At 38.7% G+C, this 144,179-nt stretch overlaps 1 protein-coding gene across 5 annotated transcripts; it reads left to right on the top strand.

The window, feature by feature from the left end:
* The first annotated feature begins 27,890 nt into the window (after window positions 1-27,890).
* Window positions 27,891-127,837, top strand: SATB1 (SATB homeobox 1). Of its 5 annotated transcripts, XM_059064650.2 has the most exons (12): window positions 48,002-48,539; window positions 49,180-49,279; window positions 51,962-52,196; window positions 56,088-56,264; window positions 57,012-57,138; window positions 57,903-58,026; window positions 76,536-76,647; window positions 79,235-79,689; window positions 87,318-87,530; window positions 95,334-95,489; window positions 123,528-123,731; window positions 126,114-127,837. In XM_059064650.2, the coding sequence occupies exons 3-12, from the start codon at window positions 51,986-51,988 to the stop codon at window positions 126,609-126,611; spliced, it is 2,277 nt and encodes a 758-aa protein (XP_058920633.1). In that variant the 5' UTR covers window positions 48,002-48,539; window positions 49,180-49,279; window positions 51,962-51,985; the 3' UTR covers window positions 126,612-127,837. The 5 variants fall into 5 exon arrangements, with proteins under 5 accessions (XP_066889953.1, XP_066889954.1, XP_058920633.1 ...); XM_067033852.1 differs by lacking the exons at window positions 48,002-48,539; window positions 49,180-49,279 and adding an exon at window positions 27,891-28,269; XM_067033853.1 differs by lacking the exons at window positions 48,002-48,539; window positions 49,180-49,279 and adding an exon at window positions 34,217-34,366.
* The last annotated feature ends 16,342 nt before the right edge of the window (window positions 127,838-144,179 follow it).

Raw genomic sequence — 144,179 nt, 5'->3', positions numbered from 1 at the left:
TGAAATGGTTCTGGTTTTGGCCATTGAGAACATTTTCAGGTTGGTGCCTGTGTCCTTTCAACATGCCACCGTCCTTAGAAGTTCCTTAGCCTTGGGTACTACAAGATTCTCCAGGCTCATCTTTTATCATCCCTGCCCCAGCCCTAGAATCAATCACTTCTCCAAGGACCTGGATAGAAGTTTTAAATCATAGGAGTGGATAGTTTAGAACCCTTCATTTTCATCCAGGGGAAGAGAAGAGAGTCAGAAAAGAAGCTGGAAGGAACTTGGGGAAGCCCAGCATTCAGGGCTTGAATAGAGAAGGTTTTATCAGAGAAGTGAGAGTACACTCAGAGTCAGATGTCAGAGAAGCCATGAAAAGACACCCTCATAGAGCATCCTACCAAATCCTGTCACCTTATCTCACTATTTCCTCTTCCAGACAGATAACTTTATTGCCCTGGGTGAACCAAATCCCCAACTCTGAGGAATCAGCAGTAAATATAACCACAAGTAACAAATTCAGCCAATGGACTTTAGTCCTTCATCCCTCTAACTGAAATGTTTTTCCCTCCTCTCTCAACCCAAATCCCACTCGTCTTTCCAAAGCAGGGCAAGTTTCACCTTTTCAGCCAACATTTACCATTTGCTTTATACAGATACCATGGCTCTTATCTCTCCAGTCAATTGGTGTTTGGATTACATTCTTTAAAAAAATTTTTTTCTATTTGTTTCATATTACTTGTTCCCCCAAAATACTGTAGCTCCTTTAGGTCAGAAGCCAGACCTCACACTCTCTGGTATGTTCAGTAGTTAACAATCTCTAAATACCTAATAAGCATTTAATAAATATATGCCATTTTAACACTCATATTAATAAATAAACCACTACGTTGAGTCATCAAAGAAATAGTTGAGCATTGGGAAGTTTCCAGGAGCCATCTCATCTATGCAGGACCGTTAAAAATACTCCTTGAGATGCAAAGTTAGAATAGCTATGTGCATTGCTTATGGCTTTGATGATATTCCAGGAAAATGTAACCCTGAGCTGGGGCAATTCTTATTTTTCACCAGGAAATAATTCATCAGTATTTGTATGGCTTACCTATCAATAAAGCAAGTATTTTTTATGACCCTTTCTTGTTCTGTTTTATAAAAACTGTGATCTATTTCTATTTTTAAAATCAAGTATCTGTTACAGAATTACTAATATACAAAGCTATCAAATTTTCAAAGGACAAATGGGAGCATATTAATAAAATTCATTGATTTTTTAAAAGATAAATATCATTGTTTTTCATATTAAAAATAGTACTTATTGTTGAAAAAAATTAAGAAAATATAGATAAGCAAAATTAAATAATCTCATAATCCCAATACCTAGAAACAAACACCATTAACATTTTTTCTAGCTTTATTGATATAATTGACCCATTAACATTTTATAACATGCCATATATGTATATATATATGGTGTGTGATCATTTTACAAAAATTACTTTGTAACTTACTTTTTTCACTTAATGTTTCCTATTTCTCACATCATTAAATATTTTCTATACCATTTCCCTTGTGATAGTGAATGGAATTTTATAGATTGGATGTATTATAATTTATTAAACTAGTCTCTATGCTTCGACATAAGGCGCTTCCAATTTTCCCCCAATATATGCCGCAACGATCATTCTTATACTTAACTGTGAAAACATCCATAGTTCCTTAGCACACATTTCTAAAAGTGAGTTTCTCTGTGTGAATGGCTATACACAGTTTAAGGTTTGGGGTTTTTTTTGTTGTTGTTTTGAAGACCATTACCCACCTGTTTTGCCAATTTACTATCTCAATCAGCAGTAGTTAAGGCAACTATCAAATAATATATCATCTCATATTTTTAAAGGAAACTTGCTCCCTTATTGAGTCTCCAAAAAGATGATGAAATAAAGCTACATTTTCTTTTTTCTAGTATGGGAGTGACCTTTTTCCGCAACTTTGATTAATTTTTTAATAGTTTGCTTCCTGCTATTAAAAAAAATGCATAACAACACTCATTATTGAGTGTGAGTTACAAAGAAAATACAAGATCATCTGAAGTAAAGAAGTTTCAGGGAGCACGGCAACAGCAGGAAGAACAAAAATGAAATTTATTAATTAGGCTCCTATTTGTTAATCTCTTGTCAAGGACAATTACATTTTTAAGTAAGTTTTCTTGTTTTCTTTGGTATTACTAGTATATTTACATGAAAGATAAGATGTTGCATTTTTATTTCAGATTCACCAGGTTTTCTTAGAAAAAGAATCTGGATCAGCCAGCAGCTGTATGTACACAAACAATTGAGAAATAGTTGTCACATTTAAAATAAATTTCCCAGTAGAAATGTGATCATTAGTTCTTTATTTGTAGTTATTTATACACTGCACAAAGACCAACAGGGCCAAGAAAAAGGGAAATACAAATTTGTTAACGTCACAGTTCTGCTTGAACTTCAAATTTGGTTTTATGAATTATTCTTTCCTGTTTGGGACATAAGTCTTTGTTGCTAATACACATATCAGATTTATTTCATGTGCAACATTAAGATGACAATTCAATAATTTCCAATTATTAATGTTTATGCTAAGAGAAAAATTCATGTTAAGTCCTTAAACAAAAAAGTAGCTGATATATACACTTCCCCATTTCTCTAGCTAAAAACAGAAGAGCAAAGTAGCTTAAGTTACTTTCACAAATTTGAACAGTTTTCAAAAACTTTATTTCCCCATCAAAGGTCTGAAAGGCAGAGGATGAAATCAACCTACATTTTTTTTTCTACTCACCTAACATCAGTCAATCGTGGGTGACTAAATCTCTACAAGTTTGCTTTAAAGTGAAAAGTACTTTAAGCTAATACTGTATTCTTGAAGTATTCTTAAACTAATACTGAATTCTTAAAGTATAAAGGAGACAAAGTTGGCATCTAGGAAAACAGAAACATTCTACTGATCCCCCAAGAGACATGAAGAAAGCCAAAGATCACATAAGCAGTCTGTTTGGCAGTGGCAATAGTGCAAGAAAGAGCTATTAGTTCTAAATAGAACTGTGCCCACCAGAACACAGGAGTCTGCACCCAGGATCTCCTGTTGCTGTTTGCAATATTAATTTATATTTTCTGCAAATTGGATAATATATATTGGTAAGACAAGCAACACTGCTTCTTAAACAAAGGCATAGTGGGTAAAAGAACTGATAAGTGATTAGCAAAGTCGGCTCTACTTCTGGCAGATACATCACAATATTTGTAAATCACGTATGAGATTGCCAATGTGCCTACTGGACAACTGAGCGAATCTTCTAGAAAAACACCTCACAGTTTAAATGCTAGGGGAGTGACTCTATAAATGCATGTCACACCTTGGAAGCTTTTAATAATGTGGGGGTATGCACATGCACATATGCATGCAAAACGCTTTACTCTCCTTGTAATGTTCCAAATTCTAAAAATGTACATCTTGTGACTGGCATGAATTATCTCTATGATACTGGAAAATTACCTGTCTTTCTAACTTAAAGTTTTGGAAGGGCTTTTTTGTAGATTGAGTGTGAATTGAAAACATGATACCTTATTTTCCAGAAACCATAATCATTAGAAACTTTTGGAGGAGGGAAGAGATTTGTGCAAATTGGCACTTTACAACTCAGTATTTTTGAGTTTTAGTTCCTCCATAATAGAAAATGTTGAATTTTTTCTTACTAGTGAAAGGCTGTAACTAGGTACGATGACTCTTATTTGGGGCTTCAAATTAAACTTCAAAAACAGCTTCACTAATATCCAGTGAATACCTGGATGGTCTATCTTTCACTCCAACTCAGTGTGTGTAATAATGTCATATTTTGATTCATGTGTCTCTTCTTTGTTTAACTTGTATGTTTTATTTCTGGTCTTGCAGAGGTACCGTGAATTTCCTATGTGTCTTTAAGCCTCTGGCCAGTAAGCATTTTCCTGATGCTTTCTGTGCCAAAGGAAGAAGAGATACCCCAGAAAGGGCCCTGACTCTTGCTACTCAGAGACCAGCAGCAAAGCATCATCTGGGCATTTACATCAATCTACTTCTTACGTTTTTCATCTGACGAAATCCACTTTCAGGTGATGGGGATTATTTTTGTTACAGCAAGATTGTAAAGAAAAAGGGAAAGAGTTAATGTTCAGCCCACAACATCCAAAATAAAATGTTTTATTGTGCAAAAGATAAAAAATTTGAAAGCCAAGCTTTGTTAAGAGAAGATTTTCTACTAGTCCTGTCTTTCCCCCTTTTGTCATATCACAAAGAAGGTGAATGCAGATCATAAGTTTTTTCCACAGCATAGAAACGATCTCTATTCCACCTATGACCTAGACTGTGAAGTTTTCCCTTCATTGGTTTTATTTGGAAATAAATGTATATTTACAGAAGAGCTGCAAACATGGTACAGAGAGTTCTCATGTACCCCTCCACCAGCTTCCTATAGGGATCAAAATTAAGAAACTGACATTGGCACCATACTCAGACTTTATTTGGATTTCCCTGGGTTTTCTACTAATTTTCTTTCTTTTCCATGGTCCAATCCATGACATCACATTGAATCTAGTGCATGAGTCTCCTCCAAGCTCTGATAATTTCATGGTCTTTCCTTGTCTTCCATGATCTCTACAGTTTTGAAGAGACTGTCCCTCAATCTGAGTTTATCTAACATTTTCTCATGATAAGACTAAATGTTTATGTTTTGAGGAGGAATACCAGAAAGGTGATATTAGGCCACGAATGGTATCCTTAATGTATGAGGATAAGGCAAGGAGAAAATAAAAAGCCAGAAGTTTGCTCCTTCTGGTCCCAAGAGATGGTAGAGAGAGAAAAGAGACAGAAGCAGAGCAAGTAGATAAGATGATAATAGAGGTCTAGTTTTCAGGATGTCTTCCACACACAACTCTTCGGGCAAATCTTCAGGGCAAGGGAAGCTTTGTAACATCTAGATAGGTACAGTGTGACCAGAGGCCATTGGGTTGATGGCTCACTTTCCCAGATTTAGGCTTTAGGCAGTGATGTGCTGGTAAATGTTTAATAACTGGCCTTGGGGGTGGGGGGCCGGATAGAGGTGTGGGAGGGTGGAGCCCTGATTGATAAAGTTTGCTCATTTCCGTGGTGTAAATACTCCTGCCTTGACCAATTTGAAACTATCAACATAACATTACTGAACAGAATTCGGAAGAACTATGTTGTAGTTCACTGTCATATAGTATTTCTATCATGCATCTATAACAAACATAGATAATAGTAAAATGCAGTAAAATAAATAGGAAGTGATGATTCTGAGTATCAATTACCTTGGCTGTTAATATAAGTTTAAAGGTATGTTTATATTATTTGATTTATAATAATGGCTCTGTTTAACAGCTAGAGTGCAAAATTCCTAAAACATTTTTCCAGGCTCCCTCCAGCATGTCACTGCTTCTAGGGGATTCTGGACATTTGGTCCAGTAGCACAACCCACATGGATCAGAAGCAATGATGCAGAGGCGGCCGCAGAAGGGGTATAGGACTTAGAAAGCAGTCTTGTCTCCTCATGGCCTTTGTGTGGGAAGCAAAGTTCTCCGGAGTTTCTCACTTCCCCAGTGAGCCTGCTGGTAGACTAGCAGAGGTCTAGGGGCAGGAAAAGAGGCCATGGGTTGGGGTGGAAGGAGGTGTGGAACTCTGATACTAGGGGAAATGTTCAAGGTTATGGCAGCAGAAATGGCCAGCACACATCATCCCAAAAGATCAATGGAATCTAGTCACATTTCAGTGATACCAATTCCAGGGAGAAGATGAATCCAGTCCTCTTATAGAGGAGATCTAGAGCCTCCAGAAAACAACACATGATCCAAGAGCACCACAAGGATACAAGAAGACCCACCTCGTATACCCAGATGCTATCTTGGGAAAGGGAAGGATGAGGAAGGAAGAGAATTTGAGATAGACTGAGTCATCTAAAATAATGTTACTCAGGCTTTCCGGGTGGCACGGTGGTTAAGAATCCACCTGGCAATGCAGGGGACATGGGTTCGAGGCCTGTCCTGGGAAGGTCCCACATGCCGTGGAGCAACTAAGCCCGTGTGCCACAACTACTGAGTCTGCACTCTAGAGCCCGCAGGCCACAACTGCTGAACCCGCGTGTCATAACTACTGAAGCCCACATGCCTAGAGCCCGTGCTCCGCAACAAACAGTAGCCCCCGCTCGCCACAACTAGAGAAAAGACCGCGTGCAACAACAAAGACCCGATGAAGCCAAAAATAAAATAAATTTATAAAAAAATAAAATAATGCTACTCAAAATCCAGTCCACGGGCAGTGCCAGTCCACTAACTATTACTGATCTGAGGTGAGATAAATACAGGTGAGTTCATGTTCAGAAATTTTTATCATAAATTGACATTGCCTTGACATCCTAGCATGTGATCAGTGGACGGGGCTTGTTGGACAAGATATAGACCAGTTCAGGTGCATTGAACTGGAATGGCAAGGTGCTTGTGGCACAAGCTGCATCCTCGTCTTACATAGGAAGACCATGTATTGGATCCATGATCCATTGGAAAGATCAATCAATTTGAGAAGCACTCATCTCAAAGGGGATGGTTTTGAAATCATCATCTTTAGAAGGGAATAAAATGCTGAGTAGTCTGAATGAAAGGTTGTCAACGTGTGTTCCTTGGACCAGCAACCTGGTCCACCCTGGAGCCCCTTAGAAATGCAAGTTCTAAGTCCCCAGCCAATGTACTGAATCAGAAACCTTGGGGGTGGGCCCAGCAATCTGTGTTTTAACAAGCCCTCTAGGCGTTTCTGCTTCACATCTGCATTTAAGAACAACTGGTTAGAATGTTTTAAGTGAAAGAATTATGTTCAAGCTGGAGGAAAATGAAACACAATTAATTAAGTGCAAATTATCCCTGCTAGTATGCAGAGCTGGAGCCCATGAAAAAGATCAGACCAGGTAGAGGAAAACAGAAGAAAACTCAACTTTCTTTGCATATCGGAATGATACGCAAATGCTAAAGCCAACTACTCTTAGTGGGTGATGATTTTTAATTTTTCTCTACAAGCTTACCCACAGGGCTGTGTTTCCACATTTCCAAGCATCAGTCATTTCCCAGCCCACTGCAGCCTGTTTTTATCAAAAAGGGTCACAGCGATAGGAACAAAAGAGTATTTTCTTCAGCTTTGCTCTCACCACACAACTGCTGGATTTCTGGCTTTCCTCGCATTCCCTACAATTACCACTATTAATACCTCAGGAGGCCCCTCTTGGCTGCTTTGGGTTCTCCATCCTTTTCCCTCTCTGCTGTCTATTCCAGGTACCCCTAGCATCTCATCTTCTCCAATGTTTCTGTCCCTTCCCAGATATGGTTTTGGCTTAGAATCTGGCTGACCTGGACATAAGCCATATCACAGCCAAGAAATTCCCTGCTTTCCATCAGTGCTACATTTTCTTTCTGGGGGACACCACATGGGGCTCACAGGATCTTCTAAGGCCATCTTTCTCACACTGATGTGCATGCAAATCACCTGGGGCTCTTGTTCTGGATCAGGTCTGATCCTGCAGGTCTAGGGGGGGCCCGAGGAGCTGCATCTCTAACAAGCTCCCAGGTGATGCTGCCGTTACCAGTCTGCAAACAATTATTTTGAGAAACAGGTTTAGAGCAGTGGTTTTTCTGCTTTCGCCATGTCTTCTCCCCAGGTCTTGAATACAGGTGAGGAAGTGTTGTCACAGGGTGACCAGCTGTCCTGGTCTGACAGGGACTGTCTTGAACACCGTGTGCCCTGGGATACCCCACAGTCCTGGGAAAATCTGATAACTGGTCATCACAGCAGCCCCAAACCACTCTGAAGAGCCCTCTTTCTGCTTCTCCCTGACTCCCTCCCCATCTGACCCTTGGATGTTTGCTTCTGGACTCTTAAGATAAATGTTTTCCCTTGAGGCTCTTCATTTCTCCTCCATGAAATGCCCTGTCCTTGGCAAACCTGTCTCCACTGGCCCTGAAAACAGAACTGCATTTGCACCCCATGTAGTTAGTTAGTCCAGTCTTCGGAAGAGCTGCCCATTAAACTTGGTTTGGAAGGTTCCATGTACGGTTTCCCCACAGATGGTCGGAACTAAGAGGCCTCTCTGAGACTGGCTGTGCCCCTACTTGACAGTTCACTCCTGTGCTTTCACATAAACATTCTCATCCCTCCTGGTCTCTGCAGACCAAGCAGGTTTGCCCAGTGCCTGGGAGCAATGCATATTCTGCTTTGCTTCTTAGGTGATGATGTGGATGTTAACTGGAATTAGCAAAAACCAAAATCTTCAACTCTGAGGCTTAGCAAATACATGTTTTCCAGTATTTCCAATTGTCCTTTCTACGTTGAAGCCACAAATTCTTTTATGCACAACTTCATGCTTCATCATCGTAGAAATACAGCTCTGATTATGTCCATCCACAGCTAAATACCTTCATTAACACTGAATTTCCAGCAGAATCATTTCCAGACTCCCCATGTTAGAACAAAGCAGTCGTTCTCAAAACTTTAGGATGCATCAGAATGACCTAGAGGGATTGCTAAAACACTGATTGCTGGCCTCACTCCTGAGTTTCAGATTCAGTTGGCCTGGGTGGGGACCCAGAAACTTGCATTTTTAACAAGTTTCCAGGAGATTCGGATGCTGCTGGTTCACAGACCACACTCTGAGAACCACCAGGCTAGTGGACCCCTTCCATCCGGCCACAGATTGCTTTCCCAACACCCAGCTACAGTACATGTTTTCAAAGATAGCCCTTTGCATACTGTATGCTTTCCTACTCTGTGCCTTTGCTTTGTTTCATTCATGTATTCACTCATTCATTGTCCTAGTCTCCTCAGGATGCTATAACAGAATACCAGAGACTGGGTGCCTTAAACAACAGACATTTATTTCTCACGGTGCTGGAGGCTGGAAGTCCAAGATCAAGGTGCCTGTAGGTTTGTTTCTTGGTGAAGGCACTCTTCTTGGCTTGCCGACAGCCACTTTTTCACTGTATCCTGTGTCTCCTCCTCTTCTTCTAAGACGCCCCACCTTCATGACCTCATCTATACCTAATTACCTCCCAAAGGCCCCACTTCCTAATAACACTGCACTGGGGGTTGGAATTTCAACAAAGGAACTTGGGGAGGGACACACATTCAGTCCAGAACACTCATGGATTCATTCATTCAATTAGTGGTTCATTATTTCATCAAACTTTTTTTCCAGTTTTATTGAGCTATAATTGAACAAAGTTGTAAATATTTAAGGTTTACAATATGATTTTTTGATAAACTTCTTCAAACATCTTTTTTAGCATTTGCAAATTTATTTCTTTATTTTAAAAACTTCTTCATCAAACATTTTTTAAAGACCAACACGACTGACCCTGTCCAGTGCCCTCATGAAGTTTATGGTATAACAGAAGAGAAATTTTACCCTTTTACTGAGTGCTTCATGGTTTCCAAAGAGTTTCCACACTCAATCTCCCATTAGGTCTTCTCCAGAGCCCTGAAAGACCAATGGACACAGATCGTTTTACACATTTCACAGATGAAGAAATTGAAGGGGAAGAGGCTCATCCAAGGTAATGTTAACGCAGGTCTTCCCAGTCCCAGGCCAGCGTTTTTTCCACTCAGTTCCACAACTTCAGTCTTGGCTCACTGTATCCTCTCACTCCCTGCTGTCCAAACTGTACCCCTTCTTTAAAGCCCAATCTGACACTACCTCCTCCACGAAGCCTTCCCTGATAACCCTAGTTAAAATAATTTCTCCTTCTAGAAAATTCTAATTCAAAAACATACACTCACCCCTGTGTTCATAGCAGCACTATTTACAATAGCCAAGAGATGGAAGCAACCTAAATTTCCATAGACAGATGAATGGATAAAGAAGATGTCATGTGTATACACAATGGAATATTACTCAGCCATAAAAGGAATGAAATAATGCCATTTGCAGCAACATGGATGGACCTAAAGATGATCATACTAAGTGAAGTAAGTCAGACAGAGAAAGACAAATATATGATATCACTTATATGAGGAATCTAAAAAAAATGATACAAGTGAACTTATTTACATAACAAAAACAGACTCACAGACATAGAAAACAAACTTATGGTTACCAAAGGGGATAGGGGAGGGGAGGAATAAATTAGGAGGTTGGGATTAACAGAAACACACTACTATAAAATAGATAAGCAACAAGGACCTACTGTACAGCACAGGGAACTATATTCAATACCCTGTAATAACCTACAATAGAAAAGAACATGAAAAAGAATATATACATATATGTATAACTGAATCACTTTGCTGTACACCAGAAACTAACACAACATTGTGAATGAAGTATACTTCGATTAAAAATAATAATAATTTCTCCTTCTCATAAAGTAAGATAGTACTTTATTTTTTGTCTCTACTGGCATTAAAAATATATATATAACCTCCCTTTCTCTACAGACCCCAATCTCCTCGAGAATAGGATTAATACTTGACTCTCCTTTTGGTCTCCCAAAGCAGTCAGTTCTTTTTTTTTTTTTTTTTTTTTCGGTACGCTGACCTCTCCCTGTTGTGGCCTCTCCCGTTGCGGAGCACAGGCTTCGGACGCACAGGCTCAGTGGCCATGGCTCACGGGCCCAGCCGCTCCGCGGCATGTGGGATCTTCCCAGATCAGGGCACGAACCCGTGTCCCCTGCATCGGCAGGCGGATTCTCAACCACTGCGCCACCAGGGAAGCCCCATGCAGTCAGTTCTTATCTTACAGTAGATGCTCATTAAAGCACTGAGAAATGAATAAAGGAATGAAGTTTGGGGAGATGAAAATTTCACCTATTTTCTGAGTCAGTAGTTACATTCATAAGATAATCAATGAAGAATATATTTGAATATTACTCAGCCATAAAAAGAAACAAAATTTAGTTATTTGTAGTGAGGTGGATGGACCTAGAGTCTGTCATACAGAGTGAAGTAAGTCAGAAAGAGAAAAACAAAAACTGTATGCTAACACATATATATGGAATCTAAGAAAAAAAAAAAGGTCATGAAGAACCTAGGGGTAAGATGGGAATAAAGACACAGACCTACTAGAGCATGGACTTGAGGATATGGGGAGGGGGAAGGGTGGGCTGTGACAAAGTGAGAGAGTGGCATGGACATATATACACTACCAAATGTAAATTAGATAGCTAGTGGGAAGCTGCTGCATAGCACATGGAGGTCACCTCTGTGCTTTGTGACCACCTAGAGGGGTGGGTTAGGGAGGGTGGCAGGGAGGGTGACGCAAGAGGGAAGAGATATGGGAACATATGTATATGTATAACTGATTCACTTTGTTATAAAGCAGAAACTAACACACGATTGTTAAGCAATTATACTCCAATAAAGATGTTAAGAAAAAAAAGAAGAAGAATATATTTGAAGATGAAAGCAGAGTTGTCTATTATCTCCATAAACAGGGATGGGGAGGACTAGCATTAATTAAGTGACTGCTGGATGCCAGGTGATTTATGTTATGACATTTTGCTCTCATAACCTAATGGATAAAAACCATTGTTCCTATTTTCAAGTGGACATACTGAAGCCTAGAATTGCTTAGACATTTTCCCCAAGTTCAGACATTGATGGCTTGTTACAGAGGTGACCAAACTCAATTCCTTTTCACCTCATGTGGTAACACGAACACATGAAATCACCTCCAATTTTACTATAACAATAAGAAATTGTCCAGCATTTATCTACATAAGGAATTAGTTCAAATTATAGAAATAATCTTGAGATCACCTTTTAGTAACATAGTCTCTCACAGTATTATTGACTCATCTTTGATTCACCATTTGTTGGGTGATTCCTTTGATCCGTTTTTCCAAAAGAGGAAAGGAATTTCACTACTACCATTGCTATTACTATTTTCTTATTCTTCATGTTGTCAGTCATCACTAATTGTGAAAATGCTGCCTTCTGACTTAGTAAATCCGCCTAAACATGTGGTATTGTATTGTAATGGAACATGACTACTAGACAAGAGTGTACAAATTTGGGGTAAATCCTGGAACGAAGTTGGGGTGGGGGTGGATAAACCTAGGGATGCTTTCATGAATCACCCCCAAATGAATAATAACTTTAGCAAAAATGAAAAACTCAGACATTAAAACAATTTGTTAGACGTTTACCATTTTATAGAGATGAGAATTATTAGGGAGTTTAACCAAAGGACATTATTAATGAATGTCATAGTGCCTGGAGAGAGGCAGGTAAGAGACAGATGGCATTAAGGAAACAGCTAACTCACCTAGGAAGGTTCACAAGTGGGTTCTGCAGCTGAAGTCTTAGAAGAGCAGAGGCCAACAACATCCTGAAAACCAAATAGGCACATCAAAGGTGACTGTTCTTCCAAATGTATAAATACCAATTTGCATCCTTTCCTCTTACAGGTACTGCAATATTTTACCTGGTAAACACCTGTCAGTATAATTGGCAGGGGTTATTAGAAGGTCTTGTCATTTCATTAGCCATTAAGACAGCTAACAATAAATCCCAGCATCTTAACAGTTGTTTGGGTTTTTTGCTTTGTTTTTTGTTCTGTTTTTGTTTTTGTTTCTATTCACTGAAACTGTTTCAGGTCATGAAAAAATTCTATCAAAATCTTCCAAATCTTCAGATCTTTTGGATCTGACAGGTGGAATAAAGTTTCAAAGCACATCTTCAGGCCTCCTGGGATGTTCAGTTTAGAAAAATTAAGTCACAACAAATGTCTTCTTCCTTATACAGCTTTCTATCGTCAGATCAGGGAGCTAGAAAAGGTCATGCATCGAGAGGAAGGTGAAAATTGGGGAAGTAGATAAATATTTTCTCTAATTCAGGGCTGGTGAAATTAATGTAATATTGGCTTCAATGGGCAGTTTCAATCGCTCGTGTACCTGTCCTCAGAGATATGACACAAGTGGAAACTGAGCTTCTTGAAAATAAAGAACATAGACGTTTGATTTTTGTCAGTGCTTCTTGGAAAGAATTCAGAAGTGCCTCTTTAACCAATAGTAGGTAGGTTTCTAGAAATCTCTGCATTGGGGAATTCATAGTAAGGACAAAGTACAATCTATATATAGAAATGAAACTTGTTGCTAATGAGTGTGCTATCTAAGGACCAGTTACAGGGAAATGTCATTTTGTTCGGTCACTAAGGAGCTGTAAAACAATGAGATTTGTTTGTAAAATAACAGTAACAATACTAGATGATACTTACATATTTAAGTTCCACATAGTGTTCTAAATACATTTAATTTAATCTAAATACATTTAATTCAATCCTCCTAATCACCCAGTGAGGTAAGTACTATAATTATCATCATTTTACAGGATAAACTTAGAAACAAAAGTTCAACAACTTGCCCACGGTCACACATCTAATAAGTGGTGACACAGTCAGCCTGGTTCCAGAGCTCAGGCTCTTACACAATAAACTATATCAGATTTTTATATATAAACAATGGTATACATTTTTGAATATAAGGAACACATATTATTAATAATGGAACATAAGGAACACATATTATTAAAAATTTGAGAACGTGAGAAATGGAAGAAAAAAATGGAAGTATAGTGCTACTAACCTCACATAATTGGACTTTATACTTTCTTTTTTTCAATAATTCCTCGTTGTTTCCTTTCCATCTTGTCTTTTGCATGGACTATGTTTTGTTTACTTTTATCTTCCACGATTATTTATAAAACAGATATTCTGTTTCCCATTCAACTCGTACCTATATTAAATTGTTCAGAATTAACCTTAAGTGCATTCTTACCTAATGATTTAAAAAGAAAAGCAAAACTTCTAAAGCTTTTTTTGTTTTCTCCATGTTCTCTTTTCACATTGTGATCGTAAGTTACAGACTCTTTATTAAAAATTTTAAAACTTCCTTTTCAGGATTATTTTATTGAAAACATTGCTTCTTTAGTAAAAAAAAAATCTAGCCATCAGCATCAATTCTTAATTCACTTCAATGTTCACTATACTTTATTCATTTATTACTTTGTCTTTACCTTCTATGCTAAATCAGCACTAATCATTTTCCCTGAAATTTCCTATTCTTGAATTTTTGTACTGTCTCACCTCTTAATGATCTGGAAGCTATCTCTTTTCAATGTTCACAGAAAATACTCTTAGTTGTATTTTTTGACACCTTGCAGATTTAAAAATGTTCTTCTGTTGTTTATACATATAAGCCAATAATTGGGTAGGCATAAAACTTGCAGAATCAAACTTGTTTCTCGTAAAATTGTGTAGAAATTGAACTATGGTCTTAAAAAAGTTCTTGTTCTATATTAGAAATACGAAGGGAATCTACAAGAGCACATATATGTTTTCCTAGATACTTGCAGGAATTTTGTTTGTCCTAGAAATTTAAAAATTTACCAGCCTATGACCAGACATTTATCTCTATTCCTTAGTTTTGCCCAAAAGAAACCTTACAATGTCACTGTGGTCTTCTGTTACAAGTTTGATTTTTACTTCTACTCCACCTGCTCTATTTTCAGGTGAATCATTTGACTCATACATTTTATTTTATTCATAAATAAATGAATTATTTTCATTATTTTATTCATAAATTCAAGAAATAATTATCTAACACTAATAGTATATACTGTGTGTTAAGCACTCTGTTGGGGTCAGATTACAATAAGATCTTTATTGTTCTCAAGGAGCTTACAATCTAAGCTAGAGCTCCATAACTTGCCCATTTTCTTCTTGCCCTTTTAACTTGTATTCATCTTCTTTGGATAGTTAGACTAGTTATGAGGTTTATCTTCTGTATCCCTCATTTCTACTTCGGTAAAACATAAATTTCACTTATTGAATTTTTTATTTAGTCACAATCTATTCTTATTTTTACCTGTTCTTGTTAAATTAAAAACAAAACAGTCTGTCCTGCTATATTGTTATAATTGCATTCCTAAGACACCTCGTATTATCAAAAGGTTATTATAAAAAAACAATTATTTCAAGGAGAAAAGGAGCTAGGGGCTAAACAGTTTGAAATGCACAATAATAAAATAATTTTTACTCCAGTAATTTTAATAAGTGTGCTTTTAAATCTATTTTTAACTCAAATTACAACTAATAAATTTTTCTTTCAAAATCAATAAATATAGTTCTCAACATTACTGACCAAGTAATATTAGACTTACAATGTAAAGTAAGACCACAGTTTAGACAAGGAGTTCTTAGGACCATGAAATAAATTATATTACAGTTTGCAACTATCCAAGGTAAGGAAAGGACTACAACACCAACTGAGCAGCCAGCCATTCAAACAAATCTATTCCAATTATTTTTATGGAATAATTTTGCTTCCACATGTATAACTCTAGTTCTAGATAGGCCATCATGTTAAAACTAACAATAGCCAGCAAAATGCAAATGATATATTTTAATTTATCAGTGGTGTTATCTCCAATTCCATCTACAGAGGAAAAGCTCCCATGCCTTCAATGTATTTCCATGAAATTCCCCTTTTCTTATAAGCTTATGGAGCCAGCTTCTAGTACTTACCAAGAAAGCAAAGGAGAGAACAAAAAAGGAACAAAGGAGAACATTTTGTGATGCTTATATATTTCAAGTCATTGGTGCACAAGGCCCAAGAAGCCATCAAAGGGGAGTCTTATGTTTGACCATTAAAATGCAGAAATGCAATTCTGCCCAGGAGTAACTTTTACTCTGCTATAGCATAGGAAACTCCCAAGGTATGTCAGGGCCAGCAACACTGAAGGCCACAGAAACATGTTACAGTATGAATGTGATAAAGTAGACTCTTCATTCCTTCCAATATCTGGAATATGCTTATTTCTCATATTTTTACTGTTGATGCATACAATTCTTCTACAGATGGTTTTAAAGCTTTTAAAAAAGTAATTCAGTGGAAGAGTGTATTCATGTATTGCAGCTCATTCAGTGTCTTTGCAGAAGTCCCCCAAATTGGAATCTTAAAATATGCATATTGGGATGAAAGAAAAAACCCAGCTTAAAAACAGTTTTGTTAAATGTCTGTTTTTCTAATTCAATGAATGATTTAAAAAATTAACTTCATTGTTTTTTAATTTACCATCTGTTAACTCAATAAATATGAGTTCTTAAAGTTAACCTAATTGTCTTAAAATTTGCTGTTTTTGAAGCTGATTAAAGTTATTTAAATTAATTTTATTGTATATTCAGACTAGATCAAGGCATGTCTGCATTTGGATAGATCTTGGCTAATAATTCACAAATAAATTTGCCCATTTCAGAATGGGAGAAAATATTTGCACATTTGCAACTGACAAAGGATTAATATCCAAAATTTATAAGCAACTCATGCAGCTCAATAACAAAAAAACAAACAACCCAATCCAAAAATGGGCAGAAGAACTAAATAGTCATTTCTCCAAAGAAGATAGACAGATTGCCAACAAACACATGAAAGAATACTCAACATCATTAATCATTAGCGAAATGCAAATCAAAACTACAATGAGATATCATCTCACACCGGTCAGATTGGCCATCATCAAAAACTCTAGAAACAATAAATGCTGGAGAGGGTGTGGAGAAAAGGGAACACTCTTGCACTGCTGGTGGGAATGTAAATTGATACAGCCACTATGGAGAACAGTATGGAGGTTCCTTAAAAAACTACAAATAGAACTACCATACGACCCAGCAATCCCACTACTGGACATAAACCCTGAGAAAACCATAATTCAAAAAGAGTCATGTACCAAAATGTTTATTGCAGCTCTGTTTACGATAGCCAGGACATGGAAGCAACCTAAGTGTCCATCAACAGATGAATGGATAAAGAAGATGTGGCACATATATACAATGGAATATTACTCAGCCATAAAAAGAAATGAAACTGAGTTATTTGTAATGAGGTGGATAGACCTGGAGTCTGTTATACAGAGTGAAGTAAGTCAGAAGGAGAAAAACAAATACCATATGCTAACACATATATATGGAATCTAAGAAAAAAAAAATGTCATGAAGAGATTAGTGGTAGGACAGGAATAAAACACAGACCTACTAGAGCATGGACTTGAGGATATGGGGAGGGGGAAGGGTGGGCTGTGACGAAGTGAGAGAGTGGCAGGGACATATACACACTACCAAATGTAAATTAGATAACTAGTGGGAAGCTGCCGCATAGCACACGGAGATCACCTCTGTGCTTTGTGACCACCTAGAGGGGTGGGATAGAGAGGGTGGGAGGGAGGGTGACGCAAGAGGGAAGAGATATGGAAACATATGTATATGTATAACTGATTCACTTTGTTGTAAAGGAGAAACTAACACACTATTGTAAAACAGTTATACTCAAATAAAGATGTTAAAAAAAATGGACTAATTTTGTTTATGGTCCTTAATATATATCAGTCAACTTGCAGAAATGCAGAGATGCTGAAGGTTAGATAACCAAAGAGATAGTACATCAATACATCAAAACTTGTAGCCATTAAAAACTGACCAAGTACAAAATTTTCATCAACTCTGTCTCTTGTCTAATAATGAGGAAACGTGGAGTGAATGTCAACTAGAATGCAATTTCTTTTCACCCTACATTCTCATAGATGAAAGGAACTACTATGTTCTTTAAACATTGTCCTTCCTCTGGTCAGTTTATTGGATTAAGGGTGGTCATGGACCCAAGTGGACCGATCAGACTCTTCCTTGAGAATTGTGAAAGACAGAAAGATGGTCCTGTCTCTGGATGGCTCCATTGGAACATCTATGGCTCAAGAACAACCTGCAACCATGTTCTGCTACATAACTGAGGAGAGGAGCAGCTGGACAGTCATAAGGAAGAAAGCCAAAGAAGAGATATGGAGAAAGAAGATTGACTGGGTTCCCTCTAGCACTTCAGGACTTCTGTTCTGGGAGGCCGCATTGCACCCCTGACTTTGCATTCCATGAAAAGCCCCAGTCTGCTTTTCCTCTTTTGCTTAAGCTCAGAGTCAGCTTCTATCCCTTACATGTCAAAACGACTTGAACTAATGCACAAGAGAGGAAATCCTCCTGATGGCAATGATTGTTTGATCATGGATTCCCAGGCTTTATTCCTCCCCCTCTTACCTTTAGATGAGGAAAATTTTTTTATTTTAACATGTAATTTATCTATTTTTTTCTTTTATGATTATTGATTTTTTTGGCTTCTCTAAGAAACCTTTGTCTATCTCCAACTTATGTTTTAAAACATAAAGCTCTACAAGCTTTAGGGCTTTAGCTTCTACATTTATAGCTATAATATGTTGCCAATGAGTTGTTGTGTATAATGTGAGGGAGGGATCAAGGGCTTTTTGTTTGTTTGTTTGTTTTCTCTATGGACGTCTAGTCATTCTAGCACCACGTGTTGAAAATACTTTCTTTGGCACATTGGGTTGCTTTGGAGGAGATGAAAATGGGGAGGGAGGGCATGGAGAGGCCATCTGAAACTAAACTAATGACTTAATAGTAAAATGAAGAGGTAGACATTTTATTTTGCTAATCTTATTAATGAGTTTAAGAAAACATAGTAGCCTCTTCACTTAACAAAAGAATGGGCTGACAGTCCATTTATTAGAATTCACTTTTTCCATGAACTTGCACATAATGCACCTAAAACATAACTGATGACCAACAGTTAACTCAGTTTTCTGTTTTATGCTGTTGCCAGCTTAACCCTTTACACTGTCTGTATAATGTGCATCCATTCGTATTCCAGACATTGATCTAGACTAGGACTGTATCCATTAGATGGAACAGACTACCTTTGCCTAAGAATATTAAATGAAACCAAACTGAAAACCAATTCAAAGTAGGATATAACTGTTGGCCCTGCTTGTTTGTTTGTCTGTCCTACTTTTTTGCACCGTAATTGGAGCTTTCATTGTCCTTTCATTTGTGTAAGCTAACTTCCAAGTTATCTCATGGAGATCTTAGAATAATAATATTATTGTGTTTGAGATGACTCCAAAGTGTGAATGATTCTCAAAATCCATTGATTCTCAACATGCAAGTCACAGGTGAGCTGCATATAAATCATCTTCATGGTGCACATAGAAAGTGCTTAATATTGGCCAAAAACGCTGGGGTAAATGCTTGAGGCAACTGGCTCAGGGCCTCTGACCATCCTAAGCCCTTCCCAGGCCCTGTTGGGTCACCTGAAAGGTTGAAGGCCTCAATATCTTGGTACATTGGTCACCGTTTGTAACAGAGCAGTTGGCTCATTCGCATCTAAGTACTTCTAGGAAATGTACAGTAGTGGATGGAAATCTACAGTTTGGGCCAATAAGCATCCATTTTCCCTATTTCTGGGAAATTATCCCCACTGTGTCTTGGAGAACTCCCAGACTACATGATTTGGGTAGTGTGGCTACACTCTCAAATCCAAGGTAGGCATGTGACCCAAGGCTGGTGAGTTAAAGAACTGCAGCCCCTGACCAGGACAATCAGTGCAGGTCTGGGTACAGGATGCAATATGATCCAGTCACAACCAGGTGTAATTTCTGGAAACTTTGAGAAAGAGGAATGCTCTTTGTGCTGGGGTTTCTATGTCAGAAGAATGGAAGCCTGGAGGGAGTAGCTTACTGTAGTAAAGGGACAACCAGACTGAGGATAAAGTGAAAACAGAAGAAAAGAGGACCAAGAGATAGTTGGTGACGTTATTTGAGCAGCTAGATCTAATTATGCCTAAAGCAGTCCTTACACTGTATTTTCCAATTTATGTGAGTGTGTGTGAGAATATGTATGTAGCAGGGAGAATAAACAATGAAACAAACTTTCCTTTTTGAGTTGGATTTCTGCCCCTTAAAAGCCCAAGTTTCTCAAATCAATGTGGATTGCTGGATCCCAGCTTATTTTTTCTACCGAATCTGAATTTATAGACGTGGAGCCAAGGAATCTGCATTTTTAATAAGCATTCTATTTAATTCCAAAACACACTAGAGTTTGAGATCTACTGTTCCAATTTGATGGGTTAGGAAACTGAGACTAATAAAGACTAAGTGTCTTTCCCAAGATCATTCAACAGCATATATCTATTCTAGGTAGGTGGGAACGATGGGTGGGAAAACAAAACAAACTAGGATTAGTTATAGAATCAAAACTAGAATTCAGTTATGCTCTTGTCTTCCTGGTGACTTTGCTCTTCCCAAGCTTCTGTTCTAATACCTTTCTTCCCTATTCCAACATATTTTTCATCTAAAATAGGAACATTGGGTAGCATTCACAGTATATCAAAATAGGAGGTACTTTAACAATCTTAGATCAGTGTTACTAGTGTGGATGGTCTGGAATTTGGAAACATTTCCATCAAAGCGAAGGAACAACAGAACTAAGCAAATGTTGTCTCCAGGTGGTCCTCCCCGCTCCCCTTCCAAGTCTCAGAGCACGGGTTCGAGCCCTGGTCCGGGAAGATCCCACATGCCGTGGAGCAACTAAGCCCGTGTGCTGCAACTACTGAGCCTGCTCTCTAGAGACCGAGAGCCACAACTACTGAGCCCACACGCCTAGAGCCCATGCTCTGCAACAAGAGAAGCCACCACAATGAGAAGCCCGCGCACCACAAGGAAGAGTAGACCCCACTCGCCACAACTAGAGAAAGCCCATGCGCAGCAACAAAGACCCAATGAAGCCAAAAATAAATAAATGTATTTTTTAAAAAAACAAACGTTTGCAAAACATTGCATTCAATTCTAGTGTATGTATCACTGTTTTAGTAGGAAAAGAATTTCTTCCAAAATCTTTAAGTAAAAAAATAAGTACTCCAGAAATAGAGGCCATCATTATGCTCCAGCTTTGTGTGCCCCTGGCACAGCAGCAAATCACCCAGGAGGGACTTGCTTCTACCCCACTTACATTCCAGTCAATTCATTTTCTATTCTTGTTTAGATCCCAGGATTTCTTTTTTACTAGAATCATAATGACAACAACAACATTAACAAAAGAAGCAATTGTTAGCCTTTATTGAGTACCAGCTGTTTTGAAACCCTGGGCATTTACTCTCTAGAAGAGGTGGGTACAATTATTATCCCCATCATAAGGATGAGGAAGTTGAGGCAGAAAATTAGGAAATTTGTTCAAGGTCATACAGGCAGCTGAACCAGGATTAGAATCCAGGAAGTCAGACAGCCAAGGCTGCTTTGCCTCTATTAATTTACTCTGAAATTCACGTAAAATATTATGATTTGCTCACGTTGCTCCTTTGTCTTCAAAACTCATGGAACATATAAAACGGGTGAACTTTATTGTATAGAAATTATACCTCAAGAAAGCTGAGTAAAAAAAATGACAATTTGTAGAGCGAGCTGTTGAGAATTTAAAGATTTTGTTGCCCAGTGAATTGAGTGGTTTTAAGAATCTGGATGTGCCCGTGGGAACAGAACCTACAAGAAACCAATCACATACCTTATGAGAGAACACCTAGTGTTTCTAAAGTTTTACAGGCGTTTATGGGAGAGTGGGGGGAGTTCTTGCAGACTGCTGACCATGATGGCAGGCAAGTATGGTTTCAAAGCAGGAAAGGAGCAGGGAAAAAGGAGGGTTTAGTGCACTCAATTTTTTTAATTGAAAAATTAACATCATTGAGACAGTCTTAGGCACAGGGATATAGGACAGACTGAGTTATAATATACTCTGAAGGACAGTAATAAAGAATCTGGCTTTCACTAGACACATACATAAGCCATACAAATGGGTCTCTGTAGTTCCACAGAGCCTGAGAATACAGTTTTAGGGCCCACTACAAGATCCATCTGTTTAGCTGGCATTCCTCAATAAGGTGGAAAGATCAGGAAGTTTAGTCCCAGACAATACATATTCTGATGCCTGCTGATCTTTGTGTCCCGCACTGAATGATTTACGCATTTTAAAAATCCAATAATATGTATCAGAGAATGATACAGAGAAATTACATCTGATCAAGAAAAGATCATTGTGCATCCGTGTTGCTGCAAATGGCATTATTTCGTTCTTTTTTATGGCTGAGTAATATTCTATTGTATATATGTGCCACATCTTCTTTATCCATTCATCTGCCAATGGAAATTAAGTGAAGTCAGACAGAGAAAGACATATCTTATGATGTCACTCATATGTGGAATCTAATTTTAAAAAATTATATAAATGAACTTATTTACAAAACAGAAACAGACTCACAGATTTTGAAAACAAATTTATGGTTACCAAAGGGAAAATGTGGCAGACAGGGATAAATTAGGAGCTTGGGATTAATGTATACACACTACTACATATAAAATAGATGAACAACAAGGGCCTACTGCATAACACAGGGAACTCTACTCAATATTCTGTAATAACCTATATGGGAAACGAATCTGAAAAAGAATGAGTATATGTATATGTATAACTGAATCACTATGCTGTACACCTGAAATTAACACAACATTGTAAATCAACTATACTCCAATAAACTTTCTAAAAAGTCATTCAAAAAAGACTTTTGCTCTTGAAAAATAGTCTAGCAAAGGAAGTGTATAACATAAAGAGTACTCAAAATATGTGCCCCCCTTCTAAAACTTCAGTTTTCTTCTCTTTCATTCATTAGCTCTGCAAATATTTATTGGGTACCCCCTATATACATGGGAAGTTGTATCCTATAAAATGGGCAATGTTATAAAGGGGGTACTCATTGCTCAGACGGTTATGTGGTATCAACTAGACCCTCCCGGCTCCAGCCTTTTCCTATCCACTCTGCCACCAGAGTGACCTTTCTAAAGAGATCTAAGGACCCATCCTTAGGTCCTTAAGCTGATTTTGGCCTGTAGATGTTTTCCCCCCACATGTGTTCTTTAAAATGTGGATAAGTCCTCAACATTTAAGATTTCAATTTTTCATAGCAATCTGAATCAGTAGCTTCTCTTTAAAAGCTGGAAGATCTGACACTTGGTACCATTGGCCTTCACCATTCCATTTAGGCAGAGAATCTCTCTCCTGCTTGCCATCGTCCCTACCAATGCTTATGGTCTCAACTCCGTCTGCTTTGCTCATTTACATTCGTGCTTGGACCAAGGTAAATGTAAGAGTTTGCAATCCCTTGATGCCTAAACTCTATAGAGTATGTATTCAAGGTCCTTCACAATTTGAAGCTCTTTGGTTTCATCCTTTGCAAAGACCCCATGTTCCAGCCACACTGAATTCCCTGTAGTCCCCTAAATGACAAGCTTTGTCATCCTCAGTGCCCTGACCCCTGCTGGCCTCTGCTTGAAATATCTTCCCTCCATCTTCCTTTTCTGCCTAAAGGAATCTCATATATCCTCAAGACTTAGTTCAATTCCTCTATGGAACTTTTCTCATTCCTGCCGGAGAGTTATTTGCTTCTATCCAAGTGTTCCCATAGCACTTTGTGCCTCTATGAGCATTGCAATTCTAATAGAATTCAAAATTCAAAATTCTTTCTGCATCTGTCCAATTAGAAAATGTATTTCTTGAAAAGGAGGACTCTACCCACCTCTATATCCCCAACCTTTAATAGGGTGCCTGGCATCTAGTAGGTCATGATGAATGTTTACTGAATGAACAAAAATATGGATGAATGAATGAATGAATGCATGAATGAATACTTCCAAGAGAATTTGTGTGTGTGTGTCACAAGATTTTGACATTTAAAATAAGGGAAGTAATGACTCGAGACCAAATTTCAAAGTTTGATAATGATCATGACATCTTCTGATAACAGTTCATAAAAGTTCCTGTTCATTGTACCCTTTCCAGGAAAACAAGTCTTGAGAAAATACAGTGTATATAATATTAATAAATGTATAAAGAGTGACTTAAAACTGATAGGGTGCCACATTTTGGTGGGGGAGGGGTGGGTTATAGGGCTGCATTCAGAGAGTGGATGGTGAAAGAAATCACAGCATGTCTCCCTTTAAGCTGGTGGTCTCTCTGGCAGTGTTTACCCTGAGGAGTGGAACATTTGGGCCACAAAGTGGCAGGAAGAAATCAGTTAGCTGGAGGGGATCATGTGGACACAAGGCACTATGAATATATCAGTTTTTAGAGCTGCGTACCGTTGTTCTCCACTGTGGGGCACAAGGTAGGCTGCTCTAGTTGGCCTTGTTGTGATGATTCCATGGAGCCGTGTCATCAATCCTGGACAATGAGTAGTGAGTCCAAATGATGTGTGTCACTTCTGGCTGCAGCATTTAAATACCAGTATGAGACTCTCCAGAGTGATCTTTATTTTTACCATAGCAACACGAAACATTCAACGAAACATTCACAGGCAACTGTTCCATCTGCCTGTGACCCTAAATGAGGAGACATGGAACAGACCAGTAGACCTGCAGTGGACTCATCGTGTAACCAAGAAAACAACCTTTGCCATTATAGGTCACTAAAAATTGGAATTGTTTGTTACTCTGGCATAACATAGCCTATCCCGACGAATACAATAGATGTGCTCTGTTTTGCAGCAGGTGGCAGAACTAAGACTAATGGCTGGAAGTATTAGGGAGACTGATTCTGTGCAATGTAAGACAAAGATGTCATAAAGTGTACAAAGATGGAATTAACTACTTAAGATGTTATTCATTCACACAGTGTACACTGAACTCGACTCTGTGATAAGTACTCTGTAGATAAAATGCTTGCCTCTATGGAGGTAAATGGTGAGTTTCCCTTCACTCAAGATGTTTGTATTGATGGCCCCTAAAATTTTCACTCAACAAATCAACTTTAAAAATGCCTTCCAACCTGGAACTCCAGGATATCTATTTCCTCCGGTCTAAAAAGGAAAAAAATAATCTATTTAAAAAAAAATATTCCTTTGACTCAAACCATTTACTGATCTGCTGAGTTGTCTTTTCACATTATAATGTCATTTTCCCAGCAAGTAAGTTCCTTCCAGGCCAATACTGTTTTATTCTTCCTTTGCATCTTTCTCATACTATTTAGTAAGTAATATTTTACTGTCTGTTCCCCTAGGAAGATAATGAGCTTTTGACACTAGCTATTATTATTGACCAATTGATGTGTTTCATATTTAGTTGTCTTTCAACCATTTAAATTAGGTTTGGACTTGTTAAAAAAAAATAGGAGCACTAATGTATTACCCTAATAACTTTCAGGTAAGATGATATTTCCTTCTGAAAAAAAGCCTTAGCCCTGTACTATTGAATTTGTGGCCAGTTACAATATTTCATTAACTTCTTAATCCGATAAGTATTTAATGTATTCCTACTATGTGCCAGGGGGCAGGGTTTACATAGAGTTTGCCAAGATACGTTATTTCATGCACTGTACCCATCATTACATAATTCTATATTATAACAGTGCCTATGAGTTCTCTGTATAAGACTATTTCCCCAGGGGAAAGCAAATTCAAAAGGTTGGGGCAAAATGTTCCCTTGGTTTAATGCAGAGGACCAGATCACACCTTAAATTCTGGGGGCTTGGTTGACAATTTGGAGGAGTAGATGAGTACGTAAGAGTGTGTAAGGGAGGAGAAACCATCCTTTTTTAATATTTCGATTTCTGCTAAGCTTCATTTCAGGCTTTCAGAATTGGAGAATCAGCTGCCTGCTTCAAGAAATTGCTAATAAACAGTAATTAAATACTGAGAATTTATTCTTCCCATTCCAAACCTGATGTCATTCCCAGATGGAGATATTGGTACTAGTTAGGCAATTCAGCATTTTGGTAAACGAAGGCAGGAGGATTTGGTGTCTTTTGGACCCTGTGGAGACAGAAAGTGGTCCAGGAAGGAAAACTTGTGTCTTATTTTGTTTTGCCCATTGCAATCATTTATACCTTTTTGCTTTAGAACCAGAAGCTGAGGTTGGCGCCTGTGTCTTAAAAAAAAAACAACAACGAGGGTCTAGTTCTCTTAAAGAATGCTAATTCATAAACTTTCTACATTCTTATGTCTTTAGAATTGTCGACTCTGCATAAAATGACAATCAACTGAAAAAAACGGATAAATTCCAGTGAATTCAATACCCATTGATAGAAAAGAACAGGCATATCAGAAACCAGAGTGAATACAGGCAGTATTATCCTTTATTTAGAAAAACCACACAAAAATACAGCACAGTTGATATGCTGTCAACAGGACTTGAAAGTAGAATCAACCACTGTGTAAAAGGTAAAATAAGAGGGCACAGATATCAGGATTTTCCCAGCGTGCTTTATTCATAGACATCTGACAGAAGAGGACCTAACAGAGATTTGAGGAAAAACTGAATTCTCAGCCCACTGCCACTTTGTGGGAACTTCACTGCAAAACAGTGCTCTGCGCTGGCGGGATGGAGATCTTAGCAATCTCCCTCCTGCTCCCATAGTTTCCTGCTCTCTAAATACAATTATTTATGGGGTCTTAATAAGACAGCGAGCCTTGTGTGAAAGGAACTCAAAGTGCAGCTTCTAAAAATACACCGAGGCGCCTCTACCGTCCTTATTGTTACAAACTGACGTTTTGCAGTTCGAGCTTAACGACTACACACACACACACACACACACACACACACACACACACACACACACACACACACACACACGAAGAGAGAAAAGTAAAGACTGTGTTTTTTCTTTCTGCGATTCTCTTAACTTTGAGTAAGCAGTAGTAATTTACTATTGTCATACTCAGTGCGCATTTCCCAAAGACAACAGCACAAAAGACCTGTTAGCTCCCTTAGAGCTGGGGGTAAGAACGGCTGGAAAAGAAAGCAAAGTTGACCGAGTTCCAGTTTCTCCTTAGCCTGGGGTCCTGAATCTCCAGTCACCCAGATCTTGCAGAGGTGTTTGGAGTTTCACTCCCCTTTTGGAAAGATTTCCTCGCCCCTTCTCCTCTCCGAGTCCGCTGTCATTTAATCCTCCTCACCTGCCCTTTTTGCTTCCCGCTTTTTGGAGAAATTGGACCTCAGTTTAGGCGTCTTTTGCCAATGGGTTGAAAAGAAGGACAGCTGCCGACGGGAGGATATTAAATAAATGATCAGGGGCGCGGCGTGGGGGGGTCTGCAAGAGGGTCCCCTTCTCCTCCTTCTGCCACGTGCTCCGCAGTTGGGGTCAGCGCTCCTGGATGGGGTGCTGAGCGGGGCGAGGGTGGGGTGAAGAGAGGTGCACCGAGCAGGCTGGAAGAGAAGGAGGCCCTCTAGGAAAGATCGTCTCGACCGAACACTGACGAGAGAAAAAAGCTGGCCCACATGCCCCTAGTGGGGAGCGATCCACGCCACGGAGGCTGGCTTGGGGCTGGGGGGGGGGGTTCGTCGGGGACTCTCACCTGACTTCCTCCTCCGCTGGCACACAGCTACAGTCATCCCCTTCCCGCTCCCCGCCCCCCCCCCCCAGCCAAAAAAAAGCCCAGCCAAACAACGAACAACAAGAGGAAGCCGCAGGCGGCTGGAGGAGGGGTGCGCGCGCTGGGGGTCCGGGAGAGGTGGGGGGGTGGTTGGCGGGCGTCAAGAACCGCTCCGCGCACCGCCACGCGCTCCCCCAGGCGCCCACACTTACCCTCGCGGCCGAGGGTCCGGTCTCCGGCGCCGATCGCAGCGCGCGCCCCTCGTCCGCCCGCGCCCCTCCGGCCCGCTGCCCCCCACACCGGGCCGGCGCGCTGGGAGGAAGCCTGGGAGCGGCGGCGGCGGCGGCGACTCGGGCTCGGCTCGGCTCGGGCTCCAGCGCGCCCAGTGTCGCCGGCGGTCACCGAGGCTCCACCGCCAGGGGGAGAAGCCGGGGTGGGTGCTGGGGAGGCTGGCCGGGCCCTCGCCGCCCCGCCGGCCAGCTCGCGCCGCACACGCTCCTCGGCGGATCCGCCGAGCCCCCGGGCGCTGCGTGCCCCGCCCGGGAGCTGTGGCTGGATGCGCGCCCGGGTTGCTGCGGGGTCCCGCGGGGGGCGCCCCGGCCGCCCCGGTGCGCCTCCAGACTGCGGGCGCCGAGACCGCCGAGCAGAGAGCGACTCCCGCCGGCCCCTTCCCCCTCCCGCCCCCGCCGCCGCCCCCTCCCTCCCCGCGTTAACATCTCCTCCCTCCCCCCCCTTCCTTCCCTCGGCCCCGCGCGCTCGCTAGCTCTCTCCTCGCCTCTCTCTCCCCTTTAAACGCCCACTTCGGATGGGAAAAGAAGACAACTTAAAGTCAAGTTGCAATTAACTTCCGCGGCAGCCGCAGCTCCGGCGGCGGCGGCACCAGAGGCAGAAGCCGCCGCCTCGGAAGTCCGACGTCGCCGCGCCCGCCCGGGAAGCCGCGCCTGGTCTCGGGCCGTGCTCGACAGCCACCGCCGCCCCCAACGCCCATGCCTGAGTGAGTTCTGCTCCTTTGCCTCTCTCTCTCTTTTCTTTTTGGCCCCTACTCTTGCCCTTTTATCTCTGTCTTTCTTTTTTCGGAATCGATCTAAACTTCACCGTAGCGCCCACCCACCCGCGGTGCCCGTCGTTGGGGCGACTCGGCTCCCCTCTCGTGGGCGCCCGGGGACAGGGGTCTTCCGAGCCCCTTCTCTCGCGCGCGGCCGGATCCGGAGGGGTGGTCGGGAGAGTGAGGGAGAGCACCCGGGACGGGGGACTTGAAGATGCCATTCGTTCTTTCTCTGGGTATGGACACCCTCACACACACCTGCCCGATAGACCCTGGCTGAACAAACTCCTTCAGGTCATCGGTAGAACCCCTTTGGGAAGAGAAAAGGGGGATCGAAAAGACCGAAGGAAGCACACGGGGAAACGGAGACCCTCTCTGTGCGCCCCGGTGCCGGGCTGGCAGAAAGGTGCCAGCCTTTCTGGCGGAGTAGGCTGAGGAGTGGAAACGTTCCCCCGCCGGATCGCAAGTTAAGCTCAGCATCCTTCCCCGGTCCATCTGCGCCTTCCTCCGCCCCCCGCCGGCGCGGCTGGTTGGGAGCAGTGGCGGAGAGGGGCCTGGGAAGTTTGTGGCAACTCCTCCATCCCGGGAGCCACTCGGGCCCCGGGGTGCTCAAGTTGGAGCCGGGAGTTTGAAAGGGGCGGCAGTCCGCGTTTCGAGCTCTCGCCGGTTGTAGTCCTGAAGGCGCTGCTGGAGGGACTGTGGGTTTGGAGTTGGGCTGGAGGCCGGAAGAGGTGCTGCCCTCTTTGCAGGGACAGAGACATCACAGGTGCGGCCTCGGGGTCCGCGCCGTGTCTCCCTCCTGCGGCCCCGACCCGAGCGTGGCGGCCTTCTATGAGCGCTCCACTACCGAGGCTCCCGAGGCGGCGGAGCGTGGGTTTGGACCACCACGATGAGAGGGACAAAGCAGGCGGGGGGCAGGTCCGGGGAGTGACAGGCGCGTACCGGGGAAATCCGCCGAGCTGGACTCTTGGGGGCGACCCCAGAAGATGGAGAGGGGCTTAGGGCTCTTGCTGGAGATTTTGGCCCTGACCTTAATTAGAGCGTAGCAAATTTCACTTACAAGCGTCAACCACCGGATCGCCTCTCAAAAGTGCCCTGGTTGGCAGCTTGGACCTCTGCGCCTTTCCTGGGCGAAACTTTCTCAGCAGCATTCCGGATTTCCAGGCAAATGCTGTTAAGACTTGGACTCCACATGGTTGTAAAGAGAGAGAAAAGCGAAAGACGTCCTGTTCTCAGGGGAGAACCTTTCTGCCCCGACTGGCTGGGGTTCCATCCCGGGAGGCCAGGGGACCTGAGTTTCCCAAGAGGACAGAAGAGGGGGTAAGAATGAGCAAAATGCGACTTGCTGGGTGTCAGGATTTGTCCTAAGCAGTCCCTGAAATCTACAGTGTTTGTGCTGCTGACAGAGTAACTCATCCCGCTGAAACTTTCTTGAAATTTACACCCAATCTAAAGTGGATTTTTCTGAGATGTCAGGAATTAAGATTTATTCTGTCGTCAAAAGTAGCTGGGGGAAAAATTAAAAAGTAAGACTGGAGAAAGTCAAGGTTGAGGTGTTTGCTCTAAAAACCTTTAATCTGCTGTGTGGTACTCGTGCTATGATTTAGCAGCGGTCCTTTATTTCTATTGCATATTATTTTAGTAGAACAGTAGTACATTCGTATACTGGCTGCTCCAGTCTGCTGGCAAATATTAGCATTCAGGCTTACATTTTTGACAAATGTGCAGACAGGAATAGCATGAATAGGCATCTTAAATATTAACAACCTAAGCATCTGTTGTGAAACAATTTTAATATATTTACTCTGTTTTCCTCACATTGTTAGAAAAGGTTATAATAAGCGCATAATTTCAACTTTAGTTAGCTGGAGTAACTGGCTGTATCTTTCACTACTTCGCCAAGTGTTTAACACAATCACCAGACATAAATACTTTAACTAACTCGGTTAGGCACATTATTAAATACACTTTAGACAATGTGTATTCTATATAAAATGTAACAGTAGCAAAATATGTATTCTATTTGTGCACATTTTAAATGACTATGCATTTTATAAATATACCAGGCATGTTTATTCTTCATCTCCATTTGACACTTATTACTTCATATTTTTCCTAATGGAAACAATATTTTAAATGTAGAGCCGTTCAGTCATATGTAATACATAATATGTAAACAGTAGCTATAAAATACAAAGCATTCTTAAATTTGAGTAAGGCTACATGTAACAAGATTATACAAGAGAAGTAAGAATCACTGCACAATTTTGTATTCTTTTCTAAATAATGAATAAAAAGGATGGATGAAAAAAAAGAACAAATAGGGATTTCCTTCCTAAAGTACTAGTGCCCTAAAATGTGTGAAGGGTGGGTATGGGGGGACAAAGGGGGGATGAAGGGAAGAAGCAGGAAAAAAAAAAAAAAAGATCAGCAGAGAAAGAAGACTTAAAGAACTTCCAAAAGTCTGAATAGTTATTTCCAGAATCAATGCATTCTTCATTTTCCCACAAGCTGAAATATGTAATAAATAATAGTTCTTTGTATGTAAAAGTATTCCAAAGGAATGCCTTTTGTTCAGTTGTTGTAATAAATTAATATATTCTTTGGTTGATAATCTACAAAAGGAGTTCTTTTGTCTCTCAGCATCTTAAACAAGAACAACAACAAAATGAATAATGGTTTATTTCTGCAAAGAAGTCTGTTGCCAAGCTATATGAACCTGCCATTGAATAAGATGATGTGCTGAGTGATGGTTAGGCAAGTCTGCATTAAATTAGCAAAGACTGAAATATCTGGGAGAGATTTTCAACGATTTTTTTCATGTGACAGGTTGCGGATTGTAAATTAGGCCTAAAAGGTCAGGTGACAGGCACCTGTTCCTCATTATTGTTAAAACCTTTTGGTTACAAACACTGTTAAGCTAAATACAACATGGATATACAGCAGGGACTCTATAAAGCACTCTGGTGGTTTTTCATCTGTTCTGTAAATTTCCAAAAGGGCCATACACAGATATGCCCTTTACACAAACACATCTTTTCTTCTAAGACGTGTTGTCTCGGATGACTCTTGCGCCATATTCGTACTTGGGACTGATGAAGTATATAAAATAAATGCATATGAATGAATCGATCTTCAGACTCTGTCTGGACCTGTTGTAGTCAGATGCAAAAATACTGGGTTTTTTTGCATTTGACTTTTACAGTCCACTGATTAATGATCAGAATTTGTTCAGGTTTTAAATAGAAACCTCCCCAAATTACCTTTTATACTTTTTAGATAAGGTAAGTTCTCATCTTAAATGATGCCAGGAGATATTTTGCTTTGTGCTTATGTATAAGGAGAATGAGTTGCTCTATACTGTCAGAGCTTTGTGGTATATAGGAAATGGGAAGAAAACCACATTTTACATGAATGCTGTTAGGAAGGGTATCATCATTTGCTCTTCATACTTGCCACTTCTCTCAGGGGAGTTCAGTAATATTTTGATTAGAATTAAAGAATGTGATAGGATTTTTATGAATGGTTTACCTTTATATATTTCAGAATAAACATACATATTGAACAGGCCTAAGTAGCACAAGGTTGCAAAATATGAAAGGTGCCAGTTGCTTTTAATTAGAAAAGGAGGAGGATTTTGAGTAAATTCGGTAACTGAGATGATTAAATTCTCTATTTAAATATGTTCTTTGTCTTTTTTGGTTTTGTATAGTTTCTGCTTATTATATTAAGTAGTCATTTTTAGCATTTGTGATCAGATTACAGAACAATCATCCTTCTTGCGTTTCCAGTTGGTTTTCAAACTCCAAAACTCTGGGATGCTTTTAACAAATTGGTTTACATTTTGACAGAACAGAGTTAATTAATAGATCAGGCACGAAAATCCTCCACGGTAGGGTGTATTTTCTGGTAAAATGAAAGTTATGTTTCAGCACGATGAGCATCAGGCTTCAGTAATCTGCTCCTCGTGTGGAATGAACACTTCCTACTTCAAGCTAGCAGGCACCTACTGTTTATTTACGCTGCATTAAACTGACAGCTCAGCAATCAGAGGAAAAATATTACTTACCTTCCTGAAGTAAATACCAGTTTATAGGTTAGTGCACGTATTTATATTCCTGTCACCACTAAATAACGGCTCTGTCTCCCATTTTAATATCTACCTGTACTATAATCCAGGGCTTTAGACTCTTCCTGGTTGGGGGTAGGGGTCGAGAGGAGTTTTCTTATCATTTCCCAGGGGCTTAAGTTTTAAAAAGAGTCATTTTATCTTCTCATTTTTGTCCTGCGAGAATCAGTTGAAAGAAATATTATACATTTTTCCTTTGCATACTTCAACTATAATATCCAAATCCCCAAAGAATCCACACACGCCACTTAAAATAGTCATCTTAGAGCAACCTCAAGACAAATATGTTCAGACACATTCAAGTGTACGTTTGCTAAATTAAACTCTCTACAAAATTCCAAAGAGATAACTTCAACTATTTGATTTCTTAGATAATAACTTCGATAAAGTTTCTATTCCAAGCCAGAGATGGAATGCTTCAGTTCTTAATGGAGGTCTGCAAATATGAGTATAAAGTGGGACACATTGATTGATTGATTGATTGATTGATAATACTGTTAACTTTCCTCTGAAAATATTCTTGCTTCCTTTGTCTTTTTGTTTAATCTGCCAACCTTGCATTTCAAATTTTTTACAATACTAAATGCATTTGTTGTTTTTCTTTTTAAGTTGAAAGCCCATTCTCTTTGGAGACCCCTAGAAACTTCAAAATACTGTGAAAGTTGAATTCCAAAACTTATTATTAACTTGAGAAAGTGCTCATTTTCGAGTATGCTCTGTAAGTAGCTCTTACACTCATCCTGTACACACGGTTGTTAATCTCTAATCACATGTTCCATTGACATCAGAGCAGAATGTGGTCTTAATACAGCATGTAAATCAAATCTGTTACACAAGGTTCTTCTCTTTCTCTCCCAAAGAAAAAGTGTCTACTATGGTAATTTATATATCATTCCTAAGTGTTATTCTCAATGGTAAGTCTATTTCAACTTGATGTCTTCATAGAGTGTGATCAACACATTAACACACATTATTTAGTACTTTTGAAGTTATGCCAACGGTACCTTTTGCTGTTTATTTTTTTTAAGTCTTTTTTAAGATCAGATATTTCATTTCAGAGTAAATAGATACAGATTGTGTGTATATATATTCAGGGTGAGATTTAGTAGCGTAGCATTTCTCCAGCATATTGGCCTATTTTTATTCTTTCAAGTTATTCTGTATCACTTCCACAGTTGTTGCTGTCTGAAGGTTCGTAAATAGAAATTCTCATCACCTCTTTCAATGGACTCTCAAGGATGTAATTTAGCTTATGCGGTGATCCAGTTTAGTTATGAGAGATGAAAATTAGTTAGCCGGTACCCCAGCATTTATGTCCCTAGATTCAGCTGAAATTTATTCAGTCCAGTTATTTGATATTTGGTAGTGAAGTGTCTTGTAATCAAACATTAAGAGTTGGTTCAGTTTCCAGTGGAGAAAAGATCTTGCTGGATAAAACATTTAACTGTGCAATATTTTATTACACTCATCACTCATTTGAGAGCCTGCTTATTGTGGCACGCGCTTTTGCTGAACCTTAGGGGTGCGGGTCCCCCAAATGAAGCTGAGACACTTGCAGAAGAAGCAGACGTCAGGCTGCACTTGGTCCTGCCTTTGCTAGGATGTCTGTGGACCTGCATTTCCCTCCACCCTTTCCTCGGCACCCCTTCCTCCCAGGTGTGCAGGAAATGGAGGGCGTTGTACCCGGTGAAGTGGGTGGACTCTACCCAGAGCTATGACCTGATTTGTGACGTACCCTCAGAACTGCAGTAATGGTCCAGCTGCTTCACAGGCAACTGGTAACCACCTCATTTGGGGATGCTTCTGCCTTGCTAGCAGTGCCAGAGAGAACTTCGTCATTGTCACCTCGTCAAAGACTACTTCTTGAGAGCTCTCTTGTAGGGCTAGATTCGGAGAGCAGCCTCTGATATTTGGAGGGTAAGTGGCAGAAAAGTTCCATATGGGGAATCAGGGCTATAGCCACAGGGAGAGACCAGCATTTAGTGTCCAAGGGAGGTTTTTGTGTTGGGATGTTGCTTTTTCTCAGCGAGAGATGATTTGGGACCAGATACCAACAGAAATTCTGCAGTGTGAATTCTACTCTGGGTGGTGAAATGTGGTAGAAAGCTCCCAGGAGAAATTACTAGATCTTCTTTCCCTGAGATATTTAAAGAAAAGGTAGTCAGTAATCTGTGAGAGGGGGAACTTTTTAGATGCAGTTTTCCAGGAAGCTGGGCATATAGTAGAGTTGATTGCTAGAGGTTCTTTTCTTGCCTTACTCAATGGTTTCTGATATGCCGTTAAGAGCATGCAAAAGACAATTTGGCCTTTTAATGTTTATAATGTTAAGGACTTTAAGGTAAAAGAGGTTTTCTGTTGTAAATATTTTATTGTAATAAATACTATAAATCAAATAGAACCTAGTATATGCAGCTATCTTTTAAACTTGAGATAGTCTTGACTATAGTGTGTCCATAATTAGCCGTTTGATGTTGAATGCAATTGAGTTTTCCTGTTCCAGTGAACCAGACAATGGAAATCACTGGGGATTAACATCAGGGCTATGTGATCATTCTTGATATAGCAGACCTTTTTTTCCTGTTCACTGATAAAAATATTTTATCAGTAAAGAAAGCACTCAGCTCAAATGCATACAGTTTTAAATTTTAGAAGAATATCTGGAATTAATAAAATAATCCAAATGTTTCTCACTGTATTTTCACCAACTGAAATAAATGATACCTAGATGCTCTAATAGTAGACAGATTTCTCCAGGCTGTGAGAGGAAGGGACAATATTTTAATAACTATGCTTTAAAATTTTTTTCTTAGAGGTGGGCTCTCTTTGGGGTGGTTTAAGAGGACTCAAAAACAATTTAGAACATTATCTTAAAAGCTTAAAAATGACAGTCTTACTTTGTAAGGAGTCATTGTATTTTAATAATACTGTACACTTATTAGTGTTATTGGAGCAGTAGACAGTTAATTACAGCCTTTTCTGAGACATGTTAACTGTATATTAACAGTCATGTTAAAAAAGAATGATGTATACTCTTACATACAAGCTGCTGCTTGCTAGACTCTTTTCGAAATAGTCTTTTAGAATGTATGGAGTCAGACTCTGGGTCCAGAATTATCAGAATGTTTTCTACTAAAGCAACTTTATTTTAAAACTTTTCACTGGGATGTAGGATTTTCAATTTTCTCCTTTTTTTTCTCTTTCTTTCTTTCTTTGTAATTAGCATTGGCTTGATCACTTTTGCCAGTGGCTTTAGAATTCAGTGTTCCTCAGAAGTTTTAGCCTTCCCACATTGTATTTTGAGATGCCTACATTTCTGTTTTGTGATGACTTTGGCCAACATAAGCCATTAAAAGCTTATTGAGTTGATTTAGCACCTCTTAGTACTACTCTTTGTCGAATCGTTTTAGTCACTGTTTCTTGAGCCAAGCTATGTTTTCTTACAATTCTCTGTAACCTGATATTTAAGATACATTTGAGCAATTGATCATAGCAAGAATATTTTATTTTCCAAATCTAAAGCCTGGGTTTGTGCTTTGGCTTCTGGTATGGCAGAACAATGCGTGACTGAAACTAGTGAGGTTTAAAGCTGGGCTGAGCCTGCCTTAGACAATTCTATCAAATTAGTTAACTATTTGAACTCCCTTGGTTAATCTGGATATGTTGACCTTGTAACCTTGTAATACAGCACTTAAAAATGCACTAGGATTCCCACTTTACAAATTTTTAGGTGCTGCCCTTATTTATTTCTACAAGGTATTCAACTACAAGAAAAAAATTCAATGTAGGGTACATGTCTGTGTTATAGAAAACAGTAGAAGCTTCACAGTTAGCGTTCTGTCTTGCGTGGAGAGCACTCGTTAAAGATTTGCTAAATTAATAATAAAATAGTGGATTTAGCTTGTGCTGATATGGTTTAATGGGAAAAGACTTTTCTCTCTAATTTTCTGTTTTTACTGGGGTTATCTGCACACTTAATCTACACATGCCCGTGTTCTGGATAATTGAGTGTTATTTTCTCTCTGTGCTCTGTCATTTTGGACAGTAGCACTGGGGTTTGTTTTATCCTCACTGACCTTGAGGATGAGGCAAAGTCTTTCTGATTAGGTTCATGGTCCTTTGGTGTTCATTTGTGGTAACAACCTATTCTGGTATAAGCACAGAGCACTCCCTGGAGGTCCTTGCAGTTAGGCTACCATGTAATGTTTTTTTCTGATATTCTGGGGCCAAAAATACTATGTGGCCCAAGTCTGATTGACCTCTATCTGTTCTTTTCTACAATAATGATTTTTTTCAGGACCTCACTGGATAAATATTAGCCATGATTAATTGCATAAATAGATTTTTTTTATTGTAGCTGTATCCATTATTTTAAAATGCTTTGAGAGTTGGGGTATTTATATTAATGAAGATTTCACTCCATTCCTTAAGGGTTGTGTTAGGTGCATCTAAAACATTGTGAAAAGTTCTGGCCATTCTACGAAAGTTACCTTTAAAAAAGACACTTCCCCTTTAAATTTATTTTCATGTGTGTGGCTCTTTACAAGACAGTGTTAGTTACACAAAGAAAAGTACTCCTGAAGCAGTACACTGCTGTGTGACCTATTCCATTATCATGCACATTCTGTCTCTTTAAAAACAGTCTCCTCTATTTGCCCTATTAATTGTTGATATGTTGCCATCCACGAGACAAAAATTAGAGCTGTAATTAAATAATCATGTGATGCTCCTTAGTGCCAGTGAGAGTAAACTCATTTTTCCAGGCCCTGATGGTCACTGATTATTGTATTACTACTGGCTTGTTTTATTTTTTTTAATGATTCTCTATCTGTAGATTACCTAACTACTGTCCTTCTTTGCAAAATTAAAGAACATAGAGAACATTCAGCCAGTTAATTGGCTGGAGGTCCTCAGGGATGTAAGGTAGACATACCTTTTTCTGCTTTTGGTCACCTGGTAGGTTCTTTGGGGAGGCTACATCAGTGGTGTGGTTGCCTGCCATTTCATTTACACTGGTGTTTTGGCTGGGATGGAGGCATATGGGGAATGCCAGGAGAATTACAAAAGGAGCCGGGTATTAAAATTCAGAAATGATTAAAATTGAAATAAAAGGATGCTGCTTCTTTGCCAGTACTCTGGCAGTCATAATGACACATAGAGATTAGTTTCCACCTTCATCTTTCCCTTCTTTTTCATTTCCTCTTGTTTATTGTTGACACATTTTCCTTATGTCTGTCTCCCGTCTCTGTATCTTTTTGCACTATTGTGCATTCCTAGTTCTCCCTCTTTCCTTAAGCATGGAGAAGCCTACTTAACCTTATTATAACAATAACAGAATAGGTTATTAATATTTAATATGCACATGATTAAAATTTCTCTCCCTTAAACATAGGTCAACTGTATTATTATTAACTGGCATGTAATTTTTCATTTAAAATATTCTTATTCTGCCCTTGCTGTTTCTGAAATGTAGTCTACTTTACTAGTGATTTAATACATAATGTTTAGAAAACTGTGGTCGGCTAGTGAGAAAAGAACTTACCAGTCATGGATAATCAATTATGCATGAATTCAGATGTAACAGATGGAATCTGGTGAGTTAAAGTTTCCCTTTGCCTTAGTGGTTTTTTTTTTTTTTTTAATTTGTTTGTTTGACACCTGTCCCATATATAGATAAACATCTAATGTAGCATGTGAGAAATTTCCTTATATATCTCTATATTCTCTTTAAAGTGAACTTGATTTTTTAAATTGAATTTAAGGGCAGAGAATTTTTTTTTTTCGTGGTCTTAAAGATGATCAGATTCTTTTCCAACACTTTGTAGATACAGAACCGGGGTCTGCTTGGTTTATGAAGGGTAACTCTTCTAGTTGGTAGAGGAAGAAGCAATACCTGAATCTAGGGTTCCTACCTTTTCTCTCTCACAATGTCATTTATCCTTTTGTGTAGGAGTTGCCTAATGATAGAACACTATTACACTAACTCTGGGTTTTAAAGAATTTCTGATGAAAATTGTGGTTGTCTAGTTTTAAGTTGTGTGACATTCTCTTGTATGACATGCAAATAGTATCTGTGAACATATATATCATGTTATGCTATATGTATATCATACGTACATTTATTCATACTAGGTTATTGGCCAAACAGTTGGATTTTTCAAATCTATTGAGAATGCCCCAAGATTTGGCTTATATCTGAAACTACAGCATATGCCAGCCACAAAGATGCCTTTACCCTAGCTTGCGGTGTTGTAAATTCTTAGTGACAAAACCCCTTTGTGCAAAGTGAACCTAAAAGTTATTTTTGAGAGTCTTGTTACCTCCACAGAGAGATAAGTTTAATTTTCATTAAATATGATATGAATGTGTAGTATTTTTTTCAGTTGCAGAAGTAATAAAACAGTGAGTATTGTCCATCTTTAAAGCAATTACAGTCTCAAAACAGTTACAAGCTGGTCCCCATCAAAAATTTTCATAAATATGCTGTTTGTTTCTCTTCCAAGTATATTTATATATAGATTAAAAAATACAAATGAAAATAGTTTTTACAGAATAAACAAAAATAAATTAAAAAATAGCCTGAAGGCTCACTAGTTCTGTTTTTAAAATTATACTGCAGCATTATTTATCAACTTTTTCCTTCATATCAGCTGTAAAGTTGCACGTGTATTTATAGTCCACGTTAGTTATCTAATGAATTAAATTACACAATAAACACACTAATAAAGAAGGCCACACCTGCAAAATAGGTAACTGGATATGCTTTAGCTACAGTTACGCTGTGAAACTATTTTTTAGTATTTTATTTAGGCTTTTATACCGAATAAATATGTATTTTTACTTTGGCTTTACTATGTAATCATATTCCTTAGTCATGTATCAGAAAAATACATATATATAGGAATGAACTTCAATGCGATACAGTTTATATATGAATTTCCAGTATCTTAAAAAAAACTCCATCATTAAAATAAAAGTCTGTAATATAAAATCAGTAAGAATAGATGCTAGGAAACAGAATATCAGACAATATGCTGTAAAAAAAAGATGATATTACAAATTATTGCATGCAGAAATAAATACTTCAATCGTAATTACTATCACAAAAAAGTGACTGATAAAAATAAATCTGAAAGCCTTTTGGACTTCTTATAACAAAAAATATACTCTATTAATAAATAGGATCTGAATCTTTATATATAGACAGTTTATAAATTATTACATTAACTACATTTATACAGTTGTTTTACCTCTGTGGCTGGACTGCATGAAAGCGTTCTGCAGATGTTCCTCTGGGATGGTCTACTGTTTCATGAGTATAGTTAATTTTTACTCATTTGAAAAATATCCAAAAAGAATGTTTGGATATTTGAATGTTGGATATTTGGAGTGTTTGGTTTTTGTCTATCCTTCCTCTTCTTTTGCTAAGATACAAGAATATAGAAGAAAATCTGAAAAGAGAACCATTTTCTTGCATCAGAGGACCATCAGATTACCTACTTTGGGTGAGATCTTGGTCTCTCATTATCAATCCATGTTACTTATCCTTGGGTCAGGTAATCATCATATGAATTAATTATCCAGCATAGACCGGACTTTGCTGTCAGCGGGTAAGGACAAAGCAGTGGAGGGTTGGCATGAAGGAAGCAGTTGTCAGTGTGTTGTAGCTTATTGTTTTTCTGTGTGGCATGATAATATACGTCTGCCAATCTTAGGAATAGATGAAAGATTGTTTTGCTTTGGTTTTGTTGTTTTTACATTTTTTTAATTGGGGTAAAAGATATCTACCATAACATATGCCACCTGGACAGGTTGTAAGTGGACAATTCAGTGGCCTTAATTATATTCACACTGTTGTGCACTCAGTGCCACAGTCTCTTCCAAATCTTTGCCATCATCCCAAAGAGAATGTGCTTTAGTTTTGAATTACACTTCTCCTTTGCTTCAACAAATTTCAAGCATTATAGGGGTATTTAATCATTGTCCAGGTGTGTTGCACTTGTTTCTGGTGGTGGCTTTTCTTCCCAATGAACAACCCCTGTCCACTTCTTTGTGGCGATGGGCACAGCAGTACAAAATCAGATGTTGCCCTTGGCTGGTACTCTCCCCCAAAACAATCTGAACCCGGATTCAGGTCTATTTTAACCTCAAACTCTTTTTCCCTTTAAGTAAGCCGAGAAAGATTAAAATAGCATTCACATCACTAAGAAGATTTGGTTGATATGTCTTGGCTAAATGTTGATTGGGAACTGTTCCTGTTTGACTTCATTGGAATTCAAATCCCCTGAACTTCCTGAGAGTACCACACAGCAGCTAGGTGCCCTGCTACTAGCTCCTGGGCACGGACAACGTGAACACTTCAGTGCTGCTTAAGTGCAATGACTAAGTCTAGAAATGAGTTGAACAGTTTTCAATTGTTGCAAAGGGAATCCCACTCCAGGTTGAAATTTTCTGGGAGAAAAAGCCTGCTGGACTATGTCAAAGAAAAAAAAGAGAGAGAGAGAGAGAAAACTGGGATGGTTCTGGCTCCAGTAAATAATAGACTGGTTTTGGAACTTTACTTCCACGTGTAATTTTGTGTTTAGTCGCTTATGTCTGTGATGATAAATCATATACTTGCACAGAATTTCTGGCACCACCGTTAAGTCTTGCCCAAGTGCCCAAATGCTAATTTGTCATGGTTCCTCCAACAGCGGAGTTTTATTCACCAAAACAATGATCTAATAGCTTGCCTCCTACCTTTTTCTTGGTTGAAGCAAGTAGCTTGCCTGCACATATATTTCTTAAATTTGGGGGTGAGTGCTGGTTCCTAGAAAAGCCTTAACTTTTCCAAGTGACCCCAGGATCTTCACTTCAGTTGAGGATGTCCTAGCAGGTATATTTGATTTCCTGTCCTCAAAACATTACCTAATCCAATAGCTGCCAAACTTGGCTGTACACTGGAATCGTCTTGGTAACTCTCAACCACCGCACGCCTGGCTCCTACCCGTGGCAGTGGGGTGCAGCCTGGACATCTGGATTGTTGAAGTAGCTCGCAGGTGATAACATGCAGCAGATATGGGGAGCCACCAAACTACCTTCTGATCTTGCACCTGGCTTTACTGCCCAAGATTGCAAGAATCTTTCTAAGATTCTCACCAGCATTCACTTGTCAGAGCAGTTCTTGGATCCCTTTCCCTGAGAGGGCAGGTACTGTGAGACACTCCTGGAATACAGACAGGAGTCCACCCTCAAGATGTTGACAGACTTACAGTTGGGAGGGGCGGACATGTAAATATGAAATGCCACACTGAAGGACGGGCTGGGATGGGGCATCGAGAAGGAAGTAGCTAAGAGCTGGAGGAGGCTTTGGACAGAAGAGGTGCCATCAAGCTGCATGTTAAAGGATGTGGTAGAGGGAGAAGCAGGAGGGCAGGCACTCAGAAGCAATAGGGAAAAAAGACAAGGCAACCTGAAACTCTTAAGTAATTTGGTGGCGATAGCTACATAACTATGTGAATGTCTCAATAGCATTGCTTTTGGAACCTGGCCCCCTCCCTACTCAATCGTGGAGCTAGGTCTAGATAGAGATGCCAGTTTTCATGGACTTATTACCATTGTGCCTTGTCAAGGTTATGCTCCACACTGACATCTATGGAAGGAAAGGTAGCTTTTTAAAAAAAATTGTCCAATAAATTCTTGCTTTAAAAAAGGTAATATTTCTGGGTGAAAGGCCCCGATAGCCCATCAGGCTCTAGAATCCAACTATAATGGCTGCTCATTTCCCTTAGCCCACTCTCTCCAAACTAGCCTAAACATTGGCCTTTCTTTGCTTAGCTTTAATACTGACCTCTGTCTATTAAAACCATAATCCAAATTACCAGTGGGTGTTTACATAAACCTTAAAGTAATTAGGAAACAACTTTTGATCACTCTCAGTCTGACTATAACTGAAACCCCATGTATTAGGGAAAAAACAAAACCAAAAAACCTTAGGCCCCCTATTTAGAGTTCATTATTATTTCTCCTTTATCTCTCCGGAAACATATATTCAAGCCTTTTGCTATGATTTTCTGCAGTACACCATTATTTGTTTGGTGTTTGGATGCCCTCCCGGTTTGAGTAGGTATCTACATTAAAGCTTCCAAAAAAGCCATCTCTAATGGCAACTATGCTTATTTAACATGGGGGTGGGAGAGAGGATGGCAAGTGATTCTGTGGTTTTTAGCTTCACCTATGAGCTATTTAAATGTTCATGGAAAGCAGCATTTGGGGTAAATGCATATTATTCCAAATGTACTCTAGGACCCTTTCACATACAGACAGGTCTAGAAAGTTGTCTTAAATCTCTGTGCAGCAGTACCCAATTCTCATTCCATGCAACCTTACAGATCTATGGCCTCATTCTAAAATGGAAAATGACTTCAATTTGGACATGATTAGAATGTCTGAAAGCCATTCAGCACCTCTAAGACTCCTCCTGGTTAGGTCCTGGATTTACTTAGTCATCTTTGATAGAAGTTCTCCAGATAAATGCTGTCCGATAGAACTTTCTGTGATGGTGGAAGTGTTCTATAATCTACACTGTCCCATAGGATAGCCACTAGTCACATGGGGCTATTGAACACTTGATATGTGACTGAGGAACTAAATTGTAAATGTTACGTAATTTCAATTAATTCACATTTCAATGATATAGCCACTTTCCCCTCTGCTAACTCCATCTCACTTCCGAAATCTCTAACGGGAATTGTCGTTGCAATTAGCAGTGGAATTTGGTTGCAAGTGACACTGTGAGTTTTTGGCTCTCATTTATTTATTCAGAATGTAAATATTGCAAGGACGCTGTACAAATCCCCGCTGATAGGGCAGTGAGCAAGACACAGCTGCTGCTCTCATAGGGATTACAGTCTAGTGTGGGAGATATTTATTAAGCCAGTAATTATCCAAATTGTTCATTGATGATAACTGTGACAAAGGAGAATTGCCAGAGGCTATGAGAGTATAAAATGGGGACCAGACCTTCTGGTAAGATTAGTCAGAAAGTTTAATCAAGAGTTCTGTTTATTCACTAAACGAGGAAAGCTTGTGCTGGCTTCCCTTCCCCAAGTTCAAGTCTAGGTCAGGCTGACTGCAGGACCCAGAGCTCTCAGAGGAGGGCAGCTACCATGTGCCATGCCATGACCTCCAGAGATGCGGGGTCTATCTGATTCAGCTGTATACACACACACACACACACACACACACACACACACACACACACACTGCAAACTTCTGAACTTGATCAAATAGATCCTCTCCCAAGCTATGCAGTTGTGATGATGTCAGTCACACATAAGATGTGAGAAAAGGGGTGCAGATGTTTACAGGATATCGCATTTCCTCTCCTATATATGTTTTGACAAAGTTGTTTGGGCTCCAGCCCCAGTTCTTTTTTCCTCTGCTCTTACAAATTTGTATTTGGTCCATTCAAGAAACGATGTGGAAATCAGTCCTGACATCCCAGACAGACAAAATGAGACACATGACAGCAGAACATATGGCTCAAAGAGACATCCTTATATGGCCAACACAGACCGTATTCCCAGAAATTCATATATGGAAAACACCACCTGCAGTTAAAGCCAAAAAACAAAGAGTTGACACGACAAAAAGAGCAATATGCCACGTAAAATGTGCTGTTTTAAGAGTGTGGAGAGATAACCAACAGTATTTGAATTTAAAAGTTTGAAAAAAAACCCACCATGTCCTTAGAAAGTGCTTTGGTGGTAAGCACTGCTTTGCTAACACAGTCACTGGTGGAGCTGCCATATCTTAAAAGCGTTCAAATTCTAAATACTTTCTCTGTTTATTACAAATGTATGTGCTATTCAGAACTCTGAATGTGTTTTAATGCTTTCGGATATCTGCCTGCATATTTATCTTAATATGTTGCCGTTTGAAACATGCAGTAGTCCTTTTATTATTCAACTTAAAAAAAATCTTGTCGTCTGTTAAAATATTTTATCTCTGCTACCTTTGTGTAGCCAGGCTGAATGCCTTCTTCTGTGATAAAAAATTGATGCACTCTGTTTTAACTGTACACCCACATGTTAAATAGTTCATGTATTTGACTTGCAATATTTCATGTTCCTGAGGTTTTCTATTTTCATAGCTAGATTTATAAAGTTTAACTTTTTTCAATACTCTCTTGCATCTTTGTTGCCAAATTTAAGATGCCTGTGTAGAATAAAATTGATGCCCCCCTATTATGATAGTTTATTTTCACATACGCCTGGAAAGGTGGTATTTTCCTAATTACCTTTCTTTTCTTCTTCTTTATTTTAGAATGAGTATTCTAAAGGGGTAGATAATATATAGGAAGTTCATCAGTGTACTGTATCACTTGGAGGACATAAACCTCGGTGCCATTTTACTTATGTCATTTCTTATATAGTTCCTAAATAAAGAAATTATTGCTTGGGGGAAATTAGTTATGTATATGTGATTAACAGATTGTACTATACTATATATAGTACAATCTATATAATTGTACTATATATTTTTTTAAATAGTAAAGTCATTATTAGATGTCTTTATCCTCATTTATTCTGTTCATCATTTTCCAAGGCCACGTCCATCCTTACTACACATTTTTATGTTTTGAGAATTAGCTTGTAATTCCTGGATAAAAGGTGCTATTCAAATTTAAAGATTAATATTTTAATCCCCACATCATTAGGAGGCTAAGCAATCAGGAAACTTTTTGTCTTGTTTATTTGTGTAAATAATGGGATAACCATCATTTACAATATTTTATGCCAATGTGTCTTAATATTGATATTTTCAGTCACCCTTTTTTAGTCTCCTTTTCTCTTTGTTCCAATTTTGTTTTGCCCAACAGCTGTCTTCCTTTTCTTTCTTCCTTTTTTTAAACATTCAACTTGAGTTGCATTTGCATGGATAAATGATTTTTTTGCAGTCTACTATACTTTTTCTCTATTTTAAAATTTTGCTATTGTTTGTAAATGTATACGCTTGTGATGCTAGAATGCACTGTCCCTACTGAAAATCAGGCATGTTTCAGGGAAACATGTCAGGCATCACCAGTTTGAAGCAACTATTAAAATATACATCTTGGAAATTCCTAATTTGACCTACCATATTGCAAAAATCATTATCATTCTAAGGATAATTGAGTGTTATCCATGTTTTTCTTTTTGAATATCAAACATTAAAAAAAAAAATAAGTTTACATCCATCCATCCACAATACCAACTCTGACACCAGTGCTGTGTTTTGCCATGTTTATATATTTCCTTATTGACTGTATCTCTTATACTTTAATTAAAATACCCGCCTCCATACTTCCCCACATTTCAACTTTTGAAAATATGTTATCATTTGAGCTTTTTAGTAAAGACTGCCTTATGTTTGTTTTCTTGTTTTGGATGCTGGGTTTTGTGTTTTATTATCACATTCTTTTGCCCTAGGCTTGGGTTTCTATGCGCCAAGATTCACTGTTGCCTTCCTCAATTTTCACTAACCTTTCTGGTTTTGTGGGTGAAACGTGGGTGCCATTAGAGTGATATTTTTTCATTGTGTTTCTCCTAAACTTATCCTTCCTGGGAGGCCATTATTTCCTATACTTTATCTTCTGCTTTACCTTCTGCTTTTCTTAGATTTCTAACGTACACACTAAGAGTGTATTGGTAGTTTTAAAGAGCTTTATTTGCATATTTTTCTCTTATCTCGGTACTTGTGCTAACTTGTTGCTTTTTTTATGTGTAACAAAATGTTTCTCTGATTTTTCTCTTTTCCCTCCTAGTGTATTCTGAAAAATGATTCTTATAACATTTTTGTTTTTGTTTAATGATTAACTGCCTTCAGGGTTCTAAGATGTTACAACTAAAACCTAAGTAAGCATCTCTATTTTGGGCATGACTGTAATGTTCTTCATTTTTATAGGAACTAGATTTAATAGATTATCTAAATAAGAGGATCATACTTATGTGCTAATGACCATTTATCTACCTGGGTAATTCACCGTAGATTACAGAACTATTTATTGCTACAACAGAGGTTCTTACTCACCCCAACTTTCTTGTCTTTCACCCTAGGTAAATTAAGAATGGTGACATCTTTTCTTTTGTAATAACTAGTCAGGTCTCTTTCAAGTGACCCAAATTTTGTTTCACTCGGCCACCGTGGGCCACGTACTTCTTCCTCCGACGTGTTCCCTGGCTCAGAAGGGACGGAGTTTTGAATCTACTTCTGACTAGTACAGAAAGGCTCTTACTCATCTTTTTTGATTGCTGGCTCTTAATAGTTTAGGATTCCCCCCCCTTTGAGGATAGTCGCCAGAGCGTTTCAGGGACCCTGGCCTTTATTTCTCTGCAAACGCCTTACGCACCCTCCGCGCTTCTCCGAAGAACTGCACCTCCCGACGGTCCCCTTCGGCCACTTCCTTTAAGTCCCCCTGCCTTGGCACTCGGCGCCCGTCACCTGCCCTCCCGGGCCGCTCTCCCGCGGGCCGGTGCGCCCTTCCCGCCTCGCCAGTCCCCCGGGTGCCCGCCCTCCACGCTCCCGACGTATCCTTTCGGTGGCTTTTGTGGCGCGCGGGTTGGGTAGTTAGTTTCCCCCGGCCCTCGCCCTCTCCTCCCCATCACTTTCCTCCCCCGACGCCCCCCGCCGGCACTGTCTCTCCGCCGGCACTGTCTCTCCTCCCGCCCCGCACCCGCGCACACCTGCCCCCGCCGCCTGCGCGCCCCGCGGCCGCGGCCCGGGCAGCCCCCCCGGCTCCTCCTCCCCGCGCGCCCTCCCCGCGCGCCCGGCGGCCGGCGCCGGCCCGCGCGCGGCGCCCTGTTATTCTGGGTATTGTGTGTAATAAACGTCGGGCCGCCTCACTCTAATCAAGCTCATTACAAATTCTTGCGCGCCCGGGGCCGGAAATCGTGCGCTCCCCCCTCCCCGCACTCATTCACTAGTTACTTGTCTCGCTGCTTTTTTAACTCGCCGCCCCCGCCCCCTCCCCCAATCCCGGCCCTCCAGCCCGGGTTTTAATCCCCATCCCTTTTCCGCCTGCTCCGTGCACCCTGCCCCCCCCCGCGCCGCCTTCCTCCTCCTCTCCCGCCCCCTCCCCCTCCGCCGCCGCCGCCGCCGCCGCCACTCGCTCGCTCGCTCGCTCCCGCTCCCCGGACACGGCGGCGGCGGCGGCGGAGCCGGCCCCGCTGGGGAAGGGCTCGGGGCGGCGGCGGCGGGCGGCCCGGAGGAGGCTGCGTGCTCGGGGCTGGGGCTGCGAGCGGGGTGACTGTGTATTAAAATGAGGAGGAGGAAGAAGAGGCAGCCACAGCGGCGGCGGCGGCGGCAGCAGCAGCAGCAGCGGCGGCGGCAGCAGCGGCGCGGAGGGCTGCAGCGCGGCCGGACGCGCGGAGCCGAGCGGGGCGCGGCGGCGGCCACCGCGCCCGGAAGGAGTCCGCTCCGAATTTGATGGGGGCAGCGCCGGCGACGAGGGGGAGAGCGGAGCGGCCCCGTCCGGGGACCCGCGCCCGCCCGCACGCACACACACCGCCGCGCGCACGCCGCTCCCGGGGCCACCCGGCGACCGCCGGCCTCGTCGCCACCGCAGCAGCCGTGGCCGCCCTCTAGCCCGCCCGGGGGCTCAGGCGACTCCGGGGGGCCGCCTCCCACACCCCGAAACCCCACCCTCCGCTTTCGGGAAACTCCTGTTCAGTTGTGTCGGGGTTTCTGGCTTCCTTTTCCCCCAAGTCCTAGTGCCATTGTGGAGCTCGTTGTTTATTTACCTCGGACTCCGGCTGAGTGAGAGCTCGGCGACTTTTGGGGGGGAGGGGGTGGGGAGTCGGTGCGGCGGAGGCGGCTGGGGTGCCTTCCGATCCCCCCTCCCCTCCCCCCAGCCCTCTTCCTCGGCCTCACTCTCTCGGCTCCCCAGACGCTCGCAGCCCCGCGTCCATGGGCAGGGAGGGGGTCCTCGGGGCTGTCGTCAGCGAGGGCCGAATCAAAAGTGGCATTTTAATGCCTTGCCGGGGCTTTTTCCGCGACCTCCTGCCCCCCACCCTCGCGGCCCCCCGGTAGATGCCCTGGTCGGGGGCGCGAGGCTGTGGGAAGAAAGTTGAAGGTTTGTTACTATCAGGCGCAATTGTTGGGGAGGGGGAGGGGGCGGGGGCGATCGGAGGGGAGGCGAGCCGGCCTTCCCCTCCCTGCATTCTCCGGGGTGCCTGGAGAATAAGATTACAAGTGACAGCCAGAAGTAGACTTTCTGTCCTCACACCGAAGAACCCCAGCGAGCAGGAGGGAGGGAGGGAAGCGAGGGGAACCGTTCTTGCCTTTCTGGAGACCTTGTCCGCAGTGATTTTTTTTTTCTTCTTTTTAAGAGAATCCCCAGTCACCACCTCGCCTCCCCAGCATCGCCACAGTGTACTGCTCTTAAGGGGTTTTGCTTTGTTTTTACGATTCTCCCCCCCCCCAAGAACGAATCACTTGTCAGATCAATTTTATCTTCTCTCTCCTCCTACTCTCCCCTCCTCCCCCATCGAAAACCCCGTTCTCTGAGGTTAGACATTTTACAAACCATATATGTTGTTTTTCGAATTGTGATTTTTTTTAACCCCTCTCTCCCATGGCTACTCTTCCAGACGTTTATCGGCCCTTCCCCCGCTTAGGGGGGCGGGGGTAAGGGAAGAGAAAATAATACAATTTCAGGGGAAGTCGCCTTCAGGTCTGCTGCTTTTTTTTTTTTTTTTAATTAAAAAAAAAAGGACGTAGAAAACATCATTCTTGAACTTCTCTTCAAGAACCCGGGCTGCAAAGGAAACCTCCTTTGTTTTTGTTATTTATATGCTGTCAAGTTTTGAAGTGGTGAGTTTCAGGTCGGTTTTGCTAATTTCACTCAGTAAAACTGCAGTGTTTCTGTTTCTAGACAGTACTTTGCTTCTTTGTCTCTTTAAAAGGTCACAGTGAAAGCTTGGCCTGGATCGTGCCGGCCATATGGAATGGATAAGGGCACAATCTCTTAAAATGTGATTATGAGGTTCTGTGGGCCGAGGGAGGCGATCCAGCATGGAACTCATTGAAAAGGCTCCCACGCTGCGAAAAATAGGTTCTTGAAACCGGAATTTCGGGCTTTGCTTTTTCTTTTCAAAGGAAATAATTGCTGTGTCTGAGTTCACTGTTTATTTCGTTGATTATCATATATGGACTTCGTTTATGGACAGGGAAATGGGGTTTTGAGAAAGTAGCCTGCTTTCAATGCACCAGCCAGACGTTGCAGTAAAATGGGTTGTTTAAATGTGTAACTTAAAAGAAACTCTTCAGCCTGGCATCTGTTGAGACTGTAGTTAGTTCCCGTGCTGTCAGTCCAGCGGGCGCCGTGGAGGTTGCTCTTTGCAATGCCAAACTCAGGTTTGGTGAACTTTAGCCTTGGGCGTAGAGTTTAAATGAGTAAATTGGGCGTTTTATGTGCATGTAATTTTGCTTTATAATGTAGAGCGTTTTACAAGATGACTGGGTTTGATAGCTGCTTATAGGTGGGTATTCATTCGAAGGACAATTTTGCATGACCTATATGACGTTTTGATTGTCAATACATTTACTAAATTATCATCTAACACTTTACAATTTATAACGCTGTTAAGCCTCATGACTACTTAATATGTTTTGTAGCATTAACTTTGACGCTTTTATCTACTCCCCCCTCTTTTTTTTTTTTGCTCTTAAATTGCCCCACGGGTTAAGTATTTTCTTTTCAAGTCATATGTTTTAAAATTCATCTTCCGCTTTAGGGTAAGGCAGCCAATTTCAGGAGAAGCAGCTCTGTACTGTAACCCATATGAAGCATTATAAAGCGTGTTTTGAATAAGTTAATAATCACCACTAATTTTGGCTTTAGATTACAGTTTAATATTAGTGGAAAAGAGTAATCTTGATAAAAACTGGTTAAAAGAGGCACATTTATTGTTAATGAACCTCATAACCAAAAACAGATGGGACCTCGATCAACGGTAGACCTTTGGTCTCAGTGTGCCACCCTGGAGTACAAGAATAAATAGCCATTATTTCTCTAACTTTATAGTTCTTCAATTGACATTCTTAAGGTTGCTTTTAAACCTACAGATTATCATTGCTCTCCCCTCCCCATCACCTCTTGCCTTGATTATAATGGACAAAGTAATCTACAGTTAAACAGGGGGGAAAAATGCTTACAGAAAGGCCATGCTAATAATACAAGCTGGCTTTCAAATCTGGATCTGAGTAGCTTTTTCGGTATGGTGTGTGCGTGTGTGTATATATTATGTATATGTATATTTTTTTAAAGGGAAAGATATGTCGAATTACCAGACAGCTGGAGAAAAGTGATAATTCTCATATTGTCTCTGGTTTTTCTATATATGCTCCCCTCTCCCTTAGTGTCAGTGAACTCAGTACTTCAAGTACCATGAAAGTTCATAAAAGAATTCTACTTATCTGTTCTTATTAATGCTAGTTAAAACTGTATTTTAGAAGTGAGTTTGATAATGTATTACTTAATTATAAACAGTATGAAAATTGATGTCCAATGTATAATACAACTGAAAATAATTATGTTAATTTTTTCTTAAGTTAATTGAGATGTTAACTTCTTTGCATGCTGAGATTATTTTTGAACACTGGCAATTGTGTTTTACCGAAATTATCAAGATTTTTTTCAAAGCGAGTTTAGCGCTTCAATCTAATGTGTATATAATGAAATATTTTCAAAATTTTTGCTATTTAAATTGTTAGGAGCATTCTATTACTAAAGGACCCCTAAATATTAACCCTAAGACATGTGAGTTGTAACACTTCAGTACCCGGGCTATTTGAAGAAGTCCTCCACTTCTATCCGTTTGCTTAGGGGTGGAATGATTCAATCACATGTTTGAGACAAGACTTGACTAAATCTTTAAAACAGGTCATGTAACTCTTGATACTTTGACAGTAGAAAAGTTTTTCTACAAACTAACTGTAAAGCCAATAGAGAGTTTCAAAAACAGAAGTTTGCTACCTTCTTTTGAGGTGGTGTATATGTATGTAGATATATTTTCTTCATGAGAATTAAACTGCGTATAAAAATATAAGCAAAGACATCAGATCTAACTCATATTTTGGACTGTGATAATCTTTCCATCTTTGATTAAAAGTGTTGTTATTGTGTTCTGTATTGTTTCTAATTTTTAAAAATTGGGACTACATAAAAACAATTTATTGTCTCTTTAGCTATACTTGTAAATTCTTGTTCTAAAAGTAAGCCCATTACCCCCACACCCCCCTCCCCAGTTAGTTTTGCTGGTAGGTCACAAATTACCTTTTTGTTCATGTGTATTGGTACAATTTCTGCAAATTATTCTGTTACCTTGAATGGAAATATAATGCTGTGATCTAGAAATAGAGTAACGTCTGCATTATATGTCCAGTTAAGCAATCTTACAAATAAGAGAGAAGAATCCAGGGATAAAACATTTACATGAGAGATGCGGAGACCCCCACCCAATTATAATATGTCTTCTTTTTAAATTCTGGCAGGTGATCTTTAGAGAGTAACTGAGTATGGATCATTTGAACGAAGCAACTCAGGGGAAAGAACATTCAGAAATGTCTAACAATGTGAGCGATCCGAAGGGTCCACCAGCCAAGATTGCCCGCCTGGAACAGAACGGGAGCCCACTAGGAAGAGGAAGGCTTGGGAGCACAGGTGCAAAAATGCAGGGAGTGCCTTTAAAACACTCGGGCCATCTGATGAAAAGCAACCTTAGGAAAGGTAAATACTTTCGATCCAAATCCTGGAAAGCTGCAAGCCCTGTGTTCACCCAAGGCCACTGGGTATCCGGGTGGAGAGGCAGAAGTCTTCTTTGTTCCGTTCTTTTCCTTGATTCTCTTTCTGATCTGAAGTTAGTTACATTTCTGGCTGTAGGGTCAGCCACGTCTGAAAGTGTAGGCTCCATGCTTGAGCAGAGCATCTTACTCCCCTATAGACTGGAGTCTTTGGATGTCGTGGACAATAAGAACTGAATTAAATGTCATTGTCTCAATTACACAAGGCTTCCATTGAGAAGATGTTATTGTAGCAGAGCATACAGAGGTGGCGATTGCTGAAACTAACCCTGATTAAGAAGAAGACATTTGGGACTTCCCTAGTGGTCCAGTGGCTAGGACATGCTCCCAGTGCAGGGGGCCCAGGTTCGATCCCTGGTCAGGGAGCTAGATCCCACATGCTGCAACTAAGACCTAACACAGCTAAATAAATAAATAAATAAATAAATAAATACTTAAAAAAAAAAAAAGAATAAGACATTTCCATTGTTTGAGGACCATCCTAGCTTTTTCATAGGATTACTGGTTGTAAGGCAGTTTCACAGATAATGGAAGTCTTCTGCAATATGATGTAAAAGTTTTGTGATGTTGTTTTTTTTTTCGGTGGTTTGTTTTCTTCAGAGCAAATTCATTATTTAGTAGCGAAAAACCTGATGATTCTAGTGTCTCCCTTGTGCTGTAATTGGGTATTTTTGATAAAAGAAGGGTAGATCTAGACAAGTTTATAAGGAGAGGATATGTAACTGTGTGATTCTTTTCTACCAATTTTATATTACATTGAGGCAGTTGAATAACTTTGCGTTCAGCACTGTTGTTTCTATAAATCATTGCCTATCCTGGGCATAATGTGTGGGCCTTAGAAGGTCTTTATTTGTCTCTGAATAACTGTGTATAAGATTCAGATTTTCCTTACATTTGCTAAAGCAGAGGATAAAAATGCCATCTTGTAGCAACCAAGAATATTAAGTAGATAAAGTTAGCAGGCAGAGGAATTTCATTGTGTTTGATGCATAACATTTATCATACAATCATTTATTTTTTCCTTGGTTTGGCGAAAACAAAGAATATATTGATCCTGAAATGAACAGACACAGCAGTCCGTATTGTTAGATCTTTATCTATTAAAAATGGAAAAACAGCACTTCAGCAAATTCTTTGGCCTCTCCTCATGATTACCCTATTTATTGATTGTTTGCCAAGAATGTATGCATCTTAAGAAAGCCAGGGTAAGAGCATTAAAAATATAATTTATTATGGCTTTTCAAACAGAGTGCATTAATATTGTACTGCAAAGCACTGGGGCTCTATAAAAAAGACTTTCTGACGCCTGCAAACATGTAAGTTCCATAAATTCCTAAATAGGAGATTTCAGCTGTCTCTGGTATTATGTGATATTTGCACAGCAAACTTTAATGCCAGGACAGTTTTAGACAAGGATTCTACAGACTTCACTGCTCCTTATGGCAGACGTGCTGTTTACACAGGCTCATAAACCTTCAGCAAAAGCTCCTAAGACTGCCTTCAGGTTTAAATCATGGGGTATTTTTAGCAGTCAGCAGTGACCAGCGCACTCCCCTTTCCATGCTGGAAGGTTATGAAGTTGGTGGAGTTGGAAGCCTCATCCAGCACTTACACAAATAATCAGACAGTTCAGAGAAGTCCCCTGTTCAGCTTGACTCCCAGCATCAGGAGGACAATGTGACAGTTTGCTGGAAGATTTAGCAGCTAGATTGGGAATTAAAGGCTACTGTTGTCGCTTTATCAGTAGCCACCTTAATGATCTCACAGGGTCCCTCTAAATAAAGTCCAAAACAACTCTCATATATTTCAACAGTTTGAAAAACCTACAGTTATTTCATAGGTCTCAGGAGAAGCAAAGAGCAGAACAGATCTGATCATTCTATAAGAGGAGAAATCAATGTGTATGTTTTTGTTGTATTAGTAACCCAATTCTTTGAAGACCTCAGGACAGGGGAAGGAGAAACCAAAGTACAGTAATTTCACTTCCTGCTCAAGTGCTTTTTTTTTTTTAAAGCATTGCATTCATAGTGACATTTTAAAAATGCAGTTTAATTGTAGAAGTTTCTCTGCTTACTTCAAGCCACAGAATTCCTACAGCCTTTTGGTGGTGGTGGTAGTATTTTTTTTTAAACCTTCTTTTTCAAGTGCAGGGTTTCTGTTTGACAGGTGCTAGATAAAAAGTGGGGCCAGGATGAGAAAGCACACCTTAAGAGAAGGGGTTGGAGGTTTTTATTTGTTTAGAAGGTTTTGCCAAAGTACCTTCCAGCCAAGGAAGAATTCACCGGTTTGCATACTGCTGTTTTTGCTGTGGTCTCCCCCAGTCTCTTTCTTATCCCTGACGGGTTCTCTCTCTGGTATAAAACAGCCGAATGAGTGACATGAATATTGGCAAGCTCCGCAGCTTGTTTTTCATCCCTAGCCTGTTGGGTCCCTCCAAATGGGTTTGCGAGCCTTTCTAAGTAAACCTAAAGGGGTTTATTTGTCAGAGCTAGAATCTCTTATGAACAGTTCACGGAAGCTGTGGTGTAGATGCACACGTAGAAAAATGTAGCTGCTTTTACTGCCGGCTTTGTTCAGCAGCAACAAGCAAAGAGGGCGTTTTTAAAGGGCATCCCGAGTGTCAGGAGGAAATCCTGATTTTTATCTCTGCTTGGCAGGCACTCGACACCTTCAGAAGTTGGTTGGATTCTGTGAGTCCAGAGGGCAGAGCTTATAGAGGCATTAATGTGATAGGACTAATTGGGGATCCTGGGTGCCCTGTTAAAGTAACCCTAGTCATCATTTATGCTAAAGATGATACCCTCCTGGCAGCTTGCCACAGTACAGTTCAGATGCATCTGCTTTTAACCCTTTTCCGTTTATCACTGGAAGTCTGACAGCGCGCTGCGTAAACACCTCGAGTACTACCACGTTCCGTGATTTCTGTTTCTAGAAGCCTCTTTGCTAACAGTGGTGTGGCCTGTGTTTATTAATCATCTGGCTACTGAGTTATTACGTGGGATTACAGTAAATAAAGAGAGAACACCTCAAGTCTATGCAGATTCCTGTATCCTAAAATGCCCTGATGAGGCCAGTTTCCTTTCCTCTCATTTTTATCCCATTTGCTATAGCAAAGATTGTTCATTTTAAAGACATGTGGTTACTGTGATATCATTTTAGTCAGGTAGATTAAGTGAGTAGCCATTAGAGTAAAATCTTACTCATCTACAGTATGCACATATTGAAACATCAGTTTTGAACATCAGTTTGGTTAAGTTTTGTGTTTCTTCTATGGACTCGTTAAAGTCAAGGTCTTAAAAGAGGAAAATGCTAATAATTTTATCATCAAATATAATTTGTTTGGATACAGACAATGAACGTTTAATGTTAACAAAAGTGTGTAGGAAGCACAAAGGTGGGTTCTTTCGAGGACAAGTGTAGCGAATTGCATTTGCACGCCGGGTACCACTCACAGCAGATCAGATGAGACCCTGGCTTCTCTCTCATCAGCCTTATGATTTGATCAAAAAGGTAGTTCTGCATTAATTGATGTGGGGAAACGCACTGTTAAAATTAAAGCAGAGCCCAAGTTACCTCAGGGCCAAGTTCACATTCTATTTCAATATTTCTCTTACAACTTAAAAAAATAAAAATAAAGGCAGGTGTATGTGTGTGTGTGCGCGCCTGGATCTCTGTGCCCTGTCTGCCTTGGAAACACAGCCTCCCCTTCTCTCACTGTGTTGAAGATTTATTTTCACGGCTTCGTTTTTCCTCCCCCCCAGACTGTATTTCTGAAGATCGTTGGTTTGCGTCTCTTTTTCCTCTGTGTCCTTGATAGGAACCATGCTACCGGTTTTCTGCGTGGTGGAACATTATGAAAATGCCATTGAGTATGATTGCAAAGAGGAGCATGCAGAATTTGTGTTGGTGAGGAAGGATATGCTTTTCAACCAGCTGATTGAAATGGCCTTGCTGTCTCTGGGTTATTCGCATAGCTCTGCTGCCCAGGCCAAAGGTAAATAATGCAGACGTGGGGTTGGAAAAATTGCTTGGCATCCTTTGTTTACCTTGCAGAGAAAGCAACTGAATGTTTTCATTCAAAGAACTGTAGCCTGTGTGTTACATGGGTTCCTTCTAGACAGTGGCTTTAAAAAATTGGCTTAATTCAGTTTGGTTTAGTTAACACACATTTTGCTCATGTGGAAGGTCGAGGTAGATTTTTTTTTTTTTTAAATTACTTCAGCTGAATCATTAGTATGCTTATTGACCTTAATAATCTGCTCCACTGAGGACCCACGAGGAAGTGCGCGTATGAGAGTCAATTTGCATTTATGACTGAATATCTAGTTCTGTTTCTTTTATTCTGTTTCTGATGGTTTTATGGGCTGTAAAGTATTTTTCAATGCTGATTCCCATTGCAGTAGAGAATCTTATCTAAGTCGTAAAGCCATTTAGAACTGGTTCAGCTATGTCTTATTAGAACTTCCTGCAAGTTAGGAAAATGTGGCCTCTGCCTAGGTTTTATTGATGGGGTTTTATTTCCAAAATAATAAACAACCCCACCGTCATTTACATAATTTCACAATTTGGAAAGCTAAGCTGTGAATATTTTCATTGACCTGCCTTTTAGAGGGAAGGGAATCATTCAAACAGATAACAATATTGCTGGTGGTGGGGGCAATTGAAAAAGAACAAACCTGCTACTAGATATGTTATCTGAAGGGTAAAATAGATCGTGACATGTTCTCTTTATCTGGAATAGGGCTAATCCAGGTTGGAAAGTGGAATCCAGTCCCACTGTCTTATGTGACTGATGCCCCTGATGCTACGGTAGCAGATATGCTTCAAGACGTGTATCATGTGGTCACATTGAAAATTCAGTTACACAGGTGAGTCAGGACAGCAACTCTAGGGCAGAACATTCTACTTACCTGATCCTCTGAAATAAAGCATCTCTGGTCACCCTTCATTTGTGATTTACTCTGTGTTTCAGAAAGGTTAACCCAAATTGATTTTGTTACCTTACCCCTTCTGCTTTATTTTCCTAACTTCAATCTATCATTAAAAAGCAACCTTCCCCCCAAATGCATCGATCTGTGCAGGTTATCAGACGACAAGACTTTGTATGTGCAGCGGATTAAATGATGCATTACAGGAAGGCATTTTACATAAAGTTTACTTAAGAGAAAAATATTTTTGCATATCATGAACAGTGCCATCTGTGTACGTTTTGTGAAAGAATGCCTTATTCGCTATTGCCGAGCTCTTCTTCATTTATGTATATATATATTTTTTTACCATTTTAACTCGTATGAACAGAGTCCTGAAAGGAAAGTGTTCCCACGTTCCCGTTTTTCACCATGGCTTGTGAGAAAGCAGCACACCTTAAATTGTCTTCCCAAGCACATCAGAGCAGGAAGGTAGAAGTAACGTGAAAAAATAGCCACCACAGGCAGCTGATGTATAATTCATGCATCGATACAGCAGATGTGTTGTATAAAGTAATTAACTAATCGGAACAATCAGGAGACCGAGAGCAATCTCCAGATGCATCTGTTTGATGCGCAAAATGAAATCTGTCTGTCTTAAAGGAACGTTCTGCAGCAGGATGCGATCTGGTCATAATCCCCTTTCTAATCTGTGTCTCCAATAGTTGCCCCAAACTAGAAGACCTGCCTCCGGAACAGTGGTCCCACACCACCGTCAGGAACGCGCTGAAGGACTTACTGAAGGATATGAATCAGAGTTCCTTGGCCAAGGAGTGCCCCCTCTCACAGGTACTTGGCATTGCCTGTCCTAAATGATAGGACATTGTGGGCAGCCCTAGTTGGAGGTGTAATAGGGTTCCATAGTCTAAAGCAACTGGCATCGGAAGCAAGAACCTCCCCAAAAGGCAAAGTGACTTGACCACTGGTGACTTTCAAAAATATGCCCTATTCGTCCTGAACAGAGCCTTTACACTTTTTCTCCCTTGGGGAAAAGAGCGGAGGAAAAACAGCTCAGCAGAACTCTACACTAGCTCAATTGTAGATTCCTCCTTTTGAGTGCTCTGAGCTTGGAAGCTACATTGTCCTGAGAGCCTTTATTTAAGGGAATAAAGGTGGTATAACTTCCAGGCACCCCTAGGTGAGTGGGAAGGGCTTTGGAAGTGTTAATGTTCAAAACTGCACTATGCTACCTCAATAAAACAAGAGTATAGTATAGTTTTTGGATACTTTGTTCATTACCAAAAAAAAAAAAAAAAAAAAGAAGAAGAAGAAGAAGAAGAAATAGCATTTAGTAAAAAAAAAATTTTTTTAAGTAAGAACAGAAAACAGAAATCTCTTCCCTGTAACTAAAGGTTAAATAGTTATTATTCATCAGGATTTTGTCACCAGTTTTATGGCATTGGTTTATCCCCCCACCCCACCCCAGCTTTTTTTTTTTTTTTTTTTTTTTTTTTTTTTTTAGTGGGATCATATGTTTTCCTCTGAGACCCCTGTCATACCATCAGGGAGTTTTTAAATGAGACAAAGATTTATTATTATTGTACTCGAGTTTTTAGAATGAATTTTGGTAGAGGGGCAATTAAAACTCTACTGAGAGATTGCCTCTGTTTCTAAATGTAAAGCCAAACATCACTTTTGATGATGCAGAGCTGATTTCAAATAAAAAAGAAAGGATGCTGTGAACACGCTCTTCATGGGCTGCTCGTGTGGTCACGACGTAACTGTGTCGTAATGATGCCATCTCTCAGTGCCCACACCAGTGAAGGTCATGCCACCATAGAGTATAGTTGAAGTGCTGGTCTAACTAGATTTTTACTAAAATTTTAAAGTTTTTCTTTCAATGCAAGTTTAAAATGTAAGTGTGAATGTTAGTCTGTCAGTCATTTGGACTTGAACTGTATGAGTATTGTAAACATTTCTGCAACTGAGACATTCTCAAAATGTGTTTCTAATGTGATGGCCATGAAGATACATGGGTACCTTAGAAAGGAAGGTTGTGGCCTTTTGTGCTGCCGTTTCATGGAACCTCCATGCATTGCAGGTTTGCTGCATTACAGTCCATCAGCTTTACTTTTGTTATTTGTTAGCAATTATAGGAATGAAGCAAATGAATTAAGTTTACAATTAATGATGGCTTTTTATATTCTTTTAAGGTAAGCTGTGGCCACAGGTAAAATATTCTCTGGTGTTAAGTGTCCGTTTCTTGAAAATCAGAGCAAAGTATTTTGTCATTTTAGCTGATCTTCTTTTCTCTCTCTCTCTCTCACTCTTGGAGTAGGGAGGATGTGAATTTATAACCATCGAATAAAAGTAATTTAAATTAATTAAACACAGTTAAATCAATAGGATGATATAATGAAGCAGGTGACTCTTACCTCTGGGGCTTTGGATTTTGCAGACAACTCCAGATAATTTGTCACTTGGTTTCAGCATTTGAAAATTTGAAATGTCCTATAGAATTAAAGGCTGGTTGGTTTGTTTGTTTGTTTGTTTAACTCAGTGTTAAAATATGTATAAATACCCAGTACAGGAATCTCATGTATCTTCATGTTACTAAGTGTCCCATTGATTTGGGAAGGCAGAGATTTAAGGCATTTACTGTGAGCCGGAGAAGACGATGCTAGCATAAGTATTTATTGAAACAGGCAGTGAGAACTAATTGTTAAATGACATCAACATTCAGCCAATAAACTCTACCTCACTATAGCTTATAAATACAATTGTGAGTTTACTTAATGTTATCATGGGAAATGAATTGAATACAGACTATTATAATGTTAAACAGAATTGACAAAATGAAATTCAGGACTTGGTTTTGGAGTCAGACATGGGTGAATTTCTGCAGAGAGGCCTCGAGAGGAACATGTGGGCCTGGGTAGCTGGGGACCCTGCTGTCATCCTTAAGTGGTGAAACTAGGCTGTAATTTCAATATCAGTCGTAATTACAATCTTCCTTTCTTTAAAAAATTGAAAAAAAAGGATACATCATTCAGCAGTGGCAGCAAATATTTGAGATTAATTTAATATTTAATATTATGAAAAAGTGCAACTTGTTCTCTAAATGAGGGGGTTATTTTCTACTCTGCTGCATCATCTTCTATTTCTCTAGAATGAATTCGTGAATCTGATACTCAATTCGGAATGTTTTAATTATGGACTATTTTCCATTTGCTTCTTTATTTTCTCTTCTGTCAGAAGTTATTAGTTAGAGGAAATGCAGGCACTCTAAGACCTCAGCCCCAAATATATGCTGAGCTTGGTAAAACTGCTCTGTTTTTCCTCCCTGGTGAGATTTGGTGATGAAGATGCTGTGGTGAAAAATGCCTAGCAAATAAATACGGCCTCAGTCTTGTACAAAATGGGACCTAACACCAAGAAATGCTACAGCTTAAGACTTTTTCCCCTCCTGTGGCGTTTTGATTCATTCACATGAGAACTTTTAGCATACAATTCAGCATGCCCATTTTGCTGTACATTAAGGGCTTGGTTTTGTTTAAATAGGGTAAAATAGCCCAGTCTTGAATATGGCCATTGGGTTCCTTGATGATATGCTGAGCAGAATGTCCACTCTGTGGGCAAGGAGATTCCCTTTACTGAGGAGCCACCAGGAGGGAAGGGGAGGGACAGCTCCAGGAATTTGCCTGTGGTGTCTGGCAGGCCATGCCTCCTGTGCTCCCAGGAGGACTGTCCCCTACTTTCAAAGAGCAAGTCCAGTTTGCACTTCCAGTCTTAGAACTAGAAGATGTTATCTTTCCCAGAGATTAAAGTCAAAATGCTCGTTAGTGACTGACCCCAAAGTCCTTTCACAAGGATGCGTTTTAACGGGTTGATTTTAAAATGAAGACTTAGGTTTTGCTGCAGTAATGTTTTCTTGGATAAACTTTGTGCGGTTTTCTCTAGCCGCAGGAATTCCATAAGTGTGCGTGGGGTTTGATTCATAACTCAGACCTTTATTTCTGTGACTCATTTCCTATCATAAATCTGCCCCAATAGATTGGCATCCATTTATTGTTTTTTCTACCATGTGTTTGTTTATTTTGGTAAACTGTTCTAAGGCGTTAGAAACCCTTAGCTCATTATGGATCTGAGGTTGGGCGCTGTGTTGTTACTCTTGCTTTTTTCAGTGGATGTGGTTAGGTAAGGTGGGTGTTGCAAGTAAGGAAGGGAAAATAAAGTCTGACGTGGGGATAAGAAAGCTTATGGTCATGGGAACTTGGAGGGTATGGATTTGGAAGGTAAATTGGGATTTGAAAAAGTAAATATTTTGTTGTACAATAAAGATAAATTTCATTTTGATTTAAGTTTCTCCTGAAGTTTTAGAAATTGAACTTGAACATTAGATAAATATATATACATTCAGTACAAGGATAGATTCATTTTGTTAAAAGTATCATAAGTAAAAGGTCAGTTATTACTTCTACCAGACTAGCGTCTTCCTTCTAAAAATGTTTAGGTCACATATTCCTAAGGGATTTTAATCTGATATATGTGCATTTTTACCACCCTTCCCCACCACACACATTCACATTTGTATACACAAACACACTCACGCTCACACATCACCACTTTCATATTTTTAAGGTGCTGGTTCTTTCTGTTTCATTTCTCACCTGGGAAAAGTAGCTCCAAGCCTGAGTCCTCCATAAAGTGAGAACTGTCATTTTTATTTTCAAGTAGCAAAAGATATATAATATAAAGTGAATTTAAATTCGAACATTCCATTTAGAAGTAACGTGGAGATAAATGATATTTCGGTTTTCCTTTTTCTGACAGCATCTAGGGATGTAGAATGTGTCAGACTTTTCATTAGGTACTGGCAAAACAGGTGAAAAAAGAAGCCACTTTGCCCTGCTGAAGCTTGGCGTTTAACCATGCCCATTCGCTGAAACTTGACAATCACTTCCATAGACATTAATAAACCCCTGTGTTCAGCTGGTTTTCAGTCTGTATTATACAAAGCACCAATTAAAAAAATCCCTATCTGTTAGGCTGTAGATATATATACATTTTTAACTGCACTTTATATTTTTTTTTTCATAATTTTTGGGCCAAAATGACATTTCTAAAAAAATTCCAATAAACATTAATAATCACATTTTCTCTGGAGAATATCCAACATCAGTATTCAAATATTGTATTTCACATGAGAGTCTAATCTATGAAATTTATTCACATATTCACATATTTATTCATTCAAAAATATGTATTGACAGTCTGCTGTGTGACAGGCATTCTACTTCCTATGGAGTAATAAGGGTGACACATCTTAGTAGTTGAAATAATAGTAACTTTCATTTAGTACTTTTATACAGTATCAAGAGTGTGTCTATCACCCTAAGTGGTATATGGTTTTATATCCCCATTTTCAGTTAAGGAATCCGAGCCATGGAATGTTTAAGCAAGTCCCATGATTATGGAGCAGGTGAAGCAAAGGGGCGAGAATTCATACCCAGACCCTGTGAGCTTAATCTAGTATTCTCGGATGGATGGAAGGATAGATAGATAGATGGATAGATAGATAGATAGATAGATAGAGACAGAGGCCTTTTTAAAAACCTTTCTCCAACTAATTTGATGTTTTATAAAATACATTTCTCTGAAGTACTGATAACTACTTAGTTTTCCAACTGTATTTATTCTTACTGCTGAAATTTTTCTTTAACATATGTTTTGTTTTTGAATCTTTGATTTTGTCATTCCTTTTTTTTTTTTTTTTTTTTTTTTTTTTGCGGTACGCAGGCCTCTCACTGTCGTGGTCTCTCCTGTTGCGGAGCACAGGCTCCGGACGCACAGGCTCAGCGGCCATGGCTCACGGGCCCAGCCGCTCCGCGGCATGTGGGATCTTCCCCGACCGGGGTACGAACCTGTGTCCTCTGCATCGGCAGGCAGACTCTCAACCACTGCGCCATCAGGGAAGCCCTGGTTTTGTCATTCTCACGTTGACTCGCTTTAAAAATACCGTCATGCCCCTAATTTAGAGTATTCGAGGGTGATTTAGACCACGGGGACTGATTCCTGGGATAATCTGGTATTTGGGAGGTTCCAAAAAGTTTGACTGTAAGAACTCTGTTGGCAGTCACTTCTCCCTGCCCTTACATCCTGTCTGGATCAGTAGGTATAATTGTGCTAATAGCCCTTTGTTTTGACCCCCAAGACAATGTTAGATATTTGCATGGGAAACAGTGGGCAATTTCTCGAGTCTGTGTGAAAATATAGACCTTAGTCATTCACTGGCTCAGTGTGACGACCAAGGGTATAACTGGCAGCTCTATTTAAAGTTTCCTGTTTGAGATGTGCTTGTAGGATTTTGTACCTGCCCCTTCCTAGCATAATATTGTAAATTTATTATAAATCTTGTCGTTAAATATCATATATTTTGAGGAAAAGCTCCACGTAGGAGCTTTTCTTTCCTCTTTTAAATGACAAAACTTTTCCCAGTTTTTACCTTACTGCCCAAGGGAGTCTGAGGTTATGAATATCTGCTTTGCCAGGCATGGAAGTACTTGATACTAATTGGATTTTATTACCACTTCCAGCAATTGTATTTATGGCGAGATCCATAAAGGAAATGGTAAACCAGTCTTATATGGGCAGTTGTGTGAATTGCTAGACTTACATCAAATTACTTTTTCTGTCTCCTTTTTTGAACCAGTTATTACTTCACTCTAGTACCTCTTTCAAATTAGACAGTGAGATATCTGTTCTGTGTTAATAATGTAATACGTAGCATCTACAATAGACGTGTCCTCCAAATTGCAAATTTTCTTTTTTGTGTCTCATCTATCAGGCTCATTTTTAGCCGGTTTATATACATAAGGGTTTTACTGTAGCTTGATATTAGTTCCCTGTAACCTTTCAAAAAAGCCAAACTTAATAAAGCATCTAACTTCAAATGGATTGATCTCAGTTATTTTATAGCCACTATCTTTTCACAAGAGTAAAACATAAAAGAGTTTAAGCCATGCCGCTTTAGAGGGTGCTTTGACAATGTGTAAGCACTTCATTTTCACTTAATAGATTTTTACGTATGCTTTGTTTTAGATCTGAACAGGTTTCCTCTGACCTCAAAATCACTAATGCAAGGAAAATTACCATATCATGAGTGCATTTCCCCTATTTTTTTCTAATTTGCAGAATAATAAATACTGCCAAGGCTTAGGAGTAGACATGGCCTGAGAGAAAGCCTATTAAATGCTAGTTTCAAATTTTTTTTAAAAGTTAACCAAATCATGCTAATCAATCAAATTTCTTGCTCAAACAGAGCTAGTTTTTTTTTTAACATCTTTATTGGGTATAACTGTTTTACAATATGTGTTAGTTTCTCCTTTACAACCAAGTGAATCAGTTATACATATACATATGTTCCCATATCTCTTCCCTCTTGCGTCACCCTCCCTATCCCACCCCTCTAGGTGGTCACAAAGCACAGAGGTGATCTCTGTGTGCTATGCGGCAGCTTCCCACTAGCTGTCTAACTTACATTTGGTAGTGTATCTATGTCCCTGCCACTCTCTCACTTCGTCACATCTTACCCTTCCCCCTCCCCATATCCTCAAGTCCATGCACAGAGCTAGTTTTAAAGTGCTTTTGGAGTGTCTTTTGTCAGAATGACTACGTAAATTTCAAGTTGGGCTTTATCTGGATTTGCTTTTTTAACCTGTTTTATTTCGTGTCAGATTTTGGTCCCAAACAAACTCATAAACAAACAAACAGAAAACCCTAAATTCAGAATAATCAAAACAGATACTACACGCACCCGATTTTTTCCTCTTTCTTCGGAAACTGCTTGATTGTAAGGTGCTCTGAGTATTGAAAAACATAACGGAGCCTTTAACATAACAGGAGAGAGCGTCAGCCAGGCTCCGCAGTTCATTGCCAATTGAAATAAGGAACGCTCTTGCTGTTGGGACTTTTAAATCTAGACTTAAAAGTTATTTGTTCTGCTTAGCATTTTTAAAATGGTTCTATTAGGAATTGTATATGCTTTAGTTTTAATTTTAACTCATAATGATTGTAAAGCACCCTGGGAACCTTGCATGAAGGGCGCTACAGAAATGTGAGATTGTAGTGGGTTCTAATATGCAGTATTATTATGGGGTGCTGGAGTTCCATTATGGACAATTCAGGAGGCTGCAGAATTCTGCATTGTAGAGAAGGTGGCTGACTTAGAATCTTTTTCTTTTCTCTCATTCTTACTCTAAAACTTCATCCTCTTTAGTCATCATCTTTTTCTTTCTCCTTTTCAAAAGACTATTCTCTTGTATGGCAATATTTCCCCATGAAAATGCTAATCTAATTTAGTTTACTCAAAGAGGTTAAAGAGGCAAATGATGTTGAAAGTTAAGAACGATTAAAGCTTTAATTGTTAGCACTGTTTGAGATCACATTCTTATCTAGATGACAAGACAGGGTATTTCCTCATTGGGTACCACCCGACTGTCCTAGGCTTGTCCCATTTTACTATCAATCCAGCGCTTATTCCTATGCAACTGTAAAACGTGGAGCAAACCAAAACAGAGTATTAACTTTATGAAACGTCACAATAAATATTTCCCCAAATGTATTGAATCTCCTCGATTATGTTAACATAGGGCAGAGCTCGATCTCATTTTCTTTTTATTTCTTAATGGAACTATCTTCAGAAGTGATACATTTCCTCAGCAACTGCTCTTTGCCATCACATAATTAGTAAAAGCTAATAGCATTCGTTCCACGGGAGTCAAGAATGTGAGCTCGTCGTTACCGTTCTGTAAATTCAGGCAAGTGACTCTCCATGCCTCATTTTTTAAAATCTATAAAGTAGCAAGATAATAGTGCCAATTTTTCAGGATTGTTAGGAGAATTACATGAGTTAATACTTGTAAAGCATTTAGAACAGCGCTCAGTTCTAAAGTACAGTATAACGTTAATTGTTTTTCTACAGTGTGGGGATTGAGAGTTTGAAATGGCGCTTGTGGGTCTAAGAAACTTTGTTGCTAACACAGAAGGTTTTGATACAAGTGTCACTTTTTATGGAAACAACCAAGAACTTTTCATTTGTGAAAAAGTTAAAGGGCCGTTTTATAACTCATTCTCACCTTTAAGGAATGCTTTTAGTGCCGTCCTTAGAATCAGTATAAAGGTCTGATGGATCTTAAAATGCAAGTGGGGGAAGACTCAAGCATAATTCTTTAAATAAGCACATTTGCAAGTTAAGCAGATGTGGTATCTTAGACTGGACAGTGTCAAAGATGCCTGGTGTGGACTGTCCTCTGGGTGTGAGTTTTCCCAGTGTTCCTTCCTTTAACTACCCTCCACCCCCCACTCCCTACATCCAAGGCTCTGTCCCTCCTTTATGCGCCCCCAATAGTACTTTCCACTTTGTTTTGTAATTATCTGTGGACTGACTCCGTTCTCTGAGTACAGTGTAATTGATGGTCACAAAGGGACTAAGTTTTATTCATCATCACATGAGAGATCTGACACATAGTAGGATCTCAGGCATATTTGTCAAACCTAAACAGCCTCATAGAATTTTCATCATGTTTATTTCGTGAGCCTATAAACTATGTCAGTAGTTTCATTAGTAGTATTTTATATGTAGTCTTATCTATAATATCCTACTTTACAAAATATTTTTCCTATTACATTTAATTCTGAATTTTTAATTTACCTTACCAAGAGCAAATTACTTCTACATTTTCCTCTAAGGAAACCTACTGATGATATTCCAAGCTGTCCCATATTTTTGCTTATATTGTTAATGTTCTTGAGTATATGTACAAAACTTCTATGTTTGTAAGCAGAACAATAGTATTGAGAGGTACAAGGGACCCAGAGATCTAAAAACTGCTATAAAAGACCTAATTATACATCACTGTTAAGCACAGTCTTTAACAACATATTTCTGTGCACATTTAAAATTTTTCTTTTATAATCAACTATGTATTTCAGCTTGGCTAATAGGTTTCATTTTGTCTCAGTTGTGTTATATTTGAGATCCATGCTTTTTTACTATTAGTCTATTTATTTATGTTTGTCTGTTTCTCTTATTAAAAAAAAAAAGCGGGGGGGAATGCCAATAGCAGAATCAGATGATTTATAGACCAAGATGCTGACACTGCCAAGCTGGAAATGCCAGCAGTTAGTACCACCCCGTGTTAGCTCACAATGTCCCTCCCTCAGCTGAGGTTCCAGAGGCCACATTTGGCATTGGAGACTCCATTTGGGGCTGTAAACATATAATGTGTAAAAGTCAGCGGTGTGAAGGTCCAGAATCACCTGAATTTAGAGAGAGCTGCAAGTGGAGATAAGTGTTGAGCCATTCCAGAACAGGCCTCAGGGGCTTGGTTTCTCTACCCTCTGCAGGGGCACCAGCTCAGCCTGGCTGTCATGCCCCCGGTGATGGACTGAGCTCCTTACTTCATGACAGACAGCCCATCCAGCACATTTTTTTTTTACCATTTCACCATAACTCCCAAAGAGGTGATTACCAGTATATGGCATTTTCCTAAACTGTAAAGCATTTTCGTAATACTGATAGAGGTGAGCTAGGTTAATTTGATTTTTCTCTATGACCTCATCCAGAGGCGACATTGGTTTATATTTATTTAGTAGACGTGGGAAATCTTGGCTAACAACGAATAAAACCCAGAAATCAAGGACATGATTTAGCCCTCAGTCTCCTGTGAAATCTTGGATCAGATCTGGGTGTGACCCACTGCCCACGCAGTGGGCTCCTAAGGGTTTGTGCAGACCCAGAAGTTCCAAGCCTCTTTTGGGAAGTATATATGTGGGGAGAGCTTCCATCGGTTTCATGAGACTCTCAAAGAAAGTCTTTGGCCCCATAAAAAGCTAAAAAGCAGTCTTACTTTTCTCCCCAATTTTTAGGCAGTGTGGCTTAAAAATCTAATAGCGTTCATACAAGGAAGGAAGGAATATTCTAGTGTTTACTTTTGGAAAAATGGATTGTTCAAACTACTTTAGTTCTTTTTTTCACTCTGTGGCTTGAAGTTTCTCAAAATGCTTTATTTAGGACCTCTGGAATTTAATACAAATTTGGTATCTTTTTCTGCTCTTTCTAAGTACAGATATGAGAAATTTTAATCTCCATAGAGAATGAGAGATTTAACCACACAAGGGCCATCAGAGAAAGAAGAAGCAAGCATTCCCAGTGCTCGAGATTTAGAGTCTTAGGAAATGATTTTTGCTATAAAATCAAATAAAACTCATTAGATTTATCTAATGAAAAACTTGTGAAAATTCTATTTGGAGTAGCATAACGTTTAATTTAATGATTGAATATATTTTTAATAATCATATTATAAGCAAGATACTGAGGGACTCCAACCTTCCTAAAAAATAAAACTGTAGTTGGGCATGTCTGCACAGTGAATGGATGATGGGTATAACAATCGCATCTTCTTTAGTCACTAAAGAAGACCCTGTAGGACCTGTGTCTGGGAATGCCTACAGATCTCATAGAATCTACAAGCTGTTAGAAGGGACCTTGCAGATTATCTAGTTCATTTCCCTTCATATTGCAGATGAGCAAACCTAAGCCTCTATGTGCGGTTACTTTGAAATATTACATGCCCTTAGTAACAGTACACTTTTTAGCAAATATTTTCTAATTTAAGCTCTTTACCAATGTATTCAATTCGTTTCAATAAGAAGGTTTCAGTAGCATTAAGAACGATCCAGACGGATACTTATACAAAAAGATAGAACAGAGAATCTGGTCACAAGATATTATCTGGGCCTTATGTAAAATTACTTTAATTATGCGGAAAAGCCATACGAGCTGTGTGAGCCAGCATTTCCTTTAAACATGATGAATTGGCTATTTAAACCATTACATAAAATTCCTGTGCTTCGAAACGGTCACATTTTATCTTTAGGAAATGTAGTAAGAGAATTAAAACAGAATTGCCCAGGTTCTCTTTGTGCTTCCTTTTGTATTCCTTTGGAGCTTTGTACCGAGTTTCTATTTTTAGCACTATACAAGGGTGACTTTGTGTGACGATGCCATTTTCAGGCACCAGGATTGATCAAGATGGCAAGAGCCATAACTGTGACAACTGGAGTTTAAGTAAAATTTAGAAGTGATTAGTCTCTTCTCAACAAATTGAGATGCCGAGTATGCCCCAGTTGTATCTCCCAAGAGAATAGCTTAGAAAGCAATAAAGGAACCAGAGGGAAAGATTTGGGGAACATAAGCTAATATCACAAACAGAATATGACACTTAGAAATCCACCCATTTGCTTCCCATAAATTGAAACCCGATTCCCTTCCTTCCCTCCCCACCCATCTCTCAGTACCAGATGGGGACTACCTGTGAATTTTCAACAAATTCGTTTCATGTCACCATCTCCTATGATGCCTTGTTTGTAGTATTTGATATCCTTTGGGATGAAAAGAAAACCCCATTTACTGAGAATCCCTATTAAAACAGTATTTGAATGTGGAGTTGATTCCATTTGATCTGAAGTTAAAATTTGACCTTTAAGTTTCCCACGCGCATCTAAAAACCTGCTGTGAAAATTCAGGCCATAGGCAGGCTGGACCTAGAGAAAGGGGAGGGCCAGCCGAGTGTGTGAAGTTACACTTGTCAAAAAATAAAAATGTAAAAGAATAGAGAGCCAGCAGTTTGACAGATTGTTCAGTAAATGCTCATTTTATTGAAAATTATAAAAAGGTGCTTAATGTCTCTGTGCCATTAATACAATACATAAAAAGGTTACTGTCAAGATTAGTGTTCCAACCCTGAAAATTAACTGCGGGGCTTTATAAAGCATCACTGTGTGTCTCCTGAGAAGTTAAAGGTTTCTGTATACACATTCTGCACGCACGGACATTTATTTCAGAAAACAATTATTTTAGACTTTATGCCAAAGACATTAGCAGTGATGTGCTTTCATTTAAGACATGGATGTACCAGATATATATTACAGACAAGGTAGAACCATGAAAAATAGCCTTACAGAACTAAACCTGTGGAAGATGATTTCCCTTGTGTCTCTGGAGTATTCCAATTCAAAACATACATTCCTTCCTACAGAACAAGATATTCAGATTCCTTAGTTGAAATTAATTAGCATTCAGAAACCAGATAGCATGTTTTTGGGTATTCATGAGATCTCTGTTTGAAAAAAAAAATGTTTTTAACTTGTAGAAATGTGTTGCAACACACAGATGGGAAGAAAAAGGAAAAAAAAAAATCTCTTTAGCAAGCACTGTGTGTAAAAGGAATATTACATTTTGCACGCTCCTGATTGCTCTGTGTAAACAGTTTTTGACATCTGTCTTTATAGTTTTCGAGGAGAGGAAGACTTTGTTAAAAGAATCATTTTTATACAGCAGTCCCCATTTCAGTCTTGCTTTACCTGTATTATGAAAGCAGATGGTCTGCATGTCTTTTGAATATTTATAACTATCAAAAACAATCTCTTGCTATTCACCCTTAGGCTTATGAGATGTCAGGACTGTTCTGGTTGAAAAAAAATCATCTTGGGTGTTTACAGAAAGAGGATTACATTAAGCTGAAATGACTATACATTTTCCAGTTTAATATTTGTCCATCAGCTGTTTAATCGTATTTAGATAATTGTGTAAATAAGATGTTGTAGCTTTTGCCCTCTCTGCTGATGGAGCCTGAAAGCTTTAAACTTGGGTGAACCACCGTTTTGTAGAGGCTCTGGTGCCTGTTCCCACCTCAGTCAGACCATCCACAAGTCTTTAGTGAGTTTTGATCATGATATCACAGTCCTGTTAAAAAAAAAAAAAAAAATTGTGCACGGAAAGCCTGTATGGAGATCACATGAATGCTAGGGACCTGCTGGCTTCCGGTACAGGCTGTGTAGTTTATTAGAGTGTACTGTAATATGCAAATAGGGTCCAGCGCTCCAATTACCCTTTAAAGATGGCATGGCTTTCTCTTTCTTCTCTATGAGCACGCAGCGCTTTGAGGGTATTTTGGAAAACTTTTGGTATAGTCGGGGTTAACTGGTTTTTTGACTGGAAGCTGAGCAATCAGAGATAACAGATTTTGCTGTGGTTGGTTGATTTGGCAGAAAAGCATGAACAGTTTTGGTTTAAATGATTGAATAACCTGATTAGCATTGTTTGGGGGTGGGTTTTTTTGTTGATGTTAAAGACACAGCAAAGCAATTTTAAGGGTAATCAGATCACTGCCTTTCCCCAGTTGATGAACCTTTTTTTCAGAAGTCCTCACCTCTCTCCGCAACCTCCTCCTTGGTTCCTAAGATGACCAAGGAGAAAAATAAAAAACTCTCTTCCTTCGGTTTTCTAAGTGTGTTATAAATACATGCTTAACAGTGTACGTCCTATTCTAGCGGGGGGTTGACAGGATAGAATATTTTGAAAAAATTATGTAACCTCCACCAATTCCTTATGGGTTTGGGGGTTGTTTTTTTTGTGTTTCAAATGCAGAGACCTGCAGTATTTGAGAGCAAAGGTTCAGAATGTTCTAACCATATCGAAGTCAGGCTGTAGAAAAATTCCACCCTTACCTTTTCACAATTAGAAAGGTTATAAATAATGTATTTGGCTGAAAAGGAAGCTCAGCCTGTGGCAGATGGTATCATTCTAGAGAACCAGGGTTTCTGTGAAGATGGCATTCTTTCAGATCGGAACTCGAGCAGACTCAGAGAAAGAGCCGGAGCTCCTCATAGGGCGCAGACATGTGCTTTATGGATCTTAGAAAAGCTTACAACTTGGCTCCTGGGATGAGAATATTGTGTCACACTGGGGTTAGGAGACCCACAGCCAATTTCTGCCGACTTCCAAACTGTATTTCCTGACGCTGGAAGCTGGAGCCTCTTCCTTGGTTTGTGTTCCTGGGTATCATTTGAACTTGGGATTTAGCCGAAGGAGGTCTATCAGCCTGGTTATTTTAGTCCCTGAACGTGGATGCTTTCCACAGACTGGCCACCAAATAAGAAGACTTGCCAGGCAAGTCGTGCCCTTTTCCCAGTGCTTTGGAGAAGCTCATATAAATAGACACCCAGAGATCTGGGAGAACACGAGCACCGAGCTCGGTGACTTCCAAGACATCTGTGAGGAAGTAGCTTCAAAAACCTGGAAGGGAGCGCTTGCAAATTCAAGAACAAAGGTTCTTCAAACTCTTTGAGTTCGAGCTGGACAGCTAAAACTGATGGATCGAAAAGATTCCCTGTGACAATTAATCTTAACATTACCTTTGACCTTTAAGAAAACAAAGAGAGAGGAGGACTTTCTGGTAGGCTGCAGTAATGACTTATTTCAGTGACCTTTTATTGATCACCAAATAGGTGCCCAGCCCTGTGATAGGTCCAGGCTATATGGAGATAAGCCCCAAGGCTCACCCACCTAGTAGGAAATAAACAGCGTGACAGGTGCCATAGAGGTTCTGTGTGCGGGATGTTTGGGCCATCAGGAAGAGCCTTGCAGGAGTCCGCACTGAAATTGTATCCTAGGTGAGCAGCTGTTAGCTAGAGATGGAAGAGGACATGGATCAAATAAGTCAGAGGAGTGGTGTGTATCTTCCTGATGTCAGCTACCACCTGGTACCTACTGGCCAGCTTTGGAAGATACCACCAAATTGGAATATTGAAACAAATGGAAATGCTCTTTTTCATTGATGTTTTCCCTTGTTATCCCTTGACCCGACTTGTCATTGAATCATTTAATTTTGTATCCTCTTTGTTCTTTCATAAGAAAATTTCTTTGACTTAAAATACATCATTTGAAAATTGTATCTAAGACTCATATGTTATTTAAAGCATAGTCTTTCGCCTGATCTGAAATGTGATCACATAATAAAATCCAATGAAGAGGGAGGCGGAGGGTTGTCATAGTAATTAACTTCTCTTAAGTCCATACTCCGTATGTTCCAGGCTCTGTGCTAATTGTATCACATTCATTGTTTTATTTATTGTCAGTCCAAGTGGGGATAGTATCTCTTCAAGTCATTATTTTTCTAGTGACTTGTTCAGTTCTAGGCACATAGCAGGAGTTCCATAGATAGTTGCTGGATGAATGGAAAAAAAAAAAAATCCCATGTGAATAGGTTCTCAGAACAGCCCCAAGAGGTGACTGCTGCTGACATTCCCGTTTAGTACTGGGAATTGTCATAGTGGTCAATTAATCTGACCGAGGTCACACTACCAGTATGTGATACATCTTGGACTTGAATGCAGGTTTAGCTGATTCTGCTTCATCAAATGAACATTTAGTGTGTATTTAATACATGCCAGGCATTTGGGCTGGAAAGTAATACAGAGCCCCAGACCTGCATAGACTCATAGCTTAGTGAGTAATCTTTTTAGTTAGTGATCTTTTAAAACTACATAGTATCTCCTTTTGATTGACAGAAGAATCCCAAGCCTCTTTCTCAGAATCATGGATCTTCGTTTACCTACCCACCATCCATCCTCAGCCCGTAGGAAAGTATTATCAACTTGACTTTCTCTTCTTCGTATTATCAAAACAAGAGGTGTTTCTTTATGATTTTCCAAATTTAAGATACAGAACTGAATGTGATCTTTCAAATACCATGTGCCCCCCCCTCCCCAAGATTCTGAAATCTCTCTTCCCTGCCTTTAAAACTCATAGACCTGGTTAGATGCCATGCCTAAGCCTTCAATGGGGATTTTACCATAGGGGAAAAGAATATCTCATGCAGTGACTGTCTGAGCAGTTTAGTTGGACATATCTCACTGCATATTTATTGTTCCAGTAAAAATAGAGGTGACCCCAAGTTACCTGAATTAATGGACTATTTCCTGGCCCCCCAAAAGCACAGAAAGATAGGGAATCTAGAAAGTTGCTTTGGCATGCGTCATAACCTGTGGATTAGCCTTTTGACTTACGTCTCACTTAGGCTAATATTTACGTTATTCAGAGTTTCCCTAAGCACATACCACTTGACAGAGTAAAAAGCATCCAGAAAGTCACTTAAGGACAGAGCCTACCAATTTAGGGTTAAACGAGGGCAGGGAGAAGCTTTGATGAACACGCACATATGGATATTATTTTCCACATATGGGTAATAATGAACTACATAGCACTGTTACATATGGGCTCTAGTTTTATAAAAATATTTCAGATGTTTTTTTTTTCTTTTTCCCACACATTGTATATTTTTCTTCCTCCCCCACCCCCATATATTTTCCACTCTTTCTCTACTGAATCACATTAAATTGAAATGATCTGTTTACATGTCTCTTCCTAATAGATGGTAAACTTCTTGTAGGCAGAGGCTGTATCTTATCTGCCCTTGTATCCCTAGTACCAGCCAGGGACGTAGTAGGTGCGCAGCAAAGAGCAAATCTCATAGATGGAACCATTGGCAAAGTCAGGTAGCCTGGACATTTGTCAAAAACCTCAGTAAAATCTTGATATTTCAGACTTTTCTGAAAACTAAGACATAAGCCACATCTAAAATTTACATGTACTATTATGTTAACATTTAAGAATCTGCCAGCATGTCTAAGTTGAAGAGTAATAATTTTTTAAAAATTGGACCAAAGTAGAAGAACATGGGCTCTCACCCATTTGCAGAATCACAGTGATCCATCAGCCATCTCAGTAGTTTTGTTAGTGTCTGACTTTATTGATCCATCATTACAATAGAGGAAGTGTGATTGAAGCTAACGGATTGTTAACTGGATCAGGTAATCTTCTGGGTCTGGTTTTGGCAACCTTGCTAAGTATCTTTTTGTACCTTGGGCTGAGGGACTCTCTTAGTCTGGATTAATGGCAGAGTATCATGAGCACATTAAGAATGTCTTTTTAGAGAAATGTAAAAATGACTATCCAGTAGAAAGTGTCAAAAAAAAAAAAAAGAGAGATATCATAGTGCCTCTTAGGAAAGATAGCCAGCCATGTTTTACATCAGTAATGAAACTCCAGCTTATCCTTCACTGGAAGTTCTTCAAGGATCCCTAAGGTTTACATATTACGGGAATGTGTGCATGTTACAAAATTAACACTGATGACGGATGTCAGGAGAATCAATGATAATCAAAAGAGCTGTACATTAGAAGTAGCTTAAAGAAGATAACGATGCAAAAATACTTTTGTCCCCAAACTGGCTTTTCTGGTTGTTCCCTGCCTTCTGTAAACCGTTTCACTATAGACCACCTGAAGTCTGACATGTAAGTTCTCATGTTTCTACACATAGGAGTGGAGGACAGATTGGCTCTGCAAAGTCTAATTATTCCTACAACTCAATTGGAAATTAATTTAGCCACTACTAGAGAATATGAGTGTTGTGGCTAGAAATACCATGATCAAGTCACTGAAATGACCAGAACCAAAATTTCCTGGGAAAGAAATACTTTTCTTTGTTGAAAATGAGTTTTAAAAAAAAGACAAAACTAGTAATACATCAGAATCATTCTCTTTCTTCATTTTTCTATGTTAAACTGTTGACTCCATTTTCCAAGCCTTTGTTATTAGAAGCAGGATGAAGACAAGTGACAAAATAGGGCGTTTTCTTTTTTGTGGTATCCTTGAGAGATGAGTCACCATGAAATGCATATTTTTAAAAATGATATGGTTAGTTTGAAATTCAAAACCCAAGCTTTACTATATATGAAGCTAGCAATAAGATTGCAGCATGTTTTTTTCTTCTGTTAGAGGATCTTTGTGAGTAGTTTTTCTCTTCTTAAATGTGGTCAGTCAGCCTTGCAACAGTGTTAATTTACCTCCAGGTGAAACCCAAATACTGTGAGTGGAAAGCGCAAGAGGTGTTTCCCAAACTTTAGTGGGCATGCAAATCCCCAGGGATCTGATTAAAATGCAGGTGCTGCTTGACCAGGTCTGGGGTAGGGCCCAATATTCTGCATTTCTAATAAGCTTCCAGATGATGCTGATATTATGGTCCCTGGGCCATCCTGGGAGTTGCAAGGATGGAGAATTTAGTCACCAAACCACAAAGTGGCATTTATTTATGAATTACAATCAGAAAGTCGTCTCCAAGTATTTGGATTTATTGGGATCGGTGGAAGTTTGAAGTTTGTCCGCCCAGGAACAGATGACATTGGTGGAGGTCCCATACATACTAGAGCAAAGTCTTTGGGTGTGATCATTTTATACCAGTCTCAGTGGGCTGTTGTTTTCTACTTAAATAAAGCATTTGATGCTGTACTTATTGACTTTGAAGAAGTCATGGCTTTAGGCTACAGTGTGAAACAAAAATGTATTGGTACTCAGTTGATGAAAAAATGTTACAGTTTCCACAATTGAAATCATGTCCGTGTTCTGTCTTGTGCCGCTGTGTATTACAACTGTTTCCATCCCCCTCTTCATGCAGAGTATGATTTCTTCCATTGTGAACAGCACTTACTATGCAAATGTCTCAGCAGCAAAATGTCAAGAATTTGGAAGGTGGTACAAACATTTCAAGAAGACAAAAGATATGATGGGTAAGCAGAAAACCATTGCAGCGGTGGCTACATACCATTACGTGTCATTTGGGGGTTTATCCAAGTTGCATGTAAAGCCAGGTCTTGTGATTGCCCAATTAGAGATCAATTTAGAATGTTTCTTGGAGGGTGGGGAGTGGGTCTGAGTATAATGAGATAATTAAATTCAATAAATGTTTGTGTTTAAATCAGCCCAACTGACTTGGTTGTCAGACATGCAGGAGATGGAGACGAGGCGGGGGGGAGCTGTCATTTTTTAACATCTCAGTGAAGACCTAACCAGGCCTTGAATAACTAATATTGGCTGTGGGTTGTCTCAGAGATAAATCATGCTTTTATGTTTTATTGAGTTTTGTTTGAGAGAAAGGGAAGGTGCCAATTTTTACACCCAATTTTTGAGGATATTCAATTGTATTTATAGTCTCCACAGTTGAGATCAAGTGATGTTTACAGCTATAGCCTCCAGCCCCCCCAGATAGGCACTTTGGTGAGCATACTGCTTTACCATCCGTAACCAAAGAACCATTGCATCATTTCTAGACTCTCAATGCCATGGCATCCTATCTTAACATGTAACTTTAGGTCAATATTTGTTATGCAGGAAATACATTACAATTATCTGCAGTGTGAAGTGACAGATAAAAGTTGTGTGTTGTACCCTAGCATTTAGATTATGTCATTTCTCGTCATTTCTCCCTTTTGAGTTTGTTAGTGTTCGTTAAAGCAAACACTGTGATTAAGGTTAATGTTTTAATTTCTGTTAAGGTTTTCTTTCACATACTTGTACTACCTTCCAAATAAAATGTTTTAAAATAATATAGGAATGGGATGTTTAATATGCACAGCATTACATTGTGTTTTAAGTCTACTTCTGTTTACTTCCATTACATTCATTTAGTAAAACAATAATAACTTCTCCTGAAGGTTTTAAGAGGCAAGAGAACCTGAATTTGGGGCCTGTTTTAGCTTTTAATATTTGAAGCAAAACCATCCATCTACCAAAACAGATTCTTTGCCATTTATAGCTTAGAGCTGTAATGAAGACAATGCATCATTTTTTGGAATAATTGCTTGAATTACTATTCCCTGTGAATGGCCCACTTGGGCTGATATCACTGGTAGAAATGGAAGGTTTCTTCCCCAATGCTTAGTTATATTTTGCATATATCAGTGACTATAGCAATATGATAAGTTCCTCTAAATATAAAGCCTGAATATTTAATAAAAAGAGAAATGATTAAAATCAACCCAGAGTCCACACACACATGGGAAGCATGGTGTACTATTTATTTATTTATTGGCCACACGGCCTTTGGGATCTTAGTTCCCCAACCAGGGATCAAACCCGGACCCCACAGCAGTGAAAGTGCAGAGTCTTAACCACTGGACCGCCAGGGAATTCCCATGGTGTACTATTTATAAAGACTCACCTACTGACCATCCTCAGCCTTTCAGGTCAAGAGCATCAAAGCAGTCTCTTCCTTGTAGCAGGAAAGCAGTTGACACACTTACTATTCACTCTCAGCCAGTCCATGTGAGGGATCTAGCCAAGGGAGAAACGTTCGTCCTGTGTGGGTGGTAATAAATTGCAAGATGGTGACAGTATCACCATTGCATCAGAGTGACTCCCTGCCCCTTCCTTGAAAGATTGTCATAGCATCTGGTGATGGTCACAGCTTCTTCAAGAAGCATTTGGGTCTTAACAACACTGGGTATGCTGGCTTGCAATACATTAAGCCCTTTGCTTCATTCTAAGAAATATTTTCAGCTATACCCGTCACCTAACATGATAGAATTCAGCAAAACGGGACATGTAAGATACCCAGCCCAGTGTTCAGCATGCACTCAGTTATCATTACATATCATCATTATGACCACTTTTATTATTTATTATATTGATTACTTTTTTATATTAATGGCTAGGTTAAAATTGAACATAAGTAACATTTGTGTACTCTTTTCTTGCAAACTTTTTGCCTAGAGTAGTAACAGTTAATGTATATATTATGAGAAAATACTTGCATATTTCTTTTTTCTACAGTTGCATATGATCTTTTCCTAGCTCCACTCACTCTTTCTAGTTGCCATTAAGCAAATAGTGTTCTTTTAGAAGCTTTTTTTTTTGCTAGGGGGGGTGCTGCATGCACCACATGGCTTGCAGGATCTTAGGTCCCCGACCAGGGATTGACCCCAGGTCCTCAGCAGTGAAAACGCCAAGTCTTAACCACTGGACTGCCTGGGAATTCCCTAGAAGCTATTTTAAAATAATGTTGCTTTATAAGAAGTAAGAGTGAATAATCGTTTGACCCCCAAACTAGTCGCATAGAATTTGAAAATAATTGATTTCTGGCCTTAAATCTAAACCACATTATAAAACTAGAAAGTGTTATCCCCCTTTCAAAGTTTGTGCCATGGTGCAGAGGTCAAAAGTAAAAACAGCCAATTGCATTCCATCTTGAGATGTTCTTAGTTTCCTTGGACCTTGGGTGTGCCCTGTGCCTTCTCTCTGTATTAGGGAATGATCAGAGATCCTTATCAATGCAGATCATTGTTGGCTCAATGTGATTTTCCTTCTTGTCCACTTCAGTTGAAATGGATAGTCTCTCTGAACTATCCCAGCAAGGTGCCAACCACGTCAACTTTGGTCAGCAGCCGGTCCCAGGGAACACCGCGGAGCAGCCCCCGTCCCCCGCGCAGCTCTCCCACAGCAGCCAGCCCTCTGTCCGGACCCCTCTTCCCAACCTGCACCCTGGGCTCGTGTCAACGCCCATCAGTCCTCAGTTGGTCAACCAGCAGCTGGTGATGGCTCAGCTGCTGAACCAGCAGTATGCAGTGAACAGACTTCTAGCCCAGCAGTCCTTAAACCAACAGTACTTGAACCACCCTCCCCCTGTTAGTAGATCTATGAATAAGCCTTTGGAGCAACAGGTTTCCACCAACACAGAGGTGTCTTCCGAAATCTACCAGTGGGTACGTGATGAACTGAAACGGGCAGGAATCTCCCAGGCAGTATTTGCACGTGTGGCTTTTAACAGAACTCAGGTCAGTTTTGTTTTATGTGTAAATGGTTCCTCTCTCTTTTTCTCTTCCTTCTTTAATCCCATCTATACTAATGTTTATGCTCTTACTTTGTACTAACATTTTTTTCCTTCCCTCCCTGTGGTCATATTGTCTGTACCTGGGGGTGCCTACATTTTATCATTTTTCTCCTTATCGTAAACCTCTTCTACCAAGAGAAAGCTGTGTACAAATCCATCCTGATTCAGGGGCCTTGAAAGAATAAATATCGAAAATATTTCAAACTGACATTACCTATGCTTTTATATAATGGAATTATAGACTGTTAGCAGATTGAGAAAAGTTTCAGGACTTGGTCAAAGCCATTGGTAGGGCTCCAGGCTTCAAGCCCACTATCCACCTTTCCTAGACCAGGGATCAGCAGACCTTTTCTGTAATAGGCCAGATAGTAAGTATTTTAGTCTTTGAGGGCCATGGCAGCCATAGACAGAAATGCATGGTGTGGATATGGTGTTTCAATAAACTGTTTACAAAACAGGCCCTGGGGTAGGCTTGGCCTTGGAGGCCTTAGCTTGAGACTTCTCACTGAGATTTGCATATACCCCTTGTGTTCACACCTTTGTCCTCCTGGGCAAATTCCTGTGAAGATATTATCGGCAAGGAAGATGTTTAGCAGGATGTTGAGAAAGGGTGATATACTGGAGAAGACCAAAGATAAAGACATCTGAAAAGCCCTAAAAAAATTGATTCCATTAAACACTGAATGAGAGGATTTTTTTTTTAATGTCTTTTTTTTGGAAACTAATATGATATATACATGGTGTTGATTACACACACACACACACACCCACCCAGAAAAACCCTAGACAGACATGTAACTTTGATTAGAATGAGGACATTATGTCCTTTTAACTTTCTTGTTTCACCACTGTTCTTTCTTTTGTCAAATTTTTTGATTGGGGGGGGGGGCTGACTCATACTTTCCTTTCGTATTTAAGTTATTTTGTTTATTACATAATTATAAGAATAAAATCTGGGTACAAAAATATCTAGTATTAATTCCTTGCTGGCAGTTTCCATACCTAGGAGAATCCCAGCTGTGACTTATTTTTGGCTTGCCTTCACTGGATTGGAACTTAGGAGGCCTTACAAAGCTTTTAACTCAGTGTTTGTTTTCACTTTCTTTAACTGTTTTTTGTACATCATCTGTCTGTGTTTAAAAGGGTGGTTGCAGAATTATTTCTCAGGTTAAAATTGTATGGTTTTACCTAGTTTTATTAATATATCTTTACAACTTAAAAATGTGTTCATTATTAGCTGGTAAATTTAATATGACACCCCTATTCCGTTGGAGGGTCATTATTTTAAAAAAATTTTAAAAATGAATGGATGAAAGAATCAAGTCAGCCTTCGAGCTACTCCTGTTTCTGGCAGCATCCTTTATTTTTGTAAATAGCAGTAACTACCAGTAGTTCTCAGTACTGGGCAAAAACCAGGCAGGTCTCTGCATAAAAGTTGCTTGTTGAACTGAATTGAAAGCCCACAAAGACAGCATTGACATGGACACAAATGACTCACAGATTCAGTGGAAAGCATTTTGGAAATTGAGCAAATTGTTATTTCTTAAAGGACCAAGGAAAGTGTGTTTTATATAGTAAAGAGAGTCCAGCTGAAAGTGAAAAGGGTAAGGTCACCACCCATCAGTGTGTTTTTTCTTCTGTGGGGCTGTAATGTCCAAGGCATCACCCTGGAGAGTGACCATTTGCTCTCCTTGGGTTTTCACGTGAACAGATTCCACAGACTTGTTACTGGAAAAAAGACAGAGTTCTCTATTTTATACCCTATCAATCTCTTCGAAAAGATGTCTCTGTGGTTAACATTGAAAACATTGACTTAATGTTTTCAAGGGAGAGAGGAGAATGAAACCCGGGTGCAGCTTGATATCCATCCATCTCTTTATTAATAATAGCCAGTTGAGAAAGAGTCATTACCGAAAAATTGTCTGAAGCCCCAGATGACAGAGGGGTTTGGTTTTAAACCTGTATAGAGGTAATTGGTACTCCTCCATCGAAGTGGATGTTGGGGGCCATGTTTGAAGCTGTCTGATTTCAATGAGAGTCATTGTCTTTGTATATTTAAGAGTTCACTTTTGGGGCATTTGCTTTGGAACACGCAAGCATGCATGTCTTTTCGGTGGTCATACCAAAACGCCACGCACACTCAGGCGTACACACACAGCTGCATTTATTTTAATGATTATACATTCATATGAGTGTATGTAGTATGTTTATTTCAAACTGTATGCATTTCAATAAAAGCAGGTGCATCGTGAGAGTGTATGGTGTGAGTGTGGAGGATGAAAATACACATGCTAATGCATATGTATAGAATAGGAGCTCTGCAGAGTTAAACCGCACAGACACATTTGTGTGTACTTATTACAGTGTGCAATTCTGGCTCCAGGTTTTAAAAAAATTAATGTAAAATATGTACATACAAATGCAAAGTTCTCTGATGTGATCGGATAAAGACACTGGCATCCTATAAACAGTATGTTAAAACATTCATGTAATAGATAATGCTGTTGTGAGTTGAGAATATCGACAGCTCTGTATAACTTTAAAATCCTGGGTCTCATCTTTCAACTCTTCATTGGAGAATTTTCTCATCAGCTTAATTGGGCCTCCTGAATTAAAACATACCCCTCTCTTTTAAGACATTCCTGTATCACTATTTTTTTTTAAAGTCGAAAACAAAAGAAAACAAAAAGATGAAAGAAAAAGCCTACCTTTTCTGAAAGTTTGTGATGAAATTTATATAATTCCTTGCTTTAAGGATGTTTCCCCCTTCTGAATTGATGGGCATATGTTCTTTAATTGCTACGGAAGGTACCAGCTTTTAGCATCTGTCATTCATTCAGTTATGCCTACTTGATGTCTTTTTAATGGAAACCCATGGCTAAAATGCTGAAGCTTCTAGAATTATACTTTTCAATTCACTCCTCTGTATTATTGCTACTTAAAGGTCGTGATAGAAGAAAATATATTCTTCAATGCTCCCCCCCTTTTTAAAATAAATCCCATAGTTTAACTCTGATCTCATTCTGTGGCTTTTCCCCTTTTTTCTCCCCCTCTCCTCTTGTCTTTGGCACACTTTATTTTCCAGTAAAATAAAGAATGAAGATGGATTATTCAAAACTGATAACAGTAATGGACCATCATGTAATGTTTTATTGAATTTGAGTTCTGTAAATTATGTGGTGGAGAGAAATTTGCCTGCTTAAGTATAACAGAAATTGCTACTGTGTTCCTATAATTCTTCACAGTGTAATTTAAGAAAAGTCCACTCTCCATATCACTATTGAATAAAAGGTAAAAAGGTGCTATTACCCCAACGTGACAGCTCTTGTTTGGCCTCCCAACCGACAGAGATGAATGTGTCTGCTTATAACTTGCTTGGCCTGAGTCCAAGGTAGGAGGTGGAGTTTGAAAGTAGTCTTTCACCTGGATGTGTGATTAAAAATTCACCAAACAAGAGGCAGGTTGCCTTGAAGAATCTTCTGCATGTTTTATTTTTAGAGGGAGGTTTCATCAAATCATATTTTCCTTCTGAGGGCTTTGAAGTTCCACGAAGCTGATAAAAATCTATTTGAATCAGTGATTATGTTCAAAGAGGAGACAAACGGGAGGCCAGACAGGCTTTTTGTTCATATTGGCAGTCTCTTTCGCTTATCTGCTGTTTTAAAGAATTCATAATTAGCTTTTGGAAGTACTGATAATATTTATTGAAGGTTTTTCTTTCTTTTCCAATACTAATGAATTTTACTTGTAAACTCTTTCTGGAATGTAAAAAAGGTTTAGGAATTCATCAGCAAGTTCACTCTTTAATTGAAAACATTAGAAATCTCACAACCACTATGGAACAGTGATGCAGAATAATTTTATGTTTTTGTGTATAGAGCACATACTGAACAATTTGAAGATGTGAAGTGCCATGAAAAGCAGCTTCTTGTTTCCCATAAAATTGATATCCAAGAGGTGCTGGTAACATACTACATAATATACAAAATTGCAGGTTCTTTTTGGAAACAAAAATGACTAATGATTTTGTTTAATTTCATTCAGCAAATTTATTGAGCACCTATGGCTCATAATATTGGTGAATATTTTAGTCCTGGTATTTCAGCGATAGCAAGTATGGTACATGATGACCTTGACATGTTATTTTTAGCATGAAGAAAAGTTTTTGGTAAGAGATCTCTCTTACTAGCCACAATGGGGGAATCACTACAAATGACCTTGACCTAACTTGGCAAGTCTTAACTGGATTTTCAGTCATGGGAAATGGGAAACAAGGGCCACATACATCTTGAATCCATAAATGTAGCTACTGAAATAACAACAACCCAAACAGGACCCAAACGTTCATTCCCATATCCGGATTCTAATGCCAGTCATTTCGCATCCACAATTTTCTCAAGTGACATCATTCTCGTTAAAAAAGTAATTAACACATTCTAATCAAAACATTTTCTAATAATATTTTCAAGCATTTCCACCAGGGGGCACTCCCCTCATTGAAAGCCTGGGCCAAAAAAAAAAAAAAAAAAAAAAAACCAAAAACCCGAAGGTTTGTAAAACACCTGAGACTGTCTACACTGTCTGCTTTTGAGCTCTGTGAGTGTCCCAGGATTTGAAATATCAGTCTAGACCTTCAACACATCCCAGGCAGAAAACCTGCACTAGCTCTAGTTAGAATAATTAAGTGGAAATAAAGTGCTTTGCCCAGAAAACATTTCATATGTTCAAATGGGACGTCATGCTAACGTCAAAATATGAGTAGAGAAATTGCTAACTTCTCTCCCAAGTGACCTTCTGTTACTTTAAGCCATACAGGAATGACTCAGTCTCATGTTAGCAAGACTTGATATCATTATGTATCTTTTCATGTGTTGACTTTCTCACTGTTGTTCTCTGCTGTCTCGGGAAACATTTCTAATGGAAAGAGATGACATTTTGTTATCTGAGATCTCTGAATGTCTAATATCAAATTTCCCAAATATAATAACATCTGTTTATAGGATCTCTTTTGACCTAAAGTGTTTTGTTTTTTTTATTGAAGTATAGTTGATTTACAATGTTATGTTAGCTTCAGGTGTACAGCACAGTAATTCAGTTTATATATATATATATATTCTTATATATTTTTTTTTCAGATTCTTTTCCCTTATAGGTTATTACAAAATATTGAGTATAGTTCCCTGTGCTATACAGTAGGTCCTTGTTGATTATCTATTTTATGTATGTTGATAGTAGTGTGTATGTGTTAATCCCACACTCCTGTTTTATCCCTCGCCTCCTTCCTCTTTGGTAACCATAAGTTTGTTTTCTGTGTCTGTGTGTATATTTCTGTTTTGTAAATAAGTTCATTTGTATCATTTTTTTAGATTCCACATATAAGTGATACATACTTGTCTTTCTCTGTCAGACTTACTTCACTTACTATGATAATCTCTAGGTCCATCCATGTTGCTGCAAAAATTTTTTTTTAATTACTGAAAAATTAGTGTAGATAAACGTCTTACAAAGTGTCACATAACTTTTTACTGAAGGCTCACCTTGAGTACATTATTAATTACCATTAGAATTTTCCCATGGGGAGCATATCTTGTTAAATTTCTGTCACCCATTTGGAATTTTTTCCTTCTATGGTCTGAATACACATAATCCATTTAGTAAATATTTATCAAACACTTACGTGGCAGGCATTGTGCTGGGATGACAAAAAAAATATTAGACTATTCTACTCAAGGAATTTATAATGTATTTATGTGTACTGTATGTTTCTATCTCTGTAGAGTTAAGATATATTGCTTTGCGAAATACATCTTTTAATATCTTTAAAAATTTGTTATCCCCATTTGATGGAGAAGAGTATAGAGCAAGGACTATTTTTTTTACACCTATTTTCAAACATTGTTTCTGAGACCTGTATTTCTTGGTTTCAACATGACACATCAAAAACACAGTCAATCTAATTAGTTGGCCTTGTGCAAATTAAATAGCTGGGTGATTGACTGCCTGTTTGACTGAATTTTAGTTAAATTGACTGGATGTTTTGCTCATGTATAAACATAGTTGCAGCATTACTTGTCAGTATTATAAATGAAAGGACAAGTACCCTTCATTCTTCAGTCACATTTCTTAGGGTGAAACTGGCTTCCCTTGCATAGACCAAATGAGAAACTAAAATGTACTCTTAAGCCCCCGAGCCTATTGGAGGATCTTTTTTAATAGCAGCCTATATAGATCATTTTTGAAGTGGACACTGCTTTTATATTGTCTGTACCCAACTGTTATCTTGGGGCAATATGCTGCATTTTCCTTGAGGAATTGGGAACAAAGCCAGGTTTGTGCTTCTAGGAAACCCTGAAATAACCCCAATGTTATAACGTTGGGACTTGGTTGTTTTGACATAACACTTTACCTCCCTTTCCCAAATGTACCCTGTTGCCATTTCTGCAGGGTTATTAGAAAATGAAATTTGCAACCGATATAGAGATCTCCCCAACATTTTATTCTGAGCCGTATTGTGATAAACTGAAATGTAGAAAGCAAACATGTCTTGGCATTCCAGGCATTTTTTTCATGCAGAAGGTTGAAGAGGTAAGGCCTGCTCAGTCCTTATCAAATGGGCAGAAAATGTTTCTAATCCTTGTATTTCCTATAAGCCCTTAAACAAAATTGTGGAGAAACACCCATTTTTAAAATGCATTCTTCCAAAAATTAAAGAAGTAGTTAACAATTCTCAGTTATTTGGGGAGAAGCACCATAAAGAAGTTTACTGATGGTTTGTGAATTTCTTCTAGCACTGTTAAAAATGTTTATTCCTCAAGAAATTTGATTATTACAGAATTTGATAATATTCTTTTTCTTGGCATGCTACGATGGATTTTTGCAGTGTGGAAAAGGGGTTATGTATTTCAAATTTAAAGGATGGTTTCTGAAGTTCAAATTTTCAACCTGTTACTCAGAGGTATTGTATAGCAAGTAGTTTCCTTAAGCGGTAAATAGAAAGAATCACTTGTCATTGTCTCCAATAACTTGAAAACCAAGGAATAATGTAAAATATTGCCTGCAAAAACATAGCATAAATCTTAGATTATGCTTTAGTGATATTCTTTTTCCTAGTATGTTACAATTCCTTTTCGAGTATTTTCTTTGTAAATCCGACTTCTCTCGAAATGGCTTTGTATCTTTACCTATTGGGCTGTTGGCATTCCACTGCCTTTGTCTTGGCAGCTTGAGAACTATACAGTTCAGTGCTGTCGTATTATGAGCATTTCATTTATTCTGAACTTGCCTTAGTCCTCTCTCTGTGAAAGATTTCATGGCAAGTTAAGCTACTCAAAGGAAGGAGACCAATTAGGCAGTTACAGTTTATGTTATATGTAAAGCAGATGCTTAATAAAATTAAGAATACAATTGAGGCTCTCTTCTCTACCACTTCAATTGTAACTAATATATTCCTATGTGGAGTTAATGCTTCTGACTGTTCATTTTCCGAACAGAGTGGAGAAGAAAAGGAAAGGATCACCGCGGGCTGGGCAGAGCATGGGGGCAAGCTCATCCTGTGCCTTTCATTCCCTGCAGGGCTTGCTTTCAGAAATCCTACGAAAGGAAGAGGACCCCAAGACTGCATCCCAGTCTTTGCTGGTAAACCTTCGGGCTATGCAGAATTTCTTGCAGTTACCGGAAGCTGAGAGAGATCGAATTTACCAGGATGAAAGGGAAAGGAGCTTGAATGCAGCCTCAGCGATGGGTCCTGCCCCCCTGATAAGCACACCGCCCAGCCGCCCTCCCCAGGTGAAGTCTCTTTTTCCTCCTCACCTTTCTGTTTTTGTTTTTTTTTTTAAAAAAAAAGTCTAAGGAAGAATCTCAACAAGCATGAGAAAGATAGATGGATAGAGATTTTTTTTTTAACAGTAATTCATAGACTTGCTTGAGGAGAATTTGGTCCCAGATTACTAATTCTGATATAAAAACAAGCAGCTACTAATTAGATAAAGGGAAAAAAATTGCTTTCTGTTGCTTCATTTGGGGGGTTCTTTGGGGGTGAAAAGTCATCTTTAAATGGGATATTTGGCTCTACTACTATTAAGTAAAAACGTATTTTAAACTCGATAGGAAAAAAAGAAGAGTAATGTAGTCCATTTTATCCCTGCGTGTTTTAGAACCACCATTTGAATAGTAAATAAATAAAAATAAATAATTCCATTTGTATTTATGCTTTCCAATACCAACTGCAGCTGGTACCAATTACGCATCATCTCATTTGTAATCTTTCATAATTAAGTTTAATACAATCCTTGAAGGCAGCTTTAAATGGGGCTGATAAGGAATTCCATCCATATTCCCAGAAATGGGCACATTTTCTATTTTCCAAATTTTTGCACCTTTACAAAGGACAAAAGTCACCTGCCAGGTAATTTTGTGTATGCACATCTGTATTTTGTTTAATCAAGTTTAAAAGGTAACCTCATAACTATCGTAAGAATTGAGAAGTTAATTTTCAGTACAACTATTAGATACAAATTTGAGAGTGGATTAGATATAAGATCCACAAGCAAATATATTTCTTACACATTTAATTTGTGGCCTGTGCAACTCTTAACAGTGAGGTCAGCTAAAATGATGGAAAGTAAGTATGGAATACTAATTAAAAGCGCTTATGTAACATAATAATGAAATTATCTCTTAATGTTAATTTCATCAATAGTAAAAAAATGGTCATCCATTTCCAAGTATAGAGATAAAACTCACTCAACACTAAAAATGAAACTGCCATAGATACTCCATAAATAAGAAATAGACATAATATACAGCCACTTGTGGAGGGTCTTAAACTGCATATTGTAATGATCTGAAATGATTATTGTTTAGAAACATCCCAAAGGTCCATTTTTTCCATTTTATTCAATGAAAATCAATTAAGTCTTGATGTCTATAGGAGCAGACAATAAGGAAGGCATTGCTGTAATTTTAAGAAAGACATGTTTCTCTAGCAGAAAAGAATGGCACCCAAATACATGCATACATATCCATCTGCCGACACACACACTTACTGAATTTGATAAGCCTTCAATACAATATTTCTTACCAAAAAGAATGAGGAACTCTTTATATACATATATGACTTTTGTAAGAGTGATTAAACAAAAAATACTTGGACTTGATTGAACACTGAGTTTGTGGTGTTTAGAGTTATCCTGTGTACCATCATTAGTTAATTTTGCTGTTGCAGTCATCATTGAAAGGCCTCTGGGCAGAGTTATTTTACTAATCACTTAATCTTGCAATACTAACAAAAGAGGACTTTCTTAAGACCAGTGTGAATTTAAGCGTTGAGATTCTTCTTTTTTTTGTTTTAATCTATGCAAATATTTGACTTAGTAGTTCCTTAATATAGCTTTTGTTTTCTAATTTTTCTAGGACTTTAATGCTTTTATTTGTTTTCCAGATATGATTCTGCTTTCCTTACTCATCAAGTTTTTTGTTTTTGGTTTTTTTAGCCAAAATTACATTAATTCTTAATTGTGATATTTATTTTGGTATACTACTAAGATACTCGGGGTTGCTTTCCTATATGTATGTCTAAAGACTATACCTGCTGATAAGTTGGGATAGAAAATATAATTTATTTTGGCCTGAATTACTGATAAACTGGTTGAGCCACCCTCAGCTGTATGTGTTTGTTCTCAAGAGGGAGTTGAGACCAAGCCTTTAGCTGGGACATTTAGCCAGTGATGAATGTACTTAGATACTGTAGATTCTTAGTGAAGCTCTTTCAAAGAAAAAAAGTTTCTATTGACACAATATTATTGGCCATCTAACCACATTCTGAAATGATTATCTGATATGTGTGAATAAGTTTATTTCACTGCTTCATAGAGAATCCCTTTGCATTCCTTAATTTTATCATAACAGAGCTCACAACCAGTTTGTTCACCTTTTACCCTTTGACAGTGATTCAGTGAATTAAATTTTAGGGAATTTTTAATGTATTAAATGTATTATCAATGTAAAATGAGTACTTAGGATTTGGAAAAACGGGTTATAGAGCAGTTGAGTTAGTACTGTTTTGCAACAGTTGAAATCCACTGCTTAACCTGGAACCAATATACCGTACATAAGGTTTTCATGTGCTTATTTACAGATTACTCAAATGGGAGGGGAATAAAGGAGGAGACCACAGGTATAGAAAAGGACTGCAGGATTTTGTCTTTTTATATTTTATATTTTGCCAAAGAGGAATCTGTGTGAAATCACTGTGTGTTTCATTCCCCCCCGCTCCCCCAAATGAAGATATTCGAAATCTGTTTTGAGACTAGTCTTCGGCTTGGGTTGGACCGGAACAGGATTTCTTTCTAATGCTTGTTGAAGGCAGAGGTCCCTTGTAGCTCACTGAAGACCCAGGATACCTTTAGGCCTGAGAGACTGGATTATCTTCCAGCTTCTCTGAAGAGTTTAGGTCATACGGCAGATGATTGGAATGTCCCTGGGTCCTGCCAGACCAAGGACCTAAACCATTGAGGAACTCAGGTTATATATCATCTTCAAAAAGGGGCTTCCTTCAGGCCCCGGTGTTATTCTTAGGAGAACCTCACCAGGGAAAACCGAGACCAGCCTCAGGAAGCTCTTGGCTGGCTCTGCCTTGGCGAGATGGCTCCTATGCACTCCTGTCCCACAGGCTTCGGTAGGGGTAGCCACACCAGGAGCTTTGTCTTCTGGCTGGAGCAGTAGGCTCCAGGCCAGACCTGTTTGTTGAAAGCATATTTTCACAATGTACATGCTCTAATTCAGGAAATACGAATACCTTGCACTTGACAATGATTCACAGTTTTCTAAGCGCCTTCACGTGTATGAATTCATGGAATCATTATACCAACCTTTTGGTAGGAGAAAAATGAGAAAAGTCGAATACTTAGTTTTCAAATCCCCTCTTCAGTCTGATACTCCTTCCCCTCCCTCCAGCCACGTCCTCAGAAGACAGACATTTTAGAAAGGAGAAAATGAAAGTCAGGGACTCTTTCTGTTTGTCAGAGAGGATGAGACGTTTTCTTGTTAGGTTAGAAAGAGGAACACGTGTGAAATAGTCTTCTGATAGAATACATTGAATATTTGACACATGATCCACTTTGGAAGACTTTGGACAGTTGGGCATTTCTGATATTGTAGAGAAAGAGAGCCCTTTCCAAACTTTGGTAGTAGGAGTATCTGGGAGAAACCAATCCCTCCAAAGCTCCATGGCCTTAAAGATTTCTTTTCTGACTATCGCTTAGCAAATTTTCCAGATGAGTTTATAAGATGAATCTTATTAATAGTAATTAATTATTATTTTCTGGAAGTTGTCTATTGCACTAAACATATCCATTTTAAGTTGAGGGTTTCTATTTAGGTGTGCCCTTATTGATTTATTTGTGTGTTTTAAGATGTGTGACCTTTGGAGTTAAATTAACAATTTCTGTCTTCATAAGGACCATTTGAAAGCCTATAATTATCAAGTTATAACTTTTACATGAATTATATAATATTTTTTCTTTTTTTTAACATCTCTTTATGGCATTCTTTGGTTTCTTCTGCAGATGGGACATTTTATAATAATGTTTCAGAAAATGTACAAAGTTTAGATCAATAGAAGCGATATATAATTAATTTAATCTGGTAGCTGCACACTTCTGTCTCTTTACAACACATTCTTCTATAGTATAATGAAACATAGGTTCAGTTATGGGCAGGAACTTCACACTTGATAAAAGTTTTATTTGTTATGAATCCTTTGACCAGCTTTATTTTAAGATCACGTATGTGCTTGGAAAACGCTTCTCATTAATGGTCATCTTTTAAAAGCTAGAGGACTTTTAAAAGTCCAGATCTGGAAAATAACATTCTTTCTACAAAAGGAAGAAAAGTATAAAAAGATAGAACCATGATACTCAAAGCAGTGTTAATATATAAAAAATATGAAAATGGGGACTGTTTTCTATCACCAATAGGAATTCCTCAAAATAGCATGGATTTTTTAAACTAATGATAAAACCATTCGCTACTAAAAATTAGACATTCATGAGCTAGATTTAGCAAAGGGCCACCAAAAAGCAGGTGCAGCACATCTTAAAAAATAAGAATTTTTCCAAATAAAGAAGTCCTATATAACATCATACCCTCAGTGTATTGCAGTGATTTCTAAGATAAGCATTGGTGTTAGACTTAAGTTCGGTTCTCAACCTTGCCCCATGGACAAATTATTTAACCTCTTTGTTAGCTTCTCAATTTAAAAATGGGGCAGTAATGTGACATTACCTACTCAGGGCTATTATGCAGGTTAATGTATGTTAACACAAGGCCCAGCTCATAATAAACAACTGATAAATGTGAGTCTCTCTTATTATCATAATTATTATTAAAACTACATCACATTTTAATTGCATATGGGCATGCCCTCACGCATGTGTGCAGTATGAGCTTGCAGGCAATTCCACTTGGCATCAAGGAAGAGCACAGACGCCAGTCAGGACCACAGTAGAGTCTATTTTGTGTAGCCTATATGTAGTACATATGTAGTACATATGTAGTATATATAGTTCATTTTGTAGTATGGGTTGATCAATTCAGCAGCGGTAAAGGAGCAAAAAATTCTCATGGAAAATTTGTGTTCTACTGAACAATTGTAGTGAAATAAAAAGCACACCCTACTGCTACACCCTCTCCCCATGTGGGAGGGTAAATAGCAGAAGCTCTAATTCTTAACTACTTCCCTGGCGCCACCGTAATGATGGAGTGGTACACGCTACCTTGATAAATGCTATTCAGAAAGCAACTGCATTTATTTTACCTCCTGTGCTATTTGCAGAGAAGAGCTGAAGAGTAGTTTGTTTTGCCTGGAATGAACTACTTTATGAATTTTAATGTGTGATATAATATTAAAAGCTAAACCAGGATTAAAGAAGATTTTTTTTGAGCTAAGCTAAAATAGTACTTAGTAGAGTGAGGTATAAAAGATTTTTGTTTCCATTTTTACCTGGGGAAAAATTTCAGCTTTCATATTTTTGAAAAGCTGTCCAAGTCAGTTCCCCTTAAGCAATACCTTGTGTTTAGAGAAAAATGTGGTTCCAGAATTCTAATAGCTTATCTCTAATAAGATGCATATCTGAGCCAACAAGATGATAAGGAAGAGCTTTTCTAAATATTTTTTAAATGAGTAATACAGTTTCTTAATATTTTTAAAAGTTGTTGCTCTCACTTTTTTTTAAAAAAAAAGAACTTTTAAAAAGTACTTTTTTTAAAAAAAAAAGTACTTTTCAACTTTCGATTGTGTTGGCTACTAGGAGATTTTTTTTTTTATGTTTTAAAATGTTTGCTTTTTGGTTCAAGTTGTAATTGCTTTATTAAAAAAAAGAAAAATTAAACCAAAGAAATTTTTAGAAACAAAATCACAGGGTTGAAGCAAATGATTATAACCCACCTCGAAGATAAATTCTTAAACATCATTTTTACAAAAGAATGAAAATTATTTTCAAAACACACTGAAACACCAAGTTTCCAAAGCCTGCCCTCTTAACTGTTGCTAAGCAGATGATACCAAGGAACTGTTTCTTCCAATGCCCTGAACTTCATGCCTCCATTTCCATAACATTCAATGTTCAAAGCGATTGAAATGGCTTTTCTTTTTCTCTTTCATTTAAGCAGTGAAAAAAATAGGTATTAAAAGGGACCCCATGTGGTGATCAAATCTATCCTTCTGCCTCAAAGCAAGACCACCCCAGAGCAAAGTTGGGAATCTCAGCAAAGCAACTTTGTAGGCAATTTATGGTAATGCATTAACTCTTCTGGCTCCTAAAGTGGTGTTTAGCAGATTACTGCTTCAAAGTCCTGTGTCTGTGCCTAGTGGCCCCCAGTCCTTAAGATGCCTCCGGGAGTGAGTGCCCTTGCTTACTGGAGTCCAGAGCTGGCAGGGGAGGGCTGGAAATCCAGCCTCTGCTCTTGCTGTTTCTGTCTGCGGATTATGCTTTAGGAGAGGCCAGTGAGGCCAGCCGGCCGGTGGGTCCCTTGTCCTGCCTCACCTTCTGTGTCCTCACTGGGGGCCTGTGGTCCAACCACCTCCCAGCATTATCCTTTCTGTGCTCCGAAAGGTAGTGTCCAGGTGGGAGAGTCTAGCTGCATCCTCCAGAGGTGAGTTATTTTGTTCACCAGCTAGAAGTTACGAGTCAGAAAGCATGTTGTAAAGGAGACTCAGCTTTACTCTCTAAGTGCAGGGAATTAAATGGCTTAGGATAACCTCTGCCCCTCTTTTGATACCAAATATTTGGGGGCAGGGTGGAATAAACATTAGAGACTTACCTATGACTAGGAAGGTATGTGATTTAGTGCCCCCAAATCATTTGTGTATCTTACAATGAGCTTCATTTTCTATTCCTAGTGGATGAGAGAAATTGTCCAAGATGGTTAAGTTTCTAGAGAAGGAAAACCTGGATTCTGTAAAGGACCCTAAGAAACGTGGTCCTTGATGAATCACTTTGCTGGGAGAAATGTGGTTCTGCACCTGGACAACTTTTCATTTATGTTTTCATCAGTTTCCCAGTAAAAAGCAGCGACATGGTTCGTATGTGAATTTCCCAGGCTGGTTGGTTCCTTTAAATGCTCAATAAAGATCAGATTTTTATTTTAAGGATTTAAAGTTTTAAAGATTGTTTTTAAGTTTTGAAGATTAATCATGGTATCAGTAAATGTTGAGGTTGATTTTTCCCCCTGAATTTTGTGGCATTTTTCTGCAGATATCTGCTTATCATTATTACCAAAGGCATTGATATTAATTTCTCACTCAAGATTATATATTTTGAATATATTTGTAAGTCACTGTTTATATATTTTGAGTAACTTGCAGTCATGTTCTATTAAATATTGTGAGACATTTTCTTATTGTCTGGTTCCACCAGTCAAAAGGAAAGAGTTATATACAGCGGTGCCAGGAAATGATGAAATAATTATACAGAACAGCTTGGACATGCATGTGTAAAATGCAACCAGCCTTTATGATAATTAAGCAAGGCACTCTACCTGTTTCATGGATGGATAGAAGATTTAAATTTGCAGCTCTGCAGATGGCTTTGTTATGGAAGATTTTTTAAATGAAACATAAGAGGAAAAGGCATTAAAAAAAAAGAGTCTAAAATTAAAAAGGCCATAGTATGTAATAGCTATTAGTGATGCAATTGTCTCTTAGGCATCGGGTACCCAGCGAAGATACAGCACTGTGCATTATGATTTTAATTGTGAATTTCCTTTGTTAGACTTGCAGTGGAAGGTAATTGGGAAACAATTAGTTTAGGGTTTTCAAGTCTTTGAAACTATTTCGTTTTCCAGAAAACTTACTTTATGGCATTATAATTCCTGGTTGTCAGCTGGTTACAGCTGCAGTCACCTGTGACAATATGACTTCCTTAACTTAAGCAATCTGATCTCCAGCTAAGAACTCATGTTGAATGACTGCATTGTTGATCCCCTTGATCATAAAAGGAGCAACAGTGTCCAGTTTGGATGCCGAGCCTGAGAAGCTTCAAAACAGTTTGGCCAGTGGAAAATGACAGGCATGTTCAAAATGTTTTGTAGGTGAAAACAGCTACCATTGCCACTGAAAGGAATGGGAAACCAGAGAACAATACCATGAACATTAATGCTTCCATTTACGACGAGATTCAGCAGGAAATGAAGCGCGCTAAAGTTTCCCAAGCTCTGTTTGCAAAGGTGGCAGCAACCAAAAGCCAGGTAAGAGCCTCTGTTAGGCATGGAGAATGTTTATCTGCGATGCCTGTGAAAGTTCAGTCGAAGGGGTGTCTGTTTGCAAGTTGCACTTGCATCCCTGAGAGGTCACGGTTTCCAGGATTATTGACAGAGCTTATGATGAAACAGAGTGTTCAGATTCAGGGAGCAGAGATACTTGGTTTCCAGCATCTACTGTCCAAACCACACATTTCTCAGGAAATCCCTGAGTCAGTTAATAGTTGTTTCCAGAAGAGTACTGTAATGTACAGGAGGTTTCTCCATCTGGTCTATTGTAATGGAACAAATAACTTGAATTATTATTATTTCATTAGTACTTAGGTGACCTTGATTTCCATCCTAAAATACTACGAGCATTGTAGTTTTGTTCTGTTCCAACTCAGGCATCTACAACTGTTAGGCGTGCTTATTAAAACAAACTGACACACACACACACACAACTTTGCAAAGTAATGATTTTAGTTTATGTATATATATGACACACAAATTTAATTACAATTAGAAAAATTGTCTAAATCTTTTGAATTATAAATGAATCAAATTGAATGGGAAAAGTGACAAATCCCTACAAGACATAACGAAGGATAGATAATGCAGTCTTTTTGTCATATATTGATACTTTATGTTCATCAAAAGTAGCGTCATCTACATGAACAAGCTCACAGTTATCTACAAACCCTTGTTCAAGGCCAGGAATACTTTTTAAAGGACCAGAAGAATACTGGTCTTGTCCAGTATAAGTCTTGTCCCCTTTGCAGAAGGATTTGATAACACTATCAAAGTGAGATTGAGAGGCAATCAAGGAAATTTTAGACAAATATATTTCATTATTGTTAATGAACTCTCCTTTGTAAAACAGCCTGGCTGCTGTCAGCCTCTGATAAAATTATACAGTCCTGAGACTATTTACAATATGATGTATTTACAATACAGTACTTTCATTATTAGGTTTTTCTGAAATTTCATTCTAGCAACATTAATAGTGGTCCTTGATGGGAGTTTTGCTTGAGAAAAGGTTGTTCTTATTTAAGTTATAGGCTGGCTGGAAATATGTAAGGGATATCTTGGAAATGTTATATAAAAATGATTAAACTCAAGCTGTGGACTGTAAAAATTATAGCTTTATAGGCCACATGCCTGCGTACCCTTCAATCACTGTCAAAGTGATAATTTCTACAATAATATGTTTCTTTTATTGTGAGATTCTAAACATCAAGTGCTGTTTAAACATTAAACTGAATTGTTTATGTTAGTGCCATACTCGGCGTGTCATACATCAGGCCACCGTAATCTCTCATGGAATGTAAAATTCTGTCATGAATCATGGCTTGTATATCGGAAATTACTGTAATTTTGATTGGAAATTACAGGGCTCTTGAAATGTTTCTAATTATGATAGAATGTCAGAGCCGCGTCAAACCTGTGTGCTTCTTCAGATGTCTTCATTTACATGCCAAGACTAGGCATTAAGGAGAAATGTCCTGTTTGCACGTCGCCCCTCACCCACCTACCCTGGGCCGCCTTCTTTTGGCTATTTAGTCTAATTAGGATGAGGATCTCATATTTCAACGTAGTTTATCCTGCATTTCTTTCTGATTCTGCATCTCTTCTGACCTTTCCAATTAAATTATCACGAATAACAGACTGTCTTCTTACAAGGCCAAACACTTTCCCCCAATCTCCAGAATAGATAAACAGAGAAACTAAACATGCATTATTGTGATAAGGGGCAGGCTTAAAACCAACAAACAAAAATAGAATATTAAAACTTTTTGGGAAGTTGGCATCTGTCATATAATCACCACCACCCTCCCTCTCCTTTCTGACGAGAGCATAGCTCCTTCTGGCTAGCAGCGTTTTTGCTACCTTCATTCTTTCTTTCTTTTAAAGGATATCCCCAATTCTCCCCTCCTGGGCTGAGTTCTGATTTTGTAGCTGTTCAGACAGTGGTAGCAATGGGTTGATAATGTCATGTGAGTGATGTTCTAGGGTTGTTTTTTTTTTTTAACATCTTTGCTCTTTGGACTCCTGTCCTACGAAGCTCCCCGTGAGTCACTTTCTTAGATGTCAGTTGCCAACTTCTGTGTATCTGCCATGATGGTGTGTTCCCCAGAACCCCCAAAGCTGCTAGCTCATCTCCTCATTACTGGTTGAAAGAGCAGGCTGTTAACCTTCATTCCCTCATATAGTTATTCCTAACTACTAGTTTACTGGAACTTCATTAAAAAGTGTTTCTGTAGCTTTCTCTTAGCTGTTCAGTTTAGATGTTAGCACTGCCCTCTTTATGAAAATCTAAAAGTTGATGATTACTGAAAAATAAGACAGTCCAAAACCTGTATATATCCCTAAGAGAAGAGATCTGACTTAACAAGGACAGGTAGTCCATTGACTTAAGTTCTGTTCACCTGCCGTGATTTTTTGGTGAAGGAAATAGAAAAACTAGAAAACAAACCAAAACCAAAAAGAAAAATCTTCAAATCCGACGTACCTTTCTCATGGTCAGAATTCTTAACTTGCGCAAAAGTTGTTTATGCCTTGGAGAAAGGTGCCAAGGCTGGTCAGCATGGGCAGAGGTCCTCCCAAATGAAGCACGTGTACAGAGGGATGTGCTGGAGCCATTTTATCTCAACCGATCCAACCCCATCTGCTTCTGTATCTCACCCTGACTCTCTGTGTTGGCCTAGCATTCATTACCTTTTTTGTGCTAGACCCCGTCATGCATTATATATTATCTGCATTTAGTTCTCAGTAACCCTGTGGGCTGTGACATTGATTTCCTCATTTTACACGAGGGTTACTTGACTAAAAAAGTAGGAGAGCCAACCCCAAATTCTGCACCTCTGCATCACTATTTTAGTGTCTCCTCAGGGTTCCAGGCAGCATCAGGCCCAAAGGAAAGAGGAATTAGGGATGCTGGACTAAGTGATAGTGGAATGGGAGGGGCTTTCCTTTCTTCATTGACATATTCATGGAATATGGGTTCTTGCCAACATAGGGCCCTTAGAATCCAAGCTTTTTCATGTCTGTTTGGGGTTGGGGTGTAGGGAAGGGTACATGGTGGAGGATTCAAAGGACGCCATGGTCCAAGCTGAGTCACTGCTGTTCTGGTATTGGGAAATGATTTAACCTTTTTGAGCCCAAGATTTCTTTTAACATGGGAGGAGGTCCCATGCTGTCATGCTTGCAAAAGAGCTTTTAGATTTACAGCACTGTAACACAAATAGATAACGCCTTACAATGTGCTAAGCAAAAGACTCAGACCTCCACACAGAGTGACTTATTTATTATCTATTTATGTATCTCAGATACTTTTTATTTTACAGGGTAAAACCTTAGGTAAATCCCCTGAATGGCAGGCAGCAGAATTATTTTGAAAAGATAGTACAGCCCCAGAATGTGGTAGAACCAGACATGTGTAGCTGTGGGCTGCAATGACTAATGCACAAAGTATTTTCAGGAAAAGAAACCAACTTTTCAGATCCCACCATTTCACATGTATTATACTTTCTCTTCGATGAGTAGTAGAAATGAGATTGTTTTTAACGTTAATAGAAATGTCTGGGTAAAGTATACAACTGCTAACTGAAGGTAGGCTACTTTATGTGCTTGGGTAGGAAAGCAGGCTAATGCAAACTTTAAAAAGATGATATGCTTTAAACATAATGTGAATAGCTACAAATGAATACACTGTATATTGTGGGTATTCAAACAAGCAGCCGTTTTTCCAAGTGAATCATATTAGAATTTTATCAGACATTTAGTCTGATAACATTCAAATAATTATGAGAGCAGAATTCGCTAATTTTACTGTTTAAAAAAAATAGTTGATTTGGGTAATAACCATTACGGTATCAAGGTTCAGTTACTGTTCAGTGGTTATAGTGTTTTCATATGGGAGACGGAAATGGAATTTTTTCCTTAATGGTGGCAGATGTTGGAATCTAATTTTATTCCACAGCAAACCTCCTGAGAGCTCTGAGACTTAAGGTGTATGTCCAGCAAGGGGACATTAGCAGTGCTGTAGGCCTTGCCTTGTACATCGAATTGTTACATTGATTTTCATGTTTGCAGAGGTGGAGCTTGCAGATACAGTAATGCAGTCAGAATAAAGGGCTTTTCCAGGGCGGCTGCATCCCCACTTGCGTTTAGAAAATGATTTCTCTCTAGTGCTTTATTGAACATGGTATTTCTTTTAGGTAAAGCAACTAGATGATGGAAATTCTATCTGACTGAACGTGCTTTTCAGTAGAATCTTTTGCAGTCTCTACGTACTAGTCCTGTAGTCACTGGACTCTGGCTGCAACAACTTCGACTGCTTGATAGGTGTGGTTTTTTGCACTAAAAAAAGAATTTCTGCCTCTGTGAAGATAGCACGACCAGTAGAAGAGACCAAATAATTCGAAGCCTTTTGCTTTCTTCCATCTACTTTTCAGACACTTTGTCATTGAGATTCAAGACCTCTAGGATGCGAGAGAGAGGGGAGAGTGAAGGAGAAAGAAGAAAGCTTTAGTGCTCTTTGGGCTTGTAGGTAAAAAAAAGAAAAAAGCATCTTCAGATTTGGTAATTCTTAGATGGTGATTGGAATGCCTTAAATATGAGTAAGACGTGATATGTCACAAATCATTAGAGGTAGAAATAGGGCTAAGAATGTCATTTTCATTGCTGGTTATAGGAATCTACAGTGATAAAATCCAGGGGGAAAAAAAAAAAAATCATGGCACCATGACTGCATTCTGTATTCTAGCATGTCAGAGAAGGCATCTTTTATTTTGTTAGCATCAAATTACACTTCACGGAAACTACACTTTGAAACCCTGTGCTGATTCATTCTTTTGGAATGTTCACATAACAGACTTCGCTGCAACACGATTTCACCTGTGTAGCCTCCTGTTTCAGATCCACAGGAGGCCCCTGCAGATTCGCGAGTCACGGTTCCGGTTATTTCTGGTGCCACATGCTTTTCTAGCAGCCTGTGGGAAGATCTTTACATCCTTTCCTCAGAGCCCCTTCTCTTGGGCTAATAGAGTTGCCTTCAGCCAGCATCTAAGGAGAGAACTGCCTCTTCATACATTTTCCATCTAGTGCCTTATTTTATTTTACTTTATTCACTTATTTATTTATTTTTTACTGGGCGGGAGGAGATCCTGGGGAGATACAGGTTAGGTTTCCCTGGATCAGCTTCCGGGAAGAAGGAAGAAGCCAGAGGAATGCTTGAAGGGAGAAGAGAAGTAAGACAGCCCAGCATGTAGCATCTCAGGACCTGCCTGTATTCAGGTTAACCCACGTTTGAGGAGGGCCCGGTGCTGCCTTCTTGATAAGGACATGGAGCCCCATCCATCTCCTGTTTAAGGTGTTCTGTGGGAACCATCTCTAAAAAATCCCTTCTGTCTAAATATTGGAACTCCATATTGGATTTAGTTTTCTACAGTGTAGACCTATCGTTATGTCTCTAGTGGTTGCTCAATAGGACTTTTGAAATTAATGGCTTTAAATACATAAACATTGACATAATCTAGCAGTTTAAAGGTACATGAGGGCTTCCCTGGTGGCGCAGTGGTTGAGAATCCGCCTGCCGATGCAGGAGACACGGGTTCGTGCCCTGGTCCGGGAAGATCCCACATGCCGCGGAGCAACTAAGCCCGTGAGCCATGGCCGCTAGGCCTGCGCGTCCGGAGCCTGTGCTCCGCAACGGGAGAGGCCACAACAGTGAGAGGCCCGCATACCGCAAAAAAAAATAAAAAATAAAAAAATAAAGGTACATGATTGTATGTTATACAGTGTTTTAAGAACTAAATTTGTGAATCTGAATATGAGCCCTTTCCACATTTCTATGTTATAAAAACAAGCATATGTTTTAATTAATCTAGGGTTTGATCAAGGAGGTTCAGAATTATTAAATAGAACACTTACTTGCCTATCATACTTTTGGCTAAAAAAAATCATGTAAAGGGGTGTTTTTCCCCCAGGCACTTGATATTGTCTCTTGCAGCAAGTCGAACCGAAACTTCTTGGTTATCTCATTGCCACCTTCAAATTATTTAAAAATTTCATTTCCTCTAAAATTTAAAATTCGGTAACTAGAGTGATATAAATACATCTTCCTCATTCTCCCATTTAATAAGTTCACTGTAACAAGTATAGTCATAGCTCATTAAGCCCAGTTTCTCCATCTTTCAGAAAATGTCATAGGAAAATATTAGTCAAGATTTGAAAAGAAGCAGTTTGTGAATATTGAGCCAACTCTCTAAAGAGGATCATCATGTGAGGAAGTTCCAGGAAGGTGACCACAGGAGTGGTCCACTTTGAAGCAGGCCAGTGTAATGCATTCTAAAGCACGAGTATAGCAAGTACACATTCGTAGAATCTGCTTTAATCTAAGGCCACCTTTTGTCCTAAAATGTAGTATAAGTTGAAAAGTGTGGACTCACAATATCCTACGAAAGTTCCTCTTTTTGGAAGCCCTTCTATAATCATCTTAGACAATTGAAGAGTTAAAGTTCTTCAGGACAGGATCCAGTATCTACAGAATGGGAGTAGGGAAGGGACCAAACCCATGGGGTTTTAACTCTTAGGTAGGAATGAATTTAAAAACGGAATGTCATTCAGTTAAACTTCACCCATAATTATAACACTGATTTCGTTCTTTCACAAACTACCAAGTAGAAAGAGAAAGTGTTTCCCAGAAGTCTCAACAGTTGTCTTTTATGGTTTGGGTAGTAAAGGTAGGTTTTATTTTAGCTTTATCTTCTTTTTCCCTCATATGAGAAATGAAAATAAAATCCCCGTGAAATGAATGAGCTCTAAAAATGCATTTATGGAAAATGACAATAGAAAAATAGCTCTGGAAGAAACTGCACTGTTAAACTTTAGCATCAGTGAAAGGTACTAAAAGAGGGATGGAAGAACTTATGTTGGTAATAGGAATTTGATGTAGAATTTTTTGGTCTTGCAAGACCTGCACCTTAAAAAGTAACCTTTGAGGGCTTCCCTGGTGGCGCAGTGGTTGAGAGTCCGCCTGCCGATGCAGGGGACACGGGTTCGTGCCCCGGTCCGGGAAGATCCCACGTGCCGCGGAGCGGCTGGGCCCGTGAGCCATGGCCGCTGAGCCTGCATGTCTGGAGCCTGTGCTCCGCAACGGGAGAGGCCACAACAGTGAGAGGCCCGCGTACCACGAAAAAGAAAAAAAAAAGTAACCTTTGAGATTATTCATTTTTATAACTATATGGTTGTTATGCTTTTGCACATGCACTTCTTTTGCGTGACAAAATGACACAACTAAATCATAGACCACCATTTATATATATATATATAAAATATACATATTAAAAATGTTTTATATATAAATATATTTATATTTATAAATATACATTTATATAAATACACAAAACAAATAGATATAAATAAATTAATATATTTATATATCACATAAATATAAAATATATATGTATATTATATATATAATATATATGTATTTTAGAGATTAATAGAAATATAGCCACTTTATAATTTATCATTAAATACCTTGTAAAAATATAAGCTCCAATCTGCTGGTGGCATCGCCATACAATTGCTAAATTTACGAAGTTGTCCTTTCTCTAAGACTTAATCTACTTCTGTTGTCTGGTCGTAGAGAATCTGTTCTCCTTTGATTTCTTGCTTCAACCATTCCAGTGGCCTTTTGTGTAATTTTTTTTTAAACAATCCCCTTTTCAACCCGTATGCCTCAGGAATTGGGTTGAAACACACTGTTTCATAAACCGCCAGCCTTCTCGGCTGCCTCGGTGCCTCTGATTCTGTAAATCAGATCATAGGCAGCATGCTGTCGTATAATAAGGTGTCTGATCCTTATTACCAGTTTGTTGATGCACAGACTCCTTCAAATTGACCATTGCAACACATGGTTTCCCCTGAAACTAGCTGTGATAATTAGCGTGGTTCTAATGAGACAGAATGTCACTGATCTTGTGCTGAACTGTCGAGTCTTGATGCTACGGATGGGAACTGTCAGAGCCTGCCATCTGTGACAGCGCTTGGCGTATTCCGGTGGCAAGGTAGAGCATGCTCAATAGACTAGTTTCAAACAAATGGCCCTTTTCTTGACGAGGGCTCTGTGTTCTGTTCAACGCAAGAATATTTGCCCCAACTTCAGCCTACGCCAAAACCCATTTTGAGATCCAAAGGGGAAGAAATATTTAAATCTCTGTTATATGTTACAAAAGAGAGAACTCTTTTGTTTAGCAGGTGAATTTTAAGTGGCATTCCTTCCCTTGGGCTTTTTTTTTTTTTTTTTTTGCCTCTCCCAGTGGCCCCATATAGTCAGTAAGGCAGTCCTGGAAGAGCCTTTCCCCCAGTTTTCAAATTGCCTTGTTTAAAAGAGATTTGTTGGGGAGTTGGGCTGGCTGGTCATAATGGAGCAGTCAGATTTAGCAGAGAGAGAGGGGAAATGAAAGGAATAGTTGAGAGTGTGTCTAGGAATACACAAGGTGACTAGCAGCATGAAGATGGACAGGAAGTTAGATCTGTAGGCTCCAGAGAAAAGCGGAGATTTTTTTTTTTTTTTTTTTTTTTTTGCTAGAGTACAAGTCCAGCGCTGCTTATTATCATTCCAAAATATGCTTTGTTGCTTTTTATTTCCTCTTCTCTGGCAGACCACACAGGGCTTGTTCTGAAGAACATTTTCACTAATCTGATCAGGCAGCCAAATACGCCGGGAAAACTGCTTTAATGATCCCACTAATTACCTCAAGTCAATATGAACTGTATTATTAGACTGAGGGAAAATATTCCATTAGGTCTCCCCCTTGGGAGTTCCTCCGCTTTGTGATGTCACCGAAGCCTTCACCCTCTCGCTTGTAATTAATTTTATTTACACACGCAGGCACGCACAAGGTCACACCTGCACAACCGGCGCTGGCCAGGGAGCTTGTGGCACTCGGGCTTAATCAGATCTGTCATAATTACCATTCTGCATGTTTCTGACACACGCTGTGAAATATTTCAATTTAACTGCCGCTACCAGCACAACCAGATGTAGTGCAAGTGTGGCTGCATTGGAAATATTATTCCTCAGGATAAACTCTCTCCTCCTCCTCTTTTCCTTCCTCCCACCCCCCCGCCCCCAATTTACAGCTAATGTAGCACAGAAGCTGATGGGTCCTGTAAATCTTGAATGCAGTGCTAGATTGATAACAGACGATTAGACAGTTTAACCACAAACAGCTTGTTCATTTTTCACAAATGAAAACCACATGTGGTGTAACTAAAATTTCAGGCCCTTTTTTTTTTTTTCTTTTCAGAGTTGGGGTCTGTATATGTGTGTGTTGGAGATGTGCTTAAATAAAAATAAAATGCAGTGGAATGAAGTGTCTAGAAAAATGGAGAAGTTGCCTAGTTTTTTTCCAGGTGATTTTATCAAAGTCCATGTTTTCACTTTTGCCAAAACTTGAATGAGAAAAAGATGGCACTCTTGGTTTCCTTTTTTTGGTACAATTTTTCTTTGCTTTCCTTTCTCTCTCTCTCTCTCTCTCTCTCTCTTTTTTTTTTTTTTTTTTTTTTTTTTTTATGGGAGGGATAATATCCTTGGAGTCTCTGCCTTTTTTATTTTGTCAATGTTAAGCCTTTTATTTGAACATAAATTTTGAAAGAATTTCTACAGTGGGCATATGCAGTTTTTTAATGGACAGTTTCCCTTATTTTTGTTAATGAAAAGTTGTTAGTTTAGGCACGCTGGTCATACCCCAGATAATGCCAAAACAAAAATGGACCCAATCAAAAAATGTATTTCCTAGAGAGGTGTGTTAATTTGCAGAATCAGTTTGAAAGGTAGAGTTGAAAACCAGTGAATTCTGTTGCTGCAGAAATAGTGGAGATAACCTGGCAGAAAGTGCAGGTGCAGGGTTAACTATATAAGGCCAAAGTTATCACCAGTCTCAGAAGAATTCAGCCATAAGAAAATTAAAGTATTGGAGCCATAAGAAGGCAAATAAGCTGGTGGAAAACTAAAATTAAGAGAGGAGAAAGGAATAGGATCAGTGGTGATTTAGAATCGTACCTCTAGAGAAGGCTCGCAACCATCCACTTTAGAGAACATTTAAAACATAGATCAAGATAGTTAAGTGTGTTTTAATGCCAAATAAAATACACTCTCTCTTTTTAGCTTTATTTTTGTTTTACTACTAAAGTTATGAGCCTCGTTTGGAAGCTTCCTAAAGATCTATGGTGATTCCTATTACTGATAAGAAGTCCCGTTTCCCATAGAATAGCGGATTTTTCCCCTTTATTTCCTTTCCTTAACCATTTTTCCCTCTTCCTTATTTCCTCACATTAAAAAAAAACTTCCCAATTTTTCACTGTTTGCTTAGTGTTTGCTCCATAATATCTTCCAACTTTGAAATCTAGCAATTTTTTGCCTATTCATACTTTCTTCTGGCCTAATATCACTTTAGAGGAAAAGAAGGTATTTTCGTTTTAGTTAGAATCCCTTTTCCATCTCAGCTGCTAAGCAGTTTACATGGTTAATACCAAATTATTAGGTCAGTTTGTTCGAATGGTCTTAATCTACCTTTGTAATCATTTTGCAAGATACAGTTATTGTGGAAGATTTGATTCAAGCCTCACATTACCTGTCACATCACTGTTGCGTACAGACATAACCTCAGAATCCTTCTTAGCACAGAAGTGAAAGCACCCATTACTAATCAGTGAGATCCACCCACAATGACTTGCTGTCACTTTTTATTTAGGATTCCCAAGAAGAGGTTTGATACATTTAGTTGTATGGGGATGAGTCCAAGAAATAAGAAAAGTAGAGGTTAAAAAAAAGTACAGGGCTTCCCTGGTGGCGCAGTGGTTGAGAGTCCGCCTGCCGATGCAGGGGACGTGGGTTCGTGCCCCAGTCTGGGAAGATCCCACATGCCGCAGGGCGGCTAGGCCCGTGAGCCGTGGCCGCTGAGCCTGCGCGTCCGGAACCTGTGCTCCGCAACGGGAGAGGCCACAACAGCGAGAGGCCCGCGTATCACAAAAAAAAAAAAAAAAAAAAGTACAGCTTATGACTTCATTGCTCCTGCCCTTGCTTTAATGACCCTGAAGATTTTGCATAGCTACTTCAAGAAAGGTTAGCCAGCATACAAATTGAATCACATTTTACAGTCATTGGTAACACTTGCCACTTAAAGGAAACTTGCCTTGTTTTTTTTTTTTGCAAATGAAAGATTTCATTTATAACCTGAAAAATCATCCCTAGCTTTCCACATTTGCAAAATTTAGTTTTCATGTGTTAGGATTTCTTTGTGTCTAAGCATACCTGTAGATACAAAAGAGAAGAGGAAAGAGAACCCCCCCAAAAAAAGAATTGCTGTTTAGGGATGCTGGGGTATGTGTGAAGTTTGAGAATATTCAATATTTTGAGTATGAGGGAAGAGCATGTCTTTCATTAAATTTAATGAGACTACAAGAATGTCATTATTCAAGGAAAATATTGTAATTTTCTTTACGAACCCTGCTGGGTCCCCATCTAACGAGAGGACAGTTTTTATGTATCTGTTAGCAAGTGCCAGTTGAAGATTCAGTTGAAAAGGAATTTATAAACTTGATCCTGCTTTTCAGCTCAGTCCACCTTCTTCATCCACTCTGCAGTCGCTCTTCTCCACTGCCCTCAGATCCTTAGGAAAATGTACCGGAAGGAGAGTTAGTTTGTTTGAATACTTCTGCTATCTTCTTTTGAACCCACTGTCTGCATTTTTCATCAGCATTGTCGAAGTCACCAATATCGTCTGTTAGTGTAGCTCACGTTTTTATTCCAAGCTGAAAGGAAGGGGAGGGCATGTTCCTGATTATCTACATGAGAAATAGGATTGTCCATAAAGTCACACTTGGCTTATATAACAACTTGCACATAAACTGCATCTTTCAGAGAAAGCATTGAGGATTGCAAAGAGTGTGGTGTGGGGGGGAGGTCCCAATTTCCTGTCTCCCATGTTGTGGATTTCCCTGGGCAAGTTGTTTGACCTTTCAGGCTTCTGACTTTCCCTTCAGGAAGGTGACGTAGATTGGGTTGGACTCTGTAATGTCCCATGCAGTTCCAGGTTCTGTGAGTTTGTTGCTGAAACAGGTGCACAAGTGTGAAAAAGGATGCTATTTTGACTGAAGGTCCTGCTGACCGGTGTGTTAGTCTGGGAATGAGTCACAAAGGAGGCAAGGTTTTGAATAATGGAAAGGCTTAGTTTGTGGGGACAAAGTGCTATTTTGAGGTCTGTAGCCCAAAAGGATTATTTATGAGTGGCATATAGTGAGGAGAACTGATTGTTTGGAATCCAGGGTATTAACTCCGTGTTACACAGTGTGAGATGAGCTCAAGATTGATATGATCTCATCTGAGACTTGTTGCTAGAAAACTGGAAGATCCCCCTCTCTCATCAGGGACCTAGCAAAGTCAGGACACTATAGAGAGGAGGTGAGCTTCATTCAGTTGGGCGTGGGCTTGGCTTACTATGTGGTGAGGTAGTGGTTGCCAACACCATATGACTTAGAGATTGCTAAAGAGTTTCCCCCTTTAACATGTCTTTTTGGGGTTTTTAACTGATGCCTGAAAGTCCACCTTTAACTTCTCAATTTTGGGGGATTAATGAAAGTTCTTCAGGGCAGGACAGCACATCAAAGAGGAAAAAATAGGCTCAGTCCGTGAGAAATCACAGGTTTGGAAGAGGTTCGTGAAATGGAGAGTAAACCAGGAGGAGGAGGCAGGGAATGGCTACTGATGTGAAGGAACATCTTGAAGCCCATATTTGCAGTTTGTAACTTGGTACCTGTAGCAAGCGTTTAATAGCTGCTGAGGAGTGCCCGTCCCCAAGTGTCTCCTTTAAATGTTTACCCATTTTACTTCTGGTACCAACACTAGGCTACTTGTCAGGGTGTTACTTGGCTGGTTCATTGATGGAGTATTTGGTGGTTTAAATGCAATGCAGATTAGGTAAAAATAAATTACTTTCAATACAGTCAAGAAAGTGAAGGCTATAAATAAAATATACATTCACAAACAGACAAATGCTATTAGGAAATCCAGCTCAGTCCATGCCAAGCTGTTGCTGTCTAAATTGCCTGCTTTCTTCCGGGCTTGCAATTAATTGTTGCTTGTGTGTTTGGAGATTGGGGGAAGGGTAATAGCCTAATGGGTAATGATTTTATTTTAGTATTTTGATTAAAGAGACTAAATAACTTGGACCCTGGGTAACCATAAGGACTAAAGCTTTATCCATCAAGCTTAATTTCTAGGCAGAAAATTGTGTTTATATTTTTGGATAAACTTAGCATTGCGTTATATATAATATAAAGTGATGAGATGGTTATGTGCTCATTTTCTACCTATTCCCACTTCCTTTACCCTCTTTCCTACTCACTTTCTTTTCTTTCTTTAATCCTGTGACTGGCTTCCTTCTGCCTTGTTCTCAGATCTTAAAGGCGTGTCCTTTGTGACCATTTGCTCTTTGAAGAGGTGATGAGAGGAAAGAACAACCAGTGTTTGATTTGTAAGCCTTCCCCCCTCTACCTCCACCCCGCAACAGCAAGCACCTGCCTTAATTCCATTCCTTTCCCCGCTTCCATCCCGTATCTGCCCTGCTACTTTATCCTCTTCTATTTGGGAAATCCAGGTGTCTTTGGAAAATTGATAGCATTCCTCTCCTGGCACATACAGACATTTCTCAAAGGATACTCTACTAATCTTGCTTACCTTTATAGTTATTGGGGTGGTATGATGTTAGTTAACTAAGTCAGAGTATGGATGCTTTCTTTATTCAGAGGTGGTAAACCCATTTACTGAGATTGTAACAGAACCAGGGAAAAACAGTGAGGTATATATATGTGCTAGTGCAATTGTCAATCAAGAAATTTCAAGCTGTAAAACTCTTCTTTTATGAACAAAAAAGCTCATCCAGAACTGAAATACATAAATGGGATAAAAGTCTTCCCCCGTTCTGATTGACTTGAGGATTCGTTGAGAGCAGGGTGTTCTCATCAACACCCCACCCTATGTACACACACAACCAAGACACTGCTGAAACACCCCTGGTGGAAAGCTAGGCCTCCTCAGGACGCAGTCTGGGAACCATTAACTAGTGATTAACTGTTTCCCTCCAACCCATCTCTAAGAGGCATGGTCCTTTAGTGGCAGAAAACAAACAAACAAACAAACATGATAAGCAGATCTGTTCCAAGAACTTATAAATACCAAAGTTTTGTAATCTACTAGGAGCTTATATAAGATAGTTCTGGAATAATATTTGAAATATATATGTGTATGTATCTGTGGATGTATACAGACACATATATATTGGAGGGGGCACCCTCTTCAGGAGTTCTTATTAACCTCTGTCCCATCTTCCCCCAGGGGGTCCATGCATGAACTTGAATAGAATAAAAAAGCTTTATTTTCACTAATGTCTTACTGAAATTTGACGTTTTATTTAATTATCAATATAGGCAACAAGTCACAGTAGTATTAGCAATACCTATGAATTTGTCACCAATAAAAATCACAAATATTTTCATGTCACATTTTTATTGCAGATATCTCAAAATACTATTTTTGCTCATCACTCTGAAATTACGGTAGTTATTAGATCTATTCCTAGATCTTGCTGTTTGGTACGTTAATAAAGAAGCACATATATTACTGTATGATACAATTTGGATGACTGTATTTCAGTACAGTTGGTTTTCTTTGTAATTTTATGCATTTTATTTCAGGCACATAAAAACATTGTTCTGAAAACAGTGGGCTTTACCAGACTGCCAGAAGGGTCCATGGCACAAAAGAGATGAGACCAATGATTAGATAAGTTGTGTGTTGGAAGAAAAAATTATATATTTTTTTAACATGTTGGCTGAGGAATTCTTGAATTTGCCTGGGAAGGATTGTTATTTGTTTATTACTTTTTCGATGCTTATTTTTCAAGTGCCCTTCACTCCAGAGCATGTAAGCAGGGTTTATGATCAGATCATTGCAATGACATTTCAAACAACAACAAAAACCTTACAGGCAACCTTTCTCTAGCATTCTGATGCCCACATATAGTGCTGGAATTCGAGGAGAGAGTACCTTTGCCCTTAGTCTAGAAACATTTTGCCAGTTAAACTACACCTTTGCTATCAGCTTACACATGAAGTTCAAGCTGTTCTTACCTCACTGGACAGTAAGTGCTGGGAGAAATAATTCCCTATTTATGTCTGTCCCCGCATCTCTTAGCCTCACAGTAGATGGCACATAGATGGCGCCTTGTAGTTTTTTGTAGAAGGATGGAGTGATTCAGAAGCAAATTCATCTGATCACAATTTTGCCCTCACAAAAGTGGGCTTATTCCTGAGGTAGTCCCAGTGGGGGGACCCTGTGCTCAGAAAGACAGGATAGGGCTAGACTCCACCCCTGTCCTGCCCCGGCCCCTCTCTGGACTTGCTCTCCCCAGTGTAACACAGGACCAGTGGTTGTGAGGTGCAACTGCCAGCCTTAGTGGCCCCAGCCTCCTGTGTTTCCTTTCACTGGTAAGTTTCTAACCTGGCCATTATCACTGGGACCCCCACGGTGCTTCTAGAAATATTTACGCTTTCTTTTTTTAAAGCCTACTTGTAAATCCCGAAATTTGAGTCCCTCAATTAAGCCGACTTCTGATGAGTTGGTTTGCATAATGGGTAAAATGATGTGGTTTTTGGCCACAAAATGGGTGTTACTTTATCAGCAAAATCATAAGCAACTTGGGAGCTTGTAATGACCCTGCCCGCTTAATTGTTCCTCTAAGATATGAGTCCCATAACTTTTACAATCCCGAATTGCCTTCCCCTGGTTTTAAAAACTCTTTTGTTATCTCTCCTAGAATATCATAGAGGGAAGATTTAAATTTTTAATTCCCAGCCCCTCAATATGCATAATGGGAAGTATAGCTCATCTGAGGAGATATCTGCAATATTGGAAAGTTTTATATAAATCAATTAAAAATGCAGTGGCAGAAATATTTGTTTAAATTAACCTGACAGTAGATTATTTTTGTCAGCAAACAAACCAGTGTATCGAGTCAATCATAACCTAAAAATTATTCATTTTATAGGTTCATATTTTATAGGTTTTTTTGCACATGGCATATACAGATATTCAGCAACAGTTTTTGTTAGTGATCATCATAATTTTGAAGAGAAAAATAAATATTGTAAATTTTTAATAGTGACTTAAGAATGCAACATGATAAGAAATTTGCTTCATAATTTTACAGTATAAGAGCACATATTTATTGGGGTCAAGGGATTTGGGAAAAGGTAAGTTTCCCAGGAAGCTTCTGCTTTAAACAGTCTAATGTATTTGCCTTTGATAGAAGCCTTTAATAGTGCTTCTCTGCCTCTTAAACCTGCTAGGCTCAGCTTGCTTTGACTCTTATTCCTTTGAAATGCAACATTATTATGAATGTAAGTTGTTGGACTTTGCTACAATACACAATGCCCTCAGGAATTGTAGAGGTGTATACAGTTTTTTGCCACTAACTAAATGTCCCAGACTGTGCCATTTTTCTATTTTCCTCTGATCCCCCAGCTTACTGCCGCTTCAGTGTTGCAGGAAATTTTTTTTTTTTTTTTTTGCGGTACGCGGGCCTCTCACTGTTGTGGCCTCTCCCGTCGCGGAGCACAGGCTCCAGACGCGCAGGCCCAGCGGCCATGGCTCACGGGCCCCGCCGCTCCGCAGCATGTGGGATCCTCCCGGACCGGGGCACGAACCTGTGTCCCCTGCATCGGCAGGCAGACCCTCAACCACTGCGCCACCAAGGAAGCCCAGGAAATCTTTTGCTATATTTTTACACTCACTCATTCAAGTGTGAGCCTTAAAGCCGTCTCAAAGCCCCTTGGGTGAAGGAAAGTGTAGAGTATGCTGTTCAGGGGGCTCTTTGCATTGACATTTGTTTATGATAAATGTAACTCAGGTAACAGAGATGGGGGTGGGTTGGAATAAAGGAACCCATCAGCCTTAGTTCGTGGAAGAAATGCTGAGGGCCTGAACCAGAGCAGTAGGAATGGAAAAGAAGGAACAAATTCAAGATGCCTTCTGAAGGAGTAGAATTGACAGGAATTCATGATTGTTCGCTTATGGAGGAAGCAAAGAAGAAAAATCATATTTTTAAATTGAAGCCGTTTGCTATGTTCCTTTTTTTAAGTTAAAAAACAGTACTAGCCAATCTAGAAAAATAAAAAATTTTAATGCAAGCATAAAGGAGGAAAGAACATAAGAACCATAATCCTAATTCACTAGCGATAACCTGATTTATGTTCTTTGCATACATACACATATATGTGCATGCACATGTGTATGTGCATATATATGCTTTTCATTCATTCATATGCTCTGCCCACCTTTTAATTCCCTATTGAGGTCTATTCAAGTTGTACTCAACTTTTGCTGTCACAAATACTACTAATGTGAACATTATTATAAATATTTGTATACATCTTTATTATTCCCTTATGATTAATTCTCAGAAGTAGAATTATTGGATCAAAAAAGGCATTTGTGTTTTAAAGGTAATTGCTAGTCATTTCTACGTTCAACATTTCCACCTTGCGCTTCAGAAAGTATATACCAATTTATACTTCAAATCACAGCCTTTCAGCCCAGGTGACTGGGTGAGTGGTGATGCTGTTAATTGAGTTAAACTATATCAGAGGAGCCTCGTTTGTGGGAGGAAGATAGTGGGTTCAGGTTGGGATGTGGTAGCTGAATTATTTTCATGAACTCCCTAGATATTTCACATTCTTTTGCATTATCTTTGTGATAATGACAACAATAATAAAAATAATAACAGCTGACATTCATCATACTGTTACTGTGCACCAAGCCCCTTGCGTGAATTATCTCACTAATTCTTACAACACTGTGAGTGGTGGTAACATTACCCCCATTTTACAGAGGAGAAAATTGAGGTCTAGAGAACTCAAGGAACTTGACCAAGGTTACAGGGCTAGTCAGTAGTAGAATAGGTGTTAGAATGAAAATCCAGGTTTTCTTAACAAATAGATCTTAGAAGTATATTATAAAGAGGAGATGAAGTCACAGTAATTAAGTTGCATCGTCAAGAAAGTATGGTAGAAAGCAATGACGAAAGAATGGATTCCAAAGCAGCTAGTCTACCTATTTTTCCTAGCGTATTGCTAATTCATCTTTTTTTTTTTTCATTATTCTTCCCACTCTAAATACTGTCCATTCTTGAAAGCCGAAGCAACATGACTCTACATCAGCAAAGACTTCCTTGACCACCCCAGTGCACCTCTTCTTCCTCTCCTCTTGGTTCCCACTGGATGTCTGCCCCTCACTGACCTTCACTGCATACTGCCTTGCTCTAGTAGTTATTTTTGAATGTCGCCTCTTCCCAAATATACTGTGAGCCATTTAAGGGAAACACTTTTGGTTAAGTCCATCAGACCTTTTTGTAGTTATCACGGACCAGGCACTGGGCTAAACGTATCCTATTTCATTTGTACCAGCCACAGTCTTGTGAGATGAATACCATTATTATCTGCACTTTGTAGAGGAGGATCTGGGGCTCAGAGAGGTATTTTGCTCAAGGCTGCATACGTAAATGCCTATAACAGGATGTAACCCTTAACTGGTATACTGAGGTGATTGACAGTAACTGGAAGGAGTGTTCCTATTTGGGTGGGCAGGAAAAAAAGGGAGAGTACAGTATAGGGAATGGGAGTAGAATGTGGGGAAATGGGCAACAGTTAATCAGTGGTCCGATGAATTAGGACCTAAGTGTGATTGAAGGAACCTTCAGTGACTGCTAGGGAGGGTGACCTTTTTCTCTGTCTTGGGAAGCTTTGAAGGTCATTTTGAGCAGAGGATAACTTTGGGTAGTTTGAAAGCAAAGACCAGAGCAGTGGTTTTCATCCCAGCCTCCCTTTTCCAAGGGCATCTCAGAGAGGACTAAGGGATTCAAGAAAGCTTAAGTAAACCTGTGTATTTACCTATCAGGAAGTTCCACAGGCCAAGTCACGCATCGTATTTATTTGCTTCTTGTAGGGATCACAACTCTCTATGATAACCCTTGTTTTCTCATTCTTCCCCAAAGCTCTAGTCATCATTGGTATATACACTTTCCCCCGAGTTAAGAGAGGAAAAGGAGTGATTACTCAAAGGCTGTTTTGTTCAGAAATTAAGATAATTGTCCATTGGACATAATTAAAAAGAGTGTTTGGTACCTAAGAGCATCATTCAAGGAAAATGTACCCCAGTGCTGACAAGTCAGTGGTGGGCAGAATGGAAAGGAGCAGACGATTCTTTATGGTAGAAACAGGTGAAAATTGATGCAAGTATTACAGCATGAACCTTGGGAGTATTGTGTTTTCTGTCTTTTAATGACACTTGCTATGAAGAGTGAGGAGAGAATAAGAACTTAAGATTTTTTTTTAAACAAACAGATACGGTATTTTATTTTTTATTTTTCTGGATTTTTTAAGCTGAAGTATAGTTAATTTACAATGTTGTGTTTCAAGTGTACAGCAGAATGATTCAGTTCAATATCTATATATCTATTCTTTTTTCAGATTTTTTTCCATTATAGGTTATTACAAGATAGTAAGTATAGTTCCCTGTGCTATACAGTAGGTCCTTGTTGGTTATCTATATATAGTAGTGTGTGCATGTTAATCCAAAACTCCTAATTTATCCCTCCCCTACCTTAATATTTTTAAGACAGAGAGTATAAATGTTAAACAGGAGCCAAACCATATCACTGAAACTTATGTAATGTCAAAAATACATGCTGGATTGAGAGGGAAAAACAAATTCTTTTTCAAAGCCTGTATTCAGGTATCGGACATGTAAGCCAGATTTTTGTTTGTTTCATTTAAACTTTGAAGAAACCATCCTGAAAGCAGCTTTGAAGCCTATGAAAAAAATAATCTTTAAATTAGATATCTTCCAAATATACTTTTTTAAAAGTAAAATGAAGGCTTTCTTTGGAAATACTCTGTTTCAGTCAAATTAAGAGATTATCTTCTTGCCAGCTAGTTTAATATGTTGTCTAGAATTTCATAGTTTTTTTTTTGTGTGTGTGTGGTACGCGGGCCTCTCACTGCTGTGGCCTCTCCCGTTGCGGAGCACAGGCTCCAGACGTGCAGGCTCAGCGGCCATGGCTCACAGGCCCAGCCGCTCCGCGGCATTTGGGGTCTTCCCGGACCGGGGCACGAACCCGTGTCCCCTGCATCGGCAGGCGGACTCTCAACCACTGTGCCACCAGGGAAGCCCTAGAATTTCATAGTTTTATCTTCAGTCCTCCTTTTTCTCCTTCTCAGATTCTTCTTGAAAATATTCTTTAAAACTTTACTGACAGTCTTAAGTGAAAACCATTTTTATGTTTTTATCTACCCTGGCCATCTGATAATCTTGTTCCGAACCAAACAATCTATAGGAAAAGAAATAAACACCATATTTACGTGTTCCCTCAAGTCAGTGGCTTTGAGAAGGTAAAAAAGGTGAACAATCAAACCACAGAAAACAAATGATGTCTTTTTTTTTTTGGCTTGGTTAAATTTTAAACAAAATTGAAAAATAAAAATCATTTACCAGTGATTCTGAATATTCCTTCTAAATTCACTAAATTTTAATGTGAGCTTCCCCTAGATTGTAGAAACATTTCTTTTCGCAAATGCCAAACCTCCAGAAACTCTGCTAGATGCGCTTAACCTCTTAAACACAAAGTGGCAAAAATCTACTCAAGTGAGAAATTTATGGTTGGCCATTTTATGTACTATTACTACCACAGTATGGAAACCCACAGATTTTTGGCTAAGATATTGAGTCCCTTAAATAAACTATAGAGTCTGGAGAGAGTTTAAAACAGTAACAGTTTAGACGTTTAAAATAGTAATGATTTAAAAAACTAGTATGATTGGGTTTTTTTTCCCCCAGCAAAAATACAAGCATCAGAAACCACACCTTGAAAATAAAATATATTTGGAGATACATATATTCCATTTAAGTACGTTTCTTTTTAAAACCCATCTTTGAATAAAGTGAGTATAATATGCTACTTTTCGAATGGCAAATGCATTTATTGCTGCGCCTCTGTTCAGATTTATTTCCCATGTTTTCTTGAATCCGACCAATGTTAACCTAGCAGGAAAAAGTTACTTGTAGTGCCTGCTGAAATTCTCTTTACACAAAGTATATATTAGTAAACTGGGAAGGAAAAATCATGTATTTCCTGCTAATTCCATAGAGAACGTGTATCTTTATTAATGTTAATGGTGGGGACCTCTCATTATGTTATAGAATAATCTGCTTTAGCAAAGGTTTTTCTCCTCAAGAACTTCATAACATTTAAAGGTTAATATGTTAGGTAAAGAACAATATCTTAAGATAAGCGTTTTTATTACAGGACATGATGGGATGGTTTTTATTAAATTATATGATGATTTGAATGGGGAGAAAAAAGTGCATCGCTTCTTTGCCTTCAACTTTAATGCCTTTAATCAAATAATGACCTTCTGGAAAATAGTTAATTTTCAGCATTTGGAAAGATCAATACCACTTTGCCACCAAAAAATGGCCCAGGCGATGAAATCTGATGTATTTAAAGTATCATTTCACCCTTTTAACCTAGTAAATAATTGAAAATGCTTTCAGTAGTGCTTTGCCACTGTTTTGTTTCTCACTGTTCAAAGTGTTATGATTGTTCTTGAAAAAAAAGGTTTAAAGTTGGTGTGTGAAGGAAGGATGCAGGCCTCACACCCAGAAGTGGGATTGTACCCCCATCAGGCCTTGTGTGTCTCTGCATTAGGGGCCTGGAAGAAGTAATATGTTTTAATACTATATTTGAGGAAGAGTGTACATAAAGCACAAAAAGTGTGAAAATGGAACCCTTCTGGAACATTCAGGGGGTGTTTTAAAACATCATTAGTCACTTTACATCTTTTGTGATATCTTTCAACCTTTATGTTGGGGTAAAAGATTCAGTAGCTCTGACAATTAGAACCCATTTCCCGCCCCACCCCAGCTTATAGAACATTGATATGAAATTACCCGTGAGCGCAGATAGCTTTGTAAATTTAAAAAAAAAATTGCCCTCTATTAGCATGTTTGTGAGCAAATTAAAAACTGTCTTCATTAGCATAAGTAACAGATTCTTTTAAAAATAGAAAATTATTTGCTGAATGATAAATTGCCAGCTCTGTAGTTAGTTGTTGTTGAAAATGTACCATTCAAAATGCCTGGTGTAGTTTAGTCTACAATACTGAAATTTTTTTGTGTGAGTAATATTTAATGGATTATGTACTTAATCCTGTTCCTACTACTTGCTAAAATGTAATTCATGCTTTCCACTAGAATGTTTGTATCAAATACCTTCCTATTTAGATTGATTTCTTTTAATATCATATATTATTATACTATATGCCCCAGAGATTGGAACAAAATACTCCTGCAAATAACATATGAACAATGAGGGTAAGGGGTGGGAGAATAAATACAGACTGTGAAATGTTTTGCTTTTTAGAACTCAAATTACCCATTCTGGGTTTTTTTTTAATGTTTTTTCCTTCTTAGTTGCAGGGAGAATTATTTGTCATTTTCTTTCTCTTTTTATAGCTCTTGGGTTGAAAATGTATATGTACATAAAGATAATATATACATATCTGTATGTTGTATTAAGAGACTTTTTTTTTTTCTCTCAGAGAACACTGAAGTCTCTTTTCCCCTGGAAAACTAGTTGTGTTACTTGCTTCCAGCTCTGTCACAGACCAGGCCTTGTAAGCGTTCTCTTTTTATGTGTGTGAGGCTTCCTAGGTACAAAAAATTCATTCGTGAAACGAGGTTGCTTTCCTGACTCAGTTAAAAAATCACTGTGCACCCCTTATCTGTTAAAATGATAGAAGCTGCAAATTAACTGTTCTAAAAAGAGTGGAGTGGAAATCAGAGATTGAGTTTGGGTGGAAATTAAGCAGCTGAGAGATGAAGGTGCCAGGATTTTTATTTCAATGTGGTACAACAAGATTCTGTCGGTAAAGCACATCATTAGAATATTGAGTTTAGAACTGCTAATTTTTCCTTTAAAATGAGCATACAGTCATGTGTTTCATGGACCATGATAAATTGCCATTGTGTTGTCATTGAGTTTGTTTTGCCTTTTTTTCAGTACTGGTTTGGCAGTCGTTCTGCATTTTCTCTTTTCCTTTTTCTCCCCCTCTGATCTTCCATGTCTTTCATAGATTCCCTAACCAAAACCAGTCCAAAGAATGTTATTGATTTCATACAGTCTGAGGTTTAGCATCTTCACCCATTTTCTTGCTTACAGTGGTAAGACATTTACAGATGGTTCTTGGTTCCTATAAAGTACATAACAGTATTTCCTTTGTGGCAGATGGATTCAAGACTTTTAGTTCTCAATAAATGTAGGTTTACAATACATAACTTTACAGGATTTGTGTTGTATATAACAGGTTTGAACATATTATCTCAGAATTCATGTGCATGGCATTTTCAGCTTGTTCAGGGTCCATGCCAGTTTTTTTAACTAATAGGGGAAGTGCTGTGATTGATAGCAACAGCTCAAGGCGTGATTTTGAATAGAAACAAAGGGTTTAGAACAGAAGGTGTCAAATTAAACTTTGTCAGTTTGAAAAGTAGGAACATCCTGAAAGTTTTACTTATTTATTTACATGTGGCTACTGTTTATATTTTGCCCTCTTTATATGCAGCGTAATGTTGCTTGGCAAATTTACTACATTTAAAGTTTAGGTTGTTCCTTGTGCCATTTTAGTTTTCTGAGAATAGATCAGTCTCATTATTTTAAGGCTGTTAGTCTCCTGTCTTTTCTACTGTTCAGAACAGTTGTGATCTAATTTAATTGTCAGAGCAGTTCCCTACCCCCGCCTATGGTCTTATGATATTTTAAGTCCCAGAGACCTGGCTTAAAAGGTAATTATGTTCACATTTTGCAACAAAGTGCTGCACCTTATTCACCTCCTCCACCCAGTAAATCTATGCATGTATCATTTAAAAAACCAATCTAGTACATAGGGAAATCATTATTTTTATTTGTTACATATTACCAGTATTCTGACATATCATTGTCTTTATTTGCCCTAATAATATGGCTTATGGAGAAGTGACCTAGGAAAAGGTACTGGGGAATTAGAAAGCGTTTAGCTTTTTTCGTCACTTTCTGCAAAGCATAGATCAGATTACTGTCATCATTAATAGAGTCTCGATCGATAGGATTTGAGGGAGTCAGAATATTCCGACGTGTTTAAATGGTATTATAATAAATTGATCTTCTTTTTGCCACTGTAAATTGGGAATGAGCCAGTTGATTTCTCTGCTGACAAAGAACTAGCCTGTCAGAATATCTGTTTTCTGTTATTTGTTGAGGGCGACGCACAGCACACCGCTCCTCCCCCCATTTTTGTTTTTTGGAATACCCTTGCAGAACTAACAGTTCCCAGCTGCACGCACCGTTAAATATTTTTCTAAGAAGCATCTGATTTCAGTCTCTTAAAATCATCATGTCTCTTGAAAGGCTAGCGGAGACATGCTTCAGATTTATAATTCATCACATTATTTTTAGATAAGGAATTAGAAGTATTATTTAAGGGCAGAGGTTAATAGCAAACTACTGGAAATGTTATGTTAGTCATGCGCAATTAATAAAAATAAGAATCCGTCTCATAAGTATAGAGACAAAGAAGTGACAATATGAGCAAAATATTTGTTGAATGAGTCAGGGCTCTTTTTCTGAAATATTTGTGAAACCAGCATGAGTGTGATTGTTTAGGAATTAACTATCATTATTAGCCATTTTAAAAGAACTAATGATTTTCTTTTCCAAAGAACATCTGTGATCCACATGTTTGTTTTTTTTTCCACATATATGCAAGTGCTAACTGATCTCTGTGTTACTTTTAAAAGTTTCTAAAAGGATTCGAAAAATTATTGGAGTTCTTCAGCTTTCTCTGAGAAGATTTCCTTACATGAATCGTTCTTAATTTAACTTTTAGCAATTTTTAGTTACAAGCATTTATTGCTAAAAAAAAAAGACATGCTCAATGTTAAGCACTTATTGCAATAGTATAATGCTAGCTAAGTAAAGGAAAAAAAACCTGTTCTGTTCTTGATGAACCTTCTAACATCTCTTGAACGGTAAATAAAATTGCAGCAATTTGCTGTGTTTAGGCATGGGAGCCTGTCAATTGCCATAGCTGAAGAGTGGAGACAAGGGAGTGGGGAGGTAATCTTAACCATAGTTAATATTCAAGCCTTCAGGAGGACAGATCTAAAACCTACCCTGTATCAAAACATAGAGGTAAAGTGTAAAGAAATAGCTTAGATGTAGGAAAATATAAAATATTTTCATGGCTTAATCGAGAGAGCAAATATTTGTCAGTAAGAGCTAAGTAAACATCTCTGGGGCACCATATGCAAGTGGGTCTCCAATATTTCAAATAACCAAATACAGTTTTGTAGTTAATGTTCTATTCACATAAATAGAGCTAAAATGTGACATGTCACCATATGATTCCAGAAAGAAGCATAGAACTGCCATGGTTAGAAGAGAACCACGTTCACTGACACTGTCATCACAATTACTTTTATTTTTTATTGAGCTAATATGCTTTCAGGTAAATCTTCAGTTTACTGTCTGTTCTCTTAGCCTGGAATTATGCATTCAGTAGCATCAAATGAGTGCATGATTACATGACCGTCTGTAGGTTAATTATTTGTTTAATTAACGTGTTGAATGGAGAATCAAAGGCCTCTTAGTTAGGGTTATGATTAGTAGATGTCATGAGGTTTAGCACCTGTCACCCTTGACTGGGTGGTAGGTGTGCCTTGGAAAGCTAGTGTTATCAGTCTCCATCTTTCCTTTTAAAATGTTTCAGGTAGGCCATTTCAGGGAGAATAGGCCTTGCTTCTTCCCACTGTATATTACAGTTAGAAGAGAATTTCTCCAGTGGTTCAGTTTGAGAAGAAGGAAAGGAAAGTCACACCATTTTCTCATGTCACCCAGAAGTAACAACAACAAAAAAGCAACTCGCTTTGGCTAGTTCTAAAAATCAGATACTAAACTGTACTCTTTCCATCCCCGTCCAACTAATTTACTTAGAATTTCCAAGAAACCCCTTTGTCTTAGGTCGAGTTCCCTAAGACAGAGGCGCTAAGATAAGGAATCTGGCCCATGATTTGGTGAGGGACCTGGCAGGTGTTCAGGAGGACAAGAAAGAGGAAGAGGTCAGGAAAGAATGTGGTCTCAGGTAAAGTCCGCATTGATGGGGAGGGAAAGGCAGTAAGAAGATTGGGGAGGGCCATCTCTGGCCATCTCTAAAGGGTAGAGTGAGTCGTCACTGTGGGGCAAGAGGGTGGGTCAGCCAGTCACTGGCCACCCCAGGGTGAAAGGGCTAGTGAGGGGGGGGGGGTGGAGTAAGCATCCGGGCATCTCCAGGTGCGATGGCTCCAAGACATTTCTGCAGAAAAAAGTATGGTTGTAGGCTGACAACAGGCAGCACGGCAGCTGGGGCTGGTTGCCTTGGCTGGCGAAGGTTGTGTGCGTGGGACCTCTTCCCTCTCCCTGTCCACCCCATTGCTTAGTGTCCATCATGGCGGCCAAGATAAAGAAGGTTTGAGATGATGATTAGAGAATGTGAGACATGAGAATGTGAGACAGCATACTCTGTTGGACCACTTGGTTCTTGAGAATCTGAGGATCAAAAACTGGGCCTTAGGAGGCATCAGAGAGGTTCAGGTTTTGGCATTCATTGGACATTTCCTTGTCTCTTAGCCCAGGAATTCTATTAAAATGCTCACTTGATGAACCATGTGTGGACATAGCAGGCAGGACTCTGAGGTGTCTTTCTGGAAAGTTCCATCTTGGAGAATTCTTCTGATATTCCTTCTAAATACATTTCCTTACCTTGGACAACATTCTTGCTCACATAACTGCACACGTCCTTTCTCTCCCTTTCCTACACACTCACACACACACATGTTCACACGGAGTTGCCTTTCTAATACAAAAATTATAAACTTAGGGAATCCTTTTAGAAAACAAAATTATTCTAAAAGCCTGTCCTAGCCCTTCTTAAATACCTTCAGAACCTCAGATGGCCACTCATCAGACAAGAAGCTCACTCAGCCTTGCTTTTCTCCTCTGACACATTCTGCAGACTCCATGGTAAATGGGTCTTGCCCTTGGAGTCTGAAAAATAGGACCCTCCTTTAAGATGCAAATCTGAACGTGTATTAGAAACAGAGCCCGCTTCCGGGATAGCCACAGCTATTCTCTCATAACAGGTTTAAAAAAAAAATTTTTTTAACAGATTGAGGTGTTTTTATTTTTTATTTTATTTTATCTTTATTAATTTTTTATTTTTAGCTGCGTTAGATCTTCGTTGCTGCACGTGGGCTTTCTCTAGTTGCGGCGAGCAGGGGCTACTCTTCATTGCAGTGCGCGGGCTTCTCATTGCGGTGGCTTCTCTTGCTGTGCAGCATGGGCTCTAGGCCCGCGGGCTTCAGTAGTTGTGGCACGTGGACTCAGTCGTGGCGCACGGGCTTAGTTGCTCCACGGCATGTGAGATCTTGCAGGGCTCTAACCTGTGTCCCCTTCACTGGCAGGCAGATTCTTTTTTTTTGCGGTACGTGGGCCTCTCACTGTCGTGGCCTCTCCCGTTGCAGAACACAGGCTCCGGACGCGCAGGCCCAGCGGCCATGGCCCACGGGTTGAGCTGCCCTGCGGCATGTGGGATCTTCCTGGACCAGGGCTCGAACCCGCATCCCCTGTATTGGCAGGCGGACTCTCAACCACTGCGCCACCAGGGAAGCCCTAGCAGGCAGATTCTTAACCACTGCACCACCAGGGAAAGTCCTAGAGTGTTTTTAGCTTGTGAAAAAAGTTAACTTCACAGGGCCCTTCCTTCTTGCTCCTAATGGAAAATGTCAGCCGAACCCTCTTCACCTTCCCCTGCCATCAGCCTGAACTGACCTGTTATGCCCTTGTCTCTAAGGGGTGGCTGTGTGAGCTATTACGCTGGAAAGAAGATCCTTCTCCAGAAAACAGGACCCTGTGGGAGAACCTCTCCATGATCCGAAGGTTCCTCAGTCTCCCTCAGCCTGAACGTGATGCCATTTATGAACAGGAGAGCAACGCGGTGCATCACCATGGTGACCGGCCGCCCCACATCATCCACGTGCCCGCAGAGCAGATTCAGGTTCGTTTACCTTGGCCAATTTAATATAACACTCGGTAAATAGAGGTTTAAACTTAGCAGGGAAACCAGCGTTTCTCTTCTTTCCACCAGTCTAAACATAGGCTTCTGAGCAAGAGATAACAACACACTGCCATCTCGCTCAGGGGGAGAAAAGGGAAATGAACACACGTTTTCCAACATGTGTATTGTGTTCCTCTCCTCTCATCTCCCCTCCCTCAAAGCGGTGGAACCCCCTGCTAGACTTATTTGGCAAGTCTGTCTTTGTTAGAATTGGGTTGTTTTGTTGTGTGAGAGCTTAAGAATTTTGTTGTCACTTTTGAAAAATCTGAATTTTTAGAACGCCACCTCTTTTTTAATGAGTACCAATACTGTCCCCGAGGAAAGGCATGACTGCTGTTTCTGTACAGGAAGTTTATTGGATCACAACTGTATACCTTGGATTCTGTCCAAAAGAGAGGAGGGGAGGGAAACTAAATTGGCTTCTGGCTTCTGACTCCCTGGCCCTGCCTTCACTTTGTAGCTCTATCTTCACAGCCTTAGGGAGCACAGGTTAGGGGTGAGTCACGTTTGTCTGTTTTTCCTTTAGAGCCCCTCTCCCAAGACCCCTGGGAAAGGAGAGTCTAGAGGCGTTTTCTTGCCAGGCCTGCCAACCCCTGCACCGTGGGGTGGTGCTGCTCCGCAGGTGCGCAGGCACAAGTTACCTATGCCAGCAAGAGAGGGACACACAGAGAGGGTGGCGCCAAGACCTGCTCTCTTGGTCAGGTTGCTCAACCTTGCAAAGGCCATGCTAACCGTGGCATTGGCCGAAGATCACTGTGCCAGCAGAGTCAGCTTCGGGCTCAGCTTGTCACGTCCCGTGACCTGTCTCCAACTCATCCACTGAGTGGATCCACTAACTTCATCCCCAGTGAATTCAGATTGGGAAGCTCTGGGTCCGGGCCATTGTTGTTCTCCATTGCTTAGGAAGTGTGTTGAAATTGAACTTGAGCTGTACAAATTATTTGTGTTAAATCTAAGGGGACGCTTTTAACTTTCCCCTTTCAGGAAAAATGCCATTGCCTTCTAGAGTCCTAAAATTCTATGCTCTCTTTGTTAAATCACCTGCATATTATTTCTTGGTATTGCTGTTGGTGGGAGGGGCCGCGGGAAGGGGAGGAATATACACACACACACACATATGTACACAATAATAGCGTTATCCATCCACTAAGGGAAAAAAACCTTTGACTATATATTAAAGATAAATTGAAAAAGAGAATCCCTTAGGATATCAAGCACTAAAATAATCGTGAAAGCCTGAAAAATTTACTGTTTAGCAAAAACAAAAAAGATATGTGTTAAGTTAAAAAAATAGTACTTGTTTGAAAATGTAGTTTGTTTTTAATAAAATTGCTTCTTTAGGGTGATTAAGGAAATGCTTAGGGCACGGTACAAACATTTTAGTATTTTGGGCTTCATCGGGTTGATTTGCTTTGCTGATAAGAATCTTGGATATGGAGTGTATATATTATGTGCATGTGTCACACGTTATGTATGATTGTATATGGAAATTACAGCACATATACAGATACTAATTATGAAAAAGTGTCTGTATACACTAAATATAAATCCTAATCACATATGAGTTTAGTATAGACAAAACAACTTGCTAGCCGTTGTGGGATGGATGGAACCTTTATTTTTCGGTAAGAAAAAACTTGCAGTGTCAGCCCAGTGCAATTTTTTAAGACATCTGTGTCTGTTAGATTGAAACTGTCTAGTAGGACATTCACACGTGAGAATCTCAAAAACCCTTTGGATTCACAAAGGCTATGCTGCAGAAGAGCAGAGGCTTACCCATTTTACTTGCAACGAAAATAAGACTTTGTATGCGTATGCCATCCAATGAAATGGGACAAAACACACATTTCCTTCCCCACGTCTCCACAGCTCACCTTTAGAAAATGCCTTTGAAATCCTTACTTCCCAGTCTTCATTTAAAATCTTTGTCAATTATTGACATCATAATTTGCTTTGCTGTCTTCGCCTCTAATGCGTATCATTCTGGTGAAGTTTATGGCTCACATTTTCAGAGCGCTGAGTTCCAGCCACCATGAGCTAGCCTAACCTCTGATGAGGAAGCCCAGGAGCCCTTAATTCCTCCCTTCCTGGTGAACATTTTGACTTTCTTCCTAGTACTGTGGGTCATTTAGATGGCTTGCCTTTCCGCCCAGGATCCCCTGTCCCCGTCTCGGTCCAGGCAGGTTCATGTGGGATCCCTGACGATGTGCTCGCTCATTGGGAGGCCGCATGCGCAGTGGGAGAGGCCGCAGCGCAGTGGCCAATCCTGCATGGGTGGTGGCCAAGCGCGCTGCTGACCCTGTGCTTGTTTCTTTCCTGCAGCAGCCGCAGGCGCAGCCACAGCCGGCGCCGCCCCCTGCGCAGGCACAGGTGCAGCAGCCTCCGGCTGGGCCCCGGCTACCCCCACGGCAGCCCACCGTGGCCGCGCCCGCCGAGGCGGAGGACGAGAGCCGGCAGAAGGTGCGGCCGCGGACCAAGATCTCGGTGGAGGCGCTGGGCATCCTGCAGAGCTTCATCCAGGACGTGGGCCTGTACCCGGACGAGGAGGCCATCCAGACTCTGTCCGCTCAGCTGGACCTGCCCAAGTATACCATCATCAAGTTCTTTCAGAACCAGCGGTACTATCTCAAACATCATGGCAAGCTGAAGGACAACTCGGGCCTGGAGGTGGACGTGGCCGAGTACAAGGAAGAGGAGTTGCTTAAGGATTTGGAGGAGAGTGTCCAAGACAAAAATGCTAACACCCTTTTCTCGGTGAAACTAGAAGACGAGCTGGCGGTGGAAGGGAACACAGACATTAACGCCGACGTCAAAGACTGAGATGAAAGTCTTCTTTTTCCTCTATGAGCACCAGTGAAATTGACTAACGACACGGAAGGTCCACCCTGTACTCTCTCAGCAAACCTTGTCCATTGTTTGGCCAATGAATCTTCAGAAACTTGCACAAACAGGAAAGTCGAGAAAGGATGATACAGACTGCACTAAGCGTTTTGCTCTCTTTTACAAACTGCTTGGCAGCCCCAGGTGAAGCATCGGATTGTTTGGTATTAAAAATGAAAATTTGTGTTCACGGAACACACCCAGGTGTGTACCCCGTAAGCATGATACCAGTGATTTTTTTTTTTAATTATTATTCTGGAGCCTCAAACAAGCATTATAACTTGTGATTATTATTTCCTTCCTTTAATTATTTCTGTAACACTTCACACTGATCTTTGGAAACTCGCCCCTCATTTAAAAAAAAAAAAAAAGAAAAAAAGAGTTTGTTACTCTATTGTATGTTACAAAAGAACTATAGACTGTGGAATGCAGTTTAAAGATGACATATGCCAACAAATGCCTTGTATTATATGGCACTGCCGTAATTCAAATTTGTTTTTATTTTGGAAATAAAAGTTCACTGTAATTTTTTTTTCATTCTCATTGTTACATGATTTAAAAAAAAAAAAAAGAAAATGTGAAACACAGTTTAGTCCTCATTATTTATTTGTAGATCCTGCAGCATCATGTTGTAATTAATTTTTGGAAGTTTCCGTTAAATGTAAAATTGCTTCTCTTGTTACCATACTGATTCTTTTCTATTTATAAATGTATTTTGATGGGCAGTAAAACAAAGTGTCTTAAAAGTTTTAAATAGATAAAATGTGCTTTACACAGTTGCCTATAAAAAGTGCTCTATGTTATCCAAGCAATTCATACTATAAGCTTCACTCTTATTGTTGTATGCAATTTTTACTATCATGCAAATAAGCTTAGGTAAATAAAACTAATAGATCACCTTAGAAAATTATGCAATTAATGTGAAAATAATTGATGTTTGCAATGTGTCTTCCTTTGGTTTACAATCAATTTTAAAGCTACATCTGTATAAAATTTCTGTATAAAGGTGTTATTTCTTTTTTATGAGTTTATGGCTATGAAAACACCAGCTATTTTGTTACAGCTGGCTGTTTTTATAAGTGTATCACAATTTTCTTTATGCAGAAATGTTCTGATTAGGAGTGGTTATTGACTGTAACTACACAATTAAAATTGTTTGTATGGTATGACATGGTAGGGTTTGTCTGCTTATGTGAAGTAACTTACAGAGTCCAAGACGGCCCTCTCAGTTAGATGCATGTTAATACTTTCTTCATGATATTTTACAGATCTGAAAAAGAGCAATTGAAAAGTCACTTGAAACACTGTATATTTAAATCACAAACACATGCTCACTTTTTAAGTTTAACAATGAAGACGATAACCTGTTTTTGGTTAACATATTAATAAACAGAGATAGGAGGATGGTCAAAAGACTCGCCAGCAAAGACATCAATTCAGTCTCTAGCAGATAGGTGCTTAGAATGGATTCATCTGCATTTACTTCACAATACTTCCATCATGGCAACACTTTTTTTAAGCTGATTATGAATATTTTTAAAGGCCATTAATAGTAACATAAGTGGGGGAAAAAATGGACCTTCTGTTTAAAAACTCCTTAGTAAGCAATGTATTTTTTTTAAGTTGTAAATGGAATATAACTTAATAACTCTGAGCTCATTTGGTTGTGTATGTCATAACTATAAGACCTCCATGAAGAAAATAAGAATAACATGCCTGGAACTGAAACATGCACTTCAAAATTCTTGCAACATAAAACTCAGTAAACTCCAAGATAGAAAGTGAGGTGTGCTAATGGTCATGAAAAGGATTGGGGCCAGAGTTGCAGTTTTTGGTTATTTTTTTTTTCACATTCACTTTATCTTTTGCTACTTCTTTTTAAGATTTCCTACTTGTTAGCAGGTGTCTGTTTTCCTTTGCTTCTGAAATCACCCACTCTCTTCCTGCCCATCTTTTCCCTGGGGCCTGATGAGCCCATCGGCAGGCAACTGGACTGCTTTAATGCTGAACTTAAGAAAATAAAATGGGATTGCTGAAAACTCCCAATTCAGCTTTCAAAGTTACTATTTACTTTTGAAGCACAGCTGAACTACTTCAAAGGCACCTGGTTTGCTGTAAACTTAAAATTACATTGGAAAAGTTTTCAATTCTTTTCATTAAATGAGACAACAACTTTTAAATATTCTTGCTTATTACTAGGGTTCAGAAAATCATTTAAGCAAAAGAAATTTGAGTTAAAATAGAAAGTAGATAGTGTGTATTAAAAATAATAATTAAATAGAATAATATGCCAGGAAGCTTAAAGATAAACAACCTATCTTCTTTCTTTTCTCTGACTTTAAAGGGAAAACCTAGGGCAGAGGGTAGTTTGTTTTTTTTTTCTACACCAGCACAATACCTAATATAAGGTGTCAGAGATTTAATAACATTTAGAAGGAGAATTTGGGTTGCGAATAAGATTTTTCTCATTCCCAGTAACCTCGTAACTTCTTTGGAAATAACGTTTTCAATGAGTTGCTGAGTGTGTGTAAGAAATCAACATGACAATACTAATAAAATTCTCACTTAGGCCCTTTAACTTAAGCAGCATAATCTTGCTAATATGACTTTTCAAACCAAAAAAAGAAAAAGCACATGTGTATAAACAATGACGGTCATGATGGAGTGAGCAGAATTGTTTTCAGGGAAGATGGCACATTTTGCAAGAGGTTTGTCTGGGTAACCTTCCACATGGCTCCTCCAACATCATATATTGCTTACACCAGTCCCAATGTTGCCAGAGACTACGGTAAACTTCCTTGAACAAACTTCACTGTGTCCATGTATTTCAGAGACTTTGAAAAGATGGGCATGACATAACGCTTCGTGCTGTTAAGCCCTTAGCAGAGTCAGGTAGTTTACGGGTAATATTCAACCTTGTGCATCTGAATCTGTCATGGATTCCTTCCCTCAGCACTTTGCCACTAATTTGTATTACACTCTGTGGCCATATAATACTTGCACATTATGCAAAAAATGTTGATAGTATCTCCTTGGCACATAATATGCAGAGTTGACACATAACCTTTGAAAACCAAGGTAACTGATATGTGTGCCCTAGTTGCGTGGCACTTGGTTACAAAGCCTGTACATATTATATATAAAATGTGTATTGATTAACATTTAGTCCTAAGGAATTCTTAAAAGAAGTGGTTTTTTTCTGCATTAGTGATATCTATATATAACTGTGCTTATCTAAAATATATAGCTTGAGTAGAAAACATTTTCCAATTGTTCAAGAGTGAATGAAAATGACAATCTCATACATTCCATTATTCAATTCTACCCTATTCCATATTGTTATCATTGGCTGATATTAAGGTCCTTGACTGTCACGATATTATCAATAAAAGGTATTCTGAACTGCCTGGTGATATTTTCAAAAAGAGCAATTAAAATGCGTATACCCTATTATATAGCCAATGGAAATTGGACCATTGTGCTAAAGCAAGCCAGAATTTGCATGGTAGTGTGAAAACCAATAGAGGTCCAAAAATACTAATCCTATCTAAAATATCAGAAGATACCGATACTGTAGTTAACCTTACAAATAAATATTTTTTTACTTTTTAAGGGAGCATATCATGGATTCAGCATTTCTGAGGCAATCCATTTAATGTAAATACTAAATACTTGCATGTCTTTCGACAAAGGCTAAACTACATCTGTTAACATGCACATTTTTGATGAAATATGAAGTACCCTCATTTAAGAAATGTGATAGAAAGTATATGTCCAGAATACTATTACCTGTTTAACAATACCACATGTTAAGTAAAAATAGTTTGGAATTCATGTTTAAATGATGAACAACATTTTAAGCCTTCCTTACATTACCCTCCTTATGTGGATCATACATATTTCCAAGTTTAATTTTATCAAAATAATTCTACAAAAATCCCATTTTGGTTTCTTGCCCTGTATCAAGATTGTATATTAAGTCACCTTCTGTCAACTATTTCAACTGCTAATATCCCTCTTGTGATCAAAAGCACATGAGTAGGGCCCTGTTCTCTCTGATACTAGTTGATGAGGTGGTGGGTGAGGAAAAACAGAGCAGTACATTATTTTTGTTGCCTTGCAAAGAAAATACAGAGAAACTCTATAAAGTGACATTTTGCACTGAGTTAAATGTTGTGCATTATTTTTTTTACTCTCAGTTGCATTATTTTTACTGTTATTGAATATTTGCATTTTATGGTATTCAAATAAGTTTTCATGACAGTGACAGTCTCTTTTCATGCCCTTATTCCCCCTCCCCCAAAGAAAGGATGTCCCATGGGCTGCTTTGATTTTCCACTCGCAGAAGAACCATTAGTACCTGTTAAATGAGAAAGCTGAGAAAGTTCAAATATTTAAGAGTGTGCATTAATTCACTGAGCCTGTGGCAATGTGACACAAAATAAGCATTTGTTCAGCACACAAACCTGTCCAACAGCCTCTTTCACCTACTCCACCTCTGTTTCCAATTTTAATTTCCAAATATTTGTTCTACCAGATCTCATACCAAGGCTTCCTACCTTCTGAGGCCCCTCCCTAGCATTTCCCTCAAATATACTTAAAATGATAATAGCAACAACATTGGTAGAATGCTTCATTTTACAAGGCACTGCCACACCATCTCCGTTCCACTATGAGTACTTAAGGCAGTCACAAGGGAGGGGAAAGTCAAATAGGGTAACTGATTTGCTCAGCTGTTAAGTGGCCATATTTGTTTCAAACCCAAGTCTTCTATCTACAAATTTCTATGTCTGTTTACTGCTTAATAAGAGCTTTTTCAAATGCAGAAAATATAGAAAAAATTAAATGCAATTCGATATTGTCAGAAAGAGTGTAATGCATTTTACTAATATGAAAAAGTCCATCACTAAGTAATTGAAATCAAGTGTATGAAATATTAACCCCACAACTCTGCTGTAAAATCCATATAAACCAATTTTTTAAACATACATTTTATTATAGGAATTTCCGAATACACCCAAAAAAGTAGAGAGAATAATATTTATAATGCACCCGCAAGGATTCATCACCCACTTCAACCATTGTAACATTTTTCCATTAATAAATACTTCGTGAAACTTGTTAAAATTTTGATGAAACATATAAAAATATTGAAACTATTCGATGGGTTTTGCCCATAATGACGTGACATCAACTTGCTTTTGCAAAGTAATGAATTTTCTGGTTTCTAAAGAAAATATTAAAGTGAAGTTTTCCTCGGAGCTCTCTGAGAATTTTCAAAAAGCCAGTTTTAGAAAAAGAACTTTTGAGAATTCCACAAATATTTGTAACAAAAAAAGAGAGGCAAACCAGCCGCTCTTTATTTATAAACAATACGTGCTTTCATATCGCTGTTGAAACTAAAGTACATAATTTTCAGTTATGCATAATAAAATATGTAATTAAGCAACATTCCATGGTGGATTAAAGAATTAAAAGCTTCAGGTGCAGAAAAGAATTTGTTGGCATTTTCTTTTTCAAGGTGGTATTTTGAGATGTTACTTTTCATTTTCCTTTGACATCTTATACACAAATAAATAGAAACAGGTGAGAAGCAGAGAAACAAAGAATTGGCTTTACTAAAATGGACCTGAAAAACAGAGTGAGGTAGAGTATTTGCAATGTGCCCATGAAGGCAAAATTAAAAAGGACAGAAATCTTCTTAGCCTGGGGAGAAAATAAAATCTCTTAATAGGGGCATGTGCTCCAAGAAATAGAAATAACATACAAAGTTAACTGCATTTGGTAATTCCTATATTTCAAACTACATTAAATTAACACACACTCCAATTGATACAGTCCAGTAAGCTTATTTTTCAAATGAAGAACTGAATCTAATTAATAATTCTATGCTAGAAACGCTGAAGTTCATAGAGGCGTTTGGCATGTATCCTATTTTTAAAAAAGGGTAATACATCAAATAAAATCAAACCACTCAAATGTCAGAATGTGTCAAGATGATTCTGAAAATAAATTATTCTGCTGAACATCTAAGTAAAAAAATAACATAGAGGTGAAACTCTGCATCTAGCATCAGTAGAACTTTCTACCTAGTATCGGCAGTTTTTCGTGCAATGCTTTAACTACAGTTACAGTCAGCCATATATGAACAAGGAAATTCAACATTTTTTGTTTATATTACTCAAAGAAATATGCACTTGTGAGCAAATAAATGAATGAATGAGATCAGACCATTTAGAAGAAGTGTTGGGGTATGGTATGGAATGAGACCCATATCCTATGGACAATCCTCTTGGTGGTGGGTTTTTTAAATTAATTAATATATTTTTAAATTGAAGTATAGTTGATTTACAATGTGTTAATTTCTGCTTTACAGCAGTGATTCAGTTATACATATATACATATATATACACATTATTATATATATATATATTCTTTTCCCTTATGGTTTATCATAGGATACTGAATATAGTTCCCTGTGCTATACAGTAGGACCTTGTTGTTTATCCTTTCTATATATAAAAGCTTATATCTGCTAAACCCAACCTCCCACTCCATCCCTTCCCCAAGCCGCTCCCGTTCTGCAGCCACCCACCTATGTCCATGAGTCTGTTTCTTGGTGGTGTATTTTAAATTAATGTTTGTACAGAGGATTTGTTAACATCTCATGGTCCTGCTGATATATGGCATTGTTGTATTTGTTTGTGTGTGTTTTTACACCCCATCTTATTACAAAAAGCATTTGCTAAGACTCTCGTATATACTACACTGACATAGAATAAAAAAGAAAACAAAGAACAAAATTAATCCAAAATTTGGATAGAAAATAACACAAAATGAAAGGTATGTTTGACACACTGAAATACGTTTCCTGAGAGCCTATACAATTTATTAGAGTGAGCTACTAAAATTGTAACAGCTTTATTGAGGTATAATCAGTATACAATAAACTATACATATGTAAAGTGTACAATTTGATAAGGTTTGACATGTATGTCAAATACAAATATGACACAGACACACAAACACACACAACTGAGAACATAACACACCCAACATTCCAGTAGTTCTTGTGCCCTTTTGTAATATTCCTTCCCCCTCACCCCTCCCATCCTCATCTGTCACTGTCCCCATGAAACCACTGATTTGCTTTCTGTCACTGTAGATCAGCTTGCATATTCTAGAGTTTTATACAAATAAAATAATTCAGAATGTACTCACTTTTTTCTGGCTTCCTTCACTAAGCATGATTATTTTAAGATTCATCCATGTTCATTCCATTTATTATTGTGAAATATAACCTTTTTCAGCTGTAGCACAGTTTGTTCATCTGTTAAGCATTTGATGGATATTTGGGTTGTTGCCAATTTTTGACTGTTATAGATAAAGATGCTATGAGCATTTATATGCATACCTTTGTATAGACATATTTCATTTCTCATGGGGAAATTCCTAGGAGTAAAGTAACTTCTCATATCATAGGTATTAGTTTAACTTTATAAGAAACTGAGAAACTATTTTCCAAAGGACTTTACTGTTTTACATTCCCAACAGCAGTGCATGAGAGTTCCTGTTGCTTCACATTCTTGTCATCACATGATATTGTCAGTGTTTTTAATTTTAAACATTCTCATAGGTGTGTCGTGATATCTCATCATGATTGTAAATTGCATTTCTGTAATGAATTGCATTTCTCTAATTGAATATCTTTTCATATGATTTGGTATTCATATATCTTCCTTTAAGAAGTGTCTGTTCTTTTACCCATTCTTATTGGGTTGTTTGTTTTCTTATTATTGAGTTTTGAGAGTCCTTTATATATTATGTCTACAAGTCATTTGTCAGATATATGATTTGCAAGTATTTCCTGTCAATCTACAGCTTATATTTTCATTCTCTTAACAGTGTCCTTTAAACAACATAAAGAAGTTCTTGAATTTGGTGAAGTCCAATTTAACAATTTTTTTCTTTTGTAGGTCTTCCTTTCAGTGTTGTATGTAAGTAATATTTGCCTAATACAAGGTCACAAAACGTTTCTCCTATCTTTTATTTTAGAAGCTTATAGTTTTAGAATTTACATTTAAATCCATGATCCATTTTGAGTTAATTTTTGTATATGATACAAGTATTAAGTTATGCAGCAAAACTATTTTTTCTTTTCTTTTTTTTAAAAGATGTATTTCCAGTTGCAACAGTACCATTTGTTGAAAAGACTATTCTTTCTCCATTGAATTGCCTTTGCATCTTTGTCAAAAATCAGTTGGCCATATATGTGTGTGTCACTTCTGGACTTTCTATTTTGTTTTGTTGCTCTATCAAACTTTCCACCAAGACCACACTGTCTCGATTACTATAGCTCTACAATAGTCTACAGGTAATCTACATCTTCTAACTTTATTCTTCTTCTAAGTCAATTTGATGATTCTAGGTCTTTTCATTTTCCTGTGAATTTTAGGTTCAGTTTGTCAATTTCTACAAAAAATCATATGCTGGATTTCGATTGGAATTGCTTTAGCTCTATAGATCATTTGGGGAAGAATTGGCATTTTAACAACATTGACTCTTTAGACCCACGAACAGGATACAGCTCTTCATTTATGCAGGTCTTCTTTTATTTCTCTCAGCAATGTTTATAGTTTTCATTGTATAGTTCTAGTACATTTGTCAGATTTATCCCTAAATAATTTTATATTTTTTATTTCATTGCATATGATGTTCTTTAAAATTTTGACTTCCAATTATTTATTCCTGGTATAGAGAAACACAATTGATTTTTTGTATATTGATCTTTTATCCTGCAACCTAGCCTAAACTCAATAGCTTTTTAATAGATTCCATCAGATTGTCTACATAGACCATACTATTGTCTACAAATAAAGACAGTAGTAGCTGTAGTTTTTGCCTTGGCATTCACTGTTTTATCCTTACTTACCACAAGGTTGACAGCTTTAACACTCAACTCCTGAGTAGGTTGTCAGGCTATGCCACAAAATTCTATTTGACCAAAGTAAAGTTGAGATGTGGAACAAGTGTAGGAGGAGGACTGTGCCAAAAAATAACCCAAAGGGAAGAAAAGGAGATCTGGAGAAGGAAGAGGAACACAGAAAGAGGAGGGTAAAGATGTTGGGGAGGAAATAGGAAGACTTTGGCTGGTAAGTGAGATTACTCAAAGGGGAGGTATATCTTCTGCATATTTCCATGCAATGAGTAGAAAGAAAATCAGGCACCACATGGCAAACTGACCTCTTTTAGTCATTCTAGAAACACTGCCTATTTTTAAGTTTGGGGCTTCTAATAAGTGCTCTAGTTTTGGATAAAGAAAATATTTTTATATATGATATCAGAGGGGATCAAACAACAGAATCAATGCCCTAGATCAGTGATTGGCAAATTATGATACGTGGGTCAAGTTTGTCCTGCTACCTGCATTGTAAATAAAGTTTTATTGGAACATAACAAGGCCCATTCTTTTGTGTATTATCTCTGGCTGCTTTTGTGTTCAACAGTAGAATTAGAGTGGTTGGGAAAGAGACCACATGGCTCCCAGGCCTAAAATATTTACTCTCTGGCCCTTTGTAGACAATGTTTCTCACCCTCTGCCCTAGGACATTAAGCTGTGCCTACATTTACAAAGGTCAGGAATTAAAGCAACTTTCTGGAAAATTTGTGTCAAAACAAAATAGTCGTTTTAGTGTTTTTCAGAAGAGTTGGAGCCTATATTAACTAGAAAACTCTTTTGTTCTCAATTCCACGTTTCACTTGATGTGTATGAAGAACCTAATTCTTTCCTTCTACTAATTATCTCATTGGGCTACACAAGAGCACAAGACCAGAGATACTACACCCTGTTACTCATCAGTAACTGTTCTATAAATTTAGAAAATTATTGACTAGAAATTTCACCCCTTCTTGATAAACTCAAGAAGTGTTAATATTCTTGGCAAAATTGTTTTTGTGCTAATTGCCGTATCCATCTGCTCTGTGAGATGTATTAGACTTTGAGAACATTTGCTCTCTCCTGCAGTCCGTGCTTCCTGGCCCCACAGAAAGCTAGACCTGTCTTATTTCCATCCTGAGAAGGACACACCACTGACAACTGTAAACTTTTCCTTTGGAAATCTGAGATTCAGTTGGCACTGCCCTTGGCTTGATGGCCCTTAGGGAAATCATTCTGTCTAGAGAGAGTTCTGTTGAAGGAAACCAATACAACAGGGGTTTAAATGATTTCTGCTTACACAGAAAACCTCCCCTATTTCAGAAAAGCTCCCATATTTCTATAGATCTGGTGGTTGGGTACCAGGTCTTGGAGAAATATTCTACTCAACCACTGGAGAACACAGGAGGAACAAAGGCCCCTGACCTCATCCTTCTTAACTCTTGGGATTATGAAACCTGCAGAGACTGAGTAATGCTGTCAGTGTGTCTAGAGGAAAGAAGCCTCAGGTCCAAATCTGTCTGGATTGGACCCAATATTTTATTTATTTATTTATTTATTTATTTATTTATTTATTTATTTATCTATTTATTGATTGATTGATTAAAAAAACCCTGTCACAACAGCCTATGGGCTAAAAAAGATGGGGAGAAACTTAAGAAGAAAATAAAAAAACATTTATCCAGAAACAGCAACAAGCTCCTGTCATTACAGTGTTCCTCATGAACCTTATTGCAACACCATATTAGACATTTATCCCAGAACTTACGTATATGCAGTTCAATGTCCTACAATGAAACAAACAACTTGATTTCACAAATCAAGTGTGAAAAGACACCTTTCTCTGCAAACCAACAGAAAAAATCTGAATAGAATTTCATTTAACAAAATTTTATATTCTCCTTACTATGGGCCAGGTAGTGTGAGTTTAAAATCACCATTGCCAGAGAGGAAAACTAGAGCAGGAGTTTCCACATGTTTGTCTCTCCATGGGTACTTATGTAAAACTGAGTTTCCATTGGACCAGAGGGAGTTGAGAAAAATGAAAAAAAAAAAAAAAATGAAGGTAAATTTTTTTATAATGCTATATTATACATTTTAAAGAACTGCCACTTCTTCTGAGATGTTTTGTTTCTTGGTGGTAAAACATCTCTTTGGTGAAAAAAATGGTGATAAATTATGAGAGGACCCATTTTTTTTTACTGTCTTTGATTTTTACCATCTTGGTGTCATACAATGAATAGAAAGCAATCTTATTGAGACTACGTTTTTAAATCCTTCATTTTCTTTTGTTTTACATATCCATGAAATCCAAAACCTAAGAACCTTTGAATTTAATCAGAAGTTCTCAAATCTTTTGGTCTCAGGACTTCTTTATACTTGTAAAAATTATTGAGACTTCCACTTCCATGAAAATAGAGTAGACACACTTTTTCTTATTCCCACTGCTGTGTACAACTAAAACCCCTGGACATTATATATAAAACAAACACTGAAAGACTCCAAAAGATGGCAAGAAGGCAGACCAGCTAGGGACCTCACGACCCAAGGAACAACATAGTGACAAGTTCCCCAAGTTTACTTTTTGCCTCATACATCCCAAACTTGGAGTTGAAGAAGGCAGCAACCCCGAAATGCCAATGGACACAAACCAAAGAAATCCCCAAAAGCCTGCCTTCTCTAGACAAAAGAAAAGAAGAGGGGCAGTTTAGCAAGACAGAAAACTTTTAGGGAATAACTGACTTACTCCAAACATACAACACAGAAAACACTGTGCCCTACCCCTACCCAGACCAGCAAAGCTGAATGGAGAGTCTAGATTTCCACTCTCAAGAGACTGTAACAATTGCCCCAGCCTCCCCAGGGGGGTGGTGTCAGAGGTGGTCAAGGAGACAGTCAAGAACTTCATCACTGTCCAATGGTGACAAAACCATTCCATACCCCAAAATGGCATCATAAAAGCCACTTAAGGAACAATAACAAGGTACTTCTACTTCTCCCAGCCAGGGAGATATTCCTGGAGTCCTACTAGAGAGATGGAACTTCCCATCCTCGATGAGGAGAACACATCCAGATGTCAATAAAAGCCAAGTGGGGAAGCAGTCTTAGTGCATTCTCTCTATTTAATGTTCTATTTGTCATGTTTTCTTTTCCTGAGACTACATTTTAAAATCTATCCAACAAATACGTATTGAATAACTACTGTTTTATTTTGGATTCCCATGAAAGCAGATGCTAGGACTTAGACTTGGTTTCCAGTAGTGTATTTTGGGAGAAGGAGCTGTCAAAGTGAGACGCAGAAGGGGGAAAACCCAGTGAAGTGTGTGTTAACCAGTGGATTACAAGGAGAACAGCTAGGAATGAGTCCCATTAGAGACTCAGAGGAACCATGTAGAATGAAGCTCAGGATTGTCCCCTGAGTGATGGGAAGGCTGAGGTAGTTATGCACTGATTTCCACCTCTCACTGGTGCTAAGTTGCATTTGGGTCTGTTTAATCTCCATCACTATGGTACCTATTCTTAACATAATTTTATTGGCAAAGTGTTTTCAAACACAGCAGGAAATTCCAGGACTACTAGTAACATGATTGGGGGTAACAGGCTAACTGAACATATTCCAGATAGCTACTTACCTGGGAACATAAATAAACCACATATTGATTACAGCCATGGCTTTCATAACGTGGTCCAGAGAGGAATGCCGCTCTGGGTGCTTTCAGGAGAGTCATTCACAGTGAAATCTAAGAGCAATGGATTGGGATACCCCAGCTCCTGTCATGAAATTCTGTTAACAGGGAAAGTATGGCACATTCGTGAAAGATTTTTTTTTCATTCTTTAAAACTCCTTATTAGAGGCTACTAACATGCATATCAAAGCCCCAACCCTGCGTATCATATCTTCCAGGACATCTTATGACATGTGATAAAAAAAAATCATGAATAGAAAAACCTGAAATGAGGAAAATACTACCATAACATAGAGAAATATTTCTCTCTAGGAAACCCATCTCAAATCTTTATTTCTGAGAATGTTTCATCGTTGCTTAATTGTTTGTAAAATCTTACCCAAATATGAAGTTCCCTTTCCTACTGGCTAGAATAGATAAGGTACGGGCAGGGTGGAATAGAAATTCTATTCACAAACCAAAGTACATTATCCACATGACTCCCCAAACAATAAGGTTCTAAGGTATGAAATATTTCTTTCAAATTTTTCAACTGATGATAAATATACAAAACAAGTTCACTTTCATTACAAACATATGCTGGAAAAGTATCTTTACCAATGGTACTGAGGCATCATATTGACCTGATTTTAATCTATTCCAGTGAACATTTCCATATTTAGAACATTTGTTTCACTCAAATAGAAACTGCTGATTAGATGACAATGCAAGAAACTAAGGAGAGCTAAATTTGAGAAAATCAAAATTATACAAAGTATATCTTCAGATGTAATGGAATTAAACTAGAAATTGGTAACAGAAAGTTAATAGGAAAATCTCCAAACACTAACAAATTAAACAATATACTTCTAAATAATCCACGGGTCAATGAGGAAGTAGCAAAGGATATTAGAATATATTATGAAGTGAACAAAAATTCAAATATAACATGTCAAAACTTGTAGAAGCAGCTAAAGCAATGCTTAGAAGGAAATTTATAGCATGAAATGCTTATATTTTAAAAGAAAAATATCTGAAAGAAATAGCTTGAGTTACCACCTTTAGAAACTAAAAAAAGAAGCGAAAAATGAACCCAACTGAGTAGAAGAAAGAAAATAATAAGAAGCAGAAAGCAAAACAGAAAAGCAATAGATGAAATAAATAAAACCAAAACCTGGATCTTTAAAAATATCAATAAAATATTTTTAAGTCTAGCAAGAATGACAAAGAAAAAAAGACACAAAGTACCCATATCAGGAATAAAAGAGATGATATCACTACAGACACAGCAGGTAAAAGCATAATAAAGAAATACTATGAACAACTCTGTGCACATAAATTCTACAACCAAGGTGAAATGGACCAATTCCTCAAAATTGACAAACTGCTAAAGCTCACCCATGATGAAATAGATAATATAAATAGTCCTATAATTATTAAAGAAAATGAATTCAGAGTTTAAAAAAAGTATAAAAAGAAATCTGCAGGCTCAGGTGATTTCACTGATAAATTCAACCAAGCATTAAATAATACTAAATTTAAACAATCACTTCCACAAAATAGTAGAGGGGGAGATACTTCTCAACTCAAATTATGAAGCTAACATTATCTCATACAAAACCAAGACATTAAAAGAAAACTACACACAAATATCTCCCAAGACCATAGACAAAAAATCCTCAAAAAATAGCAAATTGATCCCAGCATTATGTAGAAAGAATAATGTATCATGAACAAGCAGAGCTTATCCAGAGATTGTAAAACTGCTTCAAAATGTGGGAATCAATCAATGCAATCCACCACATTAACAATGTAAAGAGGAAACCCACATAGTCTTATCAATATGTAGAAAAATTTTGAAAAAATCCTACTCTTAGCAAACTACTAATAGAAAGTAACTTCCACAATTTGATAAGGGGCCTCTACCAAAAAATCTAAAACTAACATCATTCTTAATATTGAAAGGATGAATGCTTTCCCCCTACTATCAGGAAAAGGCAAGGATGTCCTTTCTCATCACCTTTTTTTTTTGCAATAAGGCAAGAAAAAGAAATAAAAGCCATAGAATTTAGAAAGAGAGAGATTAAACTGTCCTTGCTTGCAAATAACATAATATTTTAATGTAGAAAATTCCAAGGAATCTACCAAAAACTTTCTAGAAATAATAAGTGAGTTTAGCAAGGCCACAGGGACTAAGGTGAATAAATAAAAATTCAACTTCTGTAAACAAGTAATCCAATATTGGAAAAAGAAATTTTAGAAAGCAAGATCCTTTACAACAGTGTTAAATAGATGAGATGATCTGGCACTTTCTCTTGGCCAGTACAGTCAGATGCAATCTGAACAGAAGACACTGATAGGATAAACTTCTGCTTTGCTTCCTTTTTCCTTTTTTTCAGACAGTTCTATTCCTGTTCTTTGAAGGCAGACACTTTTGTGAGAGCTCAGTGAATAATGTAAAACAGAAGAAACAAAGATTTAGAGAGCCTTTGCTGGCTTTTTAAAAGCTGGTACAAAATGGTCCAGCCATCTCACTCCTAGATATTCACCCAAGAGAAATGAAAGCATTATTCACATAAAGACTTGTGAACAAATGTTCATAGCTGTTTTATTCATAATTGTCCAAAGCTTTAAACAACCTAAATGGCTGTCAATTGGTGAATGGACAAAAAAATCGAGGCACACCTGTACTCTGGAATACTACTCAGAAATAAGAAGGAATGAATTACTGATATATACTACAGGGTGGATGAATTGCAAAAACATTATACTGAATGAAAGAAGCCTGAAACAAAAGAGTATGTACCATTTGGTTCCATTTATATGTAATTCTACAACAGGAAAAATCAATATACAGTGACAGAAAACAGATTATAGTGGTTACCTGAGGCAGCGGGTTGGGGAGGATTGAGTATAATGGGGCATGAGGGGTGAGGGAGGTGTTCTATCAACTGTGCTTGCTAAGTAAATAAATTTGTCAAAGCTTACTGAAATTGATCTACTTCAAGTGGGTGATTTTTAACATAGGTAAATTATATCTTATTACTGTTGACTAAAAAGAAAATGGACAACCACTTTTCTTTACTGTCTTCTACCAACCTTAGGGTTTTCTTCCTTTCTTTCCTTCCTCCTTTTTCTTTCTTTCTTTCCTTCTTTTTTCTTTCTTTCATTCTTTCTTTCTTTCTTCTCTCCTTCCTTCTTTCCTTTCTTCCTCTTCTCTATCTCTTTTTTCTTTTCTATTTTTTTCAACTCAAAACCTCCTCAAACTGCAGGTGGGTCCACCCATCTTGCAAAAATAAAGAAAGCAATACCCTCTGGTCAACAACCTGGAATATGAAAAGGATCTGACAGCTGGCTGCAACTATTTGGAGTCAGGTATGATGAAAACATATGCAGTCAACTGGTTGAAAGCATGAATCAGATCTGTTTATGTATTTCTAAAACAAGCTCAAGTTCAGTTTAAAAATGGTGGAGAGAGTCCCAGCAGTGACACTGCTGGCAGAAGGCAAAGCTCTTAATGTCCAAAGACTGCAGGGGAAGAGGAATGTTTTGGAGGCAAAGGTAGTTATTGTCTACGGCAACGATACTGATTGAACCATCCTAATAGAAAAAACTAAGAAAGATAGCACTTCCTCTTAATATCAGATTTGGCCTCACCACCAGAAAGAAAGGAAACAAGAGGGAGAATTTCTCTTCTGGGACACTAAGGCCATAAGTATGACTTTTTAGCTTTTGCTTTACATGGTCCCAATGTTTGAAATCTAATTTCTATCTTAACATGAATTTTATTTAGATCAGTGAGGAATTATTCCTTAAGAGAAGAAAACATCTGCTTGGTTCATTAGGATAATAGTCCTCCTTTATTTTTTTTTAACCATAGATATCAGGACACTTCCAAAGGACAACACATGGAACAGCTAAAACTGCAACCAAAGAAATTTTTTGATATCACTGAAAACAGAAATTTAACTAATGTACACATTTTCCATTTTTCAACAAATTTTATTTGAAGGAACAATCTAAACCCCATTTCTCCATCTAAAGTTCAGTCGCAGAGAGGAACAAGTAAGATTGTATCAGCACATCCAGGTGAGTGCACAAATCAATTTGACCTTGACAGACAGGACCGGTTATGAATGTGAGTCATGATGATAAGGTCAGGAGTGTTCTTTTCTAGTTCAGTGGACAAAGCCACATAGTGGTTGAATGGTTTGGCTAAACATCCCAAGGGACTAGGTACAACGGATACATACAAGTGTGTGTGTGATTGTTTCCTGCTCCCACAAGCTAATGACTACTTCTTGAAGCAATAGTCATTGAAATGTGACTGGAAATGTCCATTTACTTATGGTAGTACACCCCACTAAGAAGAGCCAAAAGTTTGATAATCAAAGAATGACCTAAAAAGGACAGAATGACACTAACAGATGACATTAGCAGAATGATACTATTTCCTAGAAAAAGAAAGAAAAATTTCATTTCTGTGCAAAAATTATTTTTTAATTATAAAAACCTATTGACAAAAAAAAGTGATTTTGAAAGATAAATGCCTAATGTTGTCACCTTAATAGGATTGTTTTCAATTTTGTGCACTTCCTTACTATTGGTCCATAAGAATGAAGATGTCTTTCCTTTATTAAAGTCTAGCTTACTTATAATTTTGTTTTATGATTTTGTCATTTAGCAATAATTTTCATGAAGTCTAGAAATATTATTTTTAAAGGATTTTCTTACCTGGAAACAGGCATATGGATCATTTAATCTAGGCTTTCCTAATGTGCTTTATCTAGATTTTAATTGGTGGTAACCTGAAAAAGGATTCCATGATTAAATAAGTTGGCTGACTTCTGATAATGGCCACATAGACTTGAGAAATGGCTGTTGATATGACATATTTTTAAACCTGTT

The sequence above is a fragment of the Kogia breviceps genome, chromosome 5, assembly GCF_026419965.1.
Source record: "Kogia breviceps isolate mKogBre1 chromosome 5, mKogBre1 haplotype 1, whole genome shotgun sequence".
NCBI lineage: Eukaryota > Metazoa > Chordata > Mammalia > Artiodactyla > Physeteridae > Kogia > Kogia breviceps.
This window is presented reverse-complemented; position numbering and strand designations above follow the sequence as displayed.

Bases quoted from the DNA above. Each gene is read 5' to 3' on its own strand.
- SATB1 (XM_067033852.1), top strand. From the start codon at position 51,986: ATGGATCATTTGAACGAAGCAACTCAGGGGAAAGAACATTCAGAAATG. The intron at 52,197-56,087 runs GTAAATACTTTC...TGTCCTTGATAG, and splicing joins GAAAAGCAACCTTAGGAAAG to GAACCATGCTACCGGTTTTC. The intron at 58,027-76,535 runs GTACTTGGCATT...CTCTTCATGCAG, and splicing joins AGGAGTGCCCCCTCTCACAG to AGTATGATTTCTTCCATTGT.